This window comes from Lissotriton vulgaris, chromosome 4_1 (genome assembly GCF_964263255.1).
Source record: "Lissotriton vulgaris chromosome 4_1, aLisVul1.2, whole genome shotgun sequence".
In the NCBI taxonomy this organism is placed as follows: Eukaryota; Metazoa; Chordata; class Amphibia; order Caudata; family Salamandridae; genus Lissotriton; species Lissotriton vulgaris.
In genome coordinates, this window is record NC_141691.1 from 793,839,520 (window position 1) to 793,983,698 (window position 144,179).

Genomic DNA, 144,179 nt, shown 5'->3' on the forward strand with positions numbered 1-144,179 from the left:
CGTATTGGAGAAATTCTTGCGTTTTTAAGTTAGGATCAACTTCGTATAAGACGTCTGGTGCAGCAAGAGAATTAACCCATTGTATCCATCTCGGATGTCACGCTTTAGCATTTGGAATGCTTGCTCTTGTTACTGCTTCTAAAGCAGGTACTGGTGTAACGATTATTATACGTTTACCTTGCGCGAGGGCTCTTTCTTTTGCTACAGCAGTTTGTACCGCAGTAAGAATTTTTTCAGTACAACTAAATTTTATTTCATCTTGTGTGTAAAAGTGTGATTTGTAAGCTATTGGTACCGTTTCTCCCTCATTGAGAGGTCAGGTATGTAAATCCGCATCTTCCTGGGATGACTCGGATTATAAGGTTGCGTTCATTTGAACGTGTTTGCAGTTTTGTTTTAGTTAACATGTTTGTTTGTAATGATCGTAACATTTCTGTGTGTTTTTGAGTCCAATTAATTGGTTTGAAATCAGGTTTTATTAATTCGTAGAGTGGTTTAACCCTCTCTGCATAATTTAGAATGTACGTTCTACCGAAGTTCAGGAAACCTAGAATTGATTGTAAGTTTTTCAGCGTTTTTTGAGCTTGGAGTACTGCACACTTCTCTAAGAAGTTGTCTGCTAGGCTTTTGCCTTCACTTGATAATTCATATCCTAAAAATAGGACTGTCTGGTGGGCAATTCGTGACTTTTTAAAGTTAAATTTGTACCCTTCAGATGCGAACCATTGTATGATGGTGTTCACTCTTTTCAAGTGTGTCTCCATGTCATTGTCTGTAGGATAGATGTCATCGACATAGGATAATGCCTCATCATCATACATTTGTAGTAACTCTGCTACCCTGGCTGAAAATAATCCTGGGGTGTTCTTGAATCCCTGTGGGAGACGACAAAATTGCTTTTGGGCCACAATGCTGGAGAAAGCGGTCAAATACTTGCTTTCTGGTGCAATGTTTTGACAGAAAAAAACAATTGAAATATCTAATGTCGTTTTATATTTTTTGCGCACTATATTATTCATTAGTGCTGCACTGTGTGAGTTTTGCAATGCAAATGTTTTACAACAAGAGTTTAGGTGTCTGTAGTCCAAAACTAGACGATATGAATCGTCTGGCTTGGAGACAGGAAACAAAGGATTGTTCATTTGTGAGGTGCATGTTTCAATCACCCCCTGATATTCTAGTTGATCTAAGATCTCTCTGACTTGTTTTTTAGCTTCTTGCTTAATAGGATACTGCCTTTGTGCAGTTGGTTGATTTTTTAACTGGAGTTTATGGTGAGGAGAATGCTCATCCCATCCTACATGATTTTTATATAATGCAGGAGCTTGGGCCACTGCCCATTTTCTTGCATATGTGTATTTTTTATGAATTGGAATGTGATTTGAGAAGGCAGGCATAATCATTTCTTCGCCATGTGGGCACTCCCTGACAAACTCTGGTGGCCAGTCCTTTTCTGCTAGAAGGATATCAAAACATTTAGATAGATTCTCCCAGAAGAGACCTTTTATTTTCCTAGTTTTATCTCCCTCTATACGTAATGTTATTTCAGATAGTTTATGGGGCACGTTAACTCTGGTGTCTGCAGTTTCCACCTGAATGTATTCATTCGTGTCCACTGTCTCCAGAAGATTCATCAGGATCTTGCGAGCTATGGTCACTTCTGCTGCGCTGTCTAGCATTGTTTGGGCCCACTCTCTGTTCTTGAGTTGTGTCCTCAGGATCCTCGGCATGTTTTATTTTAATACTGGCTACCTTCTTTTTGGGAAATTGTAATTTTTTACTTTGATGAGCAGGTTCTTTGTCTTTGGACTTGAAGCGCTCTTCTTTATGTTCTGACCGTCCTCTTCTTTTCGATTTCTGTGAGGAAGTCTGAAAAGATCGAGAGGGACGTGTATCAATATCGTGATATCTGTCAGGTTTTCTCAAATTTTCCCTATTTCTAAGGTTATATCTTTTTTCAGAGGGCTCCCGTTGTGGAGACTTACCCCCCCCCTTCTGGAGATCTATTTCTTCGTTGGGGAGACCTTCCTCTGGTCTGAAAATGTTTTTCTCTGGGAGAGGTATGCTTATTACCCTCCCACTTCTTCTTTTGAGAATTGAGATTATTTTTAATGAAAGTTTATTCAGGATTTTCAGTTAGTTGTGGTTTTAGTCGTTTACCACCTAAACTGTCTCTACCATAGGATTTTTCAATTATTCTGGCAAGTTCAAAAGGTTGGTCTGCTATATCTGTTTCTTTAAGTTTTTGGCGGATTGCTGTACCGTCAATTGTCAATTGAACTAACTGTCTATATGCTTTTGTTAATTCTTTTATTTGAACTAAAAGTTCTTTGCTAGACATTTTTTCAATGTCAGGATGTGGTGTATAGCTGGCTATAACCGGCCATGTGGTTCCTGGTCTACCTAGTGGACCGAGCCTGGTAATGTGATTTTGATGTTTTAGGGCGCCATTAAACCAGAGCTCATGCTCTTGGTAAGTTAGTGGAATTTAACTTCCTCGAAAGGAACGTATTCCGCTGGAGGTTCCCCTGCTTTGTAATAGTGGAACTCGTGTGTTACAGCATTTGCTGCTCGAAAAGTTATCCATGAATAGAATACCTCTGTCTGCCGATATTCATGTGCCTCGACAACAAATATGACTGTACCACCTCTTGATGATACTCTATTTTCTATAAGTTTTATAGTTAAAGTTTTCCTTACATTTACCGGGATGTTTTTCGCATCCAGGTAATTTTCGTTAAACCCTGTAACGTCAAAACCCAGTTGATTTGCATCTGCTGCAGCTCCACCGGTTTCGTTGTTGTCGCCGTTGGTTGACATTGTTTAATGAAAGTTTGCAGATCAAGTTTCAAGGAAACAAAGATTAGGTGCACAATATTTTAGAACACTGTATCCTTCAACGTTGACTAAACCAAAAACTAATACATAGGAATCTCTTCCTACTAAGTTTTGGCGGATATTAACCTTTTACCCACTCCAGACGTCTATTGGAGTTTTTACGGGAAAAGGGGTCTGAGTGAAAAGCAGGACTAATGGAGCTCAATACACAGCTAAATAGGGTCAGGACAATTAAAGAAAGAGAGTATCTAGAAGTCAAAGTAAAGAGTAAGAAAATGGGAATGAATGATTATCTGGAAACAACAGTCAGAGAAAGATGGGAGGCCAGCAAACTTTCGCATTATGAGTACGGTGAAGGGTGCAGAAGGATCCTAGCATGGGAAGCAAGAACCGAGCGAACTAGGAATAGGATCAACAAAATATAAAAAGTGAGCCAACAGGGCATTCTCTCAGAAAACCATGAAATAAGGAAAGAATTTGCAGAATTCTTTACAAATCTATACACGGAAGAATCTACTTGCTCCAGTGATGAAATACTGAGCCTGCTAGAAGGAATAGAAATTCCCAAGGCATCCCCAGACCACAAGATAGATCTCAACGAGGAAATTACTGAGAAGGAGGTCTCAAATGCAATAAAGGCTCTAAAAAGGGGGAAGGCTGCAGGCCCAGATTATCTACCAAACAAAGTTTTTCTGGCTCTTCAAGCAGCTGTTCTGACCCCACTCACCGAACTTTGTAATGAAATCTTTCTTAATAATAATGATCTCCCCAGCTCCTGGAATGAAGCAATAGTTAGTATCTTGCTGAAGCCAGGAAAGGACCCAACTAAATGCGAGTCATATAGGCCCATCTCACTCTTAAACTGTGACTATAAGATCTACACACACATTCTGGCAAAAAGATTAGGGGTTGTGGCATGGTCCCTGATCCACCCAAACCAAAAGAGATGTTTTAAGGGCAGGCAAATTACGGAATTATCACATGAATTGATTGCCACTATAGATATCGCGACCCATCATCACACACCTTTGGCAGTTATAACATTCGATGCTGCTAAAGCCTTCGATAGGGTCAGTTGGCCCTTTCTGAGTGCTACTCTGGCTAAGTTTGATCTAGGGGATAAGTTTGAGAATGCGGTAAAAAACATCTACAAAAGACCAACAGCAAGAACTTTGGTAAATGAGGGTCTTACAGACAAGGTACAGATAGAAAGAGGAACTAGACAGGGCTGCCCCTTGTCTTCCCTATTGTTTAATTTCTATATATAGCCACTAGCATGCCTACTAAGGGGAGAAGAAGGGATAGTACCTTTCACGTATCAAGGATGGGAGAAGAAAGTTGCATTGTTTGCTGATGATTTAATGATATTCACAGGCAATCTAACCAGCTCACTGCAAAAAATAAAAAATATTATAAGTAAATTTGAGGCAGTTTAAGGATACCAAGTAAATCAAACAAAATCTGAACTAATGGAATGGAACAACCTGTTGGGGAACCCTCTTGTGAAGAACAAAATAAAGTACCTGGGAATAGAATACATCAAAGATATTGAAGGGATAGCCGCCTTAAATTTTAAGAGAATATACAAGGATATAAGAACTCTCCACAAGGCTTGGGCTGGCCTAAATCTTTCCTTCCTAGGGAAGTCAAATATCATTAGAATGACAATAGTACCAAAATGCACTTACTTGTTCAACTCACTCCTACTGGATTTTAAGAAGATAGAGATTAAAAAACTGCAAATGGAGATATCCAGCTTTATATGGGCTTCAAAGGGAACAAGGAACAGTTGGAAAAAACTAAGAAGCAAGATGCAAGGAGGCATTGCCAGTCCAGACATTTTGGAATACTGTAAAGCTTTCTAGTTCAAAAATATAAGGGTCCTGCTGGGCTTTTGCAAAAAATGGCCCATGCACTGGAAACCAGAGATCCTCTAGTATCATCCCTTTAAGGCACACATATTAGTTGTCTTTCCTATTAGAAAAATACTTCCACTCCTTTTGTTAGTTTGTACTTAAGTATCTTTTTAATTGAGATTTAAATTCTATTATTTAGCTTCATTTCATTTCCATGTGAGTTTTAACATCATGAACTTCAGGCTATGTCATTTCAGAATATCCAATGCATTTCGGGCATTCCATTCATGCCCTTCATCAGGGAATCGACACTGTAAATATAACATGGTAGTCGTTACAATACTGTGAGAAATAAGGTTCGGAAACATGAAAAAAACAACATCTTTGTATGATTTCTGCATATAACGATAAATGGTATTCAGTATGATTCTGGGTTCCTAAGTGGTTACTGTGTGTGTGTATGCTGTTGTGGTTCAATGGCGCGATGAGCAAATTACACAAACTTGCATCTAACGACAATATCATATTTACCAAAGCAGACAAAGGTGGGGCCATCGTAATCATGAATAAAACCATGTACGAGACAAAAGTGATGGAACACATCACAGATACCAATACATACAGCAAATTGGACAGCAACCCCACATCAGAATATTCCAACACTCTACGATTGATTATCGATAGAGCCCACGAAAAAGGTACAATCACAGACGGAACAAGAAATTTTCTCATACCTACCAACCCTAAGAGTCCCACCTTACGCATGGTACCAAAAATACATAAGAACACCATGGATCCACCAATGAGACCTATAGTATCCACACGTGGGAGCCTTCATGAACCAATTGGACAACTAATAGACAAATACTTACAACCCACAGTACAAGCCATGCAAACCTATGTTAAAGATACCTCACAATTTCTGCTTAAATTGCAACAAATACCATGGGACCCACAAGACAAAATCATACTGTGCACAGCAGATGTTCGTAGCCTCTACACAAGCATACCCCACAACATGGGGATAGAAGCGATGGAAGCAGCACTCATGAACACTGAACTAGACCATGACTTTCAGACCTTTCTAATGGAACTCATGTACTTCACATTGTACCAAACTTATTTCAAATACAACGAATCATGGTACCAACAGCTCACCGGTATGGCTATGGGCAACTCGGCGGCACCCGTGTATGCCAATATTTTCATGCAATGGTACGAAAACCAACACATTCTGACCAAAAAAGAATGGACAGATAACATCAAAATGATCATCAGATACATTGATGATCTATTCATCATCTGGACAAACTCAAAAGAGAGGCTTCTAACTGAACTAACATGGGAAATATCAGATACCACGGTTAATTTTCTGGATGTCAAAGTTTCAATAACGCCACACGGATTCTCTACGGACCTATATGTCAAACCAACAGACAGAAACAACATGTTACTCCACTCGAGTTTCCATGAACCAAATCTGATAAGAAACTTACCTTTCTCACAGATGGCCAGAGTGAATGAATTACCTCGGACGAACATACCCTAAACATAAGACTGAAGGAAACAACAAATAAATTCATCAAAAGAGGGTGGATTGATAAACTCAACAGAACGAATCTCTTAACACCCAAAACCAAACCAGAACAAACACGGACAGTAGTGGTTTCAAAATTCTCGACAGCCAGCAAGAAATTTAAGAAAGTCATTATGAAACATTGGCCAATATTACATATTGAACCAGATTTCAAACAAGCTTTCATTCTTCCACCAATATTTGTATTCACTCGAGTCAAGAATCTGGGCAAAATCTTACAGAACAAACCCTCAAAAACCACAGAATTCTTTGGAACCAAACCTTGCCTCAACTGTGGCAATTGCAACAGTATAATTAGAGGAGATTCAATCAATCACCCAACAAAAGGTCATCCGATAAAACTCAAGGTAAACGCAACATGCGACACCAGCAACTTAATCTACGGAATAAGATGCCCATGTGGAAAGATGTACGTCGGGAATACAGAACGTCGCCTCAAAGTGCGATTAACAGAACACAAATCAAACATACGGTTAAAAAATACCAAATCAGCATTGTCAGCACACTTCTTAGAAGAACATCACAACATCTCTCAGATAAAGTTTGTTATACTAGAAACAATACAGAAAATCGAAGGGAGGGACATACTAAACATCTCCTAAGAAGAGAGAACTTCTGGATCCAGAAACTGACCACACAGAAGCCGACAGTTTTAAATGAAAGAATTGAACTGTCATGCTACTTATAAACAATTGCTCCATTGACCGTAACTTGTCAATACTGTGTTTGTTCACACAACCATCAGACACACTCCTAAACATGCTCCACCCACCCACCACCCCACACACACATTCTAACCATATACCCCAAGCACCTCGACGTAGCTAAACGCACTGAGCGACTGACAACCACACCTACCCACCCCAGGGTTCGAGCCCAACCCGTGATATTTTTGCCGGAGACAACTTTTAGAACTATTAAATCCGCCCTTACATTTTATTAACTTCTATTTATCTTGGTAACTGTCCCCCTTCTCATTAACTTCAGCATACCAGCATAATGAGATTTCTACTGAGATACACAGCCCCCCACACCACTCGCGTCACCCGTAGTCTATCCACCATGTTTATGGTCACATGACCGGAACCCTTTTCAAAATAGAGTAAGACGCGGCGAGAGTTTCCTCGGCGCCGACGCGGGAGAAGATTCACAACAGATTCGAGCACGCCAAACAAACACCACAGGTTAGTCCATTACACCCGACAGAACTGGTCACGCTTTGAACGTTTCACCGAAACGTTCACACAGCATTATTGATCGCAACTTTTTACATTTTTCTTACAGATGTAAAAATATCCGTGAGGAAAGGCTTGTAAGTGACACTACGTTTTTATTATTCTTTTTTGCTCATCGCGCCATTGAACCACAACAGCATACACACACACAGTAACCACTTAGGAACCCAGAATCATACTGAATACCATTTATCATTATATGCAGAAATCATACAAAGATGTTGTTTTTTTCATGTTTCCGAACCTTATTTCTCACAGTACTACCATGTTATATTTACAGTGTCGATTCCCTGATGAAGGGCATGAATGGAATGCCCGAAATGCATTGGATATTCTGAAATGACATAGCCTGAAGTTCATGATGTTAAAACTCACATGGAAATGAAATGAAGCTAAATAACAGAATTTAAATCTCAATTAAAAAGATACTTAAGTACAAACTAACAAAAGGAGTGGAAGTCTTTTTGTAATAGGAAAGACAACTAATATGTGTGCCTTAAAGGGATGATACTAGAGGATCTCTGGTTTCACTTCTACTCAATGTTCTAAGACGCCGTTGGACCCTCGGCGTCACCTTCAGGAGCACCATAAAAATAAATAATTAAACTCTTTAACACAAGAAACATCACAATATAGCTGTGCATCTATCCGACAATTCATTCAGAACCATGCACTGGAAAGCCTTCATCGGTCCTGGGGGGGATAACTATTTATATAAATTTGGACACCCAAAATTTTTCCCAAAAATTAAATTGAAGATGATAAGATCAGCAGCAAGAACCTGGTACGATATTAGAACTACCCTGGCAATACCCTACTATAGTAAATTCTCACCAATCTGGGACTCCCCCGGCACTCGGATTGCTTAAAAGATAGTCTAATAAACCCATTAAGGGAAACCAACATAAACTACTGGGGCAAATTGATAAGAGACAGCAAGATCACAGAATGGGAGATTCTGGACAGAGAAACCAAGGGGACCCTATCCAGATTTAAGTATTACCAACTAAACAGCTGGATCAAAGGAGTAAAAGAAAATTTGAAGGGGATGAAATCATCGAACAAAAACTTCTAACGCAGAGCCTTTTAAAAAAGAAATAGCTTACTGGTACTGGGCATTGATAAGATCTGGTGAGAAAAATTACAAAGCCCCCCACGACATCTTGCTTGGGTAAATCAATGCCAGAACTGGGAATCCTCAAACAACATCGCTGGTCGAGTGGCAAAATCCACTCCCCTGAAAAAAAAACACTTATTCACAATCCATAGAGCGTATTGGACACCAAAACAGCTGTCAAAATTCACAAATAATACAGTAAAGAAAAGCCCCAAATGCGGGACAGAAAGAGCAGACAACCTCCACATGTTTCAAGATTGTGCGATGTTAGAGGAATACTGGAACCAGATCGGTAAGACACTATCTGAGGTATTAGAACAACCAATAGAGGTAAGCATTGATTTGATTATCTTTGGGGTCAGAAACAACTTGCATGCCACTAACTTGTCGAAGGACAATGAAAGAATCCTCTTTTTATTGATTCTCTTAGCCAGTAGGGAAATTTGCATTAATTGGATAAAACAAACTCTACCAAGATACCCCGATTGGCTTAACTCAGTATTAAGGGTATACAACCTGGATAAAAAGGGAAGGCAAAGTAAGAAAAATAGGTTCTGGAATATTTGGGAAAAATACAATTTGGCAACATCTAAGGGGTCCAATGATTAAGGCAAAGGTAACAACGATTTCAAGCGGAGTCTTGAATAGAGTAGTCATAATGACTAGCTCCCCCCACTTCCGAATATCGCATGCCTAGATATGGGAAAAAGGGGGCCCCAGAGGACAAGGCAATCCGCATCCCCAGAGAGATAGAAGGCGGTCGTTGTGGAATGGATCCAAATGAGATAAAGGGGCCTCTGACTCCTCCATATTCTAAGAAATCTTCTTGCTTGATGAGAAAATATATATTAATATCATCTTTTATAATATCACAGGCAAGGGTATTGTTTTATTGTGTTATATTTAATATTGTTGTGAAAAACATCATTCTATATATTAATAAATACATGTAAGTTTCCTTCTTTAATATTCTAATCTTTTCAGTTCTAGATTTATTATATGTCATTTATGTTTAAAATGTTTGCATATATTAGAAATGGGATGCTGTTTTTGGAAGGTTATGAGGTGGGTAGCGTTTGAAATTAGATTGGCATTTTTCTTATACATTTCTACATTTAAAATTGTAATGTTTAATTTTATTACGCATTTATTTAAATCATTGTTTTTATTATTTTAGTTGTTGTCCCTATTTTTATTGTGTAGATGTAGCATTTAATAATCTGTGTTTTGTTTTTATTGAGGGTTGTAGGACATATAGGGAAAATTTAATAATTGTTTTAATGTATTTTGTTTCTACTTTTACTTTTTTGTATGCATACCTTTAATTAAATGGGTTTTTTAAATAAAATATATATAAGTAGAAAGGGTTAAAATAATTTTGTTGTATACGTTACAGGTTTGACTGTTGGTGTTATTTAGTTATTACCATTTTCATTTATATTACTTACTTTTAAGAATTATTTTAAGCTGCTTTTTTTCATTTTTCTGTGGAGAATCAGTCAGGATATTACTTTCATGAAGTGTTGGGTTTCTTGCTGTGCATTATTGCACATTTGTGTATTCATTTTTTGATCAATATTTAATTAGTAAAGCATTTACATTGGTTAGCTTGTTTTAAGTTTACTTTTATTGTGTTTTTTTTGTTTGCTGTTTTGTCCTTATTGGTGGACACTGATTTGTGTTTATAATTAATGTTAAACATATGTATAAGTGTGTGTTATATTTAAATACGTTTATTTATATACAGTTAGGGGTCGATTCCGATCCTGGAAAAAAAATGTCCGTACGATTCGTATCCGGAGCCCTCTCCGTACGAATCGTAAACATGCCGTACGACCCGACGAGTACGATCCGGACGCGATTCGTACGGTCCACGTCAGGTAAGGGTGATTCATACGGAAAGCACACAACCACATGCACACACCCCATTATCCTAGGGGTACGGTGCATACCCCTGCGATCATGGGGAGTACGCACCGTACCCCTGCGATCGCAGGGTGTACGCACCGTACACCAAGCGAACATGCGGTACAGTATGCACACCCCATGATCGCAGGGGTTTGGTGCGTACACCCCATAATCACAGGGGTACGCACCGTATCCCTGCGATCATGGGGAGTACGCACCGTACCCCTGCGATCACAGGGTGTACGCACCGTACACCCAGCGAACATGAGGTACGGTCTGTACACCCCATGATCCCAGGGGTACGGTGCGTATACCCCATAATCGCTGGGGTATGCACCGTACCCCTGCAATCATGGAGTGTGCGCACCATGCCCAGGGGGGCCGTTCAGTACCTGTTTCGGGGCGAACTCTTCTTTTATGGCTGTTTTCAGCTCCCATAGAAAAAGGGTCATACGGTGCGTACCCGACATGAATCGTACTTGCTGGGTCGGAAAAACCAGCCGCGAACCGTACAGATGTCGCGTACAGTGGGTTCCGAGGCAGATTCGTACGGGGATTTTATTCGTACGGTCTCTGTACGATTCGTATGGAGTCCAGCTCCTGGTAGGAATCGTACTTCATCGTATGTATGGGGGACGTTGCAGGGTACGATTCGTACGGGAAAACGCTCCGGCTATTCAGAGTGGTTTTTCCCGAATTGGAATCGACCCCTTAGTGTTTACTTAAATAATTATTTCATGTATGTATAAAATGTTATTTTTATGGGTGTTGAGTTGGTTGCTTTGATTTTATATTTTAGTATTATTGTTTTTTAAATTAAGTGTTTTGTTTTGCAGTTAAATGTTAGTTTTATATATCTTTACAATATTTGGAAATATTTTACTTAGGGCCTGATTTAGAATTTGGCATGAAAATGTGATGAATATCCTGTTTGCCACATTACAAGTGCATTATATCCTAAGGCACTTATAGTACAGAGGATGGTATATCCATCATGTTATGCCAAACTTTAAATCAGGCCTTTAGTATTTAGATGGTAAATAATTACAATTATATAGTTTTATGGCTTAGAGCTTTTTAAAATATTAATTTAGTGTATTAAGTTTTTTTAATTATTGGTAGCAATATTTTGCTTGTACATAATTTCATTTTCGATATTTATGTAGTGATGTATATTTTTACCATGGTAACATTATTGTGTATTTCTTTTTTCTGATTTTGATATTTAGGTATTTTAGATACTTTTAACAAGAACATTTTTGTAGTTGGTATTTGTGTATTTCTTGTTTAAGTATAGGGTAACAATATTTTTGTAATCAATATTGTTTGGCAATATTCAGAGTTTTTCTATATTGTTCTCCTCAATATTCTGTCATAGAAGCCCTTCATCTAGGTAAAACTGAAACGTTTCTCATAGAACCCAATATACCATTCAGACTGATACCTTGGCTGGTCACTGCAGAGGCAGATAAAAATGAAACTTCCTCCCAGCAAAAGCAAGAAACATCCAAGACCATAAAGAAATCAGAAATTCAGTAAAGACCTGTCTCTTTCCCATTATACGCAGAAGGGTCGGGACAACCTCCAGAATTAGTCTTTCACCACCACACAGGGGACATGCACAGTTCTGAAATGAGGATCATACCTGGAACTGGAACAACATATTTCTTAAGGATGGTAGGCATAAGCACGACGTCAGCTTCCTCTCACTCTCTGATGCTCCAATCCATGCATAAGTGTAAGTTAAGGTTCACAGCAACATTGTATGAGCAATCTTTGCTTGCATACAGCACCAACAGCAATGACTTATCAGCTGAAATACCCTATGAATAACTATTTGCACTTTACTACACACCAAAGCAAAGTACCATATAAAATGAAAAGAGCAATATCTTGGTAAATAAACATGACACCAAACCACCTCTCACATACACCACTCTGCAAACAGACATCCTTACAAGCAAGCACGCACAGCAGATTAGTGTGCTTCAATGCTTTGTCAGGGATGAAGCAACATAAATGCAAGTACGATACAACTGCAATACAAACTCATAATTTTGTGCTAATCAACATGGGGCCTTTATGTTCCCTGCCTTATATTTTTCCAGTGGTGCGCCACAGAGCTTTGCTCTTAATCTAATCAATCAATCATTTAATTTGTAAAGCGCACTACATACCCGCGAGAGTCTCAAGGCGCTGGGGAGGGGGGGCTGCTACTGATCAAACAGCCAGGTCTTGAGTATCCTCCTGAAGGTCAGCAGGTCTTGGGTCTGTCATAGGCTCAGTGGAAGGGTGTTCCATGTCTTGGCGGCGAGGTGGGAAAGGATCTCCCGCCAGTGGTTGTACTTCGGATGCGAGGGACGGTGGTGAGTGAGAGGTCGGCGGAGCGTATCTGGTGGTTGGGGATGTAGAAGGAGAGTCGACTGTTGAGGTAGGCTGGGGGTGTCTTGTGGAGTGCTTTGTGTGCGTGGATGAGGAGCTTGAAGGATATCCTCTTGTTGACGGGGAGCTAGTGCAGGTTTCTCAAGTGGGGGTGATGTGGCCGTGTCATGGTACGTCGAGGATTTATTATTTTATTTATTTATTTATTACACTTGTATGGCGCGCAGCTACCCAAAAAGGGTTTCCCGGCGCCGACGACATGTAGTTAAGCAGAGGTATGAGATGAACATGATCAGTATGGTTGTTTCTGGAAGAGCCAAGTCTTTATGTTCTTCCTAAACTTAGCGTAATTTTCTTCTTTGCGAATGTGAGGGGGGAGTGTATTCCAGAGAATAGGTCCTTGGACAGAGAAAGATCTTCCTCCTATTCTTGACAGTCTGAACCTGGCGACCGCGAAGTTTGCTGCTGTTTGGGAGCGCAAGTTCCTTGTTGGTAAGGAGGGCGTAGCTAGTGATTGCACGTATTTCGGTGCCGTTCCTGATTTAATCCTGAACATATAGTTCAGGGCTTTGAACCTGATGTGGTTTTCCACCCTGAGCCAATGCAGGTCGTTCAGGTGCTTCGACACACTTGCCATTTTTGGAATTCTGCACAAGAGTCTCGCAGCTGAATTTTGGACAAGTTGTAGCCGTTTAATGACTGCCTGGTTTGAGCCTAGATAAAGAATGTTGCCGTAGTCAAGACGAGATGTTATGAGTGCGTTGACTACGGTCTTTTGGGTGGCGAGGGGCAGCATCCATAGGATTTTTTTCAGCCATTTCATGATGGTAAAACAGAGGCCTGCCACTTTGTTGGCCTGTTGTCTCATGGGCAGGGCGTTGTCAACGATAACCCCTAGGTTTCTTACCTGGGTTGCAGGGGTGGGGAGGTTTCCTAACTAAGGTGGCCAGTGGGAAGCGTTCCATAGATCTTTATTTTTCCCTAAGAGGAGGATCTCAGTTTTGTCACCGTTCAACTTTAGCTGGTTGGTGGACATCTAGCTGAAGATTTTATGTACCCCTGTTTGAGAAGGGATGGAGCTAGAGGGTTTGAGTCTGACAGTGAAAAGATGATCTGGGAGTCATCAGCGTAGGTCATGAGGGTGAGTCCTATGATGTCGGCTAGGTCAGCCAAGGGTCTGAGATAGAGATTGAAAAACAGCGGGCTCAGGATGGAGCCCTGAGGTACTCCATGTGGGGCACTGAACGTATCAGAACAAGCGAGAGCAGAGGTGATCTGGAATGTCCTGTGTGTCAGGAAGGACTCGATCCATTTTAGGGCGTCACCACGAATACCATTCCTCCCAAGTGTGGCCAGAAGTTTGTTGTGTGAGATGGTGTCAAAAGCCGCACTCAAGTCTAATAGAATGAGTGCGACCGTTTGACCATCATCTAGGAGTTTCCTGATGTTTTCAGTTACACCCAGCAGGGCGGTTTCTGTGGAAAATCCCGCTCTAAAACCCAACTGTGACAGGTGAAGGAGGGCATTGTCCTCGGTGAAAAGAGTCAGGGCAGAATGAATGTGTCTTTCCAAGAGTTTGGAAAAGACTAGGAGCAAAGATATGGGTCGATAATTTGCTAATATTTCAGGGTTGGCTGAGGATCACTCGTGCCGAGGCGTTTTGGATGCGTTGTAGTCGTTTGATGAGCTTGGTCGGGGCTCCCTCGTAGAGGGCGTTTCCGTAGTCGAGTCTGCTGCTGACGAGGACCTGGGTGACTGTCTTTCTTGTATCTGTCGGGATCCACCTGTAGATCTTGCAGAGCATGCAGAGGGTATTGAAGCAGAAGGAGGAGACGGCGTTGACTTGCTTAGTCATTGAGAGCGTTGAGTCATGGATGATTTCTAGGTTGCATGCGTGGTCGGTGGGTGTCGGGGCTACCCCCGGTGCCATCGGCCACCAGGGGTCATCCCAGGCTGAAGGGTTGGAGCCGAGGATGAGGAGCTCCATCTTGTCCGAGTTCAGCCTCAGACGGCTGATCTTCATCCAGTCGGCGACGGCATTCATTCCTTCGTGGAGGTTGGCTTTTATGGTAATGGGGTCCTTGGTGAGGGAGAGGATCAGTTGAGTGTCGTCGACGTGGGAGATTATGTTGAGGTCGTGCTGTCGGGCGACGTGTGCGAGCGGGGCCATGTAAATTTTGAACAGTGTCGGGCTGAGGGAGGATCCCTGAGGTACGCTGCAAATGATCTCGGAGGCTTTGGAATAGAATGGGGGAGGCGGATGCTCTGGGTTCTGCTGGAGAGGAAGGAGGTGGTCCTTGTCTCGGATCACTGTGGCGTGGAGGCGTGCGCGTAGAGTGCGGTGGCAGACGGTGTCGAAGGTGGCAGAGAGGTCTAGGAGGATGAGTGCTGCGGCCTCACCGTTGTCCAGCAGGGTCCTGATGTCGTTGGTGGCGGCGATGAGGATAATCTTGGTGATGTGGTTGCTGTGGAACCCTGACTGGGAAGGGTCAAGGATTCTGTTTTCTTCGAGGTATCGGGTTAGCTGTCTGTTGACGATTTTCTCGAGGACCCTGGTCGAGAAGGGGAGCAAAGAGATGGGCCGGAAGATCTTGAGGTCTCTTGGGTCTGCCTTAGGTATTTTGAGTAGGGCGTTGATCTCAGCGTGTTTCCAGCTCTCTGGGAAGGTTGTGGTCTCGAGTGAGAGATTGATGACGTTGTGCAGGTGGGGTGCAATGGAGCTGCTTGCTTTGCTGACGTGGTGCGGGAATGGGTCTGACGGAGAGCCGGAGTGGATTGTGCCCATGGTCTTGATGGTGTCATCGACGCTCGCGCTGGCCCAGGCTAGCAGGGGGTAGTGGTCGATGGTGTGCGGAGGGTTTGTTGTGTTGATGTCTGTTGAGGTTGTCTGGGTGTTGGGGCTGTCGTGGATGTCTGCTATCTTGCAGTGAAAGAAGGTGGCGAGGGGGTCGCACAGGGCTTGCGACGGCGGGATGTCGGTGTTGGAGCTGGGGTTGGAGAGTTCCTTAACGATGTTGAAGAGCTCCTTGCTATTGTGTGCGTTGTTGTCGAGGAGGTGTTTGAAGGAGGTCCTCTTGGCCGCCCTGATGAGGTGGTGGTGGTTGTGGATGGCTTTCTTGTGTGCTGTGTGGCTGCTTGGAGTTTGTTCGCTGTGCCATTCCTTTTCTAGTTTCTGGCAGACTTGCTTGGAGGCAAGGCGTTCTGGGGTGAACCAGCTGGCCCTCTTGCTGGTGTCTCTGTGGGGATGTTTCTTCAGCGGGATGAGGGTGTTGGTGCAGTCCTCGATCCAGCGCCTGAGGCTGTGTGTAGCGTCGTCGGTGCTTGAGGGTTTGGTGGGTGGGCTGAGAGTGAGGTTTGCATGTAGTTGGTCTTCAGTGATTTTGCTCCAGCAGCGGCGGGGATCTGTTTGGTGGAGTGGTGTGTGGTGGGTCTCTGGAAGGCAAAGTGGATGCAGCAGTGGTCGGTCCAGAGGAGTTGGGTGGTGTGACTGACGGAGACGTGTGGGCTTGAGGAGAAGACGGGGTCGAGCGTGTGGCCAGCGGAGTGGGTAGGCGTTGTGACGAGTTGCTTCAGTCCGAGGTTGGCTAGGTTATCGATCAGGGTTGTGGAGTTGTTGTTGTTGTTGTTCTTGAGGTGAAAGTTCAGGTCTCCGAGGAGGATGTAGTTGGTGGAGGTCAGGGCATGCGTGTTGATGAAGTCGGCAATAGAGTCCATGAACTGGGCACAGGGTCCGGGGGTCGGTAGACGAGGGTGCCTCTGAGGGTGGAGTTAGGGTCTGTGTGGATCTGGAAGTGCATGTGTTCGGCGGTGCTGAGCGCGTCGTCGGTGCTAGTCGAGACTCTGATGCTGTTCTTGTGGATGATGGGGATTCCTCCTCCGACTGTTGGTGCGGTCTCTGCGGGTGATCTTGTAGCCGTCTGGGATGGCTATGGCGATGTCGGGTGCGGAGGAGTCGTTCAACCAGGTCTCTGTCAGGAAGGCGAAGTCCGGGAATGTTGAGTTGAGCAGGTCCCAGAGCTCGACGGCGTGTGTGCGTGCAGAGCAGATGTTCAGTAGTATGCATCGGAGGTGGTTGGGGTCGTTCTTGGCGGGTGGTTAGTCCGCTCTGAGGCTGGTGTCGCTGCAGTTCCGGCAGGTGAAGGGACCTTGTGTGCGTTTCGGGACGGCTTTGAAGCAGGAGTGGTTCCGTCCACAGTTGAGAGCGTGCAGAGGGCTGGTGTCATAGTGGCGGCAGTCGTCATGGTGGGTGTGGGGGCCAGGGGTTCTGGTGCTTGGCACGGTCCAGGTGCGGACAGGCGCAGACGGGCTTGCCTTAGGCGCGCCTTCTGCGTGCCAGCGGCTCATCCGCTGCGCGGCCGTGCAGTGGGTGGCATATATAGGGAGGTGGGATGGAGAAGTAGCTGGGAGGCGGGAGGCGCGGGCAGCGAGTGGGCAGTCAGGGGGGTGGGCCGCAGGGGACGCAGCGGCAGGGCGGTGAGGGACAATGAATGGGAGCAGAAGGCAAAAGGGCACAAAAAACTAGGGAAAACGAGTGTCACAGAAGGCAAGAGTGGACAGAATTACAGGGAAAATACGAGTGGCACAGGAGGCAAAAAGGGCACAGAATACAGGAAAAACGAGTGTCACAGAAGGCAGGAGGGCTCAGAAATACAGGGAAAAAACGAGTGGCACAGAAGGTAAAAAGGGCACAAGAATACAAGGGCAGCTGAGAAACAGACAGCAAAAACAGGCAGAGAGGCACAGGGGCAGCGAGGGGTACAGAAGGAAAAACCAAGCAGAGACACGGGGGCAGCGAGGGGTACAGAAGGAAAAACCAGGCAGAGACACGGGGGCAGCGAGGGGTAGAGAAGGAAAAACCGGGCAGAGACACAGGGCCAGCGAGGGGTACAGAAGGAACAAACCGGGCTGAGAGACACGGGGACAGGGAAGGAAACAGAGGGAGAAGAACCAGCACGGACCACGAACAGGCAGCGGGGGCAGTGAGTGGGCAGTCAGGGGAGCGGGCCGCAGGGGACGCAGCGGCAGGGCGGTGAGGGACAATGAAGGGAACAGAAGGCAAAAGGGCACAAAAAACTAGGGAAAATGAGTGTCACAGAAGGCAAGAGGGCACCGAAATACAGGGAAAAAACGAGTGGCACAGAAGGCAAAAAGGGCACAGAAATACAGGAAAAACAAGTGTCACAGAAGGCAAGAGGGCAAAGAAATACAGGGCAAAAACGAGTGGCACAGAAGGCAAAAAAGGGCACAGGAATACAGAAAAAACGAGTGTCACAGAAGGCAAGAGGGCACAGAAATACAGGGGAAAACGAGTGACACAGAAGGCAAAAAGGGCACAGAACACAGGAAATACGAGTGCCACAGAAGGCAAGAGGGCACAGAAATACAGAGAAAAAACGAGTGGCACAGAAGGCAAAAAGGGCACAGAAATACAGGAAAAACGAGTGACACAGAAGGCAAAAAAGGGCACAGAGTGGAAGATGAACAAACCTACGGCCTACCACTGGCCACCAGGATGAGGCGCGGGTGGTAGCCTGCAGGTGGTAGAGGGCCTCGAACTCTCTCAGTAGCGGCAGCTGGGGCAGGGACACACATGCAGTGCTGTACTGAGGGGGAGCGACCTACCTGGTGGGGTCAAGGTTCGCTCTTACCTCAAGCCTCTTCAGCATCTGTTTGAAGCCCATGATGGATCTTATTCATAGATAATGTTTGAATTACAATTCACACATAGAACATTTGCAGGTCTTAGACCATGCTCCAGTGGAGCAAGATAAACATGTAGATAATATAAAAACAAACAAAAGAAATCAAGGTTTAGGAGTATAAAAAAGTTATTTTGGAGTAGAAAAACTCTATTCAAGTTAGGGGCTTGAGAGAACATTCAGTAATCGCAAAGAAATCTCTCATGTGTCGCACTTTTTTGTAAACCCAGGTTGCTTCTTACCAGGCTCTAATCAGTGCATACCAAAAGACTCAATTTTTAAAGATTTTTATGTCATAAAAACAGTAGATTTATATCATCAATGGCACAACAAAGTGAAGCTAATTTGTTACCTTTTACTATAGGAGAGGAAAATCCCTTTGTTGAGAGGAAAGGGTTTTGTTCAAGTTAAACCAGCTTTACTTTACCTTCAAAGGTTGAGCAACCCATGGGACATTTTTAATGTTGCCTGCTTTTTGGTTGCTGCTGTCCGTTCTAAGAAGAAAAGATGTTCCAGTTTGCTCAGTGTATAAAGTATAATTGGTATTGTTTTTATGAATCTGTATTATGGTTGTCCTGCCCTTTTAATCATTGCCCAGCTCTAGTTGTATAGAGATGACTTGTATGTCAATTATAAATTTTGTTGCATGTGCAACAAAGATAATTAGCTACTACTTGTCAGATTGCCAACTGACAAAGAAAATGGTATGGCACAAAACAATACTTCTCTTCACACTCAACACCTTCAAATGATTGCTCTGTTTCTGGGCTCCCGTTATAAAACTATAAACCTGGAGAATATTCTGAATCACAAGAAAAAGGCAGATTCAAGTTTAAGTGGATTGCACTCTTTTATCAGATCCTTGCATTACTTTTGGCTCCAATCCAAATCATACAAGTTAAGGTGACTTTTATGGGGGCTTCTTATACCCCCAGCTTTTCTACTCTGTATGTTGATAATTTTGAAGGACGTCACATTTATAGTTCCGAAGTTAACCTATACTTCGTCAATGTACATCATGGGAGACGGTACATTGACGATATGTGTTTGTCTGGAAGGGCAATAAATCAACCTTATGCCTTTTCCTTCATTGACCCAAATCTTGCTCTCCAGATTTAAAGTTTGCATCACACTCAAGCAATGAGCAAGTTGACTTTTTAGATCTGCCCATCAACCCTTTTGAGGATAAATTAGCTACAAAACCTTTCACTAAGCCCACAGCTCAAAACACCCTATTACAATACACAAGTCACCATCCCAAAGGCTTGAAAGATGGCTTGCCTTTTGGCCAATTTCTGCGTACACGCAGAAATTGTATATTTTGTACTGATTACTTTCTGGAGGCAGACATTCTAGCTAAGAAACTTGAACAATGAGGGTACCTCAGAAGGTTAATTAAAATATCTCTCAAGAGAGCCTGGTACAATCACTGCAAGTTTTGTATGAATGGATAGGATTCCCTGTGTCACAACATTCAGCACAGGGACAATTTAAGGATTTTGGGGGCCCTGGGCCGAACGTACTTTGGGGGCCCCTTCATATTAGCTTTGAATTTATGATGCAATTTCAGCTTTCTTGCCTTCTTAGGCCAGGTCACTCACAGTGGAGTGGTGTGGCTCACTGGTTAGAGGCGGCAGACCCGGAAGCAGAGAACGGCCTGGGACCAGGGTTCAATTCCCGACGCGGCAGGGTTGTGGACCAGGGTCAACGGACTCGATAATTCTCGCCTCGGTGCCTACTCTAACCAGGGATCACACTCGGCAACTCTGGGCATTAAGCTTGCCTCATCTCTACAACGGCCCCCCACAGACGCCGGGGATGCCTGGTTTCACCTTGGAGATACCCAGAAGGGACCATTATCACAGGGAAAGCCAAGACGGGTTCCCCAGCGGTCCATAGCGCCAGGACACCCCGAGATGGGGTAACAGTGCGCTTTACAAGTATCATCATTACAGTGCAGACACACTCTCCAAATGCTAAATGTTTTTACATCCAATATTCATGGACGTGGTTTCAATACTGTAACAGAGCAGCGGCTCACTAACATTACAACAAACATTCTCTTGACACCTCCCATTTCTCATATGTGAGGTTCTGTTTTGGTCCCAAAGATTATTATTTTTTGTAGATGTTTCATGAAACATAAACACAACATTTCTCTGCAAAGTGTCTGTAATAGACTCATATATCACCCACATTAAAAATAAAATGAAAGGAAAATGGTATTTAATAATCTGTTTAAGAATCATTCAAGGTAATTAGACCAATCGCTGCAGAACAGAGCTGGCTTTTTCAGGGGGGGGGGGGGGCTGAAAGGTTGGGGCCCTGGGCCAGAGCCCACTTTGTCCATGCCTTAAAACGTCTCTGATTCAGCACAAGGAGTAAGAGAACCATTAAAAAACATTGGCCCCTGATTCAATCCATAGGCATCACCAAAGAACAACCTTTGTTTACCTTTTAAGAGAGGCCGGAATAATGGTGATGACTTGCTATGAGCTTCTTTATCCACATCAAATTCTCCTGACCTTACCACAATGTGGGGCCTTAACAAAATCATGGGCCACTATCGTTGTGGCAATTGTTTAATGTGTGACTCCATGTTTAATACAAAGCAGTTCATTCATGATGACATAGTGTATAACCTTCGTGATCATACCAACTGTACTTCACAAAATGTAGTTTACGCTTTATGGTGTCCTTGTAAATTCATCCATGTGGGGCAAACTACCCAAAAAATCAAGACTCAACTTTCTCAACATGAAAGTCTTATTAAATGCAGGAATGAACCATTAGTGCCCCATTTTATTGAATTTAATCATTCTTCAGCTGAAATACATTGGCAGATCATTGAACTTGTACAGAAACCTCCCAGTAGCTGTAATATTCAAAACATACTAAACAAGACTGAATGTCGCTGGATTTTGAGATGCGATAGCATCAACAAGGGACTGAATACTCTAGAGTAACCCTGGGCGAAGGACTTTGCTACGCCCACGGAGTGGGCATAGCGTTGCCTACTTCGCCCTTTGCAAAGTAGGCGTAGCAGGCAACACTACGCCCACCCTGTGGGCGTAGCGAATTTGCCTGCCACCTGCCTCCCTCCCCTCCATACCTAATTTTTGAAAATATTGAAATAAAAGTAAATAAAAAGGCACTTACCTTGTGCGCTGCGTCCCAGGTCTCCCTCTGCTCGTTCGCGCCGCCGTCACCGCCGTCGCCGCCGTCTTGGATACCAATGCGCATGCGCGGCAGCCCGCGCATGTGCATTGGTATCCAAGATGGCGGCGACGGCGGCGCGAACAAGCAGAGGGAGCCCCGGGACGCAGCGCACATGGTAAGTGCCTTTTTATTTACTATTATTTCAATATTTTCAAAAATTAGGTATGGAGGGGAAGGGGGCAGGCGGCGCGTATTGGGGCTACGTGAAGTGCATAGGTGGGCGTAGTTTCTCGCCCACTTTGCGTAGCTTCGCGTAGCCCCACTACGCATACTACGCCCAGGGTTACTCTAGAGGAATGTAATTCTGTAATTTTAGATTGATGTTTGATTATTCCATCCCTTGCCTTTAAACTGTTTTTTTCAGAAATTACATGGATTATTTTGATGATTTGACTGTACTTTGTCTAATAATGAATGATGTACTTATGTTCTAACATCTTTTATGTCCTCAGTTCCAGTATTTTTTCGATGTATTTTACCTTGTTTTGTTTTGAATTGAACACACAACATTGTATTGATTATGGTCTCCTGCATCTGTTTCCTGGGGGCACTTTACCTAGCGTTTACAATGTTTACTTGCACTTTCTGTTTTTACACATAAGGCATGATTCCCTGTGTATTATTGATAACCTTGTTTTTTTTATTTGCTTTACTGTATTTTGCATTCGATCAGATGATTTGGTAATAACTTTTTAAATATCCCTTGTTTCAATATCTTTTTTGGATTCAGTAGTACCATTTTTTCACTGAACTTTGTTATTGAATATGTCATTGCATTGTTCCTTACAATTAAATACATTACCTTGCATTGGTCCTTGTAATTACCTTTATGGGGTCCAATATAGCACAATATTCAAATTTCTTTTATATTTGAAATGTTTACAAAAACAATTCTTTGACTCAGTTATTCTTGGCTTTATTTTGTTAAATTTCGGTTTCTTTTATGTAGAACTGACTTTGTACATGTAGAATATGGTGGTATAAGTATTCACCATTTTTTTTACTTTTGATTGATTTAATACACTATGATGAACCAACAGTCTTCTCTCGGTCTCCATTGATTTGAGCAGCGTCCAAATATACGCTGCTCACAGAGCAGTACATAAGGAGAGGATGTAGCTCTACGGCTAGAGCTGTCGGCCTCGAAGCTGGGGAACCAGGTTCGAGTTTCAGCAATGACTGTCGAAATCCTGTGGTTCTGGGCATTTCACTTAATCTCCCCGTGCCTAACAAAAATGAATGTGTCCTTTGTAACAAAACTGGTGCTAATGTTAAGCGTTCTGATACCTAATATCCTTGGGGCTAGTTTACACTATATAAAACATCAAAAAAAAAATTTCACATTCCGGCCTTAAGATTTTAATAATCCTAATAGTGCTCAGTGGGATTTATGGTTCCACTTCTTTTGTTTATTTCAGTCATGTTTTTTCATGAGTGACTGATTGCGCAGTATCTGGCATATAAGAGAGGGATTAGATTTTCCTTAATATCACCCTAGAATATATATCGATATATATGGCTTGTGAGTATATACAATTTTTCAATTTCTGTCTCAGTTCCCCAAAATAGGTTGGGTTTAGTTATAGATCCTTTTCTTTTGTATTTCTGCAGTAATTCGTATTGATACTTTTCGTGTGGATTGAATGTCTCCTTCCATGACTCCTGGAGCAATTTAAACCAAATAAACTTTGACTCCCATTAATAACGGAAAAAGTAGGTCGTTCTTTGACTTTTTGAATTTATGTTTTTTTCTGTCACGTTTTATTATAAAATACACTAAGGTTTTTTTCTCAATATCTTGGTAGTTTTTTTAAGTTTATTCATTCATTTTTAGGTCTCGCCTACGCAGCACGCATGCACTGCATAGCAGGGGACCTCTTGGAATCAATTAGATTTTTTCGCCCAAAAACGTGCACGCTTTGCATTGCTTTCAATGGCAACGTGTGGACGTTCGGCGATTCCCTTGTGGGAGCGAGCTTTGGCGACAATTGTTTGCAATTAACTTGCAAACAGATGGTGCAAGGGAAACGCTTTGTGGGTCTGTTTTTTTTTTTTGCTCGTTGTGCTTGCATTTGTCCACGAGCTAGATTATAGTTTCCTAAAAACTTCTTACCACCATCCTGAGACTATGGGATGTGACAGGTTCTAAAGCTGTTTGTCTTGCAGTACGTCGCGCACAGCATATACATTCTGCAATTAAGTTATCACTCCCGCTTCGTGATATGATAGTTCTGCAGCTCGGCGATCCACCCTGTTTGTGATGCGTGCGTGCCATCGGTTTTCGATTAAAACCGGAAATGCCTAGAACGCTGGCAATCCACATACGTGCTTGAGAAGGAGTAGAAGAGAGAGCGACACAGCCGGTCGGAGCACCTACAGGTAAACCAGCAGGACTAATACTCCGAGCGCCTGCAACTCAGTCATTAAAAAGGTGCTGGGAATTGGGTGACGTGCTCCTATTTTGCATTGGTTTCAGGCAGCGTAGATATGTGAGGTTCACCTTACCGCCGTATTGAGGCTCATTAATAGGTCATTGGGAAAACGTGTGGTTTAATGGGTGGAATTGTGGTGACGAGTGTGCTGATATTTCTGAAGCCCACTGTCTCTTCAGTTAAGGGGTCATTGGGCGAATAAAGATAAGCAATGATCGTTGTTAGAAAAGTATTGACTGTCATTAGATCAGCGACCACGGATCCCCTAAATTGGAGTGATTAGCAACTAATCCATGCCTAGTCATAACGACCACTATGATGTTCCCAAGTATTATTGCCAGCGCAGCACTGCCTAAAAAAACTGGAGAGCAATTTCAGAAATGTGGGTGGGTGGATAGGGCTAATGTAGGGCGGGCCGGCTTTAGGACGGTGCGACACTTGCAGCCGCACCTGACTGAGGAGAGGCGCTGTGTTCATGTTCAGAAGTCACTTTCGGTTTTAAAAGCACCTGCTGTTTACTTGCGTGCCTAGCATTTTTCAGGCAGCAATAAAAATGTCAAGATAACCAGGTGATTAATGTTTCTACTGGAGAGAGATGGTCGATTTGTCTGGTGGCAGCTTTGATAAGTCATAGTGTAGTACAGAGGGTTAATATACCTGCTGTAAAGAACTTGTACAGGCAGATCGCATAACAGTAATAACTCCTTGTTTTTTTGTGTTACGTTTCATATAGAATGATTTCCACACATATAGTTTATTGCCTCTGTATAACGTGTTGTGTGTTGTAAAGTACTTTGACACCATAGGGTTGTTATGAGTAGCACTATAAAAACTAGCATTGGCATAGCCAATAGGTCTTGCCTTTTGGACCTTATAAGTGTCAAGTTATCCAGCACATTATCCTTGGTGCAACAACATCAAGTGTTGCATGGCTAAACACTTATAAGGTCCCAAAGGAGAGACCTATTGGCTATGCCAATGCTTGTTTACCTTGGGATTATATTTTATTACGAGCACTTGGATTGGTTTGATCTGTTCTTGAACTTTTTTCTGGTTATTTCTCAAATTTTTCTTGATTTTTTCTTGACTCTCTTCTGGTACTTTTGGACCTTTTCATTTTGCATTTTTTCGGGGGGGGGATTAGTAGTTTATCAGTAAGGTCCACATGTATGACACTGATCTTTGATTTTTGATCTTGTGCTATGCTGGTTGTAAATTAGTGACCCCCTTTATATTAATTGTGATGCCCCCTTTGTGTACATATTTATTCCAGATTTAATTGTTGGATGCTCTACCAATAAAAACTGTCTGTCCTGATGATGGCCATTGAAGTTTAGTTTGGTCAAAATGCAGTTGAAACCCTATGTGTGGCCGTGATTGAAGAAGGTGCAACTGTTTATGTGTACACTGTCAATTGTCTTTATATTGTTCATCGTGTAACTAAGAGAGCGCCATTTTCTACTGACTGTCTTGTTTTTACATTATACATCTTATTAAATTTTGCTAAAATTTGAGCTTGTATCGGGGTATCACTTGGTAATATTATTATGATTTATTGTTTTGTATAGTTTGCCTTGTTTTATGTGTTGTATCTCTTGTATTTCTTAAATGGTGTAGATAATGCATTACTTGAACCTTTGTTAGGATTCTAGTCTAGTACAAATCATAGCACCAGGACTGTGTTTGTGGCTCTTCTCAGTGGTATTCAAGCATTTGTGCGATCTGTCACTGCTATTCAGTCTGGACTTGTCTGCTGTGTTAGTCATGGTGGAGTTGATCTGTTGCTTTCTGGGCTCAGGTTGGAGCTGCTGTGTCAGGGTAGGCAGCCAAGTAGTTTGAAGCTTTCATATTTGACCTTTTTCTTAGGGTTAACTTTGTTAATTTTGCCTTATCTAAAAAATAATGTATTTAGCTGAGCTCTTTAGGGGTTCCTGTTGTCACCATTTCTTTTTCATTTTTCTTAAACCTTTTGTTTCACATCATCAGTGCAACAGGGCTGCTTTGACACTCCTAAGCTTATGACTCACAGATTTAACTGCATGTCAACAACTCAGGACACATTTCTTAAGCAGTGAAAAGGGAGTTGAAGGTGGTTGCCACCTTGATTAACAAAAGCAGCTAAAAAAATTAATGGAGCGAAAACCGAGCCACCAAAGAAGTATTTTGATTTGATTTTACATTTGGCAACTACACTCAACTGCGAAAAAAAAGCAATCTTACACAGATCAGATCATTTCCATTCTAATTTTGGAATGCAACATTTTTAAAGCCTTTTCCCATAGTCTACCTGAATGCCCATGCAGTTGCAGGAAAGACCTCAGACGGAAAAACACCCTTGTGGTTTAGTAAAACAAAAATAAGCATCATTCTGCTGCTGCTCAGTCATTTTCAGTGACCTCACCGTAAGGATCTTTTTTTTTTTTCTTTTTTTTTCTTTAAAATTTTTTTTATTGAAAAATATAAGTGGCATATACATTGGCAGTTGTATACAGTACATTTGTGTTGTCTACATTTCTTGGCTTGTCGAAGGGGAAAGAAGAAAAGAAAGAGAGGGGGGGGTTGGTGTCATTGTGTTGTCTTTAAGTGTTTATCGAGTGGCTCCCACATGAGCTCCTTGGCGGTGTGTTCTCTCGAGAAACTGCCTGTGATGTTGTCTGCTCCTCTTAGGAAGGTGACCCAGTTGATCCATGTTTTGAAGTTTGCTTTCGCCGTGTTCTTCCAGTTCGTCAGGATTATCTTTAGGGCCGCTGTGAGCAACAGGTCTAGTAGGTCTCTCTCTTCTCTGTTGTTTAGGTTCATTGTTAAATGCCCTGTCGCCAAGCTAGCATAGTTGATGTTAGGTTTGTTTTGAGCATGTCGTTTATGAAAGCGTTTATCTGGGCCCAGAGCCTCTTGACTTTCACGCATTCAAAGATGAGGTGTTTGAGGGTGCCTTCCTCCTTCTGACAGTTCCAGCAGTCACCTGATTCTGCGATCCCAGCTTTGTGGAGCCTGGAGGGAGTCCAGTAGGCTCTGTGGAGGAGCCAGTATTTCGTTTGCGCCAGTTGTGGGGTTATTTTGTTTTTTGTAGCTGCGCCCCACAATCGTGCCTGTTCTTTTTCGTTTAACTGTCTGCCTAGATGTGTATCCCATAATTTTGTCATTTTTTTGTTTAGCGACAGGGTGGTAGGGCTTAGTAGTTTATAGATTTTCGCAGTTTGGTGACCTGCCGAGTTTAGTGTTTCCACATATTTGACGATGCCTGGCTCCCTTCTGTGTAGGTTAGCTCTAGTTATTGCGGTTCTGATCTTTAGAAAGGTGTATATCTCTCTGTTGGGGAGGTCATATAGTTGTTGGATGTTTGAAAAGGTCAGCTGTTTCCCCTTGGTTTCTATCTGTTTGGGGAGTGTGACTCCCTTCTTGATCCATGTGTCATTGTTCATTGTTGCCCCTTGATATGTTATTTTTGTATTGAACCAGATGGATTCCCATGTTGTACCCCTCAGCTTCTGTATCATTCGCCTGTCTATTTTCATCAATGCTTCTCTGGTGTGTTTCAGTATTCTGTTCGACCGTAGGGGGTGTTTATTTGCCGTTAGTATCGCTGCCGGGTGCAGGCCTCCCAGGAGATCTTTCTCCAGCTCTAGCCAGACTGGTTTATACTGTTGTGTTTCGTCGATCCATGCCATCCCTTGTTTCGCTAGGCATGCTGTTTGGTAGATTTTAAAGTTTGCCAGGTTGAGGCCTCCGAGTTATTTCGCTAGTCTCAGTTTGGGTAGGCCGATTCTTGGTCTCTTGTTTCTCCATAGGAAGGTGTTAATCATGCCGTCCAGTCTTTTGTGGAAGCTTTCTGTCATTGGGATCGGTAGCATGTTTAGCGTGTAGTTTATTGCAGGAGTTATCATCATTTTTATCGTCTCTATCCTTCCCCACCAGCTGATGTATTTTGGCGACCGCAGCTCTAGTCGTTCTTTTACTTTTTTTAACAATGAGTCCTCGTTGTGTTGTATTGTGGATGTTAGGTCTCTTCCAAACTGTAGCCCTAGGTACTTGAGTGGTTTTGTTTGCCAGGCTAGGCCTGAGTCTCCGAGTACTGATCTTGTGGTATGGATGTTCATTGGTTTGCCTTCCGATTTGTCCTTGTTGAGTTTGTACCCGGATGCTTCTGCGTACTCTCCTATTGTGTCCATGAGTGCTGTGATTGAAGTTGACGGGTTTGTGGTTGTGATGAGGATATCGTCCGCATATGCTGCCAGTTTCACTGTTTTCTCTCTGATCTTAACACCGGTGACTCCCTCATTGTCTCTTATTTTTGCTAGTAGTGGTTCGAGTGCCAGTAGGAAGAGGCCTGGTGACAGCGGGCATCCTTGCCTAGTTCCAGAGCTAAAGAGCGTTTCAGATGTGCTTCCATTCACCACTATTTTTGCTCTGGGTTTGTTGTATAGGGCCATCACCATTGCTATGTATTTTTCCCCTAGGCCGAACTTTGCCATGCAGTTCCTGAGGAAGGGCCACGAGACCCTGTCGAAAGCCTTTTCCGCATCCAGTGCTATCATGACTGCTTGCTCATTGCTTTGTGTTGTGTGGTTGATCAGGTGGCATAGCAGCCTTGTGTTGTCTTGCGAAAGTCTGTGTTTGATGTACCCCACTTGTGAGTTGTGGATGATGTTCGGTAGGACTCTGTTCAATCTGTTCGCCAGTACTTTCGCATAAATTTTGCAGTCGACGTTTATGAGCGAGATGGGTCTGTAGTTTTGCGGGTATTGAGAGTCTTTCCCTTCCTTGGGTATTATTGTGATGTTGGCCTCCCGCATAGTGTTCGTCATCTCGCCGTTGTGTATGCAGGCGGAATATGTTTCCGATAGTATTTTTTTGATTTTTTGGCAGAACATTTTGTAGAATATAGTGGACTATCCGTCCGGTCCTGGCGCTTTGTTCCGTTTCAGCTGGCTGATTGCCACCTCAATCTCTTCTTCCGTTATGTCTGCTTCTAGAGGTGTTCTCTCCTCTTCTTTGAGTTCCGGCAGGTTGATGTCTTTTAGGAGAGCGCAGCCTCCGTCTCTGCTCAGGTTCTTATCCTCGGAGTATAGTTCTTGGTAGAACTGTCTGAAGACTTCTAGTATTCCTTTGTTTGTTGTTTGCGATTTGTTTGTTTTATCAGTTATTGCTGCTATTGTATGTTGCCTCTGTTTCGCTTTGAGGTAGGACGCCAGCTGTTTCCCTGCTTTGTTGGCTCTGCACAGATTCACAGATTTGAATTTTGTTAGCCAAGACCCTGCTCGTTCGCTCAGGATTCTGTTCAGTTCGTATTTTTTTTTTGTGAGCGTGGTAAGTGTGTTTTTGTCTGTTAAGTTTGCGCAGTGGCCTCTTTCCAGTGCTGCTATTTCGCCTTCTATCTCTGAGATTTTCTTGTTCCTGCTTCTGTTCATTCTCGATTTGATGTTTATCAGTTTGCCTCTTAGTGTCGCTTTGAGAGCGTCCCAGACGGTGCTTTTCCCTACCTCGCCGTTGTCGTTGTTCTCAAGGTAGTCCTTCAGTGCCTCCTCTATTTCTTTCACATTCTCTTTGTTCTGTAGGATGTCGTCGTTCAGTCTCCATCTTCTCGTCAGGCTGTCGTTGTGTTTGCCATTCAGGGCGAGAGATATATGCGCGTGATCAGAGATGGTTATTGGGGCTATCTCCGTGTTGTCGATTAGGTGTGTGTGGTTGTTGGACATCAGTATATAATCGATCCTGCTGTAGGAGTTGTGCGGGTGAGAGTAGACGGTGTATTCACGCGCTGCAGGGTGTTGTAGTCTCCATGGGTCCGCCAGGTGGTGCTCTGTGCATAGATCTTTGAGGGTGTTACTGCTTGGGGAGTTGTGGCTTGGCCTGATCGGGTGTCTATCCGTAGCTTGGTCCATCGTCTTGTTCATGTCGCCTGCTGCGATCAGAAGGTCTTCCTGCGGTAGATCGCTGAGCTTGCTATCCACCAATTGCCAGAACTCTTTGTCTTCCGAGTTTGGTCCATAAATGTTCGCCACGTGTACTCGATCGTTTCCTCTCTGGATGCTCGTTATCAGCAGGCGACCGTCTTCATCCGTGTTTGTCTTTTGGATGGTGAGATTGGCTTTCTTGCTTAGGATAGTTATAACACCTCGTTTCTTCCCCTTTGCTGGCGAGCATATGATGTCTCCTATCCATCTTGCCTTGAGTAGCTTAGCTTCCTCCTCTGAGAGTTTGGTCTCTTGTAGCGTGTATACGTCCCCTTTGAGTTTTGCCAGGTGTTCTAGTATTTTCCTGCGTTTGATTGGATGGTTCAGGCCTTTAACGTTCATAGATACCACCTTTAGGTTTGTGGCTAGACTGACCGCTGTTTGATCTGTCATGGGGGCTTTTTGTATCCGCTTGTGTTTCTGTTTTCTTCCTGACCTAATTCCAAGAGGCCAGCCCTTGTTCCGTTGTGGGACCAGAGTGCCCCCCCCCCGGGGTTTGAGTAAGCGGGAATGGGATAAGAGTAAGGAATGGGTATAACAAGGAAAGAAAAAGGAATTATACGTTGCACAAATGTCTGTTATCTCGTTAGTCTTCGTGTCCACCTGTCCCTTCCGCCCCATCTGGCCCCCCCCCGCCCACCCCTCCCCCCGCCTGTAGAAAAACGGGTGTGCGACAGCAAGGGTCCTCACACTCCCCCCCCCAAGTCTGACATTGTCTCTTTTGCCGGTGTGAGGGCTAATTGCCACGCCTTGAGTGTGGGTGGAGAACGTAGGCATGTGCAGCCCCCTGCAGAAACAAGAGAAGGATATGCCTGTTTTTTTTTTGTTTTTTTTTTATTCGCTCCTGAGGTAGATGCGTTGGCTTATGTGTGCATGTTAGAGGTAGATATGGTCGCTTGAGTTCAAAGTTCAAAGTTCAGAGTTCAGTGGTTCATAGGTGTCTTTCCCGACGTTGAGGTAGATACGTTGGCTTATGTGTGCATGTTCGAGGTAGATGTGGTCGCTTGAGTTCAAAGTTCAGTGGTTCTAGGTGTTGGCTTCCCCGTTCTTATCATGTGGGTTCAGAACTAGGATTCCGTCGGATCCTCCCGGATCTTACATTGTCGCTTGAGATCAAGGTTCAAGGGTGTTTAGACGCGGCCTCCTGCTCTTATCATATGTCCTCTTCTTCTGCTCCGTCTGTGGAGGCTCTCCTCTTTGCTCCTGGGCTTTGGTGCTCCATTTCTTTGGGGGACAGGCCTTGTAGGTACCTGTGTAGCTCGTTGGGGTCTTCGAAGGTTTTGCTCCCATGTCTGTCTGTGATTCTCAGTTTTGAGGGGCCAGCGAAGGAGAAGGTGATATTGTTTTTCCGCAGGGTATCCCGCTGGGCTAGGAAGCCTTTCCTCACCTCCACCGTTAGCCTAGAGAAGTCCTGTGTGATTGTCACCTTCTTTCCGTTTATCACCATTGGCTTGCCCTTCCTGGCCTCTGCGAATATTGCGTCTGTGTGGTTGTCACGTAGTGGTTTGCATATGATTGGTCTGGGGGTGTTGCTGTTCGTTTGTTTCTTTGCTGGGATGCGATACGCTTTGACGAGCTCGAGCGGTTTGTCGAAAGTGAGACCTGTCAGTTTGGGGATCATGGCCTCCAGCATCTGGGCGCACGCTCCTGGGGTGTCACCCTCTTCCTCGGGTACGCCCAGTAGTCTAATGTTCCCCTTGCGGCTTCTATCATCCTGCTCTGCCATGGATCTCTGTAGAGCTGTTGTTCTTTTTATGACTAAGCCAAGGTCTTTGTGTGTTATATTGGCGCGGTCTTCTAGCTGGCTGATTCTTTTCTCTGCCTCGTCTATTCTGCCATTGGCTTTGCTTTGCTCGGCTCTTATCGCTATTAGTTCCATTTGGATGTTGTCCACTATTTTTTTTGTTGCTTTTGCTAGATCGTTACCCTCTGTTATCTTCCTTAATAGTGTATCCAGAGTGGTTGTTTCGCTGCCTTGATCTCCGCGTTCTTTCGAGGGTGAAGCAGTTAGGTCGTTTTTGTTCTTCTTTTGTGCATTTGTGATTTGGGTGCCTTCTTTCCCTGCCATTACGTCGAAACCTCTTCTGACCTGGTGTGTTTGGAGTCTCACTTCTGTTGGGTGTTGTTTTGTTAGTCCCTTTTTTTGTTTCCCGTCCTCTCTCTTGCCTGCGATAGGCGCGGTCGTTAAATTACAGTCTCTGAATCAGGGTGGCCACTTGACCACTCTGGTCTTGGTCCTAGACTCCGCCAGCCTCTCGCGGTGTCGCCCTTTTTATTCCTTGCCTTCTGTTTGTAGGCGAGTATGCGCTGTTCTGGCCTCTGCGATTGGCGCCAACTTATCTGTGGGGCTTATTTCTGGGCTGTCGCTTACCACTCACCACGATGTAGTGGCTTCACCCTTGTGCACAGTCTCTCGGACGGTATGTGGGTCTCTTGGCTCTCCTCGCTCGCGGTGACTCGCTAGCTCTGTGTTCCACCCTCGGTGCAGAGCGTTATCCCTGTTGGAGCCGGTGCTGTTCGTTGCGGCGTTTCTCTGTCTATGGCTCTTCCGCGCTGTTGTTTGCGTTGTCCCCCCCCCCTGCGTTAGCGTTACTGTTGGCCTGGACTTTAGCGTTTCCGCCAATGGGGGGGGCGCATGGGCTGCTTCTGTGCGCGTCTTTCTGTGTCTCTTCCGCGCAGCTCAACGTTCCGCTCCTTCCGCCTGAGCCCAAGATGGCTGCCCACCGCTTCCGTCCTAACCAAAAAGGCCTTCCCTGGTGTTCGGGCTGTCCTCCCTTCCTTTCTGCACCCGCACTGGTGTTGTTTCGGTCTTTAGGGATTCGCCTGGTGTGCGCGCTTCCCTCTGTGGCTTCTGGCGCTGCTCGGCGTTGATCGGCGAGTCGCTCCTCCCGCCTGCACTAAAATGGCCGCCGTAGCTTCAGACCTGACCAATATGGCCGCTTCGGTTGCTCGCGCTGTGCCCCTTCTTCCCCCTGCACTCTTGGTTAGTGTTGGTTAGGCGGCTTATTAGGGTTGGGGGGGGGGGAACTGCTACTTGACCAGAACAGCGCACGGCCGATTTCCGGCCTTCGCCCGGGTCGCTCTTACTTGGAGGTTCGCGGTCTGTTGTGGTCTCGGGTCTCGGCTCTCAGGAGCTTGCCGCCATCTTGCGCCTATGTTCTCTTGTCTCCCCGTCTCTTTCTTGGCTATATCTGCCTTCCCCGTGGACGCTGCCGGTTATGGTCGCCCGTGGTTGGTGCCCCTTACGTTCATACACCTCTCCGTCTGTTTTCCTTAAGCGCTCGTTGGCATTTGCTTCTTCTGCTCGCCGTTCTTTGACTTGGGGGTCGGGAGCTCCGGACTTAGGTCTGCTGCCTCCTTGCCATCCAAGCCACGCCCCCCCTCACCGTAAGGATCTAATTGCCAGAAGAAGTGAACACAAAGACAATCTGTTTCTATTCCAGAAAACAAATACCTTATCTAGATGTATTCGATTTTTTTCTAGAAAATAAGCAGGCACAGCCGGTAGTAGGTGTAACTGCAGGGCGGTGACATAGGGAGGGGGAGGTGCAGGGTGGGGGGTTGTAATGTATGGATTACGGACTATAACAGGTAAGTCAACTTATAAATAAATAAAACGAATTTCGTTGTCTGCACTGCATCGCCTGGATCCCCACCGCCATCATAATATAGCTGGAGGAAATTTTAGGCGGGCGGACGGAAATGGCGGGTGTATCGCCACCGCCATGCAGGCGGTGGCTTTCCACCCCCCATCCTAATAGACCCCTTAATCTTTCTCTCCTATGCGGTTTTTGCCCCTTACTTCCTTTGGTGCTCTTTTCTGGACTGACCCATTGCTTATTCTTCATTGCCCCTCCTAATCACTTACTGTCCTATTTCGTCATCCCATGCCCCCTTTTCTACATCAACTCTCATTCTTATGCACTACATTCTACCCCTCCTCCTTGCCCCTTCATGCCTTCTCTCGTTCCTTCCCAGCCCTCACCTCTTTGCTAAACCTTGCCATCTAATATTGCTTTTTCTTCCCTCCATAACTTCCTAATTGCTTCATCCAACTGATCCCCTCCACTTTATCACCCTCGTTCTTACCTACCACATTCTACCCACTCTTGCCCTACCTTTTTGTTCAGTCTCTCTCTGCTTATTGCCTATCTGTATACTCTGCATAGTTATGCAGCTTACATACTTATTTTGTTTTTGGATTAATTAAATAGATGTCCCATATTTTTCTTTAAAAAGAGCTCCAGTGCTCAAGTTGTTCAATGAACAGCGCATTGACACTATTCTGATAATACTTCTACTACTACTCCTACTCCTATCACTACTACTACATATAATAATAATATTAATAATAATAATGATAATATTAATAATAATAATTATTATTATTATTATTATTATATAATTAAGATTGTCACCCATTTTGTGAAGTCTGCTATAAAACATCAAGTTTTCTGAGACTTTGATTTCAATTTTTCTATGCTCTTAAGGGCAGAAATATACTCAGGGACCGATTAAGTGTTTGTCGGTCTTCCCACCGGAATGCCGACACATCGGTCCCAAGAAGATTGACAAGCCAGTGGTCTCTTGCCTGCCAGATTACCTGTGTAATCCAGGGCTGGCAGTGCAGCGGTGGTGGTGTCACGGTAGCGGTATGTTTGGTCCATAGGAGAGCCTTACAAGCACACCACCACAGCGCCTCCAGGTTGTCTGTGCACAGTGTGGCATGAACCTTGTCATGCATCTCACACAGCGCACCCATTGACCGTGCACTTTTAGGGGGGCATATCATGTGCCCCCCCCAAGCATCCCATAGAGAGATTCGGCCAGGGGCCCTATTGGAACCCCTTTACATGCCTTTCCACAAAGCATTTCATGGCGGGGTTACTACCATGAAATGCTTTGAGGATAGGCAGCTCTGCACTGCAGGGCCGGAATCAGCACCGCCGCGACAGACCACTGTCGGATCCAGGATTCTGGCGGCAGTCTTCTGTCCGGCTGCTGGCGGTCCCACCACCACCATCATAATACGGTAGTCGGACTGCCGGGGTGGTGACGGTCGGACCACACCGCGAGCATGGCGGTCACAAGACTGCCATACGCATAATAAAGGACTCTCCCATATTTGAATAAGACACGCCATAATTCCGTTGTGGGGTTGCTGATCATTTTAAAGGTGGATAACGCTAATGTTATAATTGGGAACTACAGGAGAGCTACACTAGCAGATTACAAAATGATATTAAAAATGCAACCAGACATTTGCCTCACCTGAGGGTGACAGTATCCCTGCTGGACTCAATGTCCTCCATTGGCTTCCGGTATCAAAAGTATATGAATTGATTTGACTGTTGTTCACCTAACCTTCTGAAGGGATAAGCCCTCCCTTCTTTCAGCATGATAAAATGTCTATCTCTATACCAGGTTGAGTACTTAGGTTTTGCAACCACATCCTACCATCAGCCCCAGAAGTCAGCTTCCCTGGAAGGGTGACCAGAGATTCAGAGTTCTGTGACCACAATTCTGAAGTTTACTCCCAGAAAGGACTAAATAATACCTAATCTGCCTTGCTTCAGGAAGGCACTCATAGCTTTCTTGTTTGCTCAGAGACCTGCATGTGGTTGATTATGTAAATCACATGCTGATGGCACTTGAGATTTCTATTATTTTAACTGGAATTTAAATTGTACTGCCAATCTGAAACATGTATGAACAAATCAATTAATTAATTTATACATGTTTTGCCATGGTTGCCAAAGTTTCATATCTGAAAAGAACAGTTATCTCCAACTGAATTAGGGGACATGGAGATTCTATTGTTTGCCACCACTTATGTGAGAAATAAATACATATAGCCACGATAGTATCCGCCACCTTGTGCAATATGGCCATAAAAATATAGCAGTTATTGAAACACCACTCTTTCTAGAATTCCCTTAGTTCTATATGTCTCTTAAATATTTTGTATCTGGTGTTCTTAAAACGGGTACAATAATCAATAATGTTCTGAGCTGAGGTCCACTGTGATACAGACTATGCCTTATTTTAGGCTACACCATTGCCTTTATCTGAGTATCACCAATTATAGGATATTCCATTTCAGAGAACTGAAAACACAGGTCTTTGCCTGGCACAGGTATTAAACAAAAAATATCATATCTTGGGTACACTTACTTTAAGTTGAATCTAGTATTATTACAAAAGTCTGCGCCTGCAATCAAGTGTAAACAAGGGGGCCGATTAGGATTGTGGTGAATCCGCATCCTCCGGACCGGCGGAAGCCACCACCGGCCCAGAGGATGCGGATTCACTGCTGCGGTGCCTCCTAAGACCCCCCGCCACATTAGGATGGCTGGGGGGTCATCGGCGGATGGGAAGACCGTCCGCCGCTTTTCCATCGCGGTCGGCTTCTGACCTCGGTGGAAAAGCTCTAATATGGTGGCGGTGTCTATCAGACACCGCCAGTCATATTAGGATGTGCTGCAGGAGATGACTTTGTGGCGGCAATTCCGCCACTGAAAGGCATACGGTTTTTTCTTTTGGGGCCTGTTGCGGGCCCCCAGGGTGAAGGGGGGGGTGCACATGGGGACACCTACGGTACCCCCCTGCATTTGCATGCACAATGCGGCAGGCACCGCGCGGTGCCTGCCGCTTTGTGCATGCAAATGCACATCATGCTTATTTAACTTTGCGGCGGGTGCTGCTTAAAGCAGCACCCGCTGCAATGTTAAATATACAGGATGTGACCGCCAGGGTGGCGGTCACATCCTAATTCGCACGGAGGGACTGCTGCTGCCCCTGCGGACGGTCCCTCCACCTTGAGGTTGGCGGACGGATGCAGGTCCGTCCGCCATCCTAATCGGCCCCAAGGTTCAATTACCGGATTTTTTATGTGATAATTTTATCACCATCATCCTTCTAGATTGTTAAGGTCAGCAAATCATAAATGATGTTCAAAATTATCTACTAGGGTTGTTGACAATTGGGCTCCTGGTGAGGACATCAGTAAACACTTCCGGAATCTTAAATCTAAATCTAGTGAAGAAATCCCTTACATGCAGACAAAATAAATACCCATCATTTTAAGTTGTAATTTTGCACTGTTAAAGTCGATTTGCTGGTCAGTCAGACAGATTTATTTTTATTTGGTTTCAAGTAAATGCTTTCTAATGCTGTGTATGAGCCACAAGGTTTCAGCTGTCAAGTGTGTTGTCCTGGTTGACTGCACCATTGACCTTTTTCAAGGCAATAGTATTATATTTGCCCAGGAGGATTCTTTGCAGTCAGTGAGAAAATTTACCTTCGTCAATGAAGTATATAGTTTGGAAAACTTTAAGAATTTGGGGGCATATTATCAACGGGGATTATCTCCGCTTTTTTGGCTTTAAAAGCCAAGAAAGCGGAGATAAAATTATCTCCCTATTACCTAGCTGTCGCTAACACCAGTTAGCGACAGCTAGTAGGAGATAGCAACCATCTTGGGACATGCAAAGTGGGCGTGCCAAGATGTTAGCGACTGAAAACAGTCGCTAACATCGCTATCTCCTATTACCAACTTTTGGAGATATTCGCGCTAAGCGCGAATATCTCCAAAAGCTAACACCTGCCCTGAGCAGTTCTTAGCCATGTTATCCAATGGGAGGTGGATAACATGGCTAAGAGCATTAGCTCGGTAATGCATGAATATCGCTGACTTTTCAGCGATATTCATGCTTTGCGGCGATTTTTATCGCATTTGCGTTAAACCTTGGTAATACCAAGGTTTATTTGCGGTAAAAATCGCCGAAGCTCAGCTGTAAATTTTTGTCTCTAACCAAGCAATAGCTATAATTATCGCTATTGCTTGGTAATATGCCCCTTGGACTTTTGACAAAATGGGTCAGTGTCAAGAAGATAAAGGCAAACTTTTCCCTAATTTGTGAGGTACACTTCTGGTGCATAATTTGCAACTTTGTGCTAATTCTCAAACGTTTACACTGGCACATATTCTTATAAGGCATAAGTTAAAAATTGCACACATGTCCACAGTCTGTTTAATACTTACACTTGAAGCAGACTTCCTCCTATACCTGTAACGCTACTTACATGTAATAATCTCTCTGCCCAGTACTCAAGGCAAGGCTGGATTGGGAAACCTAAGCAGCCCTTGCAGCTTTGTGGAACCAGTCTCCGGACCGCGGGCGGGTGTGCAAATGTGAAGCACTTCTGATATTAGTACTTTGGGCCGATAATGCAGCACCACTGCAAAACCAATCCCCCAGTAAAAAGAACGGGCCCCCACTGCTTCAAAACCGGCCCCTACCCATCCAGCCTCCCAGGGAAATGCCCGATGCCCGCTTTGGCTAGTGCGGCCCTGACTCAAGGAATTTTTAAAAATGTATATTTTATTAAGTTTCATTCTTCTTTTCGTTGAAACAAATATTTTGTCAGACATGATGACACCATTTCTAACACATAACTTGGAAACTCCGAAATAACTGGTGAATTTCATCTCCCATTTACTGTGGACATAACTCTATGTAAGTGAAATTCAAAACTTTTGTGAACATCTCTGAAATCCACTACTTTGTGGGGCACCATAAAATTTCCATTGCCTAGTTTTGTCTACTCCTGTGACATGCTTTTTTTCATGGTTAAACCAATGAAACCTATGCCCCTTCACACGTACTCCTATTAAACTCATTAATTAAATTTTCAATACTGGTACAGATTTGGAATGAGCAATTTAGCTGGGCTTAACTTTACCACTGACTGCAGAGTTTGATTCTGTATGTGTGCACAAGTTACAACCTTTTAAAGGAGTAAGTTATAGATTCTCCCAAAACTAGCTTGATATATTAAGCCATACCTATGTGTGCAAGATAAAAGCTTTCATTGACTCTGCTTGTGGTAACCCCGTAAACGCTTCACTGTCAATATGCTTCATGCCTGCCCCAGGAATTTGTGGATTCTCGTGATTGAGACTCCCTCACTTTATCGGTGTATGTGATGGTTGGGGAAGGTCTATTACACATACAACGATGCTTGTGAAGAGCATCTTCTTTGTGGTAATTATGAAGTGGTGCAAGAATATCCTGGCCTCTTGTAAGGAACCGCGGGGCATATTATCAAGGACAGGTGTTAAAATTATCACCGTTTTATCGGCAGGAAACTGCTGATAAAATGGTGATAATGGGCTTGATAATACGCCCTTGTTAATTCCCATAGAAGCTCATTTTCTGATGTTAACATGAGCTTCTATGGGAATTAACAAGGGCGTATTAACAAGCCCATTATCGCCATTTTATCGGCAGTTTCCTGCCGATAAAACAGCGATAATTTAAACACCGGTCCTTGATAATATGCCCCCATATCTATACTGGTTCATGATCATCTCTGCTGCAAATATACCCGAAAATCTGATTTTGCAGCTTATTCATTTTTATATCTGCAGTTTTATGGAGCAGGAGTATGAGCCAAGGGCGTTGAAGTGCTTTGCAAGGAAAATACCTATGATATATCAATATCAGGTGGGATGCAAAGTGGCTAAGCTTTTCTTTTTACCTTTGCAAAATCTTCATAGAGAAACTTTAAACCTTGAAAAGATCATCTTCAGGTGATGTCTCAGGCTTGTACCTGAATATGGTAAGTATTAATGACACTAATCTAGGTAAAAATAGGCACGAGTTGTGAGTAAATATTTAATTCTGTCAATATAATCAGGGCAAGCACACAACATTCAAAATTCTCAACGTAATGAAAAATGTTGTTGCCATATATTACACTTTAATGCGTAGTCTACAGAAACGTGTTTTGCTAAAGAGTAGCTTTTCCATAGTTTTTATACCACAAAACAAATGTCTTGTAGATTTTTCACCTTTTGTTTCGACTTTACCAGCGTAATGAAGTTCACAATGTTTGTCGAGTTAAAAAGAAACTTTGGAAACTTAGGAGGGTAAAAGGGCCATGATAGGATTAAGAGGATTGTGCATTCTGCTCATCCTGGTGAAGGCCTATCAGCCATATTGAGAGATCCCTGAACATGTGGGTATCTGGTATATCAGCTAATGTGGTGGTTAAGGTAAAACAGACCCAAGGGTGGGGTCATTTTTCTTGGCCCTGCTTAACATTCTTTTTTTTTTCTCCAAAACAAACTCCCAAATCAGGAGTTCGAAAACAATGGCCCTGCATATTCAAGCTTGTGTTTCTTCTCCCTGGCTAAGAATGCCACGCCTCGCAGACATGGTGGGGCAGAGAAATCCAGGCTTCCTGGCTTAATGCCGCACTCCCAAATGTATAATTGGTTGTATGCACACTTGTGTTATTCCACTTATTCCAAATTATTCAGGATATATTTTATTCTTGCGTGCTGACTTAGCCCATGCCTTGCCCTCATTGCATGTTTATGTAGAAATAATTTCTTTAGAATGCGGTCGCACCCCATCCCAATCACACAGCATTATTCCAAAATGTTCATCAATGCATGATTTTTGGCCCTGTCCCATATTTACGCCACTCTTGTAAATTGGGGGCAGCGTCAAAATCTTTGGGTGTTGTGGTGGCACACCCATTACCCTCCCTTTTTTACGCTGATTACAGCGTGAAAGGGGGCCTTATTTTCAAGGCAGCCCTTGTAAATAAGGCACAGCCCCTATCGCCTTCACAACGTCACTGAAAGTGACAATATGGTGGCGATAGGGGCTTGTAAATATACCCCGAAATGTGCCTATATCATGCTGGAATTTAGCTCAATTTACTAAAAGTGCCTTATCACAGAACAATAGTAAAAAATAGGAGATAGACTTGGTGCACTTATAGCACGAGAATTCATGCCTATTGGCAGCAAAATTAGTAATTATTCCACTCATGAAAGAAATTCCGAATCTGCCTATTTATGGCAAATTTTAAATTACTTCACCCCTGTCACTCAAACACGTAGAGTCTATGTTAGTAATACTGCATTTCTTAAGGCTAATCTTGCTCAGACATTGAAACTTTGCTTCTTATTAATTTTAATTGCCTAAGCAGAGTATTCCAGTATGAAACAATCAACAGCTGGAGCTGGGGGGCAGAGCTGGCAGGATCCAGACAGATAATACAAGCCGCACCTAACAATTATCGACATAGCAAAATGACTACAAACATATTTACTCGCATAACCACAGAACAACGCAGAAAGAAGAAAATTAATGGGCTACTTTCATTTGCACGTAAATATAACAGATTATCCCTTTTAGCATCTTGTCTTCCAAATTAAGATATGGAATTGTCTTGTCCTGTGTTCAGACCCGCTTAACAGTTGTATCAGGCAGAATACAGGGACGTTTTGCATCTGTTGTTCTTAATTGTGCCCAGTCGTTGTTATTTTTGAAGAGACAAACAGATGGAATGGCATAATTTTACGGTTGAGAGTTTCAGAAGGTGCTTCAAGATGTACCGTGGCGTCACGTGACTTCAGAAAAACATTTTCATGACAGTCAACAATCTTACGCAATCTATTATGATTGCACCTACTCGGCACCCCTTAAAGCAACAAGATAATGCAGCATTCTTTGCAATAGAGAATTTAAGGACAAGCATTCATATTCTTTCTGTATGTAACTCTAAAATAGATATCTTCAGTAAATTAATTCAACACGCTATTCAGATGTCACTGCTCTCTATTAACCCTGGGACAGGGCCTTTGCTCTGAATCAGGCACATTGTCTCTGACATTGCATAGGCTCAATAAAGCTCACAAGACAAAATCATGGCAATAAAAACTGAACCTCCAATCCTGCTATGAATGGTAAATTAATGTTGAATTGTTTAATATTAGCACATATTCATTACAGTCCTTAGAAACTACAGACATCCATTCACCGTCTGTAATTCTGTCTACCTATCCATCCATTCACCCAACAGTCTGTCCATCAGACTGTCTATCTATCAATTCAGAATTTCGATTGAAAAGCCTTTTTTTGTCTTAACTATAATGTTGGCACCCTTTGATGAATTTTCACAACACTTTCCCCCAAAAATATTTTCCTTTTTTTTATTTTTTTATTCCAGACCGTCTTTAATAGGGCTTCATGAAGACAAAAACAATTGGGTACACAATATTCCTAACCACTTCGAACACTGAATATGTAACTCTTCCAGTAAAAAAAAAGGACCTTCACTTCCTGGCAAATATATTTTCCGATATGGGTTTAGCATTGGCAAGTTTTATTCTTAAATGTCAAGGAGGGGGAACAGTTTTGAAATACCAAGTGAAACCAGTATTTGGAAAGCGCACAGCTGTCTCCAGAGAGGTGTCCCGGCATTGGGGGCCGTCAGGAAGATTAAGCGAGCTATTGCAAAGAGTCACAAGGTGCTGGGCTAACCTACCGCCGGGGATTGAACCGTGAGCCCCGTGTTCCGGAGTCATCCGCCCCGACCGCTGCACCACACCTCCTCCCTTTACACCTTGTTTTAAGTTGGGATAAAAACAAAACAGAGTTTCTGACTTAACCTCCCTTAGGATTTTTTCCTCTATTTACACACAGAAGCACCAAAGGGAAATACACTGAATCTGGCATGAAATTAAAGTTTGGGTACTACCCAGGGTTACCTGCTCTTTTTTGCATAATTTATGCAGCACTCTAAGCCTGAAAGGGCATTATTTTGACTTATGCTGTTTGTTCCCTTGTGTGTGGAAAAAGTTATACCTCTCTGATGAGCTGAGGGTGGCTATTATTCTTTCCAGGTTGGTTTGGATGGGATTTTACCAATGCAAAGATAGGAATGGTAAAAGGCTGACATCATTTTTCAGCTCGGCATTGATGGCACTTGCTAATCCGATGCCTAAAGACTTTGCTGTAAAAATGGCAAAAGGCATTGTCACTTTCTAGCTTGGCATGGATGGCATTGGGCTGATCTTAAGCTTAAAAACTCTGCTGGAGAAACATTTGAAATGACCTCTGCTCAATTTAAGGCTAAGTGATCTCTACCTGTCTGGCCAGGCGATCTCTAAATTTAACAGGAAGAAGGTCCTCCACTTGGGGAGCATAGAAAATAACTACTCAGTACTACTACAATAAACAATTGTCCACATTTCTTTGAGTGTAACAAATTTTGTTTTTTAAACTTTATTTAACAAATTGAAACTAAAATAGTCACAGAACTCTGCTGGGATCCTTTCTCATCCTAGGAACTGTGCACAGGCATCACTACCACACAATCCATATGTATTTGACTATTTACCAATCTTTGCTCCACATTTATCCGTGCTATGATGTGTAAAAAATGATCTACTTTTGAACATTACTTTATTTTTCCCATTAAAACTATGGTGTCACATTACTTCAGGGGTCCTTTACCTACACTGTTTCCATCACTTCCCCACCCCATTCTCTAAGTCACAGCTGGCCCAGTCATGATTTTTGCAGACAATGAAACAGATAAATCTGTTACATCAATGATGCACACTAGTGTGAATCTTGGTGAGTCACCTAAAGCTACTTACCTCAGGGTGCTGATTAAATCTACAACTCTCATTAGTAATTAAGGATGGTTAGGTCCCTAAACCCTGGGTTTTCAGGTAAATAAGGCTTCTCATGATAGCCTAAGAGAGACCCCGAGAACTCACAAACCTATGAGCAAAATTCAGCCACTATTTGTACAAAGGCTTCAGTAGGTTTACCTGCTCTATACTGTGGCATCTTGGCCTCCACCTATTCTGTGTTACACCTGGCCTCCTATCTATAGGAAATTACCATCTTTTGTGTGTTGCACCCCCAGCTTTTTACCTTAACTGATTTTGCTGACTGTCAGCAATAAGTCTCTAATTTATGGGACACTATGTACCCAAGGCCTGCAAGTTAAATGTCACTTGTGGACTGCAACACCTTTAGTGCCATACACAACATAGACAGTGTAAAACATGGCTTCGAGCCTACCGCTGTAACCTGACAATGCAGCTTGTAAACTGCACTTCAACAATGTCAATATAAACCCATTTGACAGTTTAAAAAATTCCCTTTAAAGATTGATAAGTTACCTTTAAGCAGGCCTTACCATGCATAAGCAATGTTCATGGTATTTAAAAGTAGGATATATACAAATGTAATGTGAAACATATCCATGCCGTGAAAAATTCCCAGATGCTATTTTCAATATATCAAGGCTGGCTGTCCATTGGAAAACACTGGGGTGGAATGCAAAATTTCATATTAATATCTCTAGCTTGGAAACCACTAGAAATGTCATGCTGGACTCTTTGTAATATGTATTAAAAGCTCAATTTACTTGTGAAGTCAAATATTTAGCAAACCATATGAAAAAAGGTATTTTTAGAAAATTATCTTTTACCCCTAAAGCCACTGGTGGCTAATTTGTATTAGCCTCCAACGGCAGTCCTCTGAGTGCTTAACCCTGAATGAGGTGTGCTCCAGAGGAAGAGACAAAGGCTTGGATGTGGGGAGCTGTTTCTGTTCTCTGGCAGAATGACTATTTGGACAGTACATATTAACATAATTAACTTCACAGGGGCCTCCCTTGTCACAAGCAGACATTAAATGTTATGTTATTATTATTTATACAGCGCACAGCTGCCCCAGCAAAGGGGCGTCCAGGCGCTTGAACAGGTACTAAAACATAACACGCAGGAAGAGGAAAAAGGCGGCTAACCAAGTACGGAAAACAGGAAAGTTTTGATAGCACGCCTAAAGGCGGACAGATTATCCAGAGCTCGAATGTGCACGGGAGTGAGTTCCACAAACCAGCGGCAAGCACTCAATAGGAGCGGCCACCCATCCTGCTAAGTTTAAAACGGGGGCAGACCGCGCGATGAAGAGCCTCCGATCTCAAGGACCTTGAAGGAACATAGGGGATGAGCAAGTTAGCAAGTGCAGGCGGCGAGGAGAGCTTCATCATTTTAAAGGCCAAACAAAGCGACTTAAACTTAATTCTTTGTCTGACCGGCAGCCAGTGAAGGGCGGAAATAGTGCTGGAAACAGAGCAATGCCTGGGAAGACCAACAATGGCCTGCGCCGCAGCATTCTGTACCCTTTGTAGCCTAGATGCCTCAGCCTGGTTTATCCCCAGCAGCAGCGCGCTACCGTAGTCCAGCCAAGATAAAACCGAGGCTTGAACCACGAGCTGCCGGGTGGAGGAATCAAAATGATGCTTGCACAGGCCCCTTCTTTGTTCCCGGCCAGTCAGGATCCAATCACAGTAGAGCGGAAGTTGCAGCGAGCACAGTTTTTAAGAGGCCACAGAGGAGTGACTGCTCATATCCCTGGCCACAGCACTGGAGTGGGCACACAGGATCCGTACAGGGAATAAGGTATTTACCATCTTGGATTTAGGCATTGAAGGGCACCGTGGGATTGTTTGCTGTAGGGCACATAGAGAATGCTGCAAATCTGGGTGGGGATACCTCTGCACAGTTTTACCCTATTGGTAAGGGAGGGGCCAGGAGTCACCCCCTCTCTAGGCTAGTGGCAGGCATATATGTGACATCCACAGTACCCTCCTCAGAACACTTCTGAACATGTGGAAGATCAGAAGAGAACTGGAATTGATGTCTGTGAACTGAGACTAGCCCTGAATAACTGGACTAGCTCTCCTTCTTCCACCCAGGTCATAGAAGTGGGCTCCAAGAGTGATATGGTTGACCTACTCTTCGAGGTACAGGGACACAACAAGCAACAAAAAGCCTTTCCTGCAAATGCTCAGCTGACCAGTTCCAGCTAACGCTTTCCTGCAATTGCTCAGATGGCCAGTTCCAACTGTACCTACCCTCGACCATGGTTTGACCTCTACTGGAGTGAACTGTGACCTTTAAGTGATGTTCTTGAGGTCTTGGAACCCTGAGCTGTGTTGAAGTGTATTTCTCTTAACATCCAAAGAAATCTGGAATTTAGACAATTTTTTGCTCCAAAGACCGCCAGAAGACTCGCACAAACCTGCCACCTGTTGCTGATGATTCAGAAAAGGGGGTGGTGATGAACAGAGTCTCTGAATTAAGCAGACCACTCTTACCCAGTCCAAATTTCAGGGCTTGATCCTTCACCGTTTTTTAGCTCACTGCACTATCCCAGCTCAGAACCTGGCTACATGCAAATTTGTCTGTTCCTGTCCCAGTGCATGATGGGAACAGGGCAAACCAAACTACCAAGCCAATTCTTATACTGGGAAGGAAACAAGCTACCGGGGACCGGTTTCTGGCATTTCAGTTGCTGATGGTCTGGAGATTCAGGTTTCTACAGCTCTGAGTGTCTTCGCAGAAGCAAATCCCTCTTCGTCTATAGCCAGAAGGTTTACCCCACTGGAAGAATCAGAGCTCCAAAAAAGTGACTAAGTCTGAACAAAGAAATTTTGACTGGACAAAGATAACCAAAAGTATCCAGCCAGAGGTTTCCCTTGGGTCAAAATTCAAATTTCTACCACCCAGAACTTTCCTGCAAAAAGTAAACTGCTTCTCCAGGACCTCATCTGCTGGCTGTTAAGCCTCATGGAGCCCTTTCCAGCTGCACCCAGCTGCCTTACATTTCATAGACTAAGCTTGAAGGTAAGGAAATATTTTCTAGAGGGTCACACTTGGTTTCTGTACCCAAGTCACCACGCACCATCACAGTCAGCCACAAATCACACCTAGGTCACTGTCAACCATGAGCAGTTGACCACGGTTGGTGCTTTAACCGTTTTGTTGCTACTTTTATCTAAAATTTAAAGAAAATCACATCTCAGCTTTCCCTTATTGGATTTTTGTCTTTGTGGTGGCTGTAAGAAATGGGGTCTCTAGTTGGCATTGGTGTGCACCCTATCCAAGTAGGGACCCTCATTCTAGTCTTAGCTGTGTGACTACCTTACTCTAGTCAGGGTAAGAAGTCACATATCTAAGATAACCCCTGCTCACCCCCTTGGTAGTTTGGCATGAGCAGTAGGGCTTATCTCAGAGGCAATGTGTAAAGCATTTGTAATCCCTCACACTGTAACACAGTGAAAACAGTACAAAAAAGAGTTCACACCAGTTTAGAAAAATAGCCAATATTTATCTGACTAAAACAAGACCAAAACGACAAAAAATCCTACATGCTCCTCAAGTAAAAATATAACTTTTAAAAGTTTAGTGCATACAAAATCAAAGGATAAGTTAATTTAAGCATAAAGGGGCTAATTTACAGGACCATTGCATACTTCTTTTGATGCACCGGCAGCGCAGTGGTCTTACCCATATTTACAAGGCCACGTAAAGTCACCCTGCATGACTTTTCATGGTCTTGTAAATATGGGTCACTTTCACGCATTACTCTGCGTGAAAGGGGCGTTCCATGGATGTTGCTGTGGGTGTTCCCACGCACTATACATGGAACTTGACACATTTCTAGATTCACAACATTTTGTAAAACTGGTAATGTGTCAGAATCCTAAGCCTTCCCAGGGAAGGCGTAGGAATGGTGCAACGTGGAACTGTGCTAATGTGTCATTACTCAACCGTCTTTTTTAAGGTGGTAGGGCTGGCAGCGATTTGCTGCCTGATCTTCTCTACAAAAAATATAATGGAGGAGGAGGTTGGGGAAGTAATGGGAAGTGGGAGGAGAGGGGAAAAGCAGGACATGAGGAAGAGCAACGTGTGTGCAGTGGGAGAAGCACACAAGTGAGAAAGCTACATGGAGCGTAGGGAGGCAGGGCATTTTGAGAACAGAAACAAATGAGAGAGCGCTTGCAACATGAGGGAGACAGCATGATAGAGCATGGATGTACAATTTTTTGGGGGTAGGAGGCACACAAGGAGAGAGCTCAAAAACATATGCGCTTTCATGGAGTGCTAAGCGTAAAGGAAATGTAGTTACCCAAAAGAGAGCTTTGGAAGGAGCGTAGCCAACAATCAGAGAGATGGCAAAGCGGTGAAGCTCTAGGGGAGGGACAAACACACGATGGGCATCATGGGACAAATAAATGCATTGAATAATAAGAAGCAAGCACGTGGGATTCACAATATAGCCAACCATTGATAAGGAATGGGTCGGCTGCGATACCCTGTAAGTTTTTGGTAAGATCACAATTATTTTTGTTGCAACCAGACAGTTTGTGCTGTCCTGTAGGCTCGATCCAAACATGACTATCACTGTTATTCCTTCTGGGTAACTTGTCCACACTTAACACTCATAGTTATTTTACTACACAGACTTCAGATTTTTGTCAGGAGAATTCTTCAGAAGCTGTTATTGATTTTCTTTTGTTGAGTTATTTTTATAACAAAGCATATTACTTGGTACTATCACTGTACAATATTGACATACAACATTAAAGGGATCAATATACAAGCACGTTATTTGATTTTATCAGACTTTTTCTCCAGTTCTTTCCTGACTCCCATGGAGACCTCTTTCATCGGTTTCAGCTGTCCCTGGTAGGTACTAAAACAGTTTATTTTATTTAGATTATCGAATTATACGTTGTTGGGACTAGCTGTTCCTCAATTAGTCAGTCGAATAAGAGTGAGCAAACATCATTGGGCACACACCTCTACTCATCTAGGAGAGTTTTTTTGTATCTAGGATGATTTCTACCCTCTATTAAGATGAACTTATCTCATGTCGTGGTGTACCTTTTGCTGTAATACTTCTTTTTTTTTTTTATTGAAAGTTCATAGCAATATAGTGTACATTAGGAACAACAGTGTGTAATAAATAAATATATATAAATATATAAATACGCATGATACAAAAATGGAGACAGCTGATAGCATGAGGTATTATTTACAAAGGAAGGAAATTAGTGAGGAGAGAGAGAAGAGAAAATAGAGGTCATACACGAGTCCGGCAGTTGACATAATCTATGAGACCCCACACCTAGACAACCTCCATATAGCCACGGGTGCCCATATCCGTAGCCCCATTTCCCTAGATTTAATTCCCTTTAGGGCATACAATTCTGGCTCAATGTTATGGATCCCTAACATCCTACAAATCCACATTTGGAAAGTTGGGGGGTCGACATCCTTCCATGCAGCAGCAATTAATATTCTAAAAACAGCTGTTGATATAAAAACCAGCGCCTCAATCTCTGTGCTTAAATCCAGCTTAGCATCACAACCAAGTATTAAAAGAGTAGGGGATAGGTCTATTCTGACAGCTAGCAACCCCTCTAAAAACTTTTCAATTTCCTTTTTAATGGGGCCCAATTTTTCACAGCTACAAAACATATGCAAAACATCGGCTGGCCCATTACCACACCTAGGACAGTTATAGTCCGTCCTCTTACCCCAATTAAACAATTTAGCCGGTGTATAGTATAAGTTAAAAAGGGTCTTAAAATGCTGTGCTCTGAGATTTGATGATCGCAAAAACCTTTTATCCATTAATATTGCTCTATCCAAATCGATATCTGGATCACCCAATTTAGAAGCCCATCCTTCCTCTGTCTTGATCAGATCATCGGGGAGCCTTTCCAGAAATAGCCTATAAATTTCCCTGATTCTGCGACCACCACCTTTCATGTAATCTAATAATGCACACCCTTTGGATATATTTATGCGCAGTCTTTTTGATTTGATTATATTGACCAGCTGCATATACTTAAACTCTTGACAGCCTAGTAATGAATACCGTGACTTCAACAGTTCGAGGGGCCTACATACATCTTTTATCATTACTTGGCCTAATGTAGTGATTCCCTGTCTTTCCCAGTGTTTCCAAGGGCCATCACCACTTAGATGCGGGAATAAACTTGAATTCCATAGTAGAGTGTGTTGGTTATATCTTGGGATACTCTGATTTTTTTGTACAGAAGACCATACCCCCCAGATGTCTTCCAATATTTTATATCCTGATGCCTTAAAGAAGCGCTTGTCATATTTCCTCAGCAATATCCCATATACTTCCCTTCCAAGTGCCAACTGATAAATAGAGGGGATGTCTCCCTGACTGTGCCTGGTATCCTCTGGGAAAAAGAGTATAGTCATTTCTGTGAGGAGACAAGCCCAGTTGTAAAACCTGAGATTTGGTATTCCCAGCCCACACTTTTCCTGGGGAAGAGACATGAGTTTATTAGATCTCCTGACCTTGCCGTATTGCCAGACGAAGTTCATGAAGATAGACTCCGTTTCCTTTATCAGTATGTCTTCTAATTTAAAGGGGATGGACCTGAATTTGTATAGGATCTTGGGGAAGATTGACATTTTTATAACATTGACCCTTCCTATAATTGATAAGTGGAGCTTATCAATTCTTTTTAGGTCCTGTTTGATCTTTTCCAATAACGGCACAAAGTTATCTTGGATGATATCCCTTGGCTGAGCGTTGATTGTAATACCTAGGTATACTACTGAATCCACATATCTATCGTCCATTTTAGCTATATTACTAGAGCATAATACCTGCGTCTTAGCAGCATTTAAGCGGTATCCGGATAATCTCCCAAATTCAGAGGTAATTCTAACTATTTCCCTCAAGGCACTATTGGGATCCGTAGTAGTTATAGCTAAGTCGTCCGCGTAGGCGAGGACCTTAGTATGGAATCCTTTGGTAACGACTGGCTTAATATTGCTATTGATTAAAAGAGTTATTAAGGGGTCTATATATAATGCGAAAAGGATGCGCGAGCACGGGCACCCTTGCCTCGTGCCTCTTGATATGTGAATCTGCCCAGAACGCTCACCCATAAGGTGGATACTAGCAGTTGGATTGAAGTACATAGCCTGAATTGCCTGCAGGAATCTTGGACCGAAACCTCTATCTCCCATCACTCTCCACAAAAAGCTCCACCTAACGCGGTCGAAGGCTTTTTCCGCGTCGAGGAGGGTCATTGCGACCCCCCCCCGGCAGCGTGGATGTCAAACAGTGTGATGGCTCTTCTTATATGGTCAGTCGTACCCCTGCCTGGGACAAAACCATGCTGCCAGGGAGAGACCAGGGTCCCAAAGAGCCTACCCAGCCGCGTCGCCATAATTTTAGCATATAGTTTATTGTCGCTATTTATTAGCGATATTGGCCTGTAGGAGCCGGGGCTTGCCTTAGGTTTCCCCTTCTTGTGGAAGACCACAATATTTGTTTCGGTCCAAGATTCCGGTATAACCCCGGTATTCATAACCCCATTCAATAAATCCAATAGCAGAGGTGATGTTTCTTCCTTCAGGCATTCATAGACCTCCAGGGGTATGGCATCGGGGCCTGCTGCCTTACCGGCTGCTAAATCTTGTAGTGCCTCGGATAGTTTGTCTATAGTAATGCTTTGTTCCAAAGTTTCTCTCTTGCTAGAAGTAAGTTTAGTACCCAGTTCCGGCCAATTTATACCCAGCTCATCCATACCCGAATCTTCCTTATATAAATCTTGATAGAATCTCCTAAAAACATCAAGAATTTCAGCTGATTTATTATAAGTCCGGTCCCCTTCTTTAATTTCAGTGATGATATTCATAGATGTGGCCTGCCTTATCCGCAAAGCTAGGACCCTACCTGCATTTTCTCCTGTTTCATACATTCCTGCTCTATGGGTTTGATATTCTGCTGCAGCTTTTTTAGCCAATTGCCTCTGGATTTCGGCCTTCATACTATTCAGTCGTTCTAAACTTGTGATGCCCTGAATCCCCTGATATACGTCTCTCCTATGTTGTTCCTCTGCCTCAGCCAGTTTACCCAGCAGGCGTTCTCTCTCTGCCTTAGTTCTTTTCCACATTCGGCCTGTATAACTAATTGTCTCCCCTCTCAGGCCTGCTTTAAAACTATCCCAAACAGCAATTCGGGAGGCACTATATCTATTTGCGTCAAAGAACGACTGGGACCAATCCTTTAGGTGCGCTATATAGTTACTATCCACTAAGAGCTTCCTATCGAAAGTCCAAGGTCTAGCTTTTTTCCCTTGTTTGTTAATAGCCATTGTTAGGACAAGGGGGTTGTGGTCCGATATTAGCCTAGGTAGCTTTGCTATTTCCACATTAGAGAGATAATTAGCTGATATCATGAAATAGTCCAGTTTGGTATGCTTATTGAATGGATGTGAAAAATATGTGAACCCAGGGTCGTCTTTCTTTAAACTTGCCCAGACATCCCTCAACCCATGAGATTGAATGACAGAAGATACTGCTCTGAATACCCGTGCCTTGCGGCCTGTATATGGGAGCCCATTTGTAAAATCTGCTGAGATATTTAAATCTCCACAGATTACTATAGGTGCAGGCCAGTTGGTTAATTCCTGCTCTATTTGGTCCATCACCGCCGGGTCATCCAGATTGGAACCGTATATTGAACATATAGTGATGCCTATGTTCATTTCGCATATTGCCCATCTTCCAGATATATCAGCCTTACATCTTTTGACTCCCCCCAGCCCTACCCTGCCGAGGATTGCTACCCCCTTTATCATTGATGTCTGTGAGGAGCAAGATAGAAGTTCGTACCCCTTTAAATTTAGCCAATGACTCTTTTTCCAAGGTAAGTGAGTTTCTTGTAGGCATAGAATATCGGCCCCTATTATTTTGATGTACTCCTCAAACCTGCCCCTCTTTTTCCAGTTATTCAAACCACCTATATTAAGGCTTACTACATTGAGCTTAGACATAACCCTGTAGAAAACATAGCCATTGGTCTAATCGATCAATTATTCTCCTGGACAAATCATGCGAATAGAATTCCTCTGTCAATATTTCAATTATATCGGTATACACTTTAACTGCATGAACTTTCTTTTCTTTTGCTTTCCCCCCCCTTTTCCCCCCCTCCCACCCCACAACACACCCCCCCCTGAACCCAACCCCAACCCCACCCTGGTGGAGCGCGCAGACTAGGTCTGTGCGTGTGATGGATGCAGCGTAGCAGTGGGCTCATTATATACACAGAAAATTAAAGATCCCCCATCTCCGGAAAAACAAACAAGAACCACCTAGTCAAGAGCTGTGAAGACCACGGAAAAGACCAAAAAAACAAACCTTTAGAAATTGTACATTGCCCTCAATAGCCCTCGATAACCACTGTTCTGCCACCCCTGGGCTAATCAAATTAGAGGTTACTTTTTTGAACATTGTCCGATACTATACTGAATTTAAATAATCCCAAGCTTTGATTTCTGAGGAGAAATATATAGTCTTGCCCTGATGGATTACTTTTAGCTGGGCGGGATTGATAAGATACACCTGTATTTTTTTGTCCTGAAAAGGTTTGATTAACTGTCTTAGTCTTCAACGCCGTTCGACAGTGGTGTGGCAGAAATCGGGCCTTACGAAGAAGAACCCCCCCTCGAAGGCCCTTTTAGCATCTGGCCTCGCTTTTTCTGCAATAGATTGACGCAACAGAAAGTTCCCTATGTAGATCAGGATTGCTCTGGGCTTATCATCTGCTCTGGTATTCTGCCTCAGCTTAAACGGTATTCGATGTGCTCTCTGGATTTCGGTAGTCCAATTCCACCCAGCGACGTCTGGAAAGGCTTTCTCGAAGATTTTGACAATGAAGGCTTTGACATCTTGCCCTTCACAACCTTCCGGAATCCCAAGGACTCTGAGGTTGTTCCTTCTTAGCCTATTTTCTAAGTCCTCCAGCTTCCACTGGACATCCTGTGCTTGTGTTCCGAGAGATTCCATTTTACTTGTGGCTGCTGCCGCCTCCGCTTCAGTAGCGACTATCCTCTCTTCCAGATTTGAGACCCTATCTCCTACATTCTCACAGGCTTTTGAGAGCTTTCTGACCACTCTTTTCATTTTTCTCATTGCAGCTTAGGCCTTAAGACTGTCTGATCTTGTCTCTTCACGGTGTGCTGTAATTCCTTGATGGATTGATTCCATCATTGTCATCATTGACAACATTGAAAATTGTGTAGTCTCCTGTGTGACCTGTATTGCCTCCTGATTCTGTACAATGCTCACCGCCTGATTTGAATTTCCTTGTAGCGAGGTTGTAGGGGAATGATCCCATGTTAAATCGGCTTGACCTCTTTGAGGAAACATTGTTTTCACGGCCGTTGATGGTAACCCCCCCTCAGGATCACTTTCTGATTCCGGATTACTGCCATCGATATCAGAACTATGCAGCTCCTCATCCTCATCCACTGACCAGTCGGCCTCCTCGGTTACAGAGAAAAAACACTCACTAGGGGTCTTCTCTTTCTCCTTCTCCCCTTGGGTCGAGCCGCTCTGAATGGTGTTTATATTTATTGGTATTTGTCCTTGTCTTTGTTCACCCGGGAGAGAACCCGCAGCAGTCTCCTCCACTGACTCGCTTGTGACCGAAAGAACAGAATCTTTAGATCCCACTTGGCAGTCTTGAACACTCACACAGTTGATATTTACGGCTTGGGGGGGTTTCGATTAGCTGCTCCACCACGCCAACTGAGGACATAGTTGTCATATCAGTGACTAACATAGGCGTTTTGATCACCTTGCCTACAACTCTATCGGCTCCCCCTGCCATTGGGATAGATTGTGCCAAGAGATCCGTCTCCCCTTGAACCCTGTTCGAGGCAGCATCCTCAGCTCCCAGATCCGGACGAGGCTCTGGTTGAAACCCCTCATCCTCCTCAATAGCCGGTGGGGGTGCTGCTCCCGTGACTGGGGCCATTTCAGTGGTTTTAAGTTTGTTTGCCTTTTCTCTTCGATTCATCAATTCCACTACACTTACAGTGGCAGTGGCGGAGGCTGTGGCAGCGGCTTGCCTATTTCTAACAGTTGGGGGCCTCATCCCTTTAGGGGTGCCCTGCGCTGGTGCCAATTGTCTTATCCGAGTCCCAGACTCGACCTCAATTAATTCTGCAGCGTTTTCAACACAGTCTATGACACAATCTGCGGCGGCGTTTGTATCGCTCGTAGTGCTCGTAGAATTGTCTAGTTCACAGGGATTCGCGGCTACATTAGCGTTTTTCTTCTTAGACGACGGCTTACCTCCGGTATTAGTTTTTGGAGCCATTCGCGGGGGCGACTGCCGCTTTGCTCCGCTCTGCCGGTAACTCTGTCGGCTGTCTCCACACCTCTCGGATGTCGTGCTGCCGCTGCTGCCGCTGCCTCTAACTCCACTCGGCTCCGCCTGACCAGTGATGGACCGCCCCCTAACTCCGTGAACTCCGCGGGCTCTGCAGGAGTCTCTACCGGCCAACCCGATCCTCAGGAGCAGTGCAACGGCGGCCCTCAGCAGTCCAGGTGAGAGCGCCTTTCGGTAAGATGCGATCAGAGGCATCCAACTCCGCAATGTTGATTCCGAGCGTTTACGGAGCTAGTTGATTATCTTTTTTTTTTCCACCTCCACGACCCCTCTTGAGCTCAGATCACTCGGAAAGTATCCAGGATATCTTGACGTAGTAAGGTGCCGAGAGGAGTCCCCCCATAGTAGGCTTTAGGCATTAGCGATTACACGGGGGTATTCCGAGGTTAACCACATCTGAGTCCTCACTGCTTAGCGCTGCTTCTCAGCCGTGCATCACGGCCGCCATCACTGTAATACTTCTTATGGCTTCCTTTAACCTTCTTATGTAATGTAGCCAGCCCATGGGAATTACTCCCTGGTGGATTTAGGGGCATGCGTGGTGGGAAAGAGCTCCATACCGTACATCGTACCCTTCTTTTCACTGTCTGGGATACATATTTTTTGTGAAATAGTTGTTTGCAGTCCTTCTAAATCTGAGTCGAAGGACTTCGAGGAACCTGTAAATCTTCATACAAAAGGTATGTAGAATTAAGCCAATCAAAGTTATTTTTCAAGAATTTTTACATTAGATTTAGGGACAACAAACACGTTTTCTCCATCACTCACATACGTATTCTCTCAGTTACTCACCATCACACACACACACAATCCTTCTCCCTCAATTTCACTCACTGTCACTCATTCATTCACTCACTCACCATCACACTCCTCTTCTCTCACTCACTCTCTCACTCTCCCTCAGTGAAATGTCATCTTTCTCATAGGCATAAATGATACGACTTAATCTACAAATACATTCTGGACTTGTCATATACATTCAGCATGACTGCAACACGAACTATGTAAAAAGTCATCCTTGACTCCCAAACTCGTTAGCATTGCCATGATCTTTCAGTTTCACAAATGAATTGCTACTCTCTGCTGTCCTACCTGTCTCACTGAAGCCTCCCTGTGTAGAAATGTACACTCTTTCGAATTCAGTATTGAATATCTGCAGGTTCCGGCGATTTACATTTTGTGATATAATGTCCTATATTTTTAAATGTTCAGTCTTCCAGAGAGGAGTGAAACTCTAGATATCACCATATATAACCATATATAAAAATGGTATGTCACATTTAAAAAGTAACGAATAACTGCAGATAAAACCAAAAAAGAAACAGTATGTAAATTAACTCATTTCAAAGAGGAAAGAATAAAACACCAAATCAGTGCTACAATAGTGCAATTATTGCTGAAAGTGATGTTAAATAGAAATGCTTTTGTTAAAGGAAACACTTTCAAGGCTCTTCAAAAATATTTTTGAAAGGGAAGCAGCACAGGTGCTAAGTAGAACGAAATAGGCTGATAATTTCCACAGACAAGGTTTTAAGTCTTGGTCATAAGCTAAAAACATAAACATACTCGCGGCCATTTAACTGAGTTACAATCTGATGTTTTCAGATCACAGTCATAAAAACCTAGGCAAACTTTAACACCTAAAACAGACAGACAATTCTCTGCATTAGAAAAATTAGCATTATAAACCGTAGACTCAATTTAAAGACTCAACTTAATTTTGAGGATGGAGGAGGCATATAGAAAGGACTAGTTAAGATCAAAACATCTCTTCCTTCCATACCTCCCCTTTACAACACACACACAACAAACTCAGTAAGAAAGGAAATAACTCCCATTCCCACCTATACACCGGCCCTTGCGTTGTGCAAGGGTACGTAGGGCAACGCAAAGTCTTATTTGGGGAGCTTATTTATACTTCCATGCGACGCTTGTGATGCCCCGATGTAGCCTGCCCCATATTTACCAGGCAGCACTAAGTCACTTTTTTGGTTTAATGCGGCCTTTTAAATATCATTCCAGTTAACGCAGTTTTCTGCATTAAAGAGGCATGCAATGGGTGTTGCTGGGGGCATTGCCAGCAATATCCATGGATTTTTGACACTGACCCAAATTTGAGGCAGCGCTAAAAAACGAACGCCTCCGCAGGGGACGCGTAAAAGAGGCACAATGAGGAGAAATATCTCTATTTCTTCTTGTTTTTCCCTTTTCTATGTGTGCTGCAGAATGCAGCACACAAAAAGAGGAAAAAGCCTCTTATGATTGTTATTGTGCAGGCAGGTTTTCCTTCCTGCAGAAAAATAATCATACCCGCAAATGCAGGCACCCTTGCACCATGGTGCAGAGGTGCCTGCATTTGCGCACGGCAGCCCATTATGTGCCAGCACATGAGAAAAGGACAGGAATGCGCCATATCTGATCGATACAGTGCATTCCTGCCCTTTTCTTTTGCCACAGGGCAGTGCAGCAGGAAGGCCTGTGGCGCTGCCCTACATCAAAAACTCATAAATGAGGTCTTTGGAATTTAAAAAGCCATGCAAGGCCTGATTTGGGTGCTTTTGCCTGGCTTTGTAAAGAAATGTAATGCAAGGGAACTGTTTGAACTGTGTTATGTTACTTTTCAACTTGGGAGGTGTTCTATGGTCTAAGCATGGGCATTCCTATGCATACACCCATGGATTTTGGCAGATTCTCAGATTTAAAAAACCTAGTAAACCTGGGAATGTGTCATATTGCTACCGCTTCCCTGCATCACACGTAGAAAGAGGAAAATGCCTTTAAGGATTGTTTTTGTGCACAAAAACAATCCTGCCTGTAACACAGGCACTATTCCACGATGATGAGAGGGTACCTGCGTTGGTGATGGGCTGCACACAGTGCACCAGCACAAGGAGAGAGCAGAATTTTTTTTTTTTTATATTCTGTTTATTGTTTTCAAGTTACATATAACTACATCATCATGATTTATCCACCTTGAGTATTATTCGGATTAACCCCTTCGAGGCTATTGACGAGCTGGGCTCGTCATCGCGCTTACCTGTCCTGCGCGGATGACAAGGCCAGCTCGTCACGTAACGCGGTATTTTCGAATTTGCCGCGCACAGCGGGAAAAGCCGCCGCAGCGATGCGGTTAATCGCTACATTATATACAATCCAAATACGCATTTTTTTATATGACAATTTCTGTACATCATCACTATGGTGCCATCATATCGTTCAGGGTGCCAGGTCTACTTATCATGACCGCAATACATATCTCTTCAGCCGCTCAACCATCACGAGTACATTTTCCCATTTCCCATCCCCTGCATTATGTCCAACATAGCCCAGTCAGCTGTATAGTCATCAATTATTCTGGCCAATCATTATATCACAGCCTATATCCCACAGAAATATCTCAGTCCGGTCGTGACCACTCTTAGTATCTTCTACTATGCAATATTCTGAGAAGTTTTAGCTCTCATCCCTCGGAAGAGTAATCAGATAACATGTCAATGGGGCCCATATATCATTAGGTCTGGAGGGCACGGGTAACAATTCTGCATATGTAGCAAGCTTCTCTTGGCATGTTATCAAGTCATCTAGCCACGTCTTGAATTTGGGAGCCCGCCCTCTTCCCCACCTGCAGGCCACCCTCCTCTTGGCCATTAGAAGCGCTATGGCAACAAATTTACGATGTTCTGCTCATAGGGGTTTAACATACCCCAGCAAGGCCAACGGAGGATCCGGATCCACAGGAGTATCAATCATCAGCTGCAATGCACAAAACACTTGGATCCAGTAATCCTGGACTTTCGGGCAACCCCATGCCAAGTGTAGAAAATCCGCCCCCTCGGTGTGGCATCTATCACATCTACCATCTACCCTAAGCTTATACTTGCACATCTTAGCCAGGGTGTAATATAGTCTGTGTAAGAACGTATAATGTATAATCTGGAGTCTACTACTCGCTGATACTCGTTCGGTCTGCAAGCAACATGTCTCCCATTGGTCATCTGTCAGGGCAGTCCCCAACTCCTCCCCCCATCACGTGCCCGACAGTGTGTCTGGAAGCTCTCTCTGCGCGTGTACTGATTTATATATCAGGGAGACTAGTCTTTTGGCTGAGGCCTTTCCCAGAATGAGTTGCAGGGGGGCCAGTACTTGTGGCTCCTCCGGAAAGTCTGGAGTTAGCGATCATATTCTCTGCCGTAGCCTAATGTACAAATAACATCAAGAGGTGTCTTCCGTTCTGATTGAAACATATGATCAATAGTACGAAATCTGCCTTCATAATACAAATCCCCCCAGTTATTGATGTTGGTCTTACGTTTAAAATTATGAAAGATTTCTTCCTGTAGCAGTGGCATGTTAGGGTGGTATGTTAGGGGCAACAATGGAGAATACAACAGGGGCACATCTAGCATGCGTCCTATATGTTGCCATGCTGTTATCTGCATACTAGGGCATTGGGCTGCCTATCTCTGTCCCCCACAGGTAGGTATAACGCTCCTTCAAGAGGAATGGGGTGTGCCAACCAATGTTCCGCTGCCACCTGTGGCATATACCTCGGTTGCTTTACCCAAAACCACGCAAATTGGGCCTGTGCTGCAGCAAAATATAGCTCAAAGTTCGGTATTCCAAATCCTCCCTTTGAGTAGAGCCGCGTCATTATCTCCCACTGCAATCTAGGCTGTTTACCTCCCCACACGAGTCGTGTAATTTTCGATTTAAGCGTCTTAAAAAAATGCGCACCCGGGTAGAAGGGTATGTTCAAAAAAAGGTACAGAAGCTGGGGGAGTATCACCATTTTTATCATTGACGTACGGCTAGCCATGGACAGAGGCAAAGCCACCCACTGTGTAATGTTGTCTGCCATTCGAATCATAGCCGTCTCATAATTCATTCTCATAAGTTCCCCCCTATTTCTGGAGACTCTGATCCATAAATATTTCAAGTCTTCTTTACACCACTCCAAGGGGTAGTCCATCGAAAAGCGCTTAGTAGCCTCCGTGACTGGGAAGAAACTTAGACTTTGCCCACTTTATCTGGACCCCAGAAAGTCCCCCAAACACGCAGGATCGGGTTCAGGTTTTGTTGTGAGTCACGGACATAACAAGGTAAGATCGTCTGCATAGAAGGATATGAGTATTTGGTGTTGGTAACATTACAGGGCCTTGTCGTTATGACATTGACGTAATTTCAATGAATGTTGTAGGTTGAACCTTATTGCATTCGGGGTTACTTGTGTTGGTGAAACAATACTGATGGTGGTTAGGTGCTAACTGAGTGCCTCCTTCTGAGTCTTGGAGGCTAGAATAATAGTTATAGTAGCGTCATTCCAGTCGGTAATGAGGTGCACACAGTGTAGAAAATTTTCCTTTATGGCTTTATACTTTCAAAATAAAGTTTTATTGAAGTATTCAATTTCTTTGATTGTAATCCTTAATTTTTCATGCAGTTCATAAATCAAAATTGTACTTGGCCCAATGCATTTCGGGCAATGATGCCCTTCATCAGGGGCATTGATTCTCTGTTAGAAAAAATGAAACACAACTGTCATCTATTCGTTATTATATACATAGAAATTTTCATAATTTCGAAACTCTATCCACACTTATCGAGTCTGTTCATTGTTTAGTGCATAGACCTTACATGAGGATTCATAACATTTCCCATCATTTGTTATATTTTGCAGTGAGCTAATTGAATTCATGAAATTGATACGATTATTGAAATAAAACAACCCGTGCACTATTGCTATCAATATTGTTATTTACAAGTAGTTGTGTCCTGAATGAAGTAAACGAAAAAAATAGATATGGAACAAAACGTACCTTCTAGACTGTCGAAAGTTATTAGAAAATATGTTTAAATCAGTCAGTTCAATGCGCGTGAACCCACGAAAATTAGCCTGCAAGCAAATGGGAAAATTGTTGTGCTCTTAATATTCTATGTTTTAGTGCCATGTGATTTATGAACTGTATAAAAAATTAAGGATTACAATCAAATAAATTGAATGCTTCAATAAAACTTTACTTTGAAAGTATAAAGCCATAAAGGAAATGTTTCTACACTGTGTGCACCTGAGGACGTCATTCCCGACTGGAATGACGCTACTATAACTATTGACGTAATTTCGCCACAAGCGGCTCAACAGTGATAGCAAACAGTAATGGAGATAGTGGGCAGCCCTGCCTGGTCCCCCTTGTTATATCAAACGTTTGTGAGGTGTGGCTATTGACAAGAATCTTTGCTGCTGGTAGGGTATATAGTAGTTTAATCCATGATAAAAACAAAGGCGGGAACCCCATTCGCAGCATCACTCCAAAAATGTAATTCCACTCCACGGAGTCGAATGCCTTAGTGGCGTCTAAGAATATCGCAGCCATAGCGAGGTCCGGGGACACACTGTTCAAGGTAGCAAAGAGCATTCTCAGATTGTGAGAGGTGGCTCACCCAGGCACAAAGCCCGATTGATCAGGCAGGATCAAATTCTCCATCAGGAGGCTCAATCACGTGCAATGAGCTTGGCTAAGTTAAGGAGCGAGTTAAGGCGCGAGAGTGGCCTATATGAATCTCAGAGCTCCTGCAACTATCCCGGCTTAAATAACGACAGTATGAGGGCTTCCCTTATTGTAGGAGGCAGATGCCCCACTTCCATTGCATCCTCATACACTTCCCTAAGAATGGGAGCCATAAGATCAATGTATGCTTTATAAAATTCAACTTGGATCCCATCTGTGCCGGTGGCCTTGCCAGATTGCAAACTCATTATTGCCTCCCTCACCTCATCCAATTCAAATGGCGTGCATAAAAAAGCCCTCTGCCCATCGCTAAGCCAGCCCAACGCCACATCCCCAAGAAAGCCATCCAAATCAAGGTTGTCTTGCCCTGTCGTAGCATAAAGTGTACTGTAATGTCTCAAAACTGTGTTAAGTATATTAGCTGTATCACGGCATACCCCTCCATCCAAGTTCCTTATCTCTGTTATGTAAGTGGAGCAGCGAGGCTGCCTCACCTTCTACGCTAATATCCTGCCAGGCCTATCTCCCTCTCCTTAATTCCTGGCCACCTAGTATTTTCCTTTAATTCTCGCCTCTCTCTGTGCCTCCTCCATGTACAGAGTGAGTTTCTCTCTGAAATTAGCTTGTGTGGAGCCTCTTGAGTTCCCAGAAAGTTCTGTTTCCACATTTTTAAGTTCTGTTTCCAATGTTCTCAATGTAGACTGTATATCCCTAAGGACTCCAGCCCCATTCGCCATGCAGTATCCCCGAATTGTCACCTTGAATGCCTCCCATACTACCTCCACACTATTGACTGAGTCCTTATTTCGCTCAAAGAATTCACTTATCTCCTCCCGCAGTTCCTCATGGAACACTGTGTTAAGCAGAATAGGTGCATAGAGTTTCCAAGGGCTGCGTGGTGTATTAAAATCAGTAGAGGAGAGCGCCAACAGCACTGGAGCATGATCTGAATATGTCCTAGCTAGGTGTCTTGTATCGGCTATCTCAGGTGCCAATCCCCTAGTCACTAGAAAGTAATCCAGTCTAGCCCAAGATCGCGCCTGGGCAGTGAAATATGTACCCTCCCGAGCCTGTGGGTGATTGTACCACCAGGCATCTGTCAGCTGATAGGCTGCTATAATCTCCCCTACCACTGCCTGAGCCTTCGTGTAGGGGTGCGGTGCTGATTGGGATCTGTCCACGCCGGGACTGTATGTAACGTTGAAATCACCCCCCCAGAACACATGTTTAGATTCCGTCTCAAAGATCTTAGCCCAAAGCAAATCAAAGTAACCAGGTTCATTTGTATTTGGACCATACCAACAAGCCAGTGTCACCGATTGGGATCCCATTCGCCCCATACGATACAGTATCTGCCCTCTGAGTCCCATGAGGCTCCTACCAGATGAAATGGTGCCTGTTTCTTAATCAAGATCGCAGTTCCCCTTGTGTATGTGGAATAAGAAGAACAAATTATATTTCCTGCCCAATTGCTGGCAAATGTGCTTGGTCCGTTTCGTGGGCAGTGCGTCTCTTGCAGCATCGCTATGTGCACATTATGTCTGTCTAAATAAGATAGGGCTTGCCTCTTCTTTCTGGGATCCCCCAGGCCCCTCACGATCTATGTGATGATGTTCAGTGTGCCTACGGTCGTCTCAGCCATACTCTCCGATTGCTTGTGGTGTATCAAGTGTTGTCCAAGGGTTGAATTGAATTTGAATTTTAAAATATTTATAGAGCGCTCTTATACCGAAATCGGTTTCATGGCGCTAGAGGCAGAGGACCAGTGGGTGCGGAGGAAAGGGTTATACGGTTATACGGCTACAAATCTGGAGAACAGAAGGGTCTTCAGATGTCTGCGAAATTCCAGGTAGGAAGATGACGATCTAAGAGAAAAAGGGAGTGAGTTCCAAAAGGAAGGGGCCAGCACTGCAAATCTGGCCCCACCGGACTTCTGTTTCCTAAAGCGAGGAACTGACAAAAGGGCCAAGTGAGTGGAACGGAGTTCTCGGGAAGGAAGGTAAGGGGAGATGGCTTCACACAGGAAAACGGGAGCGGTCCCTGCTCTAGCCTGGTAGGTGATACATCCAAGCTTAAAAAGGGCCCTCTCCCTCACTGGGAGCCAGTGGAGAGACTGCAACAGAGGGGTTGTATGGTTGAACCTGGGGAGTCCGTAGATCAGGCGAGCCGCCTGATTTTGAATTTGTTGGAGCCGGCGAAGCAGATAAGCCGGCGCCCCATTGTAGATGACGTTCCCATAGTCAAGGCGCGAAAGCACCATGGCCATGAGAATGAGCTTGAGTGCAGCAGTTGAGAAGAAGCGGGCGACCTTTCGGATGATCCGCAGGGAAAGGAAACAGGCAGATACAACTGCATTGATCTGAGTATGAAGGGTAAGCATGGGATTGATGAAAATACCCAAGGTTTTAACCTTGGGAACAGGAGTAGGGGGAGGGCCAAGGGCAGAGGGCCAGAAGGAAGGGGACCAGGGACTGCAACCACCCCCCGTCAGGACCAGTTCGGTCTTGTCCGGATTCAGTTTGAGGTGGTTGCAGTTCATCCACCCTTGGATAAAAAGCATAACCATCTGGAAATTAGAAGCTGAGGAAGGAGAAGAGGAAAGGTTGAAAACAAGTTGGAGGTCGTCGGGTTGTTTCCTCTCCCCAGTTCTCGATCCCGTATCTTAGCTGTAGCATAATGGTGATGCTGCACACAATATCTCACGAGAACCAATTTGCGCCCATTAGGGCTCAATGTTAATAGAAACCTTCTCAAAGACCCAAACACCACCCATCCCCCCTCCTCCCACTGAAGCAACCCAATCTTGCTAGTATTCGTTGCCCTCCCCCCGTCCTCCTCCCCAAAAAATTCAAAGAGGACTCTAATTCCCGTGCACAATGTGTGCTGTGTTCAGATATAGGGGTACACCCTTTGGGGGTCATCTCCAGACGGCTACACAGTCACTCCTCCCCCTTGCGGCTCTCCCTCGCTATTGCGTCAGAGCCCCGCCACGGGGGGAGGTGATCCTGGAACTCAACTTTATCGAACAACTGGTACAACTGTTAGTGTCTCACCTACTTCTGCGTTCATAGATAATCACCATGTCCAATTTCGTCGTCTCTCAGAAAAACCAGCAGCGCCTCTGTGCCACAGTCATTGCGAGTCCCCTTCGCCTCCCATGGGAGATGATTGCTGAGAACCTCCAGGGCTTCCGCCGCCATGGTGCATACACTTCACTGTGCGGAGGAACTCCTCCACTTGTTGGGGATTGGTGAAGAATCGTTGTTTTCCTTGATGTGTGACCCGCAATCTCGCCGGGTAAAGTAGGGCGTAGTCAATATGTGCCGCTCGATGCTTTTTCTTTTCGTCGATAAACTTACGCCGTTCTTCCTGCACTATGGGTTTAAAATCTGGATAGATTGAGAACGTGTTACCATCATAGGTGCTAGATTGCTTGTTTCTTGCTGCTCGAAGGGCCACATCACGATAGTTCAGCAGTCGTGCAATTATGGGTCTCGAAGGCGTCGGTCGTGGTCCTAGGGACCTGTGGGCCCGCTGGACTATGAATTGTGAGGAGAACGCCTCTGACCCAATAGTCGCCAATAACATTTTCTCCACGTATTCCTCCATTTTGCCGGTGTGGGTTGACTCTGGAATGCCTATCACGCGTATATTATTCCATCTGTTTCGGGCTTCCAAATCTTCATTTTTAGCCGCTATAGTTCTCAGAATTTTATCCATGCGCGCAAGCTGTGCTGTATGCCCGGCAGTTGTGTCATCATTATCAGATATTCGTCTTTCACTCTCTTTGATATGCTCCTCATGCGCATCCAATTTGTGCGCTATTGGGTCCATCCTAGACGACATGCGATCTACTCTGTCTACCACTGTCGCAAACCCCTGCTTCATCTCTTGTAGTATATTGTGCATGTCTGCATTTTGTGATGTGGCACCACCATTGCCCATCTCCACCTCTCTTCAGTATCCAGATCATCATGCTTGGATCGGCCGCTTTTTTGGCTGATTCAAAGTTTATTTTTGGCTGCCTGTTATCAGTTTTACCCATTTTGCCCCTGGTGCCCCACTTCTACGGGGTATGTCGCTTCTGCACACTCACGACCTGGTCTCTCGGAGTGCAGAATCAACCGCTGGGTACGCGTGCGTCTCAGTTGTGAAGTCTCCCATCACACATCTAGGTATGCCTGCAATATTCAAGAGCTCAGCACTCCCCACTTTTTTTCGTTCAGAGCCACCTTTAATCTGTTGTGATGGCAAGTCCTTGAGTCTCACCTTATTGCACAGCTTTCATTAAATGCCCGGCACACCCTGTCGAGGACGAGCGTCTGGCCTCCCAGGCCTATTTATATAACTATCGTTGTCACGCGTTGCCTGTCGCTTTCACCCTCCTCGTATGCACCTTCCTGGGCTCACATTGCCGTTGTCTCTACTTTCGCCATGCCATTTCACACACCGGGGGGGGAGGGGCACCTAACTTGGCCTCCACTCGTTCACTACTGTACCTCAGAGAAGGCCAGATTTATCTGTATAGGATGGGCTGCCCCAAACCCCCAGTCGCTGTGGCACTCAATGTGAATTTGAAGATTTGGAATGAGTAAGGGAGAGGCTTATTCCCGCCACCACACTCGTCAGGCTTCACCAGCACCCAGATGGCACAGGCCCCTCCCGGGCGCAGGTCCGGCCTCTCCAAGTGATATGCTCCATGTCTCACCAGCCTCGCCGATGTCCCGGTGCGCGTTCTCTAGTCTTTAAGCCTCGTCAGCAGGCATTGTGCTCCGCCACTCATTCACCCGTTACAGAGGCCTCCGTGTGTCTCCGCCGAGCCAGCCCTCTCTGCTCCACTCACGATTCCAATTTCATCCGCCTCAGGTTGCCGTTCACCTCAGCGGTTCAGCGGCTCCGCAGGCCTTCCCGCACTTGCCTCCACTTCCCGTTTGTGCGTTTCACGATGCAGCCGACTCGCCGTTATTAGAGCATCGGTCTTGCCTAGAGTGCTGCGCCGCTCTTTGCTTCCACTGTGTCGCAGCGCAGTCGTCGGACAGATTTTTTACAGGTCGGCGCCAGCGCATACAGTTTCCGCTCGGGTCAAATTTCGCACCGAAGGTGCAGTGCCTCCAATACTTCGATTGGGCGAGATCCTAGTCTCTCGCCATTCCAGTTGCTCTGGATAATTGCAGGATTAGTGGTCCAGGCAGCAGGAGCCTCACATATGTGCGGCCATACTGCATGTGCGCCCTCTAGCGCCCCCCAGAGAGCAGAAATTCTCCATATGTTTGTAAATATGGAGCATTTCATCCCTGTCACACAACGCAGCACAGTAACTTTGCTTACTGCCCTGTGTTGCATGCAAAACTAGTAAATCTGCTCTATAATCTCTGGAATCAACATTTATATGAAACCTTTGCCAATTTAGGGCATTTATTTTCAACAATTTGTTCAAAAAATGATCCTCCTTTTGGAGGATGCAAAACCGTTCTGCTGGTCGTCTGAACATATTATTGTGGTCAATGCATCGTGACTACAAAACTGTCAAAAATAAGTAAATCAATATTTAACTTTTTTGCAATAACATTGAAGTTTAAAGTGTTGTTTACTATAATATTTGTATGTTGTTATATTATATTCTATTATGTTTTTAATTCATTATGTTATTGTGAAATGTATTTTGAATTATTTTTAAAGACTATCATAGTAATTGAAACTTTGGGCTGTAGGTTATATTGGGGGCATCTGTTGGTATTCTTAAAAATATATATACATTAATGTTGCTTCATTGAAAAATATGTGCATTTTTATTTTTGTTTTTTTTTTGTTTTCATGTTCCCTATTTTTTTTTTTAATTATGTAATAAATTCTCATTTTTATGTTGGGGTGTATTGGGGAATTGTGAGGGAAATGTTCTAAATTATTAAAACTTTATTAAAGAATTAATTATGAAAATATGTTTATTAAAATGTATTTAATTTATTTTAAAGTCTAAAACTGTTTATATGCTAACTTGGAAAATGTTTATTATTTTTTATGGGTTGAGGGGTGTATTGAGGTTTGGGAAGGTAGCAGTTGTGCTTCATTTATAGGGGTTTATAAAACACGAATATCCAAGGTTCTTGAAGCAAAACTCTGAACGTTATGAACTCTAGAGCAAACAAATATTTATGTGTGCGCCAGCTTCCTTAATGAAGACTACTACAATGGAAAGGTCTATTTAGGTGAACGGATTCCCATCACTCACCATTAGGTGACATGCTTCATCATCTGAGTCTCCTCATTGATGTCACTCTGGTGACACTTAGGGCTACAACCTCATCAGAAGGATGGGGGAGTCCGAAGATGTTTTATGAGAGTAGCCAGAAAGAAACTGAACTCCTGTCTAAACTACCAGATGAGAGTGATTGAGGGGCATATTATCAAGAACAAACAATAAAATTATCGCCGCTTTATCGGCAGAATACTGCCGCTAAAGCGGCGGTAATGGGCTAGATAATATGTCCTTATGATTTCCCATAGCAGCACAGGTTCTGGTGTTAACCTGGGCTGCTATGGGAATTCACAAAGGCATATTATCAAGCGCTTCAACGCCGCTTTAGTGGCAGTTTCTTGCCGATAAAGCAGCGATAATTTTATTGCCTGTTCTTGATAATATGCCCCTGAGATATGTGGGAAAACAATGCAGTGCACAATGATAAGGTGATGTGTGAATTTAAAATTGACCTAAGAGAAACCCTGCCTTTATTAATGTCTCTCACAGATCAAACTAAAAACAGTGCAAACAACAGTCTGTAGCAAATAACTGTCTGTTGTATAAAAAAAGGGGTCAACGTGTTTCAGCACATATGGAAAACTTTTTATGCAATGCCTTCTTCAGGACCACTACTCTATTTCTACTGCAAATGTGAAAACAATTATATACAAAGAATATAAAAGGATATTTGTCAATACAAGTACACTAGAAACGGGTGGAACAGATACAACCAAATCACCTTCAATCAGGAATATACAATCCTTCATCTGCAAATCCCGTACAGCTGGCGGTTTCTGTACCACAGTGAAGGGAATAGGCTTAACTATTTTGATATGCACAGAGATCTCAGATTCAAAACAAAACATCATAGATTGCAGTGATATTCTCATTATCATCAACATACACCCAAATATGAGTACATGCAAATTCGTTCTTACCCGAAATGCATGAGGAGGATACCTCACCTCACCTGGATGCGGCTCAGGAAAAAAGGAGGCGCCGCTCTTTGGGACAAAGTGGCAAAAAAACACATTCATTATGGTTTCCCACTACTCCCAATATTCTATGAGCTACCTTTACGTAGCAGAGGTAACATGTAAACGCACACAAAACACAGAACTAAGACTGTTTGGTATATATTATTGTCTCATCACGACTATATGATCCAAATAGATCTGATGTTTCTCAAATAGTCTGATATAAGAATGTAAATATGAAGGCTGGACTATCCTCTTTCCAATTGTCAGTCTAGTGAACTATGACAGACGATTGCAAAACCATATCTTTCACATATGTACAGTAGTGAAAATCCCAAGGATCTAATGCGCATCTGCTGTGCAGGTACTGTATCAATCAACTCAATAGCCCCACTCATGCCACTGTATTTTAAGCCACCAGGTATTCAGCACTAAACCTTAGTCTTTTAAGTTTAAATAGTCGCATGCAATCAGAATTTTCATTAATGTCTTCCTGCCTGGAAGTGCTTAGCGCTACTAATTAAAAGTATATCCTTAGTGCTACAAATAGAAACCATATTGTATCTCATAACCCCACCGTGGAACCTCTACACTGAAATCTCATTTGAAGATGTCAGTAGTGTAAACAACAAACCGCAGGGGAACACTCAATGTGAATAAAAAACTCTGCGATCGTTGCGGGACCTCTACATAACAAACTAACTTGCATTTGTAATAAGTGTAAGCAAGAGACGAACATACGGTGTAAATGCAATCCACCGCATGCGGATCTTTCAGCAGAGTGATCTCAACAGTTCCATTCCTCTCATGCCTCATACAAGAAAAAGGCTACCACGCTTACCTTCCAGTCGGTACCGCTCATGATCATCCAAGCTGTCTGGGGAGTAAACGGCGGGCGGGCACCACCATGTTTTTAAACTAGAGATTGAGTGATGCGCGTTGTACTCAACGCATGCGTGTCACCTCTTCAGCGCCTATGAAGTGTAATAGAAGCATCATAGGCCTCATGGGAGTTGTGGTTTTTTATTTTTGGAACTTCTACCTTCGAGTCTAGTTTCCAATTGTGATACATGCAAGTATGCAAAAGCAACCGAAAAAAAACCAAAAAACCCCAAAAAACGTGGTATCCATACAAATCACCAAATCACCGCATTCGTTATTACAACACACAGATATCCAAGCATCCTACGAGAAAGAGGCATCATGGGAGTTGTAGTGTGTAATCTTATGTCCCTATATCCCACGTCTAGCAAAGTGACCTAATATATCACTAGCGCGTTTTGTGTTCCACATAACAGATGCGTTTTCATGCAGTTCCAGACATCACATTGGTAGTACATATCGGTAGTACATATCATCTGCTAATTATTGATTAATCAAGTGCAGACAACCTGAGACCAAGTCTACAATGACTTGGACAGTGTTCAAGTTACCTGCAGCTTGCCTATCAATTATTTCACCATGAAGGTGCTCATAGCTTAGCCCTGGACATGTGATTCTCATATCAATACCCCACATCACCCTGGACAATATGGTGTTATGGTTTCAAAGTCAATAGCCCGCCTGGGGTCAAGATCTTGTTTAGCCCTTTGATAATCAAGGATGCAGAGAGGTTGATATATCTGCGTTTCATCCACCTCCACTGCTGTCAATCAGGCGTTAGCAATATATTAATAGCGGAGCCTCCTACTATAGATACACTATGTGGGTTATTTTAGTTATTTTCACCTTTTAAAGCATCACCCAAGGTATAGCATCATTTAGACCCATTTTGTCACTTTGTAGTTTAAACACCTACTTCTGTTCTTTGAGTAGGAGAAACTTGGAAATGTCTGTGACATGGCCTGGAATGTATGGTTGTTCCAAGACCATCCAATTGAAGTCATCCGGTCGATGATTGACTTCCAAAAAGTGGCTCGTCAATCTTGTTGCCTGTTTTTTGCAAGCCACTGTGCTTCTATGTTTCATGATCCTCAGTTTCACCTTCCTTGTGGTCAGCCCCACGTAAATCAGTTTGCATGGGCACGTGATAAGGCATATAACCTTATCGCTGTTGTAGTTCGTAAATTTCTTTAGAACCCAAGGTCTTCCTGTCCCAATGTCAATTGTTTTTGATTTCTGTGTTTGAGGACAGACCCCACAGGAACCGCAAGGGAAATGGCCCTGAACAGCAGGAAGAGCTCACAAAGTGCCTACTGCATGCGTTTTACATGTTCTTGGTCTCGGATAAACAAGCTGATCATGCAAATTGGTACTCCTCTTAAAGGAGAAAAGAGGCAATGGAATTTGTTCATTACCAATGTTCAATATTTTCCAATGTTTGCGGACACTCTTTTGGATATCATTAGACATTGAGCTGAATGTATTCACAAAAGTAAGTCGGGACAACTCCCCTTTCGGTTTGGAAGGATCAAGTAAAGCGTCTCTGTTATTGTTCATGGCCCGTTTAACTGAGCGACGAACGAACCTTGGGGCATATTTTCTAGCACACAGTTGTGTTGAACGTGCCTTTATATGTTTCTGAAATATCTCTTTGGTGGAACAGTTTCTACGAGTCCGTAAAAACTTCCCATAAGGTAAGTTGTCCCTAAGAGATTTGGGATTATGGCTATCGTAGCACAACAAGGATTTTTTTGCCATTGGCTTTCTATATAGCTCTGTTTCTAAGCCATTAGGAGTTGCCACAATTAGTAAATCTAAGAAGGCTAACTTGTGTTTGTTGATTTCAACAGTGAATTTCAAAAACTCATTTCTGCTGTTCAGCCACGTAAGGAATTCAGCAATAGATTCCATTTCCCCACACCAGAAGACCAAAATATCATCTATGTACCGCCTCCATGGGCGTATGGAATCGCGGTAGGGATAAGTGTGTGTCAGCACATGCTCTTGTTCAAACCGATGTACATATTGGTTCGCCAAGCTGGGAGCAAAAATGCTTCCCATACTGGTGCCAGAGAACTGAAGATAGATAGTGTCCTCAAATTTGAAAAAATCTCTTTCATAGCAATCTGAGCACATGCCATGATGAGGTGTATTGGAGTTATCGAATGCAAATCTCTCTCTGTGAGCAGCAACTTAACAGCAACTTCAAACACGATTTCAGTATAGAGGTTCCGCAATGGGGTTATGAGATAGGATATACTTTCCATTTGTAGCGCTAGGGATATACTTTTAATTAGTAGCGCTAAGCACTTCAAGGCAGGAAGACATTAATGAAAATTCTGATTGCATGCAGCACTTTAAACTTAAAAGACTAAGGTTTATTAGAACATTGAAATGTTGGGAGCTCCATTGAAAACAATGGAGTGCTCCAGGCTTATAATGGCTGGTATAAGCCTGGAGCTCCAAAATTCCAATGTTTCTTTGTTCACAGCTCTGGCTGTGAACAAAGGCTTCAGGGAGCTTGATCGGATTCCAATCCCCTCACGCTCCCATAAGGCTTTGTTCTTTTTTGTTAGAACATTCTGCCCTCTAGAGGCAGAATGTTCTAATAGCCTAATAGATCTTCATAGCTGGGCTATACCGGCTATTAAAGTTCCTCTCCCTTGTTAAAGGACCTCTCCTTCGGCTCGGGCCTTTAACGCTGGAGAGGGCCTTTAATAGCTGGTATAGCCCTCTACGGCAGGCTATAAGGCTATAGTATTGAACACATGGTGGCTTAAAATACAGTGTCATGCGTGGGGCTATTGAGTTGATTGATACAGTACCTGCACAGCAGATGCGCATTAGATCCTTAGGATTTTCACTGCTGTACAGATGTGAAAGTTATGGTTTTGAAATTGTCTGTCATAGTTCACTAGACGGACAACTAGAAAGAAGGTAGTCCCAGCCTTCATATTTACATTCCTATATCAGACTATTTGAGAAACATCAGATCTATTTGGATCATATAGTCGTGATGAGACAATAATATGTACCAAACATTCTTAGTTCTGTGTTTTGTGTGTGTTTACATGTTACTTCTGCTACGTAAAGGTAGCTCATAGGATGTTGGGAGTATTAGAAACCATAATGAATGACTTATTTTCCCACTTTGTCCCACAGAGCGGTGCCTCCTTTTTTCCTGAGCAGCAGCCAGGTGAGGGGAGGTATCCTCATCATGCATTTCGGGTAAGAACGAATTGGCATGTACTCATATTTGGGTGTATGTAGATGATAATGAGAATATCACTACAATCTATGATGTTTTGTTTTGAACGTGAGATCTCTGTGCATATCAAAATGGTTACGCCTATTCCCTTCACTGGGTTACAGAAACCGTCAGCTGTACGGGATTGCCAGAGGAAGGATTGTACATTCCTGATCGCAGGTGATTCGGTTGTATATATTCCAACCGTTTCTTGTGTACTTGTATTGACAAATATCCTTTTCTATTCTTTGTATATAATTGTTTTCACATTTGCAATAGCAATAGAGTAGTGGTCCTGAAGAAGGCATTGGATAAAAAGTTTTCCGTATGTGCTGAAACATGTTGACCCCTTTTTTTGAACAACAGGCAGTCATTTGCTACAGACTGTCAAATCAAATTTCAAAGCTTTATTCGATTATTAAAAACAATCATAAAAGCATACAGTATTAAAAATACAGGGTAAAATACAGAACGTGCAAAACATATTACAGTAAACAAAGCAGCTCAATTAGCATCAAATATGTCGGCCAGACAGTCCAGTATTTATAAAAGACCAAGGTTAAAACACCAGGCTTTTCCTAAGGGTGACAGCTTTTAGTATAAAGGTAGCGGTATAAAAACAAATGTCCAACGTATCAAGTGCAAATAACAATTTCATCGCTTGGGCAGTAGTGAACACAGAATATTTCTTAAAAACAGGTTTGAGATAGTAAAGACGAAGGTGCAAGTAAAGAGGGCAAATAATCATGAAGTGCAATGTGCTTTGCTTTGTTAAGCCATCACAAGGGCAAGGGGTTGGGCTATAGATTTTCATCTGTGGGAAGGCCACCAGGTTATGGGCAATGCCTAACCTCAACCTAGTGAGAACAAACTGGTGAGATTGTTTGGTAATGGTTTTTAAATACATAGGCATGCCCGAATCGACCGATATGTTAGAGTGGTAGAAAACATGGGTTGACAAGAGGCTACATTGGACACTACGCAGGTTAGATTTAGTCCCTAGAAAAACATTTTTAAGCTCCTTTTTGGGTACAGTGACAGCGCTCAGGGGCTCATCAAAAATATCAAGATTAAAAATTTCACTGTAAGAAGATGAAACATAATTTAACCAGGGGATCTTACGGGCATTGTCCAACCGAAGACAGTCTAAAATAATTTGCCTGGTAAAACCTGTCTCATCCTTAGCCCAAATTGATTTCCAAGCCATGGGAGGTCTCAATCCCGTTAGGTCTGTAAGATAGTCCAGCCCCACCTCTCTATGGCTCAGTTCTGTGGATGCCGAGGAGGGGAGGCAAAGGAACCTTTTAAGGAACTGGTTCTCTGTAACTTGCAGATCCCTGTGGTTACAGTAGCCCCATATACCTGAACCATATAGGGCAATAGATACACATCTATGCCTATAGATGTTTAACATGTCAGGGATACGACGACTGCCTAATTTGGATGCAAAGCGGAATACTCCGGAGGAGCTTTTGCCCATCTTGGCAGTCACATTTAAAATCTCAGGTGCCCAAGTCCCTCTATTATTAAAAGTTAAGCCAAGATAACAAAATTTGTCCACTACCTCAATTCTATGATTATTAAAATGAAATGATTTAGAAAGTTCCATCCGTTTCCCGCAGGCCATAATGAAGGTCTTAGAGTTATTTATTTTTAGTTTTCTCCCCTTAATAAAATCGTAAAAATAATTCATAAGGTTTTGGAGTCCATTCGGAGTACACAAGAGTAAAACCGTGCCATCTGCATATAGCAGGACCGGGACAGGGTAGCCACCAACCTGTGGGGAATCTGCGTGTACCCTTTTCAATTCGGACTCCAAAGAGTTTATAAAAAGGGAGAAAAGCAAAGGGCCAACACACAGCCTTGCCTTATGCCTGATTTGACCCTGATTTTCCTGCTACATTCCCCTGCCTGGCCAAAGCGGATCTGGGCTGATAATTTATTATAAAGTCTGGCCAGGAAGTATATTATTGCTGGGGGGGGCTCCCATTTCCATTAAAGTGGACCATAACAAAGTATGATCCACTAGATCAAAGACACTTGAGAGGTCAGCGAAACAGAGAAATAAAGAGCCCTGTTTCGCTTTAGTGTATTTCCCGATGATAAGATCGAGATTAATACAGTGCTCTGTTGTCCCAAGACCCTTATGAAAGCCATATTGAGATTCAGCTAGAATTTTGTTGTCCTCCGCCCATTCCTCCAATCGCACCAGTTGGACCCTGCTCATAAACTTGAGTGAGGAATCCAGAAGGGAGATAGGGCGGTAGTTCTTAGCCTCTCCTCTATCTCCCTTCTTGTAGATCGGTAGAAATATGGATTCACTCCAGGTAGATGGTGTACTATCCCTGACTGATGCATTGAACACCTGGGTCAGGAGCGGGCTCCAAAGTGCCAAATTAGATTTATACAGGTCAACCGGGACCCCATCCGGTCCCGGTGCCTTCCCCCCTTTACTCTGACTGATGGCAATTTCTACTTCTTGGAGAGTAATACCCAGGGATAGCTTAGGTTCGTACAGGGCAGTAGAAGAGCTAGTACAGTCCTCCCTAGCCAGGTCAAAAAGTTCTGTAAAATGTAATACCCAGTTACCTTTGCTAACCTATGCTGATAGTATAGGGAAATCTTCCTTTACAAGAAAAGGGCTATTGACCGTATTCCAAAAGAGCTTACTGTCACGCAGTACTGCTGCTTTAGTCAGGTCGTCCCATGCAACCTCCCTTAGCTCTTGTTTTCTATGTGATAGGTGCTTTTTGTATGACAGCCTGAGGTAAGTAATGGCCTCCCTGTCTCTGGGTTGTTTTGAAAGTGCCCGCTTAAGTTCATGGAGGGATTTGGTGCACGCACTATCAAACCAACCGGTAGCCTTCTTCGTTAAGCCTTTGGTGATGGTAAGGGATGTTTTTATGATGGTACCCAATTCCTCAAAATCAGCTATAATGCACTGGGGGGAAGCCTCTGAGTCCAAACATTTAAGTATCGCTACAGACGCTGCCCATACAATTTTATGTTGCAGCTTCTCTGAGTTATCCACACACCATTTAATGCGTATACCATTCTGCCTACAGGGGCTTAGGTCTTCTACTATCGTACGCTGGATGTTAACCGGAGACCCCCAAATAGAAGTCGACATGGTGATGGCATTATGGTCGCTACTTCCAAAATCTACAACAATAGCAACCATACAAAATGGAACAATATGTACAGAAACCAATAAATGGTCAATAACAGAGGGCATGTTCATTCCTATAAAGGTCGGTACAGGGTTACCCTCATGGTCTGCAGCCAGGGAATGTATCAGTAGATCCAGGTTAAGCATAAAAGAGTTGAGGGAGTCGCCATATGGTGAGTGTATAAAATGTGGCTGGTTTTCCCCGTTATCCCCGTTGTACCCGCAAACTTTAGTGAATGAGTGGGGGCAGGTACGAATATTGAAATCCCCTCCCCAGATGATATCAGGCGGTTTATGGATGCCTTTGCAGATATTTCTCACTGCTAAGTCCAACTCATCCACAACTGAGGTATTTGTAGCATCGAACAAATTGTTATAATGGTTAATCAGCAGGGTTACATGACCCCTTATGTGTTCCATGCTTAAAATTTGCGAGTGAAAACCCACAGTCTGGTGCGATTTCACACGAACAGGGAGGTTCACAGAGAGTAAGGTTACTAGCCCCCCTTTAGCCCTGCCCATGTTAGACCTTTGTGCCGGGTTGTTATATGACACAAATCCATCAAAGATGATATCAGTTGTTACCCAAGTCTCTTGTAAACATAAGACATCAAACTGGGAAAGTGTTTTGCTCCAGCCCAAGGGCGACATTTGCCGGCTCCAGCCAGCTATATTCCAGCTAGCAAATTTGAAGCCGGGGGTACATGAAGCTGGTTCAGTAGCCTCCGATTTACTAGTAAATCCCAGTGATGGCCTAGTAACAACTGGGGAGACCGTAGATACAGGAATGCGGGGTGGGGCAAAGGGGGTAGCTCCCTGGGATAGTAAATGTGCGGGGTAGGGGTGGGGGGCATTACGGGTGGTGAATCGATAGATATACTTTTACCCATAGCTGCTACTAAACTGTTACCAGTAGCAGGGGAAGTGGGGACTGAGACATAAGTTGTGGGTAGTCAGTCAACTCCATCTAAACCGTTAAGACAGTTAAATTGGTTAAAGTCACAGAAAGGGGTCTCCGGGGGCAACAGGACCGGTCTTGCTTCGTACCCACGGAATCTGCCCCTCCGCTCAACCCTCATCCAATTATCTCGGCCTTGAGCGTGGTGCAAATGGATAGGGGGAAAGAAAAAAGACACTGGCAGCGTCTGGATGGTGGAATCGAGGGATCTATTAAACCCGGCACATATGTGCGATACTGTCCTGGGGTCTCTAAAGCTCACCGTGATGCAGTCCCCGATTATAGTCTTTCTGGTTTTACCCAGCCTAGGTACCCTTCTAACCAAGATGATTCCATTATGGAGATGGGCCGGGAGGGGTCTATTCCAGTTTAGCCATCTAATGACTTTACTTTTAAGGGATTGAAAGTTCTCGGCTTCTCCAACCTCTAGGGGAGGGACACCGGCCAAGACTACCATGAAGCGGTTAGCTTCAGGGGGCAGGTCAGGCCTACGTGGTCTAGGGACAATCTTATCAGGAGGTGGGGAAGCTATGTGGCCGTTAGTTGTGGCCCCGTTAGTAGTGGCCATAGGTTGGACTGGACCTACAGGTAGCAAAGGGGGGATGTTAGAGTTGCTATTTTGAATCAGGGCTGGATTGCCCGTTGGGGGACGCAAAGGGGGAGCAGCAACATTCACTAAAGGGGGACCTAGATTAGTGGGGGTGATTTGGGGGTTAGAGAGAGTATTAGACTTGGGGAATCTAGCTAATATAGCAGCAGAGGTTTTCTCAATGTTAGTAAGACGGAGTTCTATACGTTCCAGTTTAGACTCTAGGGGGAATAAAAAAGATTTAAAGAGGGCTCCCAGAGTTTCTAGAGAAAAGTCCAAGCTAGGTATGGGTTGGGTTGAACCTGGTGTGGGGTTGGGGGTATCATGTTTATGTTTGGCTGTTTTTGATTTGCCACCCGGTTTCGAATTATACGGCCTTTTACGTTTGGTTGCCACCCCTTCCTTAACCCCATTTGATATGGAATCACAAGTAACAACGGAATTTGAGGGAGTGGGCTCATTAATATCAAGGACCATATCAATTTCTGGAAGAATTTCGTTAACCAAAATGTCCAGATCAAGTGACACCGGGTTGGTCTTAGTAGATGTTAAAGATGGGCCCTCTGCAGCATTGTTAATAGTCTCTGTAGGCCGTTCGGGGATTTTAGCATTAGCCAGAGTACCAAGGGAAGATCTTTTGAAGGCCGATAGTTCCTTTGATAAACGCTTCTCAAGAACGTTTATTTCGGTGTCAATGAGAGTATTGGCTCTAATCAAAAATGTCTCCATACCTCCAGTGATGGCCGCTCCATCTAGGGATGACTTGCTCCTGGTTTCTCGACAGGACATCTCCCCACACTAAGGATAGCAGAAGGTAGCAGCAGAAACAAGAGGGGAGGCCCGGTCCGGTCAAGACCGGTCACGAACGGGCACAAACGGGCCCGCCCTTGGCCCGGGCTTGGCCCGGCGACGCTCCTGCGCAGCGGGATGCTGTATCCAATAAGTAGTGAGGGTTATGGGCTGTGGGCGGAGCAACAAGGAGAGCGGACCAGGTGATGTCTCTAGTTAAGGCAGGGACTCCTGGGAGATGGAGTCCCTGCAACGCTCGCAGCCCTGATGCAAGCTTCCTGTAAAAGCCCACGGAACTCGGCTCCTTCTAGCCGTCCAAAGTGCCTCTGCCCCAGGTCAAAAGCGGCACCCGCGGAGCAGGTGCTGCGAGGTCGGCAGGAGAAATGCAGAGAAATGCAGCCACAGCCTCACGGGACCAAGTCTTCAGAGAAACGCCCCTCTTTCTCAAAAATGCAACGGGGTTGTCTTTGTCGCTTGCCTGTGCTGCCCCTCCCTTAACTCTGCTTGTTTTGCCCCTGAGCGTGCTACGTGTCCCTGTTCTGCCACTTAGCGTGCCCCCGTCCTCTCTTGCTCTTTGGGTTGTGGCAGTAGTGGTTCCGCTTCCCCACAGACTGTCTTTTGCACTGTTTTTTGTTTGATCTGTGAGAGACATTAATAAAGGCAGGGTTTCTCATAGGTCAATTTTAAATTCACACATCACCTTATCATTGTGCACTGCATTCTTTTCCCACATAACTCAATCGGTAGTTTAGACAGAAGTTCAGTTTCTCTCTCGCTACTCTCATAAAACATCTTCGGGTTCCCCCATCCTTCTGATGAGGTTGTAGCCCTTAGTGTCACCAGAGTGACATCAATGAGGAGACCCAGATGATGAAGCATGTCACCTAATGATGAGTGATGGGAATCCGTTCACCTAAATAGGACTTTCCATTGTAGTAATCTTCATAGCGTTTAGAGTTTTGCTTCAAGACCCTTGGATATTCTTGTTGTATAGATGTTGTTGTGGGGCAGTTATCCAGGTCAGGTCTTTAACCCCTTCGCTGCGGGGGTTATTTTCCCGCTGTGCTGGGGGGGAGGAGGGCGCGCACGGCGCCCGCATGCTCATGACGAGCTGAGCTCGTCATGAGGCACAGCGCTTCTGTGCTCATGACGAGCTCAGCTCGTCATGACCACATCCGTTCCCGTGGAACGCTCAGCACAGCAGGGGAATTATCCCCGCATGCGAGCGTTCCACGGCTCATGACGAACTGAGCTCGTCATGAGCACCGGAGCGCCGTGTCTCATGACGAGCTCAGCTCGTCATGAGCATGGAAGGAGTTAAATGTTGCCTCAGACCCTATCCATAACTGTCTTTTTTCTCTCTCATTTATAGCGGTGCCAGGCCTCTACCCTCTCAACATAAAGCTCTTGTTTTCTTTTTTAACTACCTTCTGGACATTACAGCCTTTACAAGTAAAAAATAATCTCACAAACCTTTGTTTACATTTAATAGGTGTAATATCAAGTGGGCAGCAGAAGATGGAGTTATTCCCTCTTATGGTGAGAATTTGCAAGGGTGGAGATTGTCAAACCCAGCCTCACGCATTTACAATATATTAGGTGAAATGCTTCTCTGGCTTCGGACAATGTGGCATGTCAGGTAATGGAGCTATGGTAGGATTTGCCTATCATCAGCCCTTAAGCCCGGCTGCTGATACAACAAAAGCTGTGGCTCTATTTGGGACAGAAGAAAGCTTTCAATCATGAAAGCTTTCACGTTATGGCACCATCGAGGATTGTGAAGCTGAGAATGTGCAGAGCTAGATCGGTTTTAGTACCTTGGACTAGGTATTGGTAATGGCTTACATTTGTCTGAGGGCTGATATTCATGCATGTTTCAGCCTTTATATGTGGATCATTTAAGTTGTGTTTACATGTATTTACTAATGGGGAGCATGTGCCCAAAACATAGCCAAGACTGTTGTTCTGCCCTCAGTTGCGCCCTCTTGTGCTCTGTATTGCCTTTTCTGCTGATTTTTCTGCCCTCTGTTTAGCCTTTACTGCTCCTTTTTCTGCCCTCTGTTTTGCCTTTTTCTGCTTGTTTTCCCCTTTTCCTGCCGTTTCCCTCCTCCTACCCTTTCCATTCTGCTCCACCCATTGCCCCGCCGCCCCACAGATCCTACTTAATGGAAGCTGCAGTGTGTCTCCATTGAGCAGGTCATCTTGCTAGCTCCCTCTTGTGACAATTATCTTGTCCAGCTTGCCCGCAGTCCTCTAACCTCTTTACAATTATAGATAAATCTACCAACGGCTGACCAAGGGTTCAGCACCTCAGTCCCTGTCGCATTAGATTTAGTGTCCTGTGTATCTAATTTTGGTACACGCCAACATTGAGCACCACTGGAATTCAGAAAAAGGTTGGAATTCTTGGGTGGAAGGTAACCAGAAACATAGTTCAGATAGGATATTTAGTTCATCATCCCTTATTTAAACTTGAAATCAAATCAGTCCTCAGCCAACGCGTTTCATTCCTCTTTCATAAGGAACTTCACCAGGGCTGAAACAATCACATAAGAACACAGTATAAATTGTCACATGAAGACACATGTATATAGACATAACAAAACTAATATACACAAAAAAACACAACATGTATATTATATACAAATCACTCCATTACGGCATAAAAACATGAAGATGACGCATGCCCAAATTTAGAATTTAAAAGGTCACAATAGACATAGTCCAGTCGCTAGACAGCCCACATAACATATATATATATATATATATATATATAGTTATATACATCAAATAACATTTAATTGACCAGAGGACATCTCTGAATGAAATTACACAGATATACGTATGTACACATTCTCTGTATCTTAAGTATGGGTTCTATCAAAACATTAGTATATATTTAGGTGGGAAGCAGTTTGTATATCGAAATGTACCTGTTATCATAGCGAGGAAAGCATAGTCCATACTTATACAAAGAGTTAATTAACAGACAACCCCCTTATTCATTACTCACTCAAGTCCCTGTGTATTTAAATATGGAAGTGGTACCATTCCCTTTTGTCCATAGCCCACTTGAATCTCACCTTAATTTGTCATCCAGAGTATTCACAAAGATCCTTAATATTTGTGGTAGTGTTGCCCGGGTAATTACCTCTGAGTAGGGGTAAATCAAGCTGAGTCCTAGCTTGTGATTTAAATGGATAACAGTTCTTTTAGCTATGGTCATGATAAAGAGAAGTATCACAAAAATTCTCCAACACACATCAAAATATCATGTGCATCACACCCTGATTTTAAGGGTACGAATGTTGCATCATGAGAAAAATAATCCATGTCCTGATTGTCATCAAAGGGCCACCATAAAGGAATCCCATCCGAAGCCAGAGTCGTAGGAGATGTGAGAAATTAATTGTAAGTGGTCAAAACCTGATAGTCAGAAACAATGCAGTGGAAATGACTCATGCAGCCAGCATGCCCGGTATTGCAAGATAATAAATACCAATCCATACTAAATCAGTCATCATCATAGTCGGTGGGAACAGAGTTGAATGAGGTTGAAGTTGGGCGCTGTCGATATCATAAAAAGAAGATATTGGAATATTGAGAGTGAATCCCACCCCTTCATCTAGGGAAAAAGAAACTCAAACAAACCCTAGCAATAGTACAGCCCGTTAGCCATGGTCAATCTATGTTTCTGGTGCACCTTCCACCCAAGAATACCAGTCCTCTAACCTCTGCTGCCTGTATACCTGCTGCCCTCTGCACATTTCTTGCACTGTTTTGCCTTCTCTGCTCATTTGTGCCCTTGGTTTTGCCTTTTTCTGCTAATTGTTTGTGCCCTCTGTCTTTACCTTTTTCTGCTTGTTTTTCTGCCCTCTCTTTTGCCTTTTCTGCACTCTGTTTTGCCTTTTTACCTAACTTTTTGCCCTCTGTTTTGCCCTCTGCTGCTCTGTTTTGCCTTTTCTGCTCATTTATCATCCCTCTGTTTGGCTTTTCTGCTCATTTTTCTGCCTTCTGTTTCGCCCTCTTCCACTTTGTGTTGCTTTTCTGCTCGTTTTTCTGCCCTCTATTTTGCCTTTCCTGCTTGTTTTTCTGCCCTGTTTTGCCTTTTTCTACTTGTTTCTTCCCTCTTCTTGCCTTTTCCTCAAGACCTGGCATATCAGCACAGAGCTCACACCTCAGAGCCCAGATAACCCCAGGGGTGACAGTACCATGCTCTACAAATTCTGATTGATTGATTGATTACAGAGAATGGCTTACACCTTTGATGAATGACGACCTCAAAATAAGCACTAGTACCTGTGGTCCAAAGGATTACACTACATCTGCAAAAACCCCAACAATTCATTGAGCTGCCCAGAGGAAGGGTGGGGATGAGATCACGGGAGAGTGTGAGAGGAAACAAAAATGTGCAAGAGCAAAAGCGAAGAAGGTAATCCGGAATCGGATTGATGATTCCCGTGAGGAAGAGAGAGAGAAGCGGGATGAAAACAGAGTTGAATACTCAATGCTGGTATATTTACAGACAGAATATATGCATAGAGTAGTGGAGAGATGGGATAAAGAACACACGGGATGGGGTAAAGAACACATGGGAATGAGAAGTAAACAAGATGCAGATGTTGTCGCCTGGGCGAAAAGAAATCAAGAAATTAGTTTAAAAGAAGCAGGTAGTAGTACACTATTTCCTAATTTTGGTTCTGTGTTGGGGAGGTCAAATATTCCTATAGACACCAGCATTTCTTTCTTTCTTACTACTCTGCTTTTTCATACCTGGCACCCATTAGGTGTGGGTGGCTGCTTTTTCTGAGCATTCTAGTGTAAATCTCGAAACAAGAAAAACGTTTTTATACAAATGTTATTTGTCAGCAGCAGAAATGAGCAACTAAATTGTGAAATGAGTACGACTCCAGGCAATGGCTCTTGGTGAGCTATTTAAGCAGGCAATAGTCTGATAGTTTATTTTGCCAACCAGCATTTTACTGTACGGGGGGCATGGCTTGGCGCCGACGGTGATGGCGGCGCCCTTGTGAGGCTCTGCTGAGGCGCCGGGGAGCTTGCAGTTCGTATCTCGCCTCTTCCTGAATGGCGGCTACCTTGCATCGGCGGAACATCCCTGGACATTATTGAGCCGCTTCCGACGTCTCGCAGTAGCTTGGAGACGGAGAACTTCATTATAGTAAGTTTTCCTGTCTCAGCCGCGACCGCCATTTTTTGACGCCGCGCGGACGCCTCCTCAATTGCCGGCTCACGAAGCTCTTTATCTAATGGAGCGCTCTCATACTTCTACATGGTTTATTTTCCTGCACAATTCATTATTCAAGTGACATTTGATATCTTGGAACCTTGCTTCTCATCTTAGAAGGCTGCGTATGGTTGTTATATATTATTCTCTCCCGACCGCCATTTTATGTGACTTCAAATCCTTCGTCACAATATTTCTCGCTATGGCATGGGAGTGCTTTTTCACCCACAGATGGCTGCCTTCTTTCTACATCAATCCACTCAGCGCTGAATATGGATATGTATCTGCTGCTAATTTGGTGATTTAATACCATGTTTTCCAGCACGATGGCGCATTTCTATGTATCTCTTCATATGTATTATTCTGCTTTGTGACAGAGCCTCAGATTTTCACAATTCTTCTACCTGTGCAGAACTCTGTTTTTACAACTGACTGTGTTTTATTTGATTTATCTAATCCAGCTGTGCGCAGTGCTCCTCATCTTATACAAATGCTTGGCTCCTGATCAGCAATTGTGCTTAAATATATTGCCTCCTTTCCGGTGACTCTTTTCCACACTGCCTTCTTCTCTGGCGTGGATCTTTCTGGAGCTCTGTTGTGGTCCTCAGAGCTTTACATTCCTTCATGGAGGAGACTAATGTCAAGCTTCAAACCCTCACAGATAATCGGACACATATTGACACGAGAGTCTCCTCTGTTGAGCAAGCAATTTCGTCCTTTCAAGCAACCTCCTCTAAGGTACCACATTTGGCCTCACAAGTATCCTCTCTTCAGAAACAGGTGGAGGAGTTGGAGAACAGGAACAAACGAAACAACCTTCGCATTTACGGCCTGGTGGAGGGCCTTGAGGGATCAGATCCGCTTGCCTTTTTCAGGTCTTTTCTTCCTAAGTTGCTCCGTTTGCCAGAAAGCACTGCCCTCAATATCCAACGTGCTCATCGGCTTGGTCGTCCATCCAATTCATCCTCATCTTCACAAAGGCCTCGAGGTGTTATTCTTTACTTTTTGGAATATACAGACCTTCTTAAGGTCTTATCAGCCGCCAAATCTTCCCCCAACTTGTCGTGGTCTGGTTCTTCCTTATTTTTTGCCCAGGATTCCGCAAAAGCAACGGTGAATAGGCGGAAAGCCTTCCTAAATATGAGAGAGGACCTCCGCGAAATGGGTGCCAGATATGGTCTATACCATCCTTGTATATTCAAAGTCACATATAACAATAATACTACAACTTACGAAGATCCAGTTCGACTACAGAGCTTTATTAATGCATATAAAACCTCAGCTATGGACTCTTCTTCTTCAGCTCCTGGTTGAGATGTTGTTTTTCGCTCCATGCTTTGTCATTTACTGTTTAGTGTTCTTAGTGTTTTTGTTCCGTCTTTTATTCGTAATTTAATTGTTCATTTTCCCTCTGCCTTTACAAGAACTCTACCCTGTCTGATGATGTCTCCCCGGTTCCTTGCCTAGCCGACCCTGGTTGCGTCGACTCACCCATATGGCTCCATCCTCCATCCTCCCTCATCTCCTTCTCGTTTTCTTCCAATGTAGGTATGTTTTTCCCTTACCTTCTCCCCTTGTCCTTCTTTCTGTTTTACATTTCTTATCCAAGTATTCAACTTTCTTGTTTTTTCTTCTCGTCTTCTACTCCACTCTTTTCTTCTTTGTATTATCTCACTCTCGTATATTTCCTCCTTTTTTCTCTCCTTTTAACTTTCACCGCAAATTCTTCTTCCTTCTTACTCATGGGTTGCTATTTTTGTTGTATCTACTTTGTATTTATTGATTTAATTTACATGTTATGTTTCTGAATATAGCTTCATGGAATGTCAAGGGTATAAATTCCCCAATTAAGCGACAGCGCATTTTATCACACCTTGCCAAATTGAATATTGATATTGCATTTCTCCAGGAAACCCATCTTTCTGATGTAGAATCTGTTAAACTTCGTAGAGGTTGGGTGGGTGAGGTTTTTTATTCGCAAGGTGATGGTAAACGCAATGGGGTTGCAATTCTATGTTGCAGATCACTCCCTTTCACAGTCATTTCCCAAGAGTCCGATACCAATGGTAGATGGACACATGTCAGACTATCACTTAGAGGTGTTCCAATCTCTCTTCTTAATGTTTATGGTCCCACAAATGGTGAACCCCTTTTTGGGCTGAATTCTCCCCACGCATAACACAAATCCTGGAGGATAACTTCATCCTTGCTGGGGATTGTAACCTACCCCTAGATCCGTTTATAGACAGGAACTCTAACGTCACCTATGTTCCCACTAAGCCACACAAACTTATTTCACAAGCCATATCCCAGCACAAACTTGTTGACTCCTGGCGCCTTTGTAATCCGTCCCTGCGAGAGTATACCTTTTACTCTCCGTTTCATAGATCTCAATCGCGGATTGACTATATTTTCATCTCCCATAATCTTGCTCAAACACTCACAGCAGCTGAAATCAGTCCAATTTTACTCTCAGACCACGCCCCGGTTATAGTTAGCATTGACGTAATCCCCAAGGTTGAAGGGCCCAAGAGATGGCGTTTTAATAACACCCTCCACTTGGATCCCAAGTTCTCCACTTCATTCACTGCCTTTTGTGATGAATTTTTCATATTGAATGATATTCCGCCCATTTCGAAAAAACACACTGTTTGGGACACTTTTAAGGCGGCTGCACGCGACTTCATTATTGGCTATGTTGCTCGGAAACGCAGGGCTGCTCGCCAATTCACTAACACTCTCCTTCATGACATTAAGCGATTGGAACACGCCTATTTTACTTCTCATTCCCCAGATAGTCTGACAGCCTTGATTGCTGCTAAGATTAAATTTAATGAAAAATCTACTGAAGACGCTTCTTTATATTTACTAAAGTCAAGTGCTAAGTTTTATGGTGGAAGTAATAAGGCTGGCAAAATCCTTGCTAATTACTTAAAGGTCAAGCACAATAAGATGAATATTGAATCTGTTTTTGATACCAATGCTCACTTACAACACAAAGATGCGGATATCCTTTCTACATTTTCCCACTTTTATGAGTCCCTCTATTCCTCTGATACTCACCCCTCCCTCTCTTCTCTCACACATTTCTTCTTGTCCATCCAAAAGCCTGCTCTTTTCCCTCTTGACCTCTCCCTTTTAGAAACTGACATTTCACAGAAAGAATTGCTCACCGCGCTCCAGCGTCTTAAACTTAACAAAGCCCCTGGCCCCGACGGTTTTACCGTTGAATTCTATCTTCATTTCTCCAAGTTATTGATTCCTAAACTTTACTCCCTTCTTACTACCTTTGCTGAATTAGGTGCTTCTTCAGGGACCTTTTCCGATGCACACATTTGTTTAATACCCAAGCCTAGCAAAGATGTGCAGCATTGTAAGAATTACAGACCCATCTCCCTTGTCAATATTGATTATACAATTTTCGCTAAAGCGTTGGCACTCAGATTAGATCATTTACTTCCTGATCTCTTAGGGGAAGAGCAATCTGGTTTTGTTAAAGGTCGTTTTATCACTGACAATACCAGACTTCTATTCAACATATTATCTAAATCCTCCCATTTTCAGCACACCCTCGCAGCGATAGCCCTAGATACCGAGAAGGCGTTTGACAGAGTAGAATGGTCTTACCTTTTCCATACTCTTGGATGGTTTGGCTTTGGCCCTAAATTTATTTCGTTAGTCTCCTTGTTGTACTCTCATCCACGGGCTGCAGTGTTTGCAAATGGTCAAACCTCCCCCTACTTTGACCTTGGTAGAGGAGTTCGCCAAGGCTGCCCCCTTTCGCCTTTCCTTTTTAATCTTGCTTTAGAACGTTTCCTGTCCAAGCTTCGCCAGAACCCTAATATCCATGGCTTTCAAATCGCTGAGTCTTCTATTAAACTTGCGGCTTATGCCGATGATATTTTACTCTTCATCTCCAATCCCACTATCTCCATTCCTGCTTTCCTAGAGGAAGTACAGATTTATTCCTCAATTTCTGGTTATAAGCTTAATAATGATAAATGTGAGATTTTACCCTTAACAAAATTCACCTTTCAGCCTGATTTCAGCGCTTCCAATTTTACTTGGAGTCCCTCCGACATTAAATATTTAGGATTGCACATTACTCCCTCCATTAGTGACACCGCATCCCTCTGCTTGACTAAATGTGCTCAGAAAATCACCGATCTCACAGCTAGATGGCATCCTCTTTACCTGTCCTGGTGGAGTCGTTTAGACACTATTAAAATGATGTTATCCCCCATTATTTTATACACCATCTCTAACATTCCTGTCCCTATCCCTAACAAATTTTTAAAGAAAATCAAATCAATCTTATCCTCCTTTTTATGGCATAATAAAAAACCTAGAATGTCCCTTGTCAGGCTCATTCGCCCCGCTTCTGAAGGCGGAGTCAACTTTCCAGATTTCCCAGCCTATCAAAAGGCGTTTTTGTTACGTCAAGCTTCCTTTTGGTTACAAGACCCTACTTCCCCATGCCCTTTATGGACTAAGCTTGAACGCCTTTTCCTTTCACCTTTCTCCTTTGCTGAATATATCTCTTTTTCACGTAAACCTTCCTTGCTTCCCACTCCTATTCATAAATTTACTATCAAACTCCTCCTATCTTCTAACCCTCCTTCCCCGACATCTATAGCTGATTTTCTTTCATCTACTATCTGGCATAACAAGTACATTCTAATCCATCATAAACCCTTTTACTGGAGATCCTGGCGGTCCAAGGGGTTGGTATGGATCTCCCAACTTTTCTCAAATTCCAATTTCCTGCCTTTCCGCGACCTGTGTTCCACCTTTGATTTGCCCTCATCTTTTGCTCCTAAATACCTCCAACTCAAAACTGCGGTGATGGAGATCTATACACAACTCTTGCAGAAATCTTCATCCCCTCTTTCTCCTGACCCTACTCTTCAACTTCATTCTATCCTACGAACTACTCCTAAAGCTTCCACTCTCTACAGGCACCTTCATGCACATACACTCACCAGGCCTAAGTCTAGGGTGGAAGACCAGTGGGAACATGACCTTTCCTCCTCATGGCCAACTTCATTTTGGAACAAGATTTGGACAAAAGTCCGTAAAACATCAAGAGCAGCATCCTTGACACAATCCATGTTTTTCAATTACAACCGATTGCTCCACACCCCTTCTACTCTTCACAAGCGTTTCTCTACCACTCCAGATGTTTGTTGGTCTTGCTCCTTGCCTAATGCTACCCTATTTCATATGTTATTTTTATGCAAATATGTACATGCTTTTTGGTTACAGGTCTGGGCTCAAATTAACGTTATTTTTCACACTCGTATTCCTTTATCTCCAACCCACCTCTTTTTGGGAAGTCTTTCCCCCTGTTGGGATGGGACTGATCTCTATGCTCGTATTGTGGATTTGCTACTAGCTGTTGCGTTTCAACAGATTACTATTAATTGGAAAAGTTCCTCCACTATTTCTTTCAAAGCATGGTGGTATAATGTATGTCAAAATCATAGACTTGATACTGTCTTTGTTTTTCCTGCCCAGTTGGCAACCAAACGTGCAGATTTCTAGCTTCCTATCACAATGTACTTAGATAGTTGTACCTCGTCTTCATTTTGTTCACAACCTGTTCAGCAGGAAGTCTCTAAACCCCCCTGATGTCCTTGTCATTTCATTACTTTTTCATCAGTATTATCTGCATATTCTTTTTGCATTTCCTTTTTTTTTTTTTAATCAATATGCCCTTTCTTTTTGATTATTACTACCCATGATAAGTTTGTTGTTGTATTCTCATTTACAAATTGTATTCTGATTTTCCCTCCTTCCCTTTCCTTTCCCTACATAATTATTTGATGTACTATGCATTGTTACCTTATATATTATGCTTAATAAACTCCTATTGAACTAAAAAAAAAGCAGTTTACTGTACAAGGGGAAGGTATTAAAATAGTGCAGCACAAAATCAATGACTGATTGGCTTTGTACTACAGTATATTTTCTAAACCTTGAATTTCACTGTCTCGGATAACCTATTGTTTTGAAAATGTGAATTGCTGATCAGAAATAGTAAGAAACATGTTTCTGACTTGATGAAACAGCACTTCTTTGAGTAGCAACAACATTAGGAGTTCTACCATCTTCAGAAAAGGGACCTGTGTTTGTTTTCCCAGCCCAGCTAATTGGGAAACTGGCCCTGGAGAGCCCGGGATGTGTTAAAGGTAGTAATGTCATTGTATGTATTTGGAGAGAGTGAGAAAGAGAGAAAGAGAGAGAGAGAGAGTGTATATACACTTTACTTGGGCAATGTGGGGCATTTTGCAAAAGAAAAGCAAGCATTTGGTCTAATGTGTCATTTTACTTGTTTCTAGTCGTTTTCTTGATATTTATTCTCTAAAATGTAAGCTTATTTATTAACAAATTTCTCACAGGGGGAACATCCTACACCACACCTCTCTCAGTTCAGGGAAATTCACTTACAAATTCCAGGTTTTGACTTTCCACCCCCCTACCTTTGAACCCACCAGCCATCAGTCGTTGGTAGTGTTATTTTTAATGTGTATATTAATTCATTTTATTTTTTTAATATGTAAAATGTGAAAAGTTCAACATCATTTATTTTTTACATGTTTTATAATTTTAAAATTAGATATATATTTTATTTCAGGATATTGTATGTATTGGGAATTAGAAGGGCACTCGTTAACTTCAAATATATATTCACCTAGTGGCAGTCGCAACTGAATAGTTATAATTAGGATCATGTTTCCACAGGAAATGCATTTATTTATATCTTTTGCGCGATTTGATGAACCTTCATGAAACTTTTCCCCAAAACATTTTTCACCTCAGCTCCAAATTAGAAAGTTTGGGGGAGGGGGGGAGAAAATTGGGGGTCCCAAAACGCCTTTTCCCCATTCATTTTCCCCTTGGAAATCTAGACATAGCTACAGCTGAACAGATATGCACCAAATTTGACAGAAAACTGTGTCTTGGCCCGTAAAGAGCACTTTTTGTGCTCTTTTTGATTTGGTGTAAATCTGTTTAATATTTATCTGAGCAATTACTGCTAAAATACTTTGTATATATCACGCCGTGGAATATCCGTGGACCCGATAAATCTCTTGGAGAGATCTGATTGGCTTCTACCACATCAGCAATTATGGCCCAAGCTATCTTAGGATCGGGACTCAGTCCCAAGTCCTAAAATAAAGTGAAAAAAAAAGTTATTAATATAATTTTTGGAGGACAGTTTGTCCTTCAACATTTATACACCTTGAATTAAATGAAACCACAAACAAAGTGTAAAAGTACAAATTGGTGGAAATGTCACAAATTGTTTGCAATACTGATGGTACAATAAGGTTAAGAATCTAAGTAGCTCTCAACAGTAAAATATAATAAAACAATTGACGTTTTTTTTATTGAAGCTCTCTAATAAATGTAATATTCATAATGACTTTGTGCTCCAAAAATTTATAACATTCAGATGTAAGGAGTTACAGGTCATTGACTTCAAGAAATCGTAAATGGCATCATACATTGTAATCCGTATGACAACACCTCTTCGAAGGGCTCTTAGGTGACATGTTGGTGCTTTATAATGTAAACAGAAAAAAATGCCATGAATCGGGAACCTTAACCACTACATTTATGCAGCACACTAAAGTATAGCGGAGCAAAGTTTGTAGAAGCCTAGTTTGTTCTACTGCCACAGGCTTACTTGGTTTCTGCAGTAGACTAGAATGGCTTCACTGCAGATCTGACTCCTTAAAGATTCGGGTTCATGATTAATTACATCAGGGAGGGAGTTCAAAGCCAGTATAACAATGGCCTTGCTACCAATAGCATTATTGATACCATCAGGAAATAAACATTGATCTGTAAATTATGCAATTGGTGGCAGCTATTGGCACTAGTGCTTTAAAACTTTGTAAACGGGGAAGCTTCAATGCGTTACCATTAAGTATCTATGCTTGTAAAAAGGATAGAGGTGTATCCAGTCATCTCAGCAAGAGTGCTGTATAGTGTCAGGCTGTAAAGGGGAGATGCCACTCAGTGCTCTTTTGAATCTTCCATCTGATGTAGTAAAGTTACAAAAGTGTATTAGCCAAGATGCAGTGGCTTCTGAAACATTGCACATGTCATATTACCTCCCCCTCATTGCTAACATGAGGTATGCGCACCCCCCAAAAAAGAATTGCTATGGGTCCTCACAGTGGGAAGCTTCGCGTTCCCCAGGCAACATAAATCCAGAAACTGCCCAGCCACAACTTCTGTTTTAGTACCTCTCCAGAGAGCAATTTCCTGCTGCGACCTCATGAAAAGCCAAACATTAGTTACTTTCTTTCTCTCATGTACTCTGCAGGGCACTGACCTACAGCTATTCTGTGGCTTATGGAATTTTAGCTCCTGCATGGGCGAGGGTTTGTGGCCTGCTGCTGGTTTATCTTAGGCAAGGTTTTCTTGTGGTTTTAGTTGACTTCTTCCTTGTTTCTCCCAGGTATTATGGATTTTGTGTCCTATCTGTGTGAGGAGACTGGGCCTTGCTCGGCCCCTCACTACATTCAGCAGCGGAGGAGGGGCAATTGTTTTATGTTATGACACTGGCTTCCCACAGGTAGTCAGATTGTCTATTCTAGGGGTTACTCAACCTTCCCACTGAGGTCATTTCTCCTATCTTGAACATCTTTCAGGCTCAAGTAATGAAATCCTCTGATGCTCAACCAAGAGTTCCAGCCCCAATGCGTCCCAGATCATGCACCTGCTTGAAGGTCTTTTTGACTGCAAGGTGTTTAAAACTTCTCTCCAGAATGTGAAACACAAATACCTCTCACATACACGCCCTTTGATTCTCTGACTGGCTACCACTCTCAATTTTGTTTATGATTTGCTGTATCTTTTAAGAATGCTTAGTCCCCCTGATTAGCCCAACAGCGGCTATGCAAAGAATCCTAGGAAAAGCTTTGTACTGTTTGCCTTTCTAGGTTTTTAGTTTCTGTCAAGGCTTAAATAATAATTCCTTTTGATCATCAGGGCTATATTCCTGTTACCCATGATTTGTCTTTCCTTCTGGAGATTCCTGCATCATTGTTTTTTCTTGGGGTTGAGTAACCCATGTCCCTTTTCACTTTCAGTGTTTAGAGTAATTCCTTATGATGGGTACAACGCAATGACTCTCTGCTACCTTTGATTGAGTCCCATAGCAGGCAATCCTTTCTCTTATGGTCACATCTTCCAGTGGAACATCATTTCAGGTGTCTGCTATTCAAACTAAATTAGGACCGTCTGTAACTTTCAAACATTCGGTCCTATGTTGTTTTATGGAGCTGGTTCAGGTTTCTCTTATACTAACAATGGGGTTTCAGAAGGTTTGTATTTAGGAGGTATGAGGTTTATGTATTTACGAGCCAATTCTATTAGGATGCATGAATGCATGAGTGCATTTCTTCTCTGGGTGTTTGCCGGGAAGCGCTGAGTCTTTTCTGGATTGAAGCTTGACTCCATGAACCTTTTCTCCCTTGCTTTGTTCTATTCTCCAGTTTCAATAGGGGATCTGCTGTCTACTCAAGGTATTGGAACGCAGGCCCATTTCCTATTTTCCCTCCTTCAGAGTTGTTCTTGGTTTCCTCATAGTTATTACTGTTGATGGAACAAGCATCCAGTTATATGCACTCCTGAGAATCGATCTGCTTCCGTGAGGGGTTCCTGCTAATATTTGTGTGTGAGTACAGGATGCCATTGCTGCAGTTATGATGTGAATTTTAGGAAGTATCTGTTTCTAGCCTGGAGATGGAATCATCATCCTTCAGAAGAATGCCTCAAACTTCACTACCTTCATGGACACGTCATTCTCCAACTACAAACACCTGACATTGTGGTGCTCTCATCTACAGTCCACCTGTACCATGCACCAACTTCACCCACACCATCACAGCTTCTTCGCAATACTCGCCTTCAAAGCCAGCAATTACATCCTACTTGAAGACTTGAACTTCTACCTGGATGATCATGCCGACCCCAACTCAAAAGCACTTATAGAAGACCTTGGAGGCCTACACCTCACCCCACAAGTAAAGGGACCTACACATGTTGTCGGACACATCCTAGACCCCATTTCCACAACCTTCCGCAACAGCCAAGTCGAAGAACCCGCACCAGTCTCCTGGACAGGCCTCACCCTCATCAAGTTCACTATCTCCGTCCCGGTCTAATGCACATGCGTCACCTCAAGAACAGCCCACCGAACCTGGAGCAGCATCACTGACAAAAACTGGAACAATGCTCTGAAAATTCATTGATTCAAACACAAGAGCCTACCCAAAGCCATCTAGAATTTCAATAATTGGATTACCTCCTGTGCTGACTTAATGCTCCCCCCTTAAACACAAAACATACAATGAGATTTAGACCCCATGTCAGTTGGTACATGCAGGAACTCAGACTGATGAAATACTACTGAAAACAACTAGCAGGCAATTGGAGAATGAGCCAGGACAATGGAGATAGGAATACTTTAAATCTACCTTCAGATGCTATCACCAAATGTTCCAGGCCATCAAACGCGCCTCTCTGGTGGACCGTATTGATGCCAACACCAACAGAATCAAAGAAATCTTCACCATTGTGAAGGATTTCACCTCACCAGCAGCCATCTCCAACTCGATCACCTCATCACAGGACCTCTGCAACAATCTCTCTAAAACAAATTCACTGCCATTCGCACCAACTTTAAACTGCAACCAGACCTGCTAGACCTGGCCAAACACAGCCTGATCTTATCTAAAGAACCAATGCTAATGACATGGCTTCTCATAATCCCGCAAGAAACAGCTGCTATCATGAAGTCCATCCACTGGTGCCTTCACCTCTTCTGTGTACTGCACAGATGCTTGGAAACATACAACAGAGCTCTCATTGCTTAAGAAACACTCCGCTGACCCTTCAACACTCGCCAATTACAGACCAATCTCCCAGCTACTATTCCCTGCCCAGGTCTTAGAGAAAACTATCAATTGATGCCTCAGGAAATACCTCAACAACCAACAGCTCCTTGATACCACTCAAGCTAGTTTCAGACCAGAACACAGTACGGAAACTGCTCTCATCACAGCCAGGGATGACATCCCCATGATTCTGGATGTGGTAGACACAGTGACCCTCATCCACATGGACATCTCCACAGCTTTTGACACAGTCTCCCACCCCACCCCAACCCATCCTCATCCAACACCTACACAACATTGGAATTTAAAGACACTTCCTCTAATGGATCTGCTCCTTCCTGACTGGAAAGACCAAGTCAGTTATCCCGGCACCATACACCTCATCTGTGGAGCTCTGCAAGGAAACTCACTGAGCCTGACCATCTTTAATGCATGCATGATCCCTGACGCCAGCATCATCCTCTCTCACAATATCAACATCCCATAGCTAAACTATCTTATTCTTATCAAAGGTTAGGGGCATACTTTCACTCAAAAAAGTTACGTTTGGTAGAGGTATCATTTTAATCAGATTGATCTTTCAGTAGATGGTTAGTGGCAAGTTCTTCCATTGCCTTATGAGTATGTCTAATCCTGCTGTAATTTTTGAGAGGTTCACTTCAGGAATCTTTTCTAAGTTTTGCCAGATGACTATACCAAGATATCTCATTTCCTTTTTCACTGGGCCTCCATAGTAAAACATGCTCCATGCCGAATTTCAGTTTTTGCTTGGTTGATTGCATATTCAGATACTCAACGAAAATCATGCATTACTCGCATGACTCGCAGTGCCAATCTCTCTAAGCTGGATGAATATATCATCAACGTATTGGCATATAATGATTCTTTCTTCTCTACCCCATTATAATCAGATGGGTCTATCTCATTGTCTTCTCAGAGCTGCTGACGTAATGGTTAAATGAATAAATCAAAGAGGAGTGCTGAGAGGCGACACCCTTGACTTGTACTCTGACTTATCTTCAATATTGTAGACAACTTTCCATTTATCAACACCCTCGCTGTAGATATTATATGGATTTGTTCGATAACTCCAACAAACCCCTCCTTTGGAACCAAAAGGGGCCAGAGTCTCCATCAACTATTTCCAACTCACTCTATTAAAGGCTTTCAAGGTCATGACTGCCAAGGGTATCTTGTGTGCTGTGGTCAGACCTGTAGACCCTATTAGTGTGTGTGTGTGTGTGTCAGCTCATACAAGTACCTCCCAGGAGTATAGCCGCTTTGGTCTTGGTGTATTAAGGCATCTACTACCCTATTCAGCCTCTTAGGTAAGATACTAGAGAAGCTCTTATAATCACAGTTTAAAACTGGAATGGTCCTATATCAATCACACTTCGTCAGGGGTTTATTTATTTTGTTTTAGAATTATATTTATAGTTGCTTTAATTCATGTTTATGGCATTGGGGCTCCCTCTAAAAGGAAGTAATTAAAAAGTCTCTCTCACATTGGGATATTATCATATCATCTGATATATATCTCAACTCTACTACCATCTTTTAATCACCTCCACAATTTCTTCCTACCTTTTTTCTTGGTTCAGCTGTGTTGGTTGCTTTTCACCCAGTCTGGGAACCATCCTATTTGCTAACCACCTCTTTATGACTGATCCCTTCATCTCTTCTTTTCCTCTGTATAGGTCCTGATAAATTTCTGGGGCGAGTTATTTGTTCAATACTCTCATTGTTTGTTTTCAAGATACCTTTATTTTCACCTATAACCTCTTTTATGTTACTGTTAACTAGGTTTTTTCTTGCTTTCCATGCTAGCAGCATTTTCAACTTGTCACCAGATAGTTAAGCTGCAGGGAAAAATAAGTAGCTTTATATGGGCCTCAAAAGGGAATTAGAATTTTCTGGAAGAAACTAGATAAAGGAGATTTAACACTGTCTGACCTACAGTACTAATACAGTACTAATGCTGGGCATTTCAATTTAAAAAACTGTGTAATATTAATGGGGGTACATGATTCTCCAATAATAAGGACAATCTTGTGCAGAATGCTGGTAGAGGACTGGGTAGAGGGGAACCTTTTATATAAGATTGGTGCCCCGAAGTTTTTTTAGAAAGTCCACCGGAAGATACTTCAAGGAGCCACCAGACTTTGTTATAAAATATGATTAAAACTGGGAATTCCGTACTACAACTGACTTTCGCCAATTTGGAATTTCCCAGGCACACCAACATGTATGAAAAACCAGTTAGTGTGTCTATTAAAAGATGCCAGTATCCAGAACTGGGGACATACGATGGGTAGAGAGGGGCTACTTTCATGGAAAAGTTTGACAGAGAAGACAAGCAGCAAAATCTCCAGATTTAAATACCACCAACTGACAGAATGAATTAAAGTGCACAAAGAGGTAATAAAGAAGTGAAGTTAAAGTCAATTAGAATGGCACAAAGCAGCACCAAAGAAAGCGAAAGTGACAAGACTAGTAGGGTGAGCGGAAACAACCCAAGAACCACTAATAAGGATGTGGGATGGACTCTTCCCAACAGGAGAGCAAGAAAACGTTTGGCAAGTATCTTTTGATAATTTATATATGACAGTGAAAGCAGGACCATTAAGGAGAAATCCCATGTTCAATCTCTACAGGGTCTTTTGTAGACCCACAACATTGGCAACGAGAGGGAGATTTGCCAATGACTGCTGCCCTATATGTGGAGAAAATAAGGCAGATGATATGCATATTTTTGTGACCTGGAAGGTGCTGCAACCATTTTGGCATAGGGTGGGCAAGACAATGTCTGAGAATCTTCAAAATACCCTTGAGGTAAGCCCTATTCTCATTATTTTAGGAGTTTTAGAAGAGGAAGAAAAAGAAAGATGGTTTGTATCATCAAATTCATGTATGCTCCTGTTTTATATGATATTACTAGCAGGGAGGAAAATGTAAAATGTATTAAAACTGGGTTCAGACAGCACCACTGCAATAACCGAGTTGGCTGGCATATTTGAAATACATGTGTTGACATGTGTTGTTCGAACCAGAAGAAGTCTCAGATCAGGGCACAACTTACGGGGTGGATAAATACCCATTCCTCTGAAATTATTACACCATCTCAAAGGGCCAGAGAAAGTAAGCACAGCAAAGTTAAGACAGTCTGTTTTCTAAGGCCTGAATCGGTAAAAACCTGATCAGATGCACTAGGGGTAGTATAAACATACCATACCCCCAAAAAGTCACCTAAGGTGATATGAGGATTCATTTTTATAAAGAAACAAATAAAAACAATATCAACATTCACTCCTACCCTGAGAACACAAAGCTCATTCTCTGCCTCATGGACAAAATGCTGAGTACCGGGATCCGGTTCAATGCCTGTGTGGCTGAAATTGCCAGGTGAATGAAGAGCAACTGTATGATGATGAAAACCAGCAAGAAGGAAATTGTGATCTTCAGGAAGGCACTTCACTGGTGGCCAAGAAACCTAGGACAGATAAGCACCCCCACCACCTCACCCACACCAAGAACCTCAGGATCGTCATTGACAGCAAACTCAGCATGACCAACCAAATCAACGCAATCACTGCCTCATGCTTCCATACCCTGAAGGTGCTGAGGAAGATTTTCAAATCACTCCCAATCAGCACCTGGAAAATCATCATGCACCCCCCCTCCCCCCCCTTCATCAAAAGCAAGGTAGACTACAGGAACACCCTCTTTGCCGGGATCAACAAAAACTCACCTGAAGGCTGCACAGCATTCAGAACTTGGTGTCCAAAATTACTCTCAACCTCCCAGGCCACACTCACATCTCACCATCACTGAAGGAGCTGTACTGGTTCCCAATATACAAATGAGTGCAGTTCAAACTACTTATCTACAATTTCAAGGCACTACATCAAACTGTTCCAGCATACATCATCAATCAAATCTGCTGAAGACATGGCTTTCAAGAAGTTCAAATAGGCCATAGTTTTGGCTAGACTCACCCCTACTCAGCACCAGGAATCCTCCCGGGTGGTAGTGCACTCTACAAATCTACATAACATAACAATTTGATATCATGATACATTTCTCATTCATCAGATACCTGAAGGGAAGGATGGTTGAGGATGTTCTTTCATAATAGTTGTTCCTTGGATCTTCCTGCCTCAGGAAATCACCTCATTGAACGTTGTGGGGCCTAGTCAAATCGATTCATATACAAGTGAGTAAATCTACATATGTAAATTTACTCTTACACTTTGTATAAAGTTTACTACTTTTGGCTGTGCCTGTACATTTTCTACAAAGTGTTGACTTACATGTCAAATGTATTATTATAAAAATTTTACAGACATGATAAAGTCCCAGGAGTAAGTCCTGTTCCCCAAGTCACCAACCACTGGTAATGTTTAATTAAAGTCATATAAAAATCTTTAAGTCTAAATTAAATAATGTAAGCATTAGTTCCATTGTGGTTGTATTTTAAGTCCCTTCCTTCATTATTTTCTACGGGTCGGTGTTGCAACACCAGTGGTTGGCATTGTGTTGTGCTAAACTTCCTCCGATCACCTTTTGTGTGCTTGATGAAAGGCCCTGATTGGTTAAGAGTATGTCCAGCGATAGCTTCCTGACTCACTGTGCCACTGGGACTAAGCTACACACAGCTGAAAAAGCACAATCAGGCTGAAACCAGTTTTGGGTTGCTTGAGTTCCAATTCAGAGAGAACCAGGGTAGACAGTGCAGACCAGTAGCAGAACCAAGATTGATATGCATTTGGTTAGGTCTAATCTGAAGTGGCAAGTTGGGCAACACAACAATGGGTTGGAATAGTTGGAATACTACCCTTAAAGATTACCTGTGGTAATACTTATTTATTTTCATTTTTTATTTTGAAAGTTTTATAGAGCGCGAACAAGATCCTTGCGGATATCAGAGCGCTTTACACACAAATGAGATAAAAACAGATAAAGAGCTAACCAATTGCCTTTGTGTGTTTAATGTAACCACACTAAATGGTCAGGGGCCTGTCAAGACGTTGGTTCCTTGCTCACTGTGCCAATGGAACTAAGTTACATCCAACTGAAGAGGCCAAATCAGGCCAAAACCGGTCATAACTTGGTTGAGTTCTGGTGCAGGGAGGGACTGGTTTAGATGTTTCAACTGGTCTGTACCTTTGGGAGCACAACTAAGACTGATATGTAATATGGCCAGATCTAAGCTGAGGTGACCTAGTGAGCAAAGTAATAATAGCTTGGAATTCTACCCCAAGGTGATTGCCAGTGGTTAGACGTATTGCATGCATCCCTGTTATTACCTTTTCTGTGTTTGGTGCTAAATTTACAACAGGTCTGAGCTGGAGTACATTTACTACTGTTTGGGTCCTTTTGGCAACAGTTCCTTTAGAAGTGCAGTTTGTGAATAGCAGTAGGGTTCTCTTTAGTGGTTGGATGTCTGTCTGCACCTAAGCCCCTCTTTTACCTTTCCTAAACCCCTCCTTAGTCCTCCTTATGACCCTTTTTACAGCCACTTGTACTGGTGCCCGCCAACATTTACTTCTTGGGGGCCGATTACTATCTTGTTAGGAAGGAGGAAATCTTAATCGGAGCCTATGTTTCTGACCAAATCTGCCCCCGTTCTGAAAGACCAAGTACAATGCGAAGATCTCGTCAACATCGACCAAATCATTTCCAAACCAGATCTTGTCAGTCTGACTCATTTGCTGCCGTATTGACTTGGTCTCAGCGAGACAAAACAGCTGTGGGAATTGAACTTTAGGGGGCTGTAATGGACCCCCCTTCACCCGGGGCACTCCAAATCGGTACCGTGGGGGTACCCATGGGTGCACCCTTTCTATGCATGCACAGTGTGGCGGGCACCATGGGGTGCCCGCCACAAGGTGTACTCTTTTCCCCAGCCACCCCTTTTTGCAATGGGAACCTAAGTACGCATTCAGTATACATGCACTTATGGAGTTCAATGAGAGTCCGAGCGAATCGAGTCTGTCACCATACGGGTGCATCGGAATCAGTCGCTTGGACTCGTGGAGCACAATTTGCTAGGAAAGCCCTCCGGATCCGAGTCATATGGAGGGTTTTCCTAGCGAGATCGTAATCGGCTCCTACGTTGTAAATTTACATGTATGATGATCTCCCCATAGAAAATATAGGAGAGATAATGGTGCAGATTTACCTCCAGTGGTTTTTAAATTGCATTTTGTAATAAGGAGTAATACTGCAGTACTACTTTACGTACTACAAAATGCAGATGGTGAATCCAGCCATAAATGTGCAAAGGCACTCATGTCTTTCAGTTATCCATGTGGAAATAGAGACTTTCTACATATTCAAATGCATACATTTATATGTGTTTGAGTATTTTTCTTCGGAATCCTCTCTGGCAGTTTCCTCAAGAATTATTTGCTAATTCTAGGACAGTTGAAACTTAACGTGAATTGAAAGCTTGGTTCTAGAAATGTGAATGTCTGACAGTGTAGTTTAGGATTTTGTTACTCGTCACATGACTAAAAGTGGGCATATTCAACACTGGTATGATGTAAAATTTACCAAAGTATGCATTCACCTTTCAGGATCTCTGATTAATTTGAAGCCTTGACCCTAAAAAGACTAGCCTCTCTTTCATTTCCAAATGTGATATGTGGCATTCCCATCTCACTCCAGCCGACCACGGATCCATCCATATGGCACATTTGTTGTTTTCTGCTCAATTGAGATAAAACAATATTTACCAGTCCTAATGCAGGAATGTGCATGAAATCAGACACTGCAGAAAAAGTATTATTCAGCATCTGTTAAATATTGAAAGATAACTTCATTAGGTGTGCCACAGCTTCCACTGGCAAAATTGTCTGATGAAGAAAAAGAACACGCTTTCAGTAAAGTACTAATAAGATGTCTTGAGATGTTCTTTTGTACACCAGAGATGTTAATTTGATGTGTGAGTGGGAGTTCCGCATAGCATTGCTCTTGGTTATCTGAATGGTGCTATAATGTTTTAAAGTACAGGTAAAATGGGGTGAAAAATACAGATATATTTTCACGGGTAAAAGGGTATTGCAAATGTGAATATCAGTAAATATGAGGCAGAGTGAGGCTTCAAAATGACTGTGTAGTACGTCCTACTGGCTTACATTTGAAGCTATCATAAAATGCTACAGATTGACCTAAGGCCTAATTATGAATTCAGCGGTTTGACCGCGCATGTGGGCCCCCAGCAACAAGGAGGCAAGAACGAAGGATTTGGTGTGCGTCCTCACCCCTTTTCTGTTCTTCCAATCAGAATTCAAAGTGGATCCCTTTCCTCACTCCGAGGATTAAGACCCTCTTTGAGGAGTTATAATGTGAATCCTTTTTGTGCCATATATCCATTGACTGGACTGCCCACATATGGGCTAGACCCCGGGGGTAATTTACTACATGTATCATGCATATGTGTGCATTTGACACACATGAAGTTGAAATTTTCACACAGGCATCAATACATATGGAAAAATAATCACCACCGTTGCAAGTTATCCGCAGCCATATCACTGGCACCATGCTAAACTTGTAATACTACGGCCTGAAGACCACCTGCGCTGTGATCTATTGGCGTTTGGGAGATCGGATCGCCAATGTCGTAATCAGAACTTTAGTGTTGGATGGATGTAGGAGTGCATTGGCACCAATGACACTCTAAATATGGCAGGCGAGACATCTGATGCTCCGTGGAAATATGAATAAGGTGCTAAGACCTAGTCAATGTTGGGTGGAAACTTTCAAGTCTGTAATGTAATGTTTCCATCAGAGAAATGCCCAGTTATTTATTTATTTACTTGTAACATAAGCGATGCTGCCTTTACTCACGCCTAATGTAGGCTGATATGGAAACAGAGGCAAAATGAGAGGAAGGGATTTACTTAAGATCACAGTGCTTGGTGTTTAAAGACATAGGTAACTGGGAATAGAATTTACATCATCGGATATCCTACAACCAATCCATGTTCTCAGTGCAGTAGAGCTGTGTTTTCCAAACGGTGAGTCGCAAGCAGATTTTTAGTGAGTCGTGAAAGTCCAAGCAATAAACCAAGATGCCTTTAATTTCTGTATTTATCTTGTCACATTTGTTGTGTTTCAATGACAGATGTCAGGCTACATCTTCGGACAAATTGCGGCTTTTTTTTCAAATGGGGATTGGTGATTACAAACTCCTCCAAATACAGTGAGAGAAACAAAAGTATAGTGAATTATGTGGCAACCTTCCTGGGTACAGAGAGTGTGCCAGGAAAGGCTGACTGTAGGATGTAGTTTTTGTAACACACACCAAAATGTAAATACTTGTAAATGAACTGCAAACATTCAGCAATTCAAAAAGCAAAAATGAAGCACATTTTTTCTGGTTATGAAGTGTGATTGAAACAAAGATGTTAATAGGATGACAATAAATCAAAACACATTTACTTGGTGATGGGCAAATGATAAATAGTCACTGAAGCCTGATTCCCTCACATTATTTGTGTACAATATAGTTTTATCAGTAAAACTGTATGTCTGTGCAAATTTAGTGGGCATTTGAATGGAAAATGTTCTGGCTTTAAATGACAGTGCGCTATCACATGGTGCTCTAGCTAAATTTAAAAAATCACCTGCCTCATGTCCATTTAAACTAGGTGGGTCCAGACAATTTGTCATGTTAAAAATTGAGTTGCAGTTCTAAATTGTTTAAGAGCACTGCAGTGGAGGCTTTTTTTAAAACACAAAAAATTACATGTTTGTCTTCTGTATTATATCATCTCTTGTCTCTGTCACCTCACAAAAGGCCTAAGGAAATTAGTCAAGGTTCAGTTTTTTGGAAGGTATTCCTCTCTGTTAAATCATTGACTAGTCTTAGTAAAATTTCAATTTTCCAATGAGCTGTTTGATGCTACAAATTTCTCTACATCAATGTGCAACAAAATGGACCGGCTGTAATTGATCAATCAGCATTTGTAGAGCTCGACTTATCCCCCGTGAGGGTTTCCAGCCGCTGGGTTGCTGGGCTTAGTAGAAAAGCCAGGTCTTGTGTCTCTTCCTGAAGTCCATCAGTGAGGGTGATGTTCGGAGTTGGAGAGGGAGGGCGTTATAGGATTTGGCAGCAAGGTGGGAGAGTGAGTGGCCTCCACTGAGGCTATGGCAGATGCGTGGAGTCTGTGCGAGGGAAAGGGAGCAGAGTGGAGGTTTATGTATAGTTGGTGGAAGTTCAGGTGGTCTCTTAAGGAACCTGGGTATTTCACAAAGCATACTAAAATTTTGCACAAAAGGGAACAATTTATGATTATCAATTTTATATTGAATATATCAAAAAAAGAATAAATCAAATAGAACTAACCCAAAATATAAAAAAGACAGTATTTCTTAACACATAATCCAAAAAATCTTTTTTATATCTACATTATTTGGCAATGAGGAAATAGCTGCAGTCATATACTTTAAAAAAACTTTTATCATTTATCAAACATACAACTACACCACATTCATGTCATTTATGCAATGCTTGTGTGCCGCAAGAATATAAAGCTACACAGCTGTCAGGAGGAAGAAAAAAGCAAAATATACAATTTTGGACCATACAAATAGCAATTAGAATTTCTCTATAGCAAGTCCATTAATCATCATGCAAAGACGAGTATATCCACCGCGACTTTGATGGATATAGAGCGTGGATATATTATGGTCCAATGTACATGCAATTAACAATAGAGCTTAAAGTGTAAGTATGATAATTAAGTACAGGCTCCACGGGGTCAGTTCTGCCCATTCATATACAATTGTTATAAATATTTGTGCAGTGTATGCCAAATATCACGAGAACTGGATGTTGGTGGCTGCATTGAAGCATAGAGCTCACAGGTGGTGTCACAAAATATAAGACTCTGGAGTCACTTGGCTATGGTGGGGTGACAACAACAGACTAGCATATGGCAATCTCACACTTTGCTAGCAAGAGTGCGATAGCTGTGAACTGTTGAATCTTCCTCAGGACATCACACACATATCCCAGCTTTGGGTCTGGTGACAAGGTCGTTTCCACCATCTGGAAAAGTTGCGCGGAAATATCTGTTCAATAGTTACTAACATAGGCACAAGTCCATGATAAGTGTAGGAAATCTGCCTCATCAGCATTGCATTTAGGACAGTTTGATAGACGGTAGGGTGCATTTTGGCCATAAATCGGGATGTTATGTAAGTACGACGGAGAAATTTAAAATGTATCAATTTGTGTCTGTGGTTAGGTGAGACTAACTTGGTTTGTAGACAACAAAGAAAGCAGACTGTTATGTTTTATGTATTAGTTTGGATTTAATTAGCTCCTAGCAACAAGGTTCTACTGTTGGAATCCGGTGTGTGGAGTCCAGCAGAGAAGATAGGCTGTGGAGCTGAGCGGTTGGCTCTGGGGGTTATTTCTTATAATCTTCATTAAATATACTTTTCTACTTGAAAAGGTTCCTGTATTCACAAAAATGGCGACGAGGATGGGATGCAGCCTATGAAGAGCAATATCAGGAGATTTCAGATACTTAAAAAATATATATATTTTTAATGTTTATATGATTCTGGATTTAAAGAAATAATATTTACGAAGACACCAGTTGATCAACTGCAATTATCAAGGTTAGTGATGGAGGGAAGAGGTGTGGCGCAGCGGTCAGGGCGACTGATGCCAGACGCTGGGGGTCACGGTTTGATCCCCGGCACCGGCGTCAGGGGTCTGCCCAGCACCATGTGACTCTGGGCAATAGCTCACTTAATCTTCCCGACAGCCCCCAGCGCCGGGATGCCTACGGGTAGCTATGCGCTTTACAAATACTGGATTTACATTGGATGACTAACTACCTTTTTTACATTTATTTTTTATTTTTTATTGAGCAGAACGTAGTTAAGGTACAATTCATGAATGAACAATTTGAGCAATGGAAATGAATACAAAGTTTACAAAAATTTTAAAAAGCTTCTTCTTCAAATAGAGTAACGCATGAGTAAAACATGATAGAAAACCAAGTTAAAAGGGGGAGAGGTTTGAAATACTTAAAACTCGAAAGCAGTCATTATTGTATTCCTTGATACAAAAAATATTAATTAATTTTCAAATACAAGCAATGTACAACATCCGCAAACTTCGATCATAAAGTGCAAGTGCAATACAGTGCAATCCAACCTAGAATAAAGTGCTTGTGCTAAGAAATTTGCTTGTTAATTGAGTCTAGCTACATTTAATTACTGCTTTTAAAATCATGTAAATTTAGTTTTAGTATTCAATCTAATTTCTAACTTAACCCCCCTTTTATTGCCTCCAGATTGTCAAAATACTTCCATTTTCTTTCAAGACTTCTGACTGCTCCCACTCTACAGGCATAAGCTTTTCCGAAATTCCGGGACCTCCTCATTTTGTTAAGCCATTTTAGATGGGATGGAGGTTCCTTAGATTTCCAATTTTGGAGTATTAGGGAGCGAGCAACTGTACAAGAAATAAATACAAATATTTCCTCGTTATCATTGAGAGTACCTCTATCTGTGGATATGCCAAAGATCGCCAATTCGGCTGAGGGTATTAGTGTTTTCCCTATAGCCTCCTCAATGTCTATGAGTATGTCCTCCCAAAAAGATTTCAGTTGGGGACAAGAAAAAAAATATGAAGCCAAACCTCCTTGGCCGGCAACCTGGCATCTAAAGCATTTATTCTCGACCTCTGGGAACCTTTTTTCGAGTGCTTCCGGAGTCCAGTACGCTAGCCAGCGGGACAAGAAGGCCATCCTCTTAAAATTAGCGGCACGTAGTGATTTATAGCCTAACAAACTTATAGTTTCCCATTCCTTATGTGTTAAATTGCATTGTGTCTGACTAAGTATTTTCTCAAGATGGCTATCCACCGTGTCTGATTGCCCGGCACAAAGGAGCCTCTTGTACCAATTTCCTATGCCGCTGGTTCTGGCCTCATAACTGAGTGTTACCAGCTCACCCATCGTGGGGAGAAGTCCACCAATAGTTCTTCTCAGGAAGTGAGCAATTTGTAGATATTCAAAAAGCGTTGGTCGCACGGGAGTGGTTGTTCTAGCCAGCACTTCTTGCCACAAAATAATTCTATTCTGAACAAAGAAGTGTCTTAACTCCTGAAATCCCAAATTCTCCCAATTTAATATTTGGCTATTACTAATTTGGAGGCCCAGAAAGAAACACTCTCGTAAGCTTAAAAACTGGGAAGCTGAGGAACTAAGATTTTTCTTAAAAAAGGACTGTAATCTGGATAGATGTTCAGAGTCAAAGTCAGTCAGAGTCAAAAACACTTTATTCGATTAAATTAAAATCACAAAAGTATGCTATACATTCATAGTTGATTATTGGAGTATATAGAGAAAATGTTTATATAAATAACTTAAAAACAAGACACATTATATACAAATACATATTTCCTATTTACAAATTTCATTTTTACAAAAGTTATAGAAAAATTAAAATGTTTATCCTAATACTGCACTGTCTGTGGTTTACTACACAATTTCATTTATACGTTTTATGGAATGGAGTTTGTTCAATAATATATTTACAATAATATTTACAAACCTATAATACAATCATATTAACAGTGCTACCCCGACTGGGCGTACGGTTTTTAACAAAGGCTAGGACAGTTGATCGATGCCTTCGCTCTATTTCGACGCGACCTGATGGACATAGTGAGGAAGTTTGCCACCCCATACATGATTAGGGGTGTTTCCATTAACTGTAAAAACAGAAAGGCCGGTTTCACTTGGGTAAACTTATGATCATTTAATATGGGCTTAATATATTTCTCTCTTGCAATTCTAAAAAAAGGACAAAAAAAGAAGAAATGAAGAGAATCTTGGTCTGAGAAATCGTCACACTTACAGGGGGCGTTCTCGTGTGGTTTGCACCATTTATTGTATTCACCCAGCAGGAAGTGAGACTGATCAAAGCGAAATTTAGTGAGAAGCCACCGGTGGAAAGGTTTGTTTACTACCGCCAGGTATGGTTCGATAGCTAAGGATGTTATTGTCAAAAAATGGGACCTCACGGTTGGCTTCATAATCTCGCGAGTTTCTCTTTCGGCTTCTCTTTTCTTTATATATTCCGATTTTGCCCAACTAATATCATCTTTTTGCAGGCCTTCAGGGTTGGTATACAGATCAGGGCGGCCCAGATATTGTGCTATTTTCTTAATATAAGAAAGCCACTCGATCTCAGCCACACGATCCCGCCCCATACAGTCTTTTATAATCGTGTGGTTCAGAGTTAAATTGGGATTAAGCCAAGTTTTAATCCATGCCCTTAGTGGTGCAAGAGACAACATATCTTCAATGTAACCCACCCCTAGTTCCATATGTACTGAGTGAGCAGGTGTGGAATTAGGTAAGCCCAGAACAGTTCGCAGAAATATGTTCTCTGCCCTTTGGATTTGGGTTGTGTTCTTATGTCCCCAGATGGAGGCTCCATATCTTGCTATTGCCAGGGTTTTGGCTTTGTATATGGATAATATAGCCTCTGGTGGTTTGCCGCCTAGACGTTTGGCGAACCCCAGTATGGCAGCAGAAGATCTTTTTACTGCTGCGGTCTTGTTCTGGATTTGTGGTGCCCATGTCCCTTTCTCGTCGAACACCACACCTAGATATGTGAAGGTTTTAACCTTAGTAAGTACGGCACCGTTACAAGTCAGGGTTCTGGTATTACTTTTAGAATTACCCACAACCATGACATGCGATTTTCCTGCATTAATCACTAAATCCAGGTCTTGCATAAAAGCCCCAAAGGTGTTAAGAAGATGTTGAAGGCCCCTCGGGGTCCTTGACATCAGCACCGTGTCGTCGGCATATAAAAGTACCGGCGTCACGGAACCACCCATGCAGGGCACATCTGCAGAGGCAGTTTTTAGCGACTCACCAAGGGAGTTAATATAAAGGGAGAAGAGCATAGGTGCCAAGATGCACCCTTGGCGCACTCCCCTTCCCGATTTAAAAAAAGAGGTACAGTTCCCTTCTTGGGTCATGCGGATAGTTGCCTTTAAATCACTGTGGAGTCGCGCCAAAAAATCCACAAGAGCCCGATCCAGTCCCATTTCTAGGAGTATTGTCCACAGCTTTGACCTATTAACTAGATCAAAAGCTGTGGACAAGTCCATGAAGGCCAAGTACATCATCCCCCTTGATGCTACAGTGTATTTGCTAAGTATGAGGTGCAAATTGAGGCATTGGTCTTCTGTACCTCTGGCAGATCTAAACCCATACTGTGCATCACACAAGATGTTTTTGTCGGTTGTCCAGACTGAGATTCTCTCTAGTATTATTTTACCCAGGATTATAAATGAGGAATCTAGCAGGGATATGGGTCTGTAGCATCTAGGGTCCCCCCTTTGACCCTTCTTGAATATGGGGATGATGACAGCCTGTGACCAAGTAGTTGGAGGTCTTATCTTGTCTATACCAACTACGTTAAAAACATTAGTAAGAACAACTGACCACATTGCTAAGTTTGTTTTGTACATATCAGCGGGTACGCCATCTGGCCCGGGGGCCTTCTGTGATGACATGCCTTCGATAGCACTCTGTACCTCTTTAATGGTAAAACTTAGAAGGGGGGATTGAGTGTCGATTGATGTTAAATTAACAGGTCCTAGGTCAATGTTGCTGCCATAAATTTTTTGGAAATGGTCCAGCCATTCCTTCTCAGAGATATTTAGCTCCAATGGCGCATTTTCTTTCCCATTGAACAGAGGCGTATTAACAATGGTCCAGAACTTAGCGCTGTCCCTCAGGGTAGCTTTTTCATACAAATTATCCCACGCCTGTTTCTTGATTTCCTTTTTCCTAGCTAGGATATCCTGATTGTATTGTTTTCTAAGCCTCGCCACCTCCATTCTATCACGGGGAACCTTTTTCAGTGCTTTCTGGAGTACTCGATGTGATTTGGAGCATGCATTATTAAACCACCCCTCAGCCTTTCTCTCTCTCTTTGTGGCTTTACATTTTAAGTCATCTGCCACCTGGCGACAGATGGCTTCAAAAGACCCAATGATGTTCCCTTTAAATCTCACGGGCTCTCTGCAAACATTAATATCGCTGCCCACTTTCTCGTTAAGAGAGTGAAAGAACTCCTCAGGTATAACTTTACTCCATTTCACCCGTCTCCCTTGATCCTTTACAGTGATATCAACAGCGATATCTACTCTGGGTTTTTATTAAACAGTGATAAAATATTATCCTCCATATTCAACACAACCGGGTTGTGATCACTATGTATGGTATGTATAGCATTGTAAAAAATAACATTCTGCAACATAACTGGTGAGATAAATATATAATCAATAATACTGTTACAATCCCTAGCTCTGTAGGTTGAGACCCTTTCTTTACTATGAGACCCTTTCTTTACTAATAGATGTTCTTTCAAGGTCTTATATCTCGTCCTTTTCGGGAGTTTTGCGGTCTTTAAAAATACCTGGGGATGACTAACTACCTTGTGGATAAATTCAGCAGCTTTCGTGAAGTTGATTGAGTAACGAAGTTGTTGTGATTTGAAACTGACTGTACCTGAACGGCATCGTAAAACTCTTGCGGAACAGTAAGAACCTCATTCAGACCTTGTGACCAGATTAGAAGTCAACATTATTGTGATATTGCCGTCTGTAGTAGCTTATATTATATTTAGAAACAACAAGGAACCCAATTAGATCAAACGGGACCTTTGGGGTAATATTATTTAGACAACACTGGTCCCATTTCAAGAGAATACATGAAGAATAAATATAGACACAATCGTAGCTATATTAAATTGCAGACTTGTCCAGCTGGACAGTGGTCTAATATTTTTACTTCTGAAACACAGAGCGGAATGTTACACAACAGTTCACAATGTTGGGCAGAAGCCTGTACCGGACTTACACTTGTGCAACTGACACACAATAACAACAAAGGAACAAGAGGGCTTGTAGGCACAAGCGTGAGGTTCGAAGTACCAGAGTTTGCAGAATGTCATAGTACATCACAACATAGTCTGCACCTTTACATCAATAATAACAGTACATTATTGTATAAGGTGTCATTTGGGTCGACGGCGTTTCGATCTGTTAACTAGATACACAGATCATCATCAGGACATAATTCTTATGCTTAATATTGGAAGCCTCTGATGCCTACAGTGAAGGAAGGTGGGGGGAATCAGGAAAGAATAATAAGGATTTCACATTTAAAAACATTGGGAATACACATACACAAAACCAGAATGCTGGTTGCAAAACTCATTTCATGCAGGTTATGTGCAGAACAGTGTCACATTCAAATGGTAGTGATGGCTATTTACAGTGAAAGCAATTACAGATAGTGAGTGCTATACTATTTACCATGCACGGTCTGTGCATTAATTAAAGGAAGGCCATGTAAGGAAACCATAGATACATTTACTCCATGTTGAGACATTTCTCATGCACATTTACATTTGTCAGTAAAGTCCCTGCTAGTAATGGACGCTTGGTCATGTAATTGGAATGAGCTTCGTGAGGATAGTGAATGAGTGCTCAGGCATTATTCATGCAAATTATTGAGTGAAGGCGCTGATGTTAGTATAGTGCTTCGACACATTTTAAAATTAAATATAGTGCTGGTGAATCGAAAGTTAAAGAGATTGTGGTGAGAAGGGGGATTCAGGGCCGTGATTAATAGGGACCCGTGGCAGTGACTGTTAATGATCAACGAAGTTACCACAGAACAAGTGAAAAGGTCGTTGTTATAGTCACCGCGCTTACCGAGATCCGATCGGGTGCGGCTCGGAGTCGTTAGTGCATAATGGCACTGAAGGCTGCCCGTCGGCGTGGTAGCCTGGGGAATTAAAGGAAGGGGTTACAATTATGGAACGAGCAATTGGAGGGCACCGCGATACCGGTGGATGGTAACTTACCGGGTGCAAGGCATGCGCAGCGTCGTAATCGTGGCGTCTGGCTGAGGGTCTCAGCGTGGTTCTTAGCGCGAGTGATTATGAGGCTAGTGAGGTGTGTCACGTTATGCAAGTCGAAAGTGCAGAAGGACTCTCTGACGGCGACAAGCCCATTACGGCGACCATCTTAGAGTGGACTCATGAATCCAATTAAGTGAATTAATCAATGCAACCGAGAATTATAAATCAGGTTACTGTAACACAATGTTCAATTCCGATTCACCAATAATTGAGTTAGAACATAATACTGTGGATTATGTATAACATTGATAAGATATGGCATTTCGTATTCAATGAGGTTCTCATAGTTGTATCTGATTTAAAGCCTGGAGTCATACGATACTCAATCAAGTCTGTGATCATAAACAATTTGGGGTCAATAACCATATGGTGATGAGTCAAGAGGCGAGGGTCTAAAGTACAGTGTTCCAATCTTCAAGTAGATTTAGACCTGTATTGAGGCTGTCCTCAAAATCCATTTCAATTCCTCTTTACTAAGAATTCTTGATATGTCACCACCTATGGGGGGTAGTTTGATGGCGGTAATTACAGTCCATCTGATGTCGTTTTCCGTGTGTCATTTTTGGGTGAAGTGCTCGACCAAAGGGGCGTTGGCAGTCCTGCACCTTACTCTGCTCCGATGCTGTGAGATTCGTAGTCGGATTTTTTGAGAAGTCTGACCTTTGTACAACAAGTTACAGGGGCAAAACATCGCATACACCACATTGCAGTTATTACAGTTAGTGAAGTCAGTCAAAACATGTCTCAGATCTTTGTATACAAACTCCTTGCACTCAATAGTAAATTCACATGCAACGCAGTTACCACATTTCGCATGGCCTGTCAATGGCGGTAGATCCCAGATGTCATTCAGGGTGCGATTCGGGTTGTTGCTAGCAGGTAGGGCAGCTCGAACCAACTGACCTTTGATATTTTTACTTTTCTTGAAAGCAAAGAGTGGTGCCTCTAATTCTAGATTCCCTGCATTTAACACATGCCAGATTTTTTTTATTAGCTTGCGAATTGTATTGGAGACAGGCGAGAAAGTTGTGACACAAACCAGACGTTCAGTGGCTGGTTTTGGTTTTGGTTCTAGCAGGACTTCCCGCAGGCAGTTGCCCTGCCCTTTTGAGGGCATTTCATACTAGCCGTCTAGTGTACCCTCTGGTTGTTAATTTGGTACTCAGAGTCTTGGCCTCATTAAAGTAGTCTGTTTTCAAAGAACAATTCCTCCTAATTCTTAAAAATTGTGAGTATGAAAGATTGTCCCTAAGAGCACGTGGATGGTTGCTGCTGTAGCTGAGTAGCGTATTCCGTTCTGTGGGTTTTCGAAAGAGGCTAGTGATAAGCCTCCCTTCCGAATGTTTGATCATAAGATCAAGGAACGGAATGCATGATTTATTGTGAGTTATGGTGAAAGTCAATCCATTGCAATTATTATTCAGCCAATGGAGGAAAGGTATAAGAGATTCCTCAGTGTTATTCCAGATAAGAAAATATCATCTATATAGCGTTTCCAATGATTTATGCCGAGCGGAATGGATTGCTATCAGCTAGAATGGTGTTATGTTCCAATGAGTCCATGTAAAGGATAGCCAGATTAGGGGCAAAATTCCCGCCCATGGATGTACCACGCACTTGTTAATAGTATTTCTCTTCAAATGTGAAGAAGTTACAGGTCAGACAGATCTCTAGCAGTTGTAAAATAAACAGGGTTGGGACTTGGTGTGGTCGTGGGCCTAGATCCAGTATGCGCACCATCACCATGAGTGAGTCTCTCTGGGGAATGTTTGTATACAACGATTCGACGTCTAGAGTACACAATGTTTCTGATATGGGGTCAAAAGAAAGGTCTTCAAGGAGATTAATCATGGACATAGTGTCCTTGATATAACATTCAGTAACAGGTACAAAATCCTTCAAGAAATAGTTGACATAGTTGTCCAGTGGCTCAAGAGCTGAACCGCAGCCGGAGACGATAGGGCGTCCCGGAGGGTCTTCAAGTCTCTTATGAATCTTCAGGAGTGTGTAAATCACCGGAGTTCTAGGAGTCTTTACATTTAAAAACTCAAATTCGTGTTTAGAAAGGAACCCTTGGTCAAGTCCTTCAGTGGTGACTTCTCTTATTAGTGTTTGTAGCTCTTTGGTGAAGTTAGTACGGAGTCTACAGTAATGATCTGTGTTTGACAGCTGGCGCAATACTTCTGTTTTGAATGAGTCAACTTCCTGCAGCACAATGCCCCCGCCTTTATTTACTGGTTTGATTACCACCTGCGAGTTTTCTCGTACAGAGCTAATGGCGGATTTCTCTTCCAAGGAGATGTTATAGGGGATGAATAGGTGTGATTTAGCAAGACGTGATGTTTCCTTTAAAATCAGCTTTTCAAATGTGATAATTTCATTTGGGACCATATTTGCTGATGGTGAGAAGGTAGATGGTGGTCTAAAGGGGGTATTGGACTGTTTGGGAGTGCCTGGGTGTAGTGCAAAGAATGCTTGGAGTCTAATTTTACGAAAACATTTTAATAACTCAGTCTGTAGTTCCAGAAAATTAGGATACGTAGTAGGGACAAAAGAGAGCCCTTTGCTCAAAATTGAGATCTCTTGGCTGGAGAGTGTATGTGAGGACAAGTTGAAGATGGGAATATTCATGGTATTACTGCTGGTGACCACCAAGGGGTCTACCACTGGTGATATTTGTGTCTTGTTTGTCTCTCTCCTGGTGGATTGTACCATCTCGGTTGTTGTTTCGTTTTTCCCCGTTTGGGTGGTTCTGATTGGCCTCTTCCTAAAAAATGGGGTTTCTGGTTCCTTGAGAATGTACTAGGGCCTTTGCCTGAGTCAAAGCTATCAGATGATTCTGCCGATGTATCTGAGAAACCTACGAGAGTGTTTCTTCTATTAAACCGCCCCCAAGGTCTAGAGTTGGGCGCTGTGTTACTATAGTTCCTGTTAGTGTAAAAATCTTTATTAAGGTAGGGATAGGTGCGTTCTTGGGAATAGGATTTGATGTCCTTTTTGACATTGTTAGATTTTTTGTTTTGCTCAATTCTGTGAAACTCAGCCACAGTCTTTCCAACCTTTTCTAACAGTTTTTTTGCCCCTGGGACCGTATTGTTGTCATTGATCTGTTTTTCAATGTCTGAGATAATTTCAGATAGTTTCTTAAGTTCCTCTGTTGCGGTTTCAATACCTAAACCAAGCCAATGGCGAGAAAAAGTGGTCCCTATGTAGCTGAATTTGGATATATAATTAGGATTATCTGTAAAGACTTCTGGAATGTTCCTTACTTGCAATCCGAGCGGGATAGTATTAGATTTTAGGTATTCAGTAAGCATTAACAACATTAATTCTAGACGTACACATTTTTTCTTCTGTTTTTCAAGTTCTTCTGTATGGTCAGAGCTTGTGGCTCCTGGTACATCCTCTGTGTTGGCAAAGAGGGATGGGCCTTCACAGATTTTTTTAATGTACTCAGCTGAGTACAGTGGAGTGCGATCAGACATATCACAGGGACAGGGGGCGTGAGAGGGGGATGTAAGTGAGAACAGACAATATAGGTGAGAACAAACAAGTGACCCACCTGTGACAGTGGTAATTAGGAAGGATCCTTGCAATCAAGCGATTGCGCTCACTATATTTAGAAACAACAAGGAACCCAATTAGATCAAACGGGACCTTTGGGGTCATATTATTTAGACAACACTGGTCCCATTTCAAGAGAATACATGAAGAATAAATATAGACACAATCGTAGCTATATTAAATTGCAGACTTGTCCAGCCGGACAGTGGTCTAATATTTTCACTTCTGAAACACAGAGCCGAATGTTACACAACAGTTCACAATGTGGGGCACAAGCCTGTACCGACTTACACATGTGCAACTGACACACAATAACAACAAAGGAACAAGAGGGCTTGTAGGCACAAGCGTGAGGTTCGAAGTACCAGAGTTTGCACAATGTCATAGTACATCACAACATAGTCTGCACCTTTACATCAATAACTAGCAGCCTGCCCCAGCATTGCCTGGGGCAGAAGGGGGCTGGGGGCAGCATTTCAGGCTTGCGTGCACTCCCGCCCCAGCCCCCGCCCGCCACGACATTGTCTGTGTCCCGGACAATGTTGTGGCGGGCGGGGGCCGGGGCGGGAGTGCACGCAAGCCTGAAATGCTGCCCCCAGACCCTGAGCCTTACCGCAATTGTTCCGGCCCAACCTCCCGCACGGCTACCTCCCGTCCCGTGTCCCAGAGCCTTACCTGACCCGCCTCTCCTCCCCGAGCTCCTCACTTCACCGCCGCTCCTCCTCGCAAGCCTGAAATGCTGCCCCCAGACCCTGAGCCTTACCACAGTTGTTCCGGGCCAACCTCCCGCACCGGCTCCCTCCCGTCCCGTGTCCCTGAGCCTTACCTGAGCCGCCACTCCTCCCCGAGCTCCTCACTTCACCGTCGCTCCTCCTCGTCATCACGTACGTTGCGGCCAGTGCTACGTCTTGGCCGTCAGCGTCGCGGCCGGCGCTACTTTCAGGGCACTTCTTTTTTTTTAAGTTATATTTTTAAATTTACGTTTTTTTTAGTTTCTATAGCCTATGTCCATCTGCACATCCTGAGGATTACAACAATGTATTGGGTGTGTGGATTGGCGTTGTGGTTCCTGAGTTTACCTTGCCAAAAGGTTTGTATTCTCTCTTTATAATAGTAGTATAGATAACAGTACAGTATTGTATAAGGTGTCACTTGGGTCAACGGCGTTTCGATCTGTTAACTAGATAGACAGATCATCATCAGGACCTAATTCTTATGCCTAATATTGGAAGCCTCTGATGTCTACAGGGAAGGAAGGCGAGAGGAATCAGGAAATAATAATAAGGATTTCACATTTAAAAACATTGGGAATACACATACACAAAACCAGAATGCTGGTTGCAAAACTCATTTCATGCACGTTATGTGCAGAACAGTGTCACATTAAAATGGTAGTGATGGCTATTACAGATAGTGAGTGCTATACTATTTACCATGCACGGTCTGTGCATTAATTAAAGGAAGGCCATGTAAGGAAAACATAGATACATTTACTCCATGTTGAGAGATTTCTCATGCACATTTACATTTGTTAGTAAAGTCCGTGCTAGTAATGGGCACTTGGTCATGTAATTGGAACGAGCTTCGTGAGGACAGTGAATGAGTGCTCAGGCATTATTCATGCAAATTATTGAGTGAAGGCGCTGATTTTAATATAGGGCTTCAACACATTTTAAAAGTAAAAGTCGTGCTGGTGAATCGAAAGTTAAAGAGATTGCGGTGAGAAGGGGATTCAGGGTCATGATTAATAGGGATCCGTGGCAGTGACTGTTAATGATCGACCAAGTTACCACAGAACAAGTGCAAAGGTCGTTGGTATAGTCAAAGCGCTTACCGAGATCCGATGGGGTGCGGCTCGGAGTCGTTAGTGCATAATGGCCCTGAAGGCTGTCCGTTGGCGTGGTACAACAATCACTACAACTAGGAAGAGTGGACAGAATCATATGTGATTACTGGCATTTTGACACATATGTTGAGACGGCGAGTAAGCACTGATATCAACCATATAGTGGAACAGCTGGGGGTTTGTAAAGTATTTTGACTACTTTGGATCTACAGCTAAACATCATTAACAAAGCGAAATATAGCTATAATACATGTGAATAAGATATGATGGCAAATGTGATAATCTGGTAGCATAACAGTGTGATAAATGAGCAGTATATTTCATTAGCAGATTTTAAAAGAACAATAGTTTCGTTTTTAATTACTATATTATTATAACAATTTATCTTATTTAACATTGAATAGACGTTATAATTGCTACACAATCTTCCATTCCTTCTCCACCTACATTTCTTTCTGAACCGGGCACTCCCTGTATGGATTGGGAAGATTGGAGAGAGGCTTTTATAACTTACCTTGAAGCAATAGGTGGCGATGTATTAATATGTAAAAGGAAATTAGCCAAATTAAAGGTTTGTTTCGGTGTTGAAGGTAGGAATGTTTTAAAAACTTTACCAAGTTTCCAACCTAACAATAATAATGTTGATAATTCTTCTGATGATGAGGAAGAAGATGTGTATGAGATGGCTTTAAATGCTGATAATTTTGGTAAAAAAAACTCAGTATAGTTGTAGAGAGACACACATTTTTCTCTCGTTCGCAAAAACAAGGAGAAAAAGTTTTGAACAATATGTAGCAGCGTTAAGAAAATTATCCATAACATGCAATTATAAGGATTTAAGGGATGGCATTATTAAAGATCAACTCATCAATAGAACTAGCAATAAGAAGATCCATGAAAAACTATTAGATTTAAAGGATCCATCCTTAGAAAAATCAATTGAGATTGCTAGACAAATTGAAAACATTTCTCGCTATGTAAAAGATTTATCAGAAAAAGACTGAATCTGAGTCATGCAAGGTGTGTGTGTTGAATTCTAGTACAAAAAATGTAGTCAAGAACAATAAGGAAGTAAATGGTGGAATGGGGAAGAAAACAGAAGTGAATTACAAAAGAAACTGCTACAGATGTGGGAGTAACAGATATAGTTCAGATGCTACACAGTGTCCTGCTGTAAGGAGTCGTTGTTATAAATGTAAAAGGATTTGCCATTTCTCCAGCGTGTGTAGGTGTAATGAGAATGCTGAAAGGAGAAATGCAGTAAACAGTATTGATGAAGTTAAAACTGAGCATGAGAGAAATGAAGTGGATGTTGGAGAAGAAAGTGACATTGAGGTAATGGTAAAAGAGAGTGTAAACACATTACATGACAAAGCCACAGAGGTTTATAATCCACCTAAATGTGTGGTGTACATCAATAAGTATGAAGTACACATGAGGGCGGATTCATGTTCCCATTTACCTTAATAGATCAAAACCATTGGAAAAGTTTAGGGTTTATTCCTTTGATTCCCACTGATGTAGAACCACTCGGTTATTGCAGTGTTAAATTACCAGTTTTGGAATATGTTAATGCCAAAATACATTTCAAGGTCCGTTCTATTGTTGCCAAAATTTATGTGGTAGAATCCGGTGGAAATCTGCTGGGAAGGAAAGAACAAGAAGTTTTAGGCATTATTTTAAATACTAACCATCCACTACAAGTATTATTGACAGATGGTGTTGCGGATAATAAATGGGTGAAGGATTTCCCCAATTTGTTCAAGAAAGAATTAGGATGTTTGAAAGGGTTTGAACATCAAATAATTGTCAAGAAGGATTCCAGATCTAAAGTGTACAAAGTACGCAATGTGCCCATGGCATTGAGAGGAAAATTGAAGGATGAATTAGAGAGATTGTGCAATGAAAAGATCATTGAACCAATAGAAGCATCTGATTGGTTAAGTCCAATAGTGATCGTGCACAAACCCAATGGAAAAATCTGCATGTATGTGGACTTGAGGGACTTAAATTATTGTATTTGGGTGGATAGATAACCTTTACCCCGAAATAATGAAATGTTATCATGTGTCGAAGTTGGTAAATTTTTCACTACATTAGATTTGTCAAGTGCTTATCACCAAGTACGGTTGCATGCAGATTCTAAACATTTAACATATTTCATTACACCAGAGGGTGCATTTCAATTTATAAGGATGCCATTCGGTCTAGCTTTGGCATCTGCCGTATTTCAAAGGATAATGCTAAAAATATTGAAAGATGTTAAGAATGCGTTGTTATTTCAGGATGATGTGTTAGTTTGGAGAAAGGATGAGTTTTAACATGATGAAGTACTGGGAATGGTGTTGATGAAACTTGAATTAGCACGTCTTACTATAAGTCTGGACAAATGTAGATTTTGTTATCAAGAGGTTGAATACCTAGGACATACTTTATTTCAAAAAGGAATAAAACCTAAATTGAACTTAGTGGAGGTTTTAGAGAAGGCTCCATCGCCTGTGGACAAGTATCAGCTGAGATCGTTTCTAGGTTTAGCTGAGTATTATGCTAAATTTGTCCATCATTTTTCTGACATAGCTCAACCTTTACGCAACAGAATGAAAAAGGGTGTAAATTTTAAATGATCGGATCAACGTCAGAATGCTTTTGTTTCAGTAAAAAAAGCAGTAGCTAATGCCACCACATTAAAAGCTTTTAATTAGCAGAATAAATCCATCATAGTAACTGACGCCAGTGGATACAGTTTAGGTGCCATATTGATGCAAGTACACCATGGTAAGGAAAATGTAATAGCTCTTGCATTGCGCACACATAAGGCGTACAACATTTTTGGGTTTATGTGTGCGGCACAAAATTTGAGCTTCGCACGGATCACCGTCCATTGTTGGATCTTTTCTCTACATCAGGAGCGGAGAGACATGCCACGAATGGCAAAATGTTTATATAGGTTACAGAAATACTCTTTTGATTTAAAATATGTACCTGGTGTAAAGAACATCAATGCCGATTGTATGTCACGGTTACCTGTAGAGAATAAATATGACGAAAGCAATGAGGATGACGATTTATTAATTGCTAGCAATGAAGATTTTCATAAAGCCATTAGTGAAGATGAAAGGAGAGATGCTATTGATTCAGACAAGTCATTAGTAAAGGTTAAAAAGGAATTACCTTTGGTAAAAAGTGGTAAACTGGATGAAGACATTACAATGTATAAAGATGTATGGGAAGAACTATCCGTTGAAAATGGAATCATAAGAAGAAGTGAAAAATTAATAGTACCAATGACGTTAAGAGAAAAATTGATGGGTTTGTTGGATGAAGGTCATGGAGGAATGTCATCAGTTAAAAGTAAGGCTAGGGTGGATTTTTGGTGGCCAAATATGGACAGAGACATAGAGAGATTTGTGAGAGAATGCATATCATGCACTTGTAGTGACAAGTCTCACATTTTGAGAAATTCACCAATCACACCAGTGAGTTTGCCTCAGAAACCGTGGGAAAGACGTGGAATTGATATCTGTGGCCCATTTGAAGGTTTGGGTTCAGTCGATAAATATGCGTTGGTGATGATGGATTATTACTCTAAATGGCCCGAGGTAGCTTTTGTAACTGATGTAAAAACTAGCAGTATTATTGCTTTTTGTGAGGAAATGTTTGGAAGGGAAGGTTGTCCAGCAGAAATTGTATCTGACAATGGTCCACAAGTTATTTCTCAAGAGTTTGAGGAATTCTTGAGAAAATGGGGTGTCAAACATCTAATGACACGAAATTGAAGAGTCTGTGCACTCCCTATTGATACAACTCAATACCAATTATATGTTCATTTTAATCTAAGACTGTGTGCTGCCTGGTAGATAGGCTGCCAGCCTACTAACTAGAACAATTGCTAGTGGAAAACCACGAGTATGCCAAACGCACTGCTAAAATTAAAGTATTAAAGTTTCAACATTCATGATTTACAGAAATTCAGACAATTTGTACAAGACAGTTTGTGAAAAATTAATCACACGACAAATGAAAATAAAGTTATTCAATTGTATTAAACTGAAAAATATTCTGTGAATAGAACACTGTTGTAAACATCAATGATAGTAAACATCAACTTTCGTCACAATATCATGTGAAAAACAGTTAGTTAAACTCAATTGCTTCTGAAATAGTCGAAATTCTTGGTCATGGCCTCATGCCCAATGCATTTCGGGATATAATCCCTTCTTCAGGGGCACTGTAGATGAAAAGGAAAATTCACAATCAAACAATAAATCGACACACAAAATGAAAATCGCTTACTACAAAAGGATTGCAATGCCAAGTATGTCCAAGGGTGGTACCAGAGTAAAATGGTAAGAAAACATATACCTCATATGTGTCTGCTTGCAGTCAATTTCAAATGGGTTGCTTAAAAGAAATACCGGAAATGGTGCTGGAGAATAGTAGGAAAAAGAGTGCTGACGAAGGATTGATTAGACACACTGCTGTGTTAATTAATTGAAGTAGTGAAAAAAACAAAGTGAAAAATCAATCAAGTATCAGATAGTTAGTACATGCTCTAAAGTGAGTGTGGACACAACCACAACCAACCCAAAACAACACTTACATATGGCCAAAGATGCATGTGAAAATCCTCCTTTCTCTATTGAGAAATGGCTGCAATAGCTAAACAAGCAAAAAGACACAAATGTATCTGGTTAGGAGACCTTGGAAAACGCATGAGAAACAGAGTGCACCTGCCTGCTTCATACATCAATAAACTTACTGGGTGAAAAAGAAGATAAAACAACCCAGTCGCTCCTCTTACTGCTGTGTTCACTGCGTTCTGTGGTGAAAAAGGGGATGCAATTAAAATGCTGAAGTGTATCCCATTGATATTTTAAAAACAATGCCACAAGCCCGTGAGTCTCATTACCTTGGAAAATGGCACATTTGTTTCTGCTCAATGGGGAAACACTCGCCGAGCACGTCTCGTTTGTGTCCACTCAATTTGAAAACACTTGCAGATAGAGGCTTTCAGACTCAATGCGGACCTCTCCGTGCACTGTAAACTGTGCGCATGGGCACCGGAAATATGTCTGAGGAAAAGCACAAAAAAGCTCACTAAGCCTACCGGCACACGGGGAAATTACTAACTGAACTCCTGCACTTAGACAAAAATTACCAAAAGCGCAGGTGTTGCCAATCCCCTCCAGCCAAAGTAACACGTCGAACCTTTGTCATGGACTGCACCGCTAACATCCGATCACAAAAGCACGTGACCGTGAGTGCTTTTTAAGTGGTGAAAAACAAAAGAGGACTAACACTGGCTGACATCTTGAAGTGTGCACTGGATGTTAAAAACTAACTCGCTGTAAATGCTTAATATAAATCTAGTGTATTGCTGTGTCTAAATGGGGGGAAAATGAAGGCTAGGTTTGCGCTAGCTAGAACTACTCGATCTAGAACCGATGAACCATGCTGGAGCTGAGCTGTGCTATATTTGGTGTGATCCAGAATGGCATTTGCTTATGTTTAGTGGCCATTCTTCCCATAACCGCTTTCAGTGTTTGTGGTGTAATTTTAGTTGCGGCTCCTTGCAGTTGACCTGCTGGAGTAACTCTTGTAGGTTGAAGTGCGAGTGCTCTCATAACGAACTTGTCAGATTTCTGTTAAGTTTTATTATTCCTTTGTGAAGTGGATGTAAGTCTGTTATTGGCAATGTGTCAATTTCTATATGCTGTGTGTATGCAGCTAGGACCTGCCAAGTCGCTCTATCTCTGCTAAGCGGACCGAGTCTCACTTTTTTCTGTGGTGTGTGGGAGGGCGCCTTTAAACCAGTTTATATGCTACTGGTATATTAATGGGACTTCTATTTCTTCGTATGGATAGCATTCTTCTGGTATTTCATCCAGAGTATAAGAATGAAATGTATTTGTACGTGCATCTGCAGGTGGGAATTTAACCCACAAATAGAATACCTCTGTCCTGAATGCCTTGTGTGCCCCAATCACGATGGCTATGGTCCCTCCTTATGCTGAGGGATTACAATTTTCCAATTTTGCAGCAAGTGCATTTCTGCTATTTTCTGAAATGTTTATAGCACCTTCCTGCTCAGCTTCCTCCCTACTAGTACTAGCATTGCCATCAGCAGCAGTGTTTGCTGTCTGAGACATTATGGGTGAAGGTTTATAGAAAAAGAGATAAGGTTTTGCGCAATGTGGGGAAATATATCCTTCAAGCTTGAATAAACCAAAAGCCAATACATAGGGTAAACGTACTCAGCTGCGGCTGATTTTCCCTTCCCACTCTTGACATCTCTGGTTAAATGTGAGATGGGGTCTCTGAGAAAGCACAACTGAACTACTCAGATGTGACCGTTAACTAAGAACCAAATCAACATTGGCTTCACAATGTTGTGTAGTTCCTACAAATCTATATAGGATCTATGCATTTTAGACAACATAAACTAAGGGATTGGTATCCAGACTGATTCCAGACACTTCCGAAGAATATGTTATTCTGTAGGCCAGCTAGCTCACAGTGCCACTATTAGCCCCCACAACCTTACTAAGGAGCGAATAGTTTCCGGCAACTGTCGAACATGACTACCCTGACACCTCAGTGATCATGGAAACAGTACAGTACTATTTGCTCAGTTACTCCTGCTCTCTTGTTCTCAGAGAGATATACAGAATAAATGATGGGGACGTTTTCAATAAGCATTTATTGAACCAGTGTCATTCTAGTATAAATTACGTTTGCTACAACAACCATTAGACAGAAACAGATGTATACGGTTATAAGAACCAATAGAGCAAATAGAAGGTAGAATGCTGCCATAGTGCTAAAACAATGAATATATGCAGGCATATAGATACATGACACCAATAATGCGTGCTCCTACGATGTAATCTTAAGGAGATGTACCTATGTGTACTTAGCATGTATGTTGGTGTATAGCCAAGAATCCCACTAGGAAAGTGCCAACCCCATTACTTGATGTGAGAGAACAAAGGCCCCGTCTTGGTCTCGAGAGAACGAAGGACCCTGCCTTGGTCTCAAGTTGGACACCCCACGGGGATGTCAGATCAATGCATGCTGGAGTGGCTGCATGCAGGGATCTCAGCTTCTCGTGTCAGCATGCAAGTCTTTCTCCTCTGGTTTGACCAGCGAATATGTGGTGCTTATATACCCAAAAAGTACCCTCAGGGGTTCTACTGAGATGTGTACTATGGGCATGTTGGCCAAGGATGGCAATAGTGTTGACTCTTATACAGAGTTATTAATTGAAGATGGTAAACTTGCTGTGATACTCAGAATCCTCATGCATAATAAATGAGGCTAGTTTTCAGAGAAAACCACACAACATTTATGGAGCACCTAAATGTAAAAGGTCAGCGCCAGACTCGTTATGTAGAATAATGGTAGGACAAATGTAGGTACAAGCAAATACCTAAGTCTATATTGGGGTACAATGGGGTTCATAATACCCTCTTTATATATTAGTTTGATTAGTACCACACTTTAATTCTGGTTGTTGGTGTGTCATTTTTGTATGGGTTTGAGAAGTCAATAATTTTAGACAAAGTTCTAAATTAAGTGATGCACCTATCTAGATTCACAACCCCTGGGCATGTATGCCTATAGTAATTAGACCTGAATAGAATCAGTAGTCAAAGCAAACAATGAGAATCATCTGAGGTTTCCATCCCAGGGCTATGCACATGAAATAATTTCACGAAGAAGCGCATAATATAAATGCATTTCAATCACATATTCTGTTTTATTTGACAATAGCACTAGGTAGTTATTGCATGTTTTGGGACTTTCTATTATTGTGTGAGTTATGACAAGGAGACTCAGATAGAGGCTAGTCTTGAACCACATGATATTATAATTGTAATTACATTTATATAGGGATTACTACCCCTGAAGAGGCTTTGAAGTGCTTATATGCCGGACAGCATGCTGCTCCAGAACCCAAGGATAATGTTTGGTCCAGTGTTATTTGTCTGTGGAGAAGTGTGGCTCAATGGTTAGAGCAGGCAGACCTCGATGCAGAGCTCTGGCCAAGGACCAGGGTTCGATTCTTGCCCCGGTGGGTCTCGGGCTCATAAATTCCCCTGACCGGATATTCTCGCCTCAGTGCCTATTCTGATCATGGGTCCCACGCTGCAACTCTGGGCAATAGCTTGCTTAGTCTCCACAACGGCCCCCACAAAGCGAGGGGTGCCTGGTCTGCACCATGGGGGTGTCCAGGAGTGGACACTTCACAGGGAAAGCCAGGAAGGGTTCCCTTGCGGTATTCGTACAAGCGCCGGGAAACTCACTGCGGGTAGCTGTGCGCTATACAAGTACAAAAACATTTACATTTACATATTTGTCATTGTTGGTAACTGGAATTAGTCCTGTGCACTCAAGCAAACAATTCCATGCGTGCACTCCAGTTTATTTGTGGTAGTGATAGGAGTTAGGTTTGATTATTAGTTTGGAAAGGAGGATATGTGAGTCATGCAGATCTTATGTTGTGCTAATAAAAGAGCTAGACAAAATTGGGTATTGCTAGGTTGCTGGGGTCTGACTTTCCAAAAAAGGAGAAATTGTGTTCTTCGAAAAGAGTTGTGGGTAATTTGCAGAAAAATATTAACAGTGATTAAGGTAAAGATCCATGTGGCTTAGAGAATGCTGTGCTGAGACAGAAAAGGCATGCATAGGATGGAATGAAAGGAGAGGCCCATTTCAAGGGCAATAGGAGAGGTGGCCATCAGAACATTTAAGTAAATATACATTTTTCATACCAGATTTTATTAATGTAGAGGGCATTTTGTGACACATCATACAATTTGGGGCTGCACAACTGTAAATAAAAGAAACGTTTTAAAAATGTGAACATAGAGCTATATCAAGTACTTTGAGACATGTTAGAGTAAGGTGAACAGTCTGGGATACGATCAAGTGGAAGAGCGCAAATACAAATTTGAACTGAAATCTCATGATAACACTTCTAACATTAGCTTTGTAGTTTACCTGTTACAGTTCTTATGCATTTGCATTGCAGGAGTCAAGAATTAAAATAGTCCTGCAACATGATGCTTGAAGTAACAGGCAACACATGATGTATCTGTATCTCAAATTTTACATAAATCAACACTAAGGCCCCAATTACGAGTTTGGCTGTGTGGGAGCAGTACCGCCATGCCAACACCCCGCTCCCACACCGCCAAACTCATGTGTGCACAGTCCGCAAGATTATGATTTTTACAGTCAATTTTTTTCAATTTAAGAATCTTTATTCGGTGATTAAGAAAACACCATAAAAGCACACATACATATACATAGATAAAAAAGCATTAAATATTAGTCAAGATCCTTGTGCATAGATAATACAGTAAAATACTAACATACAAGGCCGTAAAATTAAAACCGAGAATCCCAAGACTTTCATTCCTCTCCCCTCGTCATCCTTAGTCTGACCGCAACCTTGATAAAATTCATAACACAACACAAGGTTAGTGGGTCAGAAACTTTTTGCAAATAGATTAATGCATCTCTGGCATGTTCCAGGTGGGCTTTTTTTAAGATGTTTACTAGGAATCTACGCCTGGGCATTGAACAATAGGGGCAAAGCAAGATAGAATGAAGGGAATCCTGCGGAGACCGGTTGTCGCAGCCGCAGGGTCCCTTCTGCTCGATTGACATAGTGAAACCTGCTGGCGATGCCAACATAAAAGAAAGTAGGTTCAGTCTGAAACGGCACATAAGAAATTTATCCTGTGTATTATGTACAAGATACAGATAGGGCTCCATACCCTCCACACTCTTCACCAAATTATGAGCCCTTACTGACTTTTTCTCTCCTTCAGCAGCAGCACGGCATTGGGTTTTCCGCTCTCGGAAAATTTCCCCTACTTGTTTCTTGTGCTGTGCTGAAATGGTGGTGGGGTTCTTGAAGAGGTTTCCAAACCCTAGATCCTCAAGAGTATTTCTCACATATTTGAGCCATGGGATGCGCATGCAGTGATTCCTACGTAAGCAGTCCAGTAAGATTTTTCTGCTTAAATGCGCATCTGGATTTACCCAGATTTTTAGCCACGCCACAATTGGCCTAAGTTTTAACAAATCAACCTGGTATGGCCTCCCTAGCTCCCTGTGAGCTATGAATCCAGCAGTACTGGGTGGTGCCCTCAGGATAGATTTCAAGTGTCTATTCTCTTCCTGTTCAATTCTAGAGGTATTCACAAAGCCCCAAACTTCTGCCCCATAGCTTACTTTGGCGCATGTTATGGAGCCGTACAAGTTCATCACCTGCTCCGGACTCCATCTGCCCAACCTCCTGCCATATCCGGCTATTGCCCCGTTAGAGGCAATCATTTTATTACAACGTTCTGCCACCAAGGAGTTAAATTGAAGAGCACCGTCAAAGGTTACTCCGAGATAGGAGAACGTTTTAACCTCCTCTAAACAATGGGTGCCTATTGTGTAAGAAAATTTGGAGGAAGGTTTTTTGCCTGCCAGGAGCACGTAAGATTTGCCTAGGTTGACAGATAAGTCCAGTTCGCTCATGAACTTGACGAACCCATCTATCAGAATCTGTAGGCTTCGAGGTGTACGCGCAAGCAAGACCGCGTCGTCTGCGTAAAGCAGGACAGGGATGTGCCGCGTCCCAACCCTTGGGGAATCTGCCTTTAAGCCCAAAAGAAACTGTTCCAGATTATTAATGTAAAGGGAGAACAAAAAAGGGGCAAGAATACAACCTTGTCTGACTCCACTTTTACATGGAAAGGAGTCAGACAATCCACCCTCCCTGTTAAATCTAACTCTAGCCGTAGTGTCGCTATGCAGCTCTCTTAGTATGGTGATTAGACCACTCTCGATCCCCATCCCTGCCATCATGTCCCACAACTTCCCTCTGTTGACGTGATCGAATGCTGCTGCCAGGTCCATGAATCCCATATAAATGGGTTCCTCACTGGCCAGAGTATATTTGGCAGTCAGCATATATAGGTTCAGGCATTGGTCACTGGTGGACCTCCCTGACCTGAACCCATATTGAGTGTCCGAGAAGATGTTGTTCTCTTCGGTCCACTCGGACAATCTGTTCAGGAGTGCCCTTCCCAGGAGTTTAGCTGAGACGTCAATCAGGGAAATAGGCCGATAACACTTAGGGTCGTCCTTGTTGCCCTTTTTAAAGATTGGCACAATGATCGCTTTAGACCATGATGGAGGGAGACCGCAGGTGATAGCAGTATTTAGGACCCTAGTCATCAGGGGAGCCCATAGATCTATATTACTAAGAAAAAGGTCAGGGGGAATTCCATCTGGGCCCGGGGCTTTGTTCTTAGTTAGACTCTCCATCCCTGCCGGGGGAGCCTGACTTGGGGTTACTGATGGCTCTACATGGGTGCCCGGTTCATGATTATACAAACTCCTAAAGTGTGTAACCCACTGCTCCGGGAGGATGTTAGCCCCTATCTCCGGAGAATCATTCTCTTGAAAGGTCGGTTTTTACAGTCACTGGCGGGTGATTCCTAGGAGGTGCCTATAAATAGGCACCGCATTGGGAACGTCAAAGGCAGTACCTGCACAACATGGACTTGTGAAGTCCATGCTGTGCAGGTACTGGGATGCATGCATACAGGGGGGGCACAACATGTGCCTCACTGCATGCACCCCATGGCTCTGAGACAACAGGGGGACCTGTAGGGTCCCCTCTGCTCCCACTCCACCATGGTTTTTGTGGACTAGGAACTGTCATGAAAACCAGGGCGGAGAGGAAAATTGTAATATGCTTGCATATTGCAGCCTCAAGACCGGTGCGCCACTGCCCGGATCCCTGATTTCTGGTGGTAGCTGGGTGGCGGTCAGCCCGCACAAGTTGTAATAGGGCAGTCAGCCCGTCGGCGCCCACACTGCCACTGCGGCATATTTTATTGTTATGTATATTCATCCCACTTATTATTTAACATTTTAAATATTTCACTGCATGTCAGACAGTAGTGTCTCTGTGGCTTAGCTCTTCTAATAAGAGGAAATAGAGGCACTAGACCTAGTCTGCTACTTTTGATTGAACAGCCATGCCCACTGGAGCCTCTTCAGTGTAGATATCGATTCCTCTTTGTGAATGCAGTACATTTTGAGATGGCTGTATTTATTGAAAAAGATGTGTCCCTCAGTCATAGTTAGTGCTGGCAGATATATAAATTATGCCAGTGTAATGTGCATAATTTAGCATTTCGCTTGTTATGCACAATTTCCAAAACTGCGCCATTACACCATGTCTCATAATTATACTGCAACTTATGGCAAAATAATAAAGTAGGTGTTTTTAAATCACAAAATGCATCCTCTGGTGTTGGCAGGTATGCTACCAATCTGCCATCTCAGGGCAGTTCCCCTTGTCCTCTGCTGAGGTGACTGTGACTTGTGCCTTCATAACCTTGATGGCACTATAGACCCTCAACTGAAGTGATTATGGTTTTTCTTTTGGATCCTGCACCTGCTACCATGTGTAAGTAGACTCCGCAGATCAAGTGCCATGACGGATTAATGCACATTCCTGTTGGTTGCTCTCCTGCACTTTTATTGGACTCCAGAGAATTTGCTACAGTTTCATTGGTGCAAGACTCAACCCCAAGGGTAGCATCCTTCATCTCTGGATATTATACTTCATAAGCCTAGCAAAAGCCATTTATTATGATACCAATCATTTCAATCTGGTGGGTATTCATGTGCAAACATGAACGTGAAGATCATGTTTGCATGAGTAGTTTTTCCCATACAAGCGTAAAAGGAAAACACTTTCCATTCTGCAATCATACGCTTTCTATGCAGCCACAAACTAACATTTAATGTTTATGCATCTTTTTTCTTCAAATTCATGCATAGACTCAGTGATAAAACACAAGCACATCTTTCCACACATCTAAATGCTACCCAGATAGGTCACATGACAAACACATACTCTTCCACCTATGGCAATCCCACTGAGGCTTGATTATGAGTTTGGCAGTGTGGGGCCGGGTCCACACCGCTGCTGAGCTGTCAAAGCTGTGGTGAGGCCTCCTGCCAGATTATGAGTTTTCTTCTTTTTGACATTCCCATGACGGTGCCTTTAAAAACAGGCATCGTAATGGGGACACCAAAAACAGTTCCTGCAAGGCATTGACTGAAAAGTCTGCGCCTTGCTGAGACTGGTGTGCATACACAGGGGGACACATGTGCCCCCGGTGTGCATCCGCATGCAGAGGAGGCACAGGAAGCCCTTCAGGGCCCGCTTTGTTTTCTCCCTGCAAGGGTTTACATTGCGGAGAAACCGCCATGTAAACCCTGACAGAGAGGAAACTCCTAATATTCTTTGCGGGACTGCAGCGGTCCTGCCCAGCATATGGTTGCACCCTGATCGCTGCAACACCATCAGGGAATGGCAGTTCCTTGGCGGCAGCAGCGGGCTGTGGAGGTCCCACCATCCATCTTATAATAGGGCGGTGGGGGCACTACCACCTCCGGGTCCCCGTGAGGCAGGCAGTCCGTGGACCGCCAGAATGATAATCAGACCCTAAAGGGTCCACACCCTATCGGTAAACGGGACCGCCCACCTTAAGGGCGGGGGTCCTGACGCCAGAATTAGGATGTGCCCGCCACAGTGGCGGGCACATCCTGCATTTCTAGCATTGTGGCAGGCGGTGCTCTCAGCACCGCCGCCACAATGCTAGAAATGCATTTCTGCATTTGCATTAGCAAAGCGGCAGGCACCGCGCAGTGCCTGCCGCTTTGCTAATGCAAATGAGGGGGGTACCACAGGTACCCCCGCCATGTGCAATACCCCCCTCTTTCACTCTGGGGGCCTGCAGGGGGCCCCCAGAGTGAAGACCGCATGCCTTTCCGTGGCGGCATCACCCTTAGACCATCATAATATGGCCGGCGGTGTCTGCTTGACACCGCCACCATATTAATCATTTTCTGCCCAGGCCGCAATGCGACCGGGGCGGAAAGTGGAGGGTGGTGTTTTGCTCCGCCGTGGTCCCCCCGCCATTCTAATATGGAGGGGGGGAATACAGGGAAGGATGGCGGGCGGATTGCCCACGCCAGGCTGGCGGTGGCTACCGCCAGCCTTGCGGGGGCAATCTGCCCGCCATCCTAATGGACCCCTAAGTATTGTGCAGTCCCGCTTCAAATGATTTTCTGCTTTTGTTTGTGCCTCATCAAGGATATGAAGCGCTTTGCAAACGTAACTAAAATACAATTCAATATGCTGCAGAACCATGGCTGGTGTAAAAAGCATGTGGAGTTAAAAAAGAGAAAAACAAAAAGAACAGCTTACATTGTTTTCTCTCCTATTCCCTGCAAGACATTTTACTGATGAATTTATTAAGGAACAATGTAAACTATATGGGCATAGTTCAGAAAAACAACACATTCTGAGCTCAGTGGTAACAAGCTTTCAATAAGATGTTGCACATCACAAAAGGTATATAGTGCAAAATTAGATAAAACTGCTCCATGCAAGCAAAACCATGTGCAGAACTACAAACAATAGATGCATCCCCTCACACATTCGCAAAGTGTTGCTGACCTCATCAGATTTGCTGATATGAGATGCTTTTTAGTAGTGAGGGGGTCTTGCCACTTTCTATCCATATATTTAAAAATAATTTGTCTTTCTATTGATAAAAACTTGACTGTTGATAAACAAGCATTAAATATTTCCATTGCCTGCTTTCATCATCTAAAAACACAAACGGCCATTCGTACAAAACAGTTTTCCGGTTACAAACAGCCTGATTCCCAGAATCGGTTTGTCTGCGTACGGAAAAATGCTTTTTTTAATGAACAAAATGCAAAATGTGATTTGGTTATTTGTTATTCAGTATTTGTAAGTGGTGTGCTTTGACATCCCTTCCAAAATCGGATCACTGACATAATATCGATTACCCTAGTATAGAATTACACAAATATCGAAGATAAAATATTGAATACAAAAATATCGAATTCCTATCTACAAACAGGTAAGTACAAAAGTATTGAATCAAAAATATCTTTCGAATTTTGTTAAAAGTCTTAAAAATAATGTAAACTTAATGAAATATTAAAAATAATTAACTAAAATATACCTAAAAATACTTAAATAACCTTAAAATTATTAAATAATTGATTTAAGTTATAAAAAAAACATACAATTCTATTTTTCAAAACATATATATACTAACATAATATTAATAAAAAAATATATAATATTTTTACCGTAGGATAGCGGGAGGGTAAAATTAACTATTACCACTCCAGTGAGTGCAACAGTAGGGAAAACGTTGGATAGCGTAGGGGTAAAAATGACTATTCCCACTCCAGAGAGTGCAACAGTAGGGAAAGCATTGGCTAGCGTATAGATAAAAATTACTATTCCGACTCCAGTGAGTGCAAAAGTAGGGAAAGCGTTGGATAGCTCAGTGGTAAAAATTACTATTCCCACTCCAGTGAGTGCAACAGTAGGGAAAGCGTTGGATAGCCAAGGGGTAAAAATTACTATTCCCACTCCAGAGAGTGCAACAGTAGGGAAAGCGTTAGATAGCGTAGGGGTAAAAATTACTATTCCCACTCCAGTGAGTGCAACAGTAGGGAAAGCGTTGGATAGCGTAGGGGTAAAAAATACTATTCCCATTCCAGTGAGTGCAACAGTATGGAAAGTGTTTGATGGCGTAGGGGTAAAAATTACTATTCCCACTCCAGAGAGTGCAACAGTAGGGAAAGCGTTGGATAGCGTAGGGGTAAAAATGACTATTCCCACTCCAGAGAGTGCAACAGTGGGGAAAGCGTTGGATAGCGTAGGTGTACAAATTACTATTCCTACTCCAGAGAGTGCAACAGTGGGGAAAGTGTTGGATAGCGTAGGGGTAAAAATGACTATTCCCACTCCAGTGAGTGCAACAGTAGGGAAAGCGTTGGATAGCGTAGGGGTAAAAATTACTATTCCCACTCCAGTGAGTGCAACAGTAGGAAAAGTAAATACTTCATATATTAATTTAAAAAAAATAATAATACCAATAAAAAATTAATTAAAAGTAATTACCAATTTAATATAATGTAATAATTAATCAATTAAAAACACAAATAAAATGTATTTATTAAAATTCATTACCTGTTAATACAAATTAATTAACAATTATCAATTAATTAATTAGCAATTGAAAAGTAATTACCAATTAATTCAAAATAAATACCAATAAATACATTAAAATATTTAATTAATGACAAATAAATGACTTCCCACCCTATTCCCCTATAAACCCACAACCCGCTACGGGAAATACATTTATAAAATTAACATAATTATCAATTAATAAAAATGTATTACCAATTAAAATTTAATTAATGAACAATTAAAAATTAATTAACAATTAATTAAAGATAAATACCAACAAATATATTAAAATATTTAATTAATTATATTTAAATTATTTCCCTACCTATTCCCCTATAAACCCACAACCCCCTACAGAAAATAAATTAATAAAATTAACATAAATATCAATTAATCAATTAAGTAAAATTAATTGGCAATTGAAATTTAATAATTACCAAATAAAAATTAATTAACAATTAATTCAAAATAAATACCAATAAATAAATTTAAATATTTAATTAATTATAATTAAATTACTTCCCACCCTATTCCCCTATAAACCTACAACCCACTACAGAATTAAATTACGCAAAAATTAAATAACATAAAATTCATTACTTAAAATAAGTTATAAAATAAACATACACTTTTCACACATATACTAACATACGAAACACTTTTGAAAAATAGATATTGTTAAAAATTCGATATATTTAATACATATATTATATACTTCGATATTTTGAGTTTCTATATTTATGAAATTCGATATTAAATTACTTACCTTAAATTCGATATTTTTGTTGACTATATTCTGTCCATTAGATATTTTGTCCATTCTATATTTTGACTTCGATATTAGTGCTATTCTATATTTCTGATTCGATATTTTATCTGTATACCACCCGAATCGGTATGGTATGTATTACTGTTTTGTGACCGAATTCCAGTCGTAAAACAGTAATACTGTACCACCATTTTAAAAGTGGTGGTAAGCCATTCGCAAATGGGAAGAGGTCCTCTTGGGACCTCTTCTCTTCTGAGAATGTTGAAAAAATATTTTTTAAGAGCAGGCAGTGCCCCAAGGAAACAACTAAATGTCAAAGTTTCATTTTTTTTTATTTTTCAAATGCATCTCTTTTTCCTTTATATAAGTATATAATATAAAAAGACTGCTTTATTTAAGAATAATCACAGACATGGTGGTCTGCCGAACTCAGCAGGCACTATTTCTGTGATGGCTGCAATTCTAAATGGGTTCCAAATTGCGACCTACTTCATTAATATTGATGAGGTAGGTCTATTTGCGACCCACTAGGAATCACTAATTAGAAGTTGTATATTCCCTACATAAGAAATTGTGATTCCCTAATTGCGATTCTGTAAGAAACGCAATTTGGAAATTGCAATTCCTACTTTTGGGTGCATCTGACCCCAAGGCCATCTTTCCAATCACCTTGGAAGTTCCAGATGCCATCATTTTGCAACTTAAATTACCTAGAAATTCTGAGATTTCCCCAATAGAATGGAAATTACTGAGACACATTACTGGTAATTTCTGGGCCATTTTCCAGGGATGTATTCTTCCAGGTGTCCCAGAAGTACCTATTCCTTGCAAGTCCCTTCTTAGTCCTGGATAAAGAAAGAGAAGGTGAAGTACCTCAAGGTTCTTCTCAGGTCACAGACAGAAAGTTCAGTCTGCATCTGATCTACCTCAGGTCTTTATCTCTGGCACAAGATAGTGGTTGGAAAATGACTCCTGGGCACACAATGAATGGGGTGAAAGTTCAGGGGCCAACTCTACCCTTTGTGGCTATTTTAAGGATGGGGAAAGACTTCGACCACACTAAAACTTGGACATGGGGTGTGTTTGAACTATGTTAATCTCTGGTATCCTTTCACATCTAACACTAAATTACAGTTGGGTCAGTAATTGAACCCGCAATAAATCCAGAGACAGAAGTATGGTAGAACAAAACTAGAGTTTTCCAGTCACCAGACAGTGGATACACAAGAATTGTTTTGCCATTCGGTTTCCCTTATTTTAAAGGGTGCCCCCAGTATTATCTGTAAAACCCAGAGAAGAATGACTGGTGGGACAAAGTCGGTCTTTCAGCAACCAGACAGAATATACACAAGACTTATATTGGCATCTTCTTCTCTCCCTTTCAGGTACACCTCAATGCGTGATATGTAAATCCACCAATCAAGCAGGCTTTGGAACTCAAGCAGGATTTAACACTGTGGTGTCAAAAGGATGCTCACAACCCCTCTCTGCATATTCTGAGATGTTCAGAAGAGTCAACTTTGCCCTTTCAGGACAGCCTATTATTTGTTCCTGGGAGGCATTCCACACCTTTTCACACCTGATCAAATACTAATTACAGACTCTCAGAAGTGGGAGAGTAAATATAAATTTAGCCTCCAAGAACTTGAGGCAGAGAAAACTTATTTTTAAAGGGTACTTTTCCTTTATATTTGTTAAAATCCAACTTCACTGTTGCATTATATTTTTACTAGCTATTAAAAATAATTGTTTAATTACTTTTCTAGCTAGTCCGATTCCCAAGATACAGTTTTAGTATTTTAATCTGGGCTCTAGCTTTCTGCATAAGACAGCTAAGACTGCCATAGCAAAAATAGCTTTGAGGTGTTAGTCATTATAAGGATATGTTCACATTACATTTCTACATGTCCTACTTTTAAATACCATGCACCCTGCCTAGTTGCCTTCTAATGCTACACAGAGGTGACTTATTAATATTTAAAAGAGGGGTTATACCCATAAAAAGGGATTATTTTGACAGGTCTAATTGCGATGTTTAAACTGGCATAGATAGGCTACAATGGCAGACCTGAAGCCATGTTTTGCAGACAATAAGAGCTCGATTCCGATCCGGTAAAAAAAATCCCCCGTACGATTCGTATTCGTAGCCGTTTCCGTACGACTCGTAAACACACCGTACGGCCCGGCGAGTACGATCCGGACCGGGTGATCAGGACGCTATTCGTACGGTCCGCGTCAGGTAAGGGCGATCCGTACGGAAAAGCACTCAATCACATACACACCGTACGCCGCGTACCCCCCATGATCGCCGGGGTACGCGTCGTACCCCTGCGATCATGTGGGTTACGTGGCGTACACCCAGCGTACATGGGGTGCGCACCGTACACCCACCGTACATGGGGTACGGTGCATACCCCATGTACGCTGGGTGTACGCCGCGTACCCCACATGATCGCAGGGGTACGGCGCGTACCCCGGCGATCATGGGGGGTACGTGGCGTCCCGGGGGGGGGGGTCGTTCTGTACTTGTTTCGGCGGAAACTGCGTTTACGGCTGTTTCCAGCTCCCGTAAAAAAGGGTTGTACGTTGCGTACCCGACACGAATCGTACTTGCTGGGTCGTAAAAACCAGCCGCGAACCGTAGCGATGTCACCTACAGCGGGTTCCGAGTGAGACTCGTACGGATATTTTAGTCGTACGGAGTCCTGTACGACTCATACGGTCTTTGGCTCCTGGTACGGATCGTACTTCGTCGTACGTATGGGGACGTGTACGGGTACGATTCGTACGGGGAAAATTGCTCCATACGACGATTCGGAGCGCATTTTACCGGATCGGAATCGAGCCCTAAGTGTTCTGTTATATGTCTATTTTTAAATAATCGCTCCTAAATTCGATTCAGAAGTAATTGTAATCAATGCACTCTATGCTTGTGAAATATCTGCTATGCAAGTGTTTAAAGGCTGTATGCCAGAGGCCTTTTCCCTGGTCAAGAAGCCCTGATTCCAAACATGACCAAGAATTGAGAAAGACACACACACACAGTCACATACACGCCCAAACACACACACACACACACACACACACACATACAAACACACACACACGGAGGCTTAGTCTTACACAAACTCTTCAGACAAACACATTCACACATGCACACACAGAAGCACCAGTCAGTCCTCCAGTGCACTGCTGCCATGGAGCAGTGTGCTCCGTGCTTGTCAATTTGGTGAAAGAGAACCTGTCCTGAAGTAGTGCAATGAAGGATCATCATTGCTGGACAATCTAATGCAGGTGTTCCACAACAACCCTCGTGCAAAAAGGACAGAAGCAGGCATGGCTGCAAAGTTGAGGACTCACTGGCAGCACACAAGCAAGTGACTCTCCATCAGTCCATTAGTACAACTATATTTCACACATGCGGAGAACATCCCGGAATAGTCCAAACTGGCTTTGACTCCTCCCTCCCAACTTTGAACCAGCGATGAAAACTTAAGTATGGTTGGATCCCACACCATACCAAAGATTACAAGTATCGCCCACTCCTATCTTGAGTATGCCAGCCTACCGTGCACCAGCTCTTTATTCTATCTGCCACTTTACTGACCCCACCATGGGCCACATCAGTGAGCATACCAGGGGCAGACAAAATTAAAGTGGCTTAACCCAGGCCATGGCCATATATGACAGAACTACCAAGGCAAATGCCTAAATGGTGAAAGAGACCCTCAACTGGTTCCATACAACCCCACCCCCAAATATAAAGCACATGATCTTGAAACTAATTTAAAATGAAGCAGCCAGGCTTTGTGCTCCTGAGCTACCTATAAATCACTATATAAATTCAATTACAATATCTCTTGTTTCTCGTCCATGAATGGTGAGTCCATGTCCCTCACACCCATATACACCAGCTGACACTGATTATGTGAATGTGTGCTTTAGAAATAAATGTAGGATTTAATGCAAAATATCACAAGAAAGTTATCCTTTGGAGACCTGTCAATCACTCTGGCCCTCATTACAAGTTGCAGATATTTCTCTGGCCCTATCGAAATTATATTCAATTCAATTTTATTATATTTCAGAAATTCTGCATCTCAACAGTATTTCCCCTACTGCTAGTATCCGTGTGAAATACAGAGGAAACACATTCAGAAATCTGCGTGGTATATACAATTCCTGCATGCAGCCCCAAAAGCCACGCAATCCTTGTAAATAGTAATCCTAGGGAATCTAATAGGCCACTTAGGTGAGTTTTCGCTGTGTACCAATGTGTATGCTTTAAGAGCAAAGACCAATATATACAGGGCTTTAAGTGGGCCGGATCCTGACGGTACTGAGCACCGGCAGTTCTAAAAACAGTGGCACTGGTGCTTTTAGACCTCAGTGCCGCATTTGACACTGTTTCACATGCGGTACTAATAAAAACCCTTCGTTCAATGGGCATCTGTGGCCCTGTTTTAAATTGGATCACATCCCTACTTGAAAATAGAACTTTTCAAATCTTCTCAAACTCCACGTACTCTGATACCTATACCTTTAAACATGGCGTCCCTCAGGGTTCAATTTTAAGCCCACTACTTTTTAATCTATATATGAGCCCTCTTGCAAAAATAGCTAAGGATACTGGGCTGATAATGTTCTCCTATGCTGATGATTCTCAGCTTCTCTTTTTCCTTCCAGCAACAGAAAATAATGATCCTTCTATCTTGAGAACTGGGCTTACAAAAATTGCTGGATGGATGAAAAATAATTTCTTAAAATTAAACGGTGAAAAAACCGAACTCATAATCCTAGGAAAAAATAAAGAACTCTGGGGACCCCAACACTGGCCCCCAGAAATGGGCTCTCCTCCTATTCCAACTAACCAGGCCCGTAACCTTGGCTTTGTGGTAGATGACACTCTTAGTATGCACCAGCAGGCCATCAAAACATCAGCCACCTGCTTTGTCATCTTGAAGTGGCTAAAGAAAATCTGCTGGATGCTACCAGACCACACTAAAAGAACTGTCATTAACGCCCTTATAACATCTAGATTGGACTATGCCAATGTACTATACTTAGGGGCAAACAAAGCCACAGTCCGCAAACTACAAACTGTGCAGAATGCTGCTGCAAGACTGTTAGGTAAAATTCCTATCCATGCACCCACTACCAAACTCATACGAGAACTGCACTGGTTAAAAATTGAGAGCAGAATCAAATTCAAATCACTATGCTTTATGCATAAAATCTCAGCAAACAAAGCTCCTAAATATCTGCTAAGTCTGGTACAACGTTACCGCCCATCCAGGACGCTGAGATCTGCAACAGCGAACAAATTTGCTGTGCCTAAAATAAGACTATCTCGCATGGGAGGCAGATCCTTTGCTTACCTTGGCCCCTCCCTGTGGAACTCCATGCCACAAGCTTTGCGCTCAGAGGTTAACTATACCAGATTCAGAAAAGCCATAAAAACCTGGCTGTTCAACATCTAAGTCAGCTGTCCAAACTCCCTTCACTGAATCACAAGCTCTGGTAAACCCTTTGTTGGGTAGTTGTTTGTGCTATACAAACTAAACAAATAAAATAAAATAAATAAAAACCAGGGCCCTTATTTATGAGGCCTTGCGTCAGTTTTGCGCTGCTGGTGCGTCACTGTTTGTGACGCACCAGCGGCGTAAAATATGCGCCATATTTAAAAAGTGATGCATCTAGGTAGATGCGTCACTTTTTAAACCCCTGCGCCACATTATACCTGCGTTCCCCCGCAAAAAGCCTCGTAATAGTGACGCAGTGAAATCTATAAGATTTCACTGCGTCACTTTTAGGATGCTGTTGCGTCAAAAACTTGCGCCTGCCTCATGGCAGGCGTAAGACTGACGCAAGCCCTTTCACATGGGGCTTTCCCCATGTGAAAGGACGCATTGCTGGAGTTGCGTCACTTTTGTGACACACTCCAGCAATGCGTCACTTATGCGCTTACTGTCACTCCTTGCAAAATGATGCGTCATACATTAAATATGACGCATCATTGGTGTCGCAAGGAGTGCGCAGTGAAAAGTGACGCATCGCTGTTTTCACGCAGCGATGCGTTACTTTTCATAAATGAGGCTCCAGGTGCTGAGACGGCACCCTGGGAGTGATTAAAAAAATATATTTTACCTTGGTGGACTACCACCCTACACCGGCCTTCGATGCAACTTCAAAGATACTTTACATATGTATTTCATAGCTTCATCATTTCGGAAGTGAAGATTTTTTATTATTATATCCAAAAAAGCAATTTTTTTACTTACCGACTAACAACCATTGACAAAGTTGTTAGTCTTGGCTTGTTTTTTAGGTGTGGGTCAATCAAAAATACTTTATATCGACATTTTCCCATACAAGTTAGGCGCATGTCAGAGGCGGTATTGTATCTGGAACAGAGAGAGACAGGAAAATATATCAGTCGGGCGGCCCAAGCACACCAGGGTACTATGCACAGATTTTTTTGGTTTATGCGTTTAAGCCACGCCCATAATTACATAGGCCAAGCCTCTGTATGAGATCCCCTAGTTTTCTCATCCCACTTAACGCCCTGAATATAAAGTTACTCCTTGTTAACTGGCACCGTTTTCAGTTTCAATGAAACGAGACTATTCTCATATTTCTCATGTCACAACCGAGTGTTCCCAGCACTTAACTTGTTCCCTATTAACACTGTATTTTCCAGTGGAACGCAGAGTCCAAGTCACCGGGCTGCTCTTTGCGGTTGCCAGGGCGCTTGCTATGTTAATCTCTGGGCATCCACTGCTTAAATTCCTTCCCTTGAACATCAAACTGCAAGCCCTCGCTCAACAATGTCAGTCTCGGCGTCACGGATGCTTTTGTCCTCTCGCGGTCGCTTTTTCGTCTCCCTGGCGACCTCAGTCAATAGAGTCGGCTTTTCATGGAGAGCAACGTATGTGAATAGGCTACACAATTTAGGAAATGGAAACCAGACAGAAAGTTCAAGCCTTTGCAAACTTTTTGTCAGCACTGTAAATGACGGTGAGAGGCGGCAGGTAAAATCCCGCGATTTAGAGGTCTTATTGACCCCTGGGACAGCCAAAACAGAAAAAAACACACCTTCCTGACAGCGACAGGTAACATTGCTGCTCAACTGGCTGAGCTGGCTAATCATTTTTCATATTTCATAAAAAAAACATTCTTTCCAACTAGAAATAGGATACGTGTTTGCATTTTATCGACCTGAGGCTTTCGAGCTCCATGCATAATAACACGTTTTTTATTTATTGTACCACGACTGCAGTTTATAAGCGCTGAAAACTCAATAGCATTAGTTGTAGCATAAGCTCTCTCTAGACACTTGTGTGGAAGATTCTTGGATGTGGTCCTTCAACTAAATGTCTGCTTTGAGCAACCATGTACCTTTGTTTTTTGTAGCTATCTGCTGCATAGTTAGAAATATCTAACAACCAGCGTAGTAGGTTCAGCAAGGGCCATATTTATGACCTTGTTTGCGTCGCCTTTTGCACCACGCAGCGTAGTGCAAGAGCGACGCAAACCTTAAGTCTGATTTTTTAAGCCATGCAAAGGCATTTTGCTTCGCTCCAAAAATCTGGAGTAAAGCACAGCCAGGGCACAAGTTGTAAAAAAAGAAGCGGGGGGACGCTGTCACCGGACGTGACGTCACGACAGGAAGTGACGTCACAAAAGGTGCCGAGTTCCTTGTCCCAGAGAGGCCAAAGAGTCAAAGACACTCTGTTCATCATCACCCCCTTTTCTGAATCGTTTTTGGCCACTATAGGTGTGGCAGGGTATACTCAGACATGAGTCCCTTTCTCACTGCACCATCAGGATTCAAGCAAGCCGGGCCGAAGAAGGCTGAAATGCCAGAAACCGGTCCCCGGTAGCTTGTCTCCTTTCTGGTGAAGAATTGGCTTGGTAGTTTAGTCTGCCCTGTTCCCATGATGCACTGGGCCAGGGACAGACTGATTTGCATATAGCCAGGTTCTGAGCTGGGATGGTGCAGTGAGATAAATAACGGTGATGGATCAAGCCCTGATCTTTGGACTGGGAAAGAGTGGTCTGCTTAATTCAGACACTCTGTTCATCACCACCCCCTTTTCTGAATCGTTTTTGGCCACTATAGGTGTGGCAGGGTATACTCAGACATGAGTCCCTTTCTCACTGCACCATCAGGATTCAAGCAAGCCGGGCCGAAGAAGGCTGAAATGCCAGAAACCGGTCCCCGGTAGCTTGTCTCCTTTCTGGTGAAGAATTGGCTTGGTAGTTTAGTCTGCCCTGTTCCCATGATGCACTGGGCCAGGGACAGACTGATTTGCATATAGCCAGGTTCTGAGCTGGGATGGTGCAGTGAGATAAATAACGGTGATGGATCAAGCCCTGATCTTTGGACTGGGTAAGAGTGGTCTGCTTAATTCAGACACTCTGTTCATCACCACCCCTTTTTCTGAATCGTTTTTGGCCACTATAGGTGTGGCAGGGTATACTCAGACATGAGTCCCTTTCTCACTGCACCATCAGGATTCAAGCAAGCCGGGCCGAAGAAGGCTGAAATGCCAGAAACCGGTCCCTGGTAGCTTGTCTCCTCTCTGGTGAAGAATTGGCTTGGTAGTTTAGTCTGCCCTGTTCCCATGATGCACTGGGCCAGGGACAGACTGATTTGCATATAGCCAGGTTCTGAGCTGGGATGGTGCAGTGAGATAAATAACGGTGATGGATCAAGCCCTGATCTTTGGACTGGGTAAGAGTGGTCTGCTTAATTCAGACACTCTGTTCATCACCACCCCCTTTTCTGAATCGTTTTTGGCCACTATAGGTGTGGCAGGGTATACTCAGACATGAGTCCCTTTCTCACTGCACCATCAGGAATCAAGCAAGCCGGGCCGAAGAAGGCTGAAATGCCAGAAACCGGTCCCCGGTAGCTTGTCTCCTTTCTGGTGAAGAATTGGCTTGGTAGTTTAGTCTGCCCTGTTCCCATGATGCACTGGGCCAGGGACAGACTGATTTGCATATAGCCAGGTTCTGAGCTGGGATGGTGCAGTGAGATAAATAACGGTGATGGATCAAGCCCTGATCTTTGGACTGGGTAAGAGTGGTCTGCTTAATTCAGACACTCTGTTCATCACCACCCCCTTTTCTGAATCGTTTTTGGCCACTATAGGTGTGGCAGGGTATACTCAGACATGAGTCCCTTTCTCACTGCACCGTCAGGATTCAAGCAAGCCGGGCCGAAGAAGGCTGAAATGCCAGAAACCGGTCCCCGGTAGCTATTCTCCTTTCTGGTGAAGAATTGGCTTGGTAGTTTAGTCTGCCCTGTTCCCATGATGCACTGGGCCAGGGACAGACTGATTTGCATATAGCCAGGTTCTGAGCTGGGATGGTGCAGTGAGATAAATAACGGTGATGGATCAAGCCCTGATCTTTGGACTGGGTAAGAGTGGTCTGCTTAATTCAGACACTCTGTTCATCACCACCCGCTTTTCTGAATCGTTTTTGGCCACTATAGGTGTGGCAGGTTATACTCAGACATGAGTCCCTTTCTCACTGCACCATCAGGATTCAAGCAAGCCGGGCCGAAGAAGGCTGAAATGCCAGAAACCGGTCCCCGGTAGCTTGTCTCCTTTCTGGTGAAGAATTGGCTTGGTAGTTTAGCCTGCCCTGTTCCCATGATGCACTGGGCCAGGGACAGACTGATTTGCATATAGCCAGATTCTGAGCTGGGATGGTGCAGTGAGATAAATAACGGTGATGGATCAAGCCCTGATCTTTGGCCTGGGTAAGAGTGGTCTGCTTAATTCAGACACTCTGTTCATCACCACCCCCTTTTCTGAATCAAAGAGTCAAGTCCAGCTGTTTGGCAGTGGGGATGGCGTCCCCCCGGTAAAATAAGTGGGGGGACGACGTCCACCCGCGTGGTACCCCGACTCGAGCCCTGAACACAGCGTAATTCGCCATGTTGGGTTACTCTGACCTGTGAAGGCACTTCATGGGCTTTTGCATGTCTGTTCCCACGCAACTCGGTTTCCCAGATTTACAAGACCTTGTAAACCTGGTAATGTGCCAAAAATATATGCCCCGCGGGTGAGGTGTAACAACGAGAAATATCGGGGCATATTATCAATGGCCAGCGATAATTATTGCTGGCCGCCCTTAGCGATGATTTTGTTATCGCAGGCTATCTCTGGAATTTATCCCCCTGGTAGTGCGTTATTAACAACGCGTTTCTCCAGAGCGATACAAATT